General features: G+C 38.0%; 4 protein-coding genes across 8 annotated transcripts; 2 read left to right on the top strand and 2 right to left on the bottom strand.

Moving 5' to 3' along the window:
* Positions 1–1,853: 1,853 nt before the first annotated feature.
* LOC114356431 (putative uncharacterized protein DDB_G0282133) lies at positions 1,854–7,115 on the bottom strand. Of its 2 annotated transcripts, XM_028309596.1 has the most exons (3): positions 7,006–7,115; positions 4,805–6,852; positions 1,854–4,529 (listed from the first exon to the last, which is right to left on the bottom strand). In XM_028309596.1, the coding sequence occupies exons 2-3, from the start codon at positions 6,834–6,836 to the stop codon at positions 2,146–2,148; spliced, it is 4,416 nt and encodes a 1,471-aa protein (XP_028165397.1). In that variant the 5' UTR covers positions 6,837–6,852; positions 7,006–7,115; the 3' UTR covers positions 1,854–2,145. The 2 variants fall into 2 exon arrangements, with proteins under 2 accessions (XP_028165397.1, XP_028165399.1); XM_028309598.1 differs by lacking the exon at positions 1,854–4,529 and having other exon boundaries at positions 4,593–6,852; positions 7,006–7,114.
* A 10,874-nt stretch (positions 7,116–17,989) lies between these two features.
* On the top strand, positions 17,990–30,450 carry LOC114356427 (uncharacterized). Of its 2 annotated transcripts, XM_028309592.1 has the most exons (11): positions 17,990–18,030; positions 18,930–19,044; positions 19,622–19,785; positions 20,174–20,344; positions 20,669–20,828; positions 21,273–21,343; positions 22,578–22,638; positions 27,024–27,154; positions 27,880–27,999; positions 29,467–29,621; positions 30,234–30,450. In XM_028309592.1, exons 2-11 carry the CDS (start codon positions 18,957–18,959, stop codon positions 30,319–30,321), a joined length of 1,209 nt encoding a protein of 402 aa, XP_028165393.1. In that variant the 5' UTR covers positions 17,990–18,030; positions 18,930–18,956; the 3' UTR covers positions 30,322–30,450. The 2 variants fall into 2 exon arrangements, with proteins under 2 accessions (XP_028165393.1, XP_028165394.1); XM_028309593.1 differs by lacking the exon at positions 17,990–18,030 and having other exon boundaries at positions 18,791–19,044.
* Positions 30,451–30,825: 375 nt separating this feature from the next.
* Positions 30,826–89,368, bottom strand: LOC114356418 (putative fatty acyl-CoA reductase CG5065). Of its 3 annotated transcripts, none has more exons than XM_028309582.1 (12): positions 89,030–89,368; positions 48,114–48,339; positions 46,077–46,193; positions 45,306–45,428; positions 44,755–44,880; positions 42,533–42,686; positions 41,938–42,039; positions 40,529–40,721; positions 39,358–39,464; positions 38,633–38,765; positions 37,949–38,206; positions 30,826–36,817 (listed from the first exon to the last, which is right to left on the bottom strand). In XM_028309582.1, exons 2-12 carry the CDS (start codon positions 48,225–48,227, stop codon positions 36,670–36,672), a joined length of 1,575 nt encoding a protein of 524 aa, XP_028165383.1. In that variant the 5' UTR covers positions 48,228–48,339; positions 89,030–89,368; the 3' UTR covers positions 30,826–36,669. The 3 variants fall into 3 exon arrangements, with proteins under 3 accessions (XP_028165383.1, XP_028165382.1, XP_028165384.1); XM_028309581.1 differs by lacking the exon at positions 89,030–89,368 and adding an exon at positions 77,956–78,171; XM_028309583.1 differs by lacking the exon at positions 89,030–89,368 and adding an exon at positions 57,925–57,979.
* Positions 89,369–93,059: 3,691 nt separating this feature from the next.
* On the top strand, positions 93,060–99,918 carry LOC114356416 (uncharacterized; the record flags this gene model as incomplete). Its single annotated transcript, XM_028309579.1, has 4 exons — positions 93,060–93,161; positions 96,581–96,731; positions 97,037–97,145; positions 99,838–99,918. Coding segments are annotated over exons 1-4 (414 nt in total), but the record flags the coding sequence as incomplete, so codon positions are not given.
* Between the last annotated feature and the right edge of the window lie 2,586 nt (positions 99,919–102,504).

The following is a 102,504-nucleotide window of genomic DNA, read 5'->3' as shown; positions in this document are numbered from 1 at the left end:
TACTTTTTGCGAAAAAAGTACCATACAATGTTATATTTTTATAATCCTGATAAATGTAGCTTTCAGGTCATATTTTTTTTATTAGATTATCTCCAGTGGTTTAAAAGTAAACGACGTTTATTTAAAAAAATACTTTTTGGTTTTTGTGAATTTTACTTAATATTTCTAATTTTTTGTATGAAAAGGCAAAAAGTTTGTTCTAAGAATGAATTTGCCATCCTTTAATTATCCGAAAATGATACCACACTTGCCCTAATACTCATAGTTTTGAAGATATGGGCCTTAAAGTGAAGCGCGGCGGAAGGAAACTTGCCCCCCCTCCCCCTGCTACCACAGGGGGGGCTCCCGATGTCTACCGACGGAAATCCACTCAGGAGCACCCAAAGAACCACTGTTGCAAAAATGAGCCTTCTATACCAAAGTGGAGGGGTCTCCATACAAATCATTGCACTAAATTCCCTACTATAAGATGAGACTTTGTAGATTTTGTTTTGACAGATGTAAATTTAAATACCTACACCCTACAAGCGGCTTCCTAATCTTCTGTCTTACTTGCAGACCTTTGCAGATAGAAAACAAAACCTACTAGTTTATTCGGTACGGTATAATAATTAAAATTGAGTGTGTAAGTTGTTGTCTCAACTTTCGTTGAACTTTGCTTTCTTGAAATGTTCACTTATTTACAATGAAAGTAAAAATTTGAAAGAAAAAAAAGAAAAACCAAGAAAACTTGAATCTAATGTTTTATTTAAACTTAGTTTAGAAACAATATTGGGATTGTCGGTCCCAAATCGGGACCGACAATTACAAAGTCATTGTCGCAAAAAAAAATATATTGGCGCCAAATTTTTTGACATTGACATTGACTTAAATGTTGTTGACAGACATTGGCTGGTTGGTGATTAATTCGGTTTCGGTTTTTTGTTTTGTATTTTTCTGTAATTTGCAGTTTTAATTAAGGTTTATTATTTGGAAAAAAAACTGTGCTTCGTAAACTTTACATATTCGAAAAATGTCAACTTTACAGCCTATTCATGCCCTAAGTTTAGGTAAGTAGTTAACAACTTTACACTGGGACTCCCATGGGACTAAAAAGTGATTCTTTCTTTCAAATATTTATTTGTTTTATTGGATACCAAGTCGGATAGACAACATTATCGAACCATAAGTTGAAAATACCTTTTCAATGAATAGTCCGGACATGTCAGAACCTGTAGACTAGTCCTGACTTTGACCGGCTCTATAAAAATAGTCTGGATTTATTAAAATTTGATTAATAGACTGTACTGTAACCCACAGTTGTAACCACTACTGTAACATATAGATTCTTTTTTGTAACTAGGTAAGGTCCAAACTTTTATCAAAATGTCAGACTTTTTGTCAGGACTTTGCAAATTCCTAATTGGTTAAGTCATGGTTAAGTCCTTTCTTTTTTTTGTCAGAGGGTCTTTTATGTGTAATGTAACAGTATTTTAAGGAATAATTAATAATGAAAATGAAATTCAATCAGTGGAAAAACTCATTTATTTCAACCAATACTACAAAACCTTTTCATTCCACTCAAAACTATGAAAACAATATTAGTCATGTGTAATCATTACCTATTAATGTTTAAGTTTGTTTCTCACATTTCAGATTCCATTCAACAGCAGGCATTTATAAAATACTTCCATTCATTACCTGAAGTAAGTACACATTTCCGTTGCAATAAATGTAAAAAAAATAATATAATTGTTAAGAACATTAAACAGACACATTTTGTTGTTAAATGCTCCTGTTGTAACTGTATAAGATGCTAAAGATGAGCCATTGATAGTCCTTGCAACATTAAGAATTTAACTTTTAATACATAAAAGTTATTAAAGTATACGCCAACGAACTATGGCAGAATTATGTGGAACTTTTTCATTATAAGAACTATTGTAACCATATTTTTTGAAATAAACTATTCTATTCTACATTTTATATTTACACACATAAAAATACATATTAATATGTTTCATAAAACAGCTAAATCTATTAGCAATCATTGCACCTGATAGTTCTTTACATTTCAGCAATTTATTAAAGCATTATTAATATCCCTTTATCTGGTCTATCCCTAATTTTATTATAATCTAAAAAAAATTTATACTGACAATATTTTTAATTAAACCAAGAGGCTACTTTATCTTTGGCACTAGCAAACTTATTACCTACAGATTTCCAAAAACCTGGTTTTTCTGTTATAGTTTGAGGAGTTGTAGTTGAACTTTTTTCTTGAATATTATTTGTAATTGGTTGTTGAGCTAAAACTTCAATATTATCTTTTTTAACAATTTTCTCTTGTTCCTCATTTACAGGTAAAATTTCAAATTCCGATTTTACAGTTTCTTGACCAAAGTCTGACAAAGGCGATTCTTCTACATTATGCTGCTCAAAATCAGTATGACTATTCTGTAATTGAGCATCTTGATTTTGTTGGTAAAAGTCATCAGGAAACTGTTGCTGAACATTTTGTTGATCAAAATGCCACTGTTGATTTGTTTGACTAAAGTCTACAAATTGTTGATCTGCATAGTCTTTATGCCCATATTTATGACTCGAAAATTGTTCCCAATGTTCAGGTTTAAATTCTGCATTTTGTTGTTCTTGGTCACTATTTTGCTGCTGAAATGCATTTTGATTAGAGAAATCAAATTTATGCTCATTTAATTGATATCCTTGTTTTACATTTTGTGTTTCGAATTGTTGCTCAAAGTCTTCTGGAACTTCTTCAACACTAACGTCTTTTTTACTTGGCTTATCACTGGGCCTATAGCTTTCCAAATTATTTTCATGTGTTGCTTTTTCTGCAGTATTGTCGTAATTTTCAGTCGTATACTTATGGTCGAAGTTTTCTACTCTTGTTTCTTCAGTAGTAGAATATGATGCATGTATTAAATCTTTTTTGTATGGCTTGTCACTTGTCCTGTTGTTGTTTTCTAAGTTATTTTCATTTGTTGTCCTTTCTACACTATCTTCATAATTTTCAGTCGTATGTTTATGGTTTAAGTTATCTACACTTGTTTTTTCAGCAGTAGAATGTGTTACGTATATTAAACTATCATCACCATCAGATCCTATATCTCCTCGTCCAAAGTCCACAGGTCTAAAATTATCTTCATCAATTGATTTTTCAGTTGTTATATCATGTTTGTGGGATAAAGTGGGAATCACTAGAAAATCATTTTCCACTTCGTCAGAAGCTAAATCTTTATATGGATTAAGCTTATCGTAAAATGTATTATGATGATGATTAACATTTTGTTCATTTACGTCTACTCTGCTGGAAGTGTCATGACTGATTGAACTTTCTTGGTTCCAGTTGTGTGTATGTTCTGAAGTTGAAGTTTCTGAAAGCCCACTATCTTGAGGTGTGTTAAAATTTACGCTTGACGGGGAAATATCTCCGTCCAGATCGTCTAGCTTCCCCCATAAGCCATTTAATGAACCCGTATTTTTATGCTCTTGTGTATTAGTTTGACCTGTGGTTTGACTATCAGTAAAGTGGTTCCAAAAACTTTGAGTTTGCTGATTCAAATCAGTTTTGTCAAAACCATTTTGATTGTCAAAGTGATGTGCTTGTTCTATTTCAAAACCTTGAGATTGCTGACCTAAATCTAAAGTTTGGGATTCTTCTTGTGGTTTCTGTTGGTTAAGCGTTTGTTCGTAAGTCCTTTGATTATCAGATGCTTGTGTTTGTTGAAAAATAGACACGTTATCCCAAAAATTACCATGTTTCTGTTCAGTCTGTTGTGTACCTACAAACGAAACTTGTTGTTCCTGATCTTGTTTTCCTAATGAATGCCCTGATGCGTGATCAAACTGACCAAAGTTGTTGTTGTCTTGCTTTTGTGTATCCCAGTTATTTTGCGTTTGTTGACTTAAATCTAAAGTTTCAAATGGCTGTTCTCGTGATTTTTCTTGGTCAAGTGTATGTTCATCAGTCTTTTGACTATCAAATGTTTGTGTTTGATCAAAATCAGAAATTTTGTCCCAAAAACTAATATTCTTACGTTCAATTTGTTGAGAATCATCAAACGAAACTCGTTGCTCTAGTTTTTTATCTTCTGTTTGTTGACTTAGATCAAAAGTTTGAAATGTTTGTTCTTGTGTTTTATCATAATTATTAGATTGATAGAAACTATTATGATTTTCAAACATTTGTAGGTGTTCTATTTCAAAGCCTTGAGTTTGCTGACTTAAATCTAGAGTTTGGGATTCTTCTTGTGGTTTATGTTGGTTATACGTTTGTTCAAGAGTCATTTGATTATCAGATGCTTGTGATTGATGAAAAACAGAAACTTTATCCCAAAAATGATCATGTTTGTGTTCAGTTTGTTGTGTACCTTCAAACGAAACTTGTTGCTCCTGATCTATTTTTCCCGATGCATGCCCGGGTGTATCAGCATGCTGACCTACGTCGTCAATTCCTACAGGTTTGGAATGTCCTTCCTGCGTCTGTGTCTGTGTATTCCAGTTATCTTGTGTTTGTTGATCTTCGACCTCTGAATTAAATAAAAAAACTAAGTTATCTACTGAACTGTTAATATCAATATTTTTAGTATTGATTTAGCATAATGTGTTATTGTAATCCTTATGAACCCGTTGTTGTTAAATATTGTGAGTATGTTATGCATGTTGATTAGGCTTTAAAAAACTAAGACTACAAATAATATTTATAACCTTTCTTTATTGGCATTTAATTTAAATATAATATTATTAAAAATACGTGTTAATGGCAGCTTCAAGTTAGAAAAAAAATCTCACAGTGTTCACTTACTTTGAGATTCTAAATTATTCCATCCATTTACAACTTCTTGGCCAGTAGTTTGTGTTTGCTGACCAAAGTCCCATTTATTCTGTGTTTGCTGTCCTAGGTCTTCTAAGTTATCCCATTTATTTTGAGCTTGCTGTCCTGCATCTTGAGATAATTGGTCCCACTTATTCTGTGTTTGCTGTCCTAGGTCTTCTAAGTTATCCCATTTATTTTGAACTTGCTGTCCTGCATCTTGAGAGAATTGGTCCCACTTATTCTGTGTTTGCTGTCCTAGGTCTTCTAAGTTATCCCATTTATTTTGAACTTGCTGTCCTGCATCTTGAGATAGCTGGTCCCACTTATTCTGTGTTTGCTGTCCTAAGTCTTCTAAGTTATCCCATTTTTTTTGAACTTGTTGTCCAGCATCTTGATATTGTTGATCCCATTGACTTTGTGATTGTTGTCCCCATGATTCTTGATCACTGTTTATATTCTGGTTTTGCTCTTCGAATTGAGCAGGGTCACTGTTGTAAGACCTTGCGACACGGATGTGACTGTTGGGATCACATTCTATGACACAATCTTTAATGGAATACGTCTGATGCGATTTTCTAGATCCATAATTATGAGATGAATACTCGCCTTGTGTGCCAGATAAGTCTGTTAATCTTTGATTTGTTTCTCCAGCATATGCTCCGTTCGATGGAGGTATTATTACATAAGGATCGCCTTGTCTTTCCCATGATTTGTGGTAAGAATAAGAGGACTGATAGCTTTTAGGTTTTGAACTGACGGCTCCAATAAGATTGGCAGACTGCGAATTAACATCGGAATTGTAGCCGCTTTGAGTGTAAGCGTTAGAATGTAAGTTAGATGAAGCAACACGTTGCTGATTTAAGTTAGACGAAGCAGCATGTTGCTGGGCAATATAATCTGCTTGGTGTCGACTTTCGCTCGATGCACTGTGTTGTGAGTTGTATCCAGCCTGTTGACGAACTTGACTAGTTGCTAAGTTGTTGTAGTCAGCATTTTGTGTGTATTCTGATCCATGATGTAATCGAGATTCGTCATATAGCTCACTATTCTTTGCAATAGGAAACACAGGTGAAGGCACAGGGACAGCTACAGGCTTAGTGTCATGTTTTTCCCATTCCTTATGATAGCTGTACGAGGATTCGTAGTGTTTAGCATCACCATTTGGTCTTAAAGTAGACTGATGGTCGCCCAAACTTAAAACTTCTGCTTCATTATTTGCGTTAATTTGGTCATACGAAGCCACATGTGAACCACTTTGAGTCTGTTGTGTCTGTGTAGCAACAGGTATTGCAACCCGAGTTCCTGGTCTCACGACAATGCGTACTGGCACGGTACTTATCAACCTATTTTGCGTGTTTGATGATCCAAAATTGCTAGAAGCCTGTTGATTTAGATTTGATCTTTCGTAGTCATTGCTACCGCTATAACCAGATTGCAAGTAATATTTGGAACTGCGCTGTGACTCGGATCCGTGTTCGTATCCCCTGGAGCCAAATGAATTTTGAGCTTGTAAATTGTCAGATTGTTGGAAGCCGTTAAACCCAGCCGTCCCAGCACCATGTGATAGGCTATCGCTGTTGTATCTGGCATTATTTAAAGCGGAATATTGGGAAGAGTGTGCCCGGCTCCCTGATGACAAGTACGATTGAGAATCATGAAAAGTGGTACCTTCTTGGAAGTTGCGGCCTGCTAGACTGCTCAGGTCATACCGACCCTGTCCGTACACGCCTTGAGAGTTGGCAGCGGTGAATACACTTCCCGTTCTTGTTTTGTACCCGTCACCAAGTTCTCCTTGCACTTGATTCACTAGACCACCCATCTGATGCTGAGCTAAGGTGTCCATGTTGTGGGCTCGTTCAAAATTGCCCCCCATGTTTCCTCTCTGAGCATCGTAGTATCCTGATTTAGTTCCTTCATCTGACGAGCTTCTAGAATATTGGAAGTCTTCTTTTTCTCTGTATAATTCAGGCTTAGCCGTTACTATCACGGCTATGGAAAGCCCGTAGAGTAGTAGTTTCATCTTAGCTGTATGTACCCTGTCATTAAATGGAAAAATGTGTTAATAATAATAAAATTAAAAAGGTGTCTTTGTGGAATAAACTATGAAAAAAATAGAGATAAGTAGCAACTAAAATTCACCAATTCATGGTGATATCTTTTCTACATCGATGTTTATAAATAAACCTTACCTTATAATGGGACAACAGGATAGCACTGCGCAAATTAAAATTCACTCTTCGATCGCAACTCGTACTGACATTGGTTAAACGGGAGACGCCAATATATTTAATATCTGAATGTGGCAGGACAGTTGAGAATAAGTATTTTAGCGTATTGTCCAAAAGTACAAGTATTTTTGTATATTAGGTTTCGAGGTCATTGTTTTGAGTTATGTAACAATGAAAGTAAATAATTGTATCGAAAAATCAAAGAAATTGTACCATTTGTAAGCTCTGTGTAACATCAAAAATAACAGTTGTATACCTACTGTGATTGTACCCATGTATGAATATAAAATTTCCGTCAATTTTATTCGTTTACTGCCACTCAAAAGCTCAGCAAGTATTCGTGACAATCTAAAATCTAGTGAATTTAAAACATCATCATCGCACTTTATTGACTGCTGAATAGGTTGCTGCCTCCCATTGTACAAACGATAGCACGTCAATTAAAACACTGCATCAAGCAACGTCAAAATCAAGCTAAGTCTGGGAGTCCGCTGTCTCCACCTCCAGACTCACATTTAGAACTTACCCTGTAATGATACCTACTTACTTTTTTCCGAGATAAGTGAGTTCGTAGTTTGATTCGCTTGTTGTTTTGTTCACAACTTTATCAACACACTACACTGAAGGAACTTTATTAAATTCCCGATTTCATTGTTTCACTGCAACCAATAATAACTGCTTGATAACCTCTGGCCCTGGTCATCACAACGGATTCTGAGAAGTAGATGCGTACCTACTTCATTCGAAAATAATGTATCACAAACCTCAAGAATCAGTGACAGACGTTTTATATTTCGTGTAAATCCTACCTGGTCAACAAAACATAAATGACTCAGTTATGTGACCTCACAGTGAGGAAATCAATATTAATCATTGGCCACTATGTCACAGCCAAAATTAAGACTTGCATTCATTAAGTCATTGTAAGCGTAACCCGGATCAGATGATCGCGTGTGGGTTTGATCAAAAAAGTTAAAAAATACATGGACTGGACAGATAACTTAATATTTAGCATTGGTTGCAAAAGTTCTATTTAGTTTTAAATTGAAAATAGATGTGCTAGTTGGATAATTTGAAACTTGATAATCTAGGTTTCAACTTTGTTCAATCAGCCGTTGAAGTAGGTAGGTACAACTTTTTTAATTTCTGGAGAGTTTAAAATTATTAACTAACAAATTTTATGATTTATTTCGTTGTTAATCTTGTTTTTAGCATTGATTGATATGAAGAACAGATGAGTTATATGCAGAATCCTTGGCCGACTTTTCTCTTTAATCATAACCGTGTTTTTGATGTCAATTTATATTTTATAAAGCAATAAAGTTATGAGTATTTTATTGTTTATCCTGTTGAAGTTTGAACCTTGCATGATAAACTTTCTGGGACCAACTTTCACATAAGTGGATAAAATATTGATTCGGTATTTTATTATAATTGTTTACGACCTGTTAAAATTAGTGCAATAATTTTAAAGGTATTCTATTAATAGAGCACAATAATAATGTCGTAGTTTCAATTCAAAATTCTGTCAGCTTATCTTTAGTTATTTTTTAAGATATTCCCTTTACCTCTCTTAAATAGCAGAATATAAGTAGTTACACTTGTGTTGGGAGAGAGTTCACCACATTAGTCCTCAGTGGCGGATTTACCAATAGGCCAAGTAGGCCAGTGCCTAGGGCGGCAGATTTAGAGGGGCGGCAAATATAGCAAATTTTTTTTACAGGAAAAAAAATATACGTATACCTACACAATCCATATACCTATAAATAGACGATTAATAAACGCACTGTAATATATACTTATCGTTCGTTCGTTCGTTCGTTTCAGCCAAATGACGTCCACTGCTGGACAAAGGCCTCCCCCAAGGTTTTCCACAATGAACGGTCCTGCGCTGCCCGCATCCAGGCTCTTCCCGCGACCTTTACCAGATCGTCGGTCCACCTAGTAGGAGGCCTGCCCACGCTACGTTTTCCAGCCCGTGGTCGCCACTCGAGAACTTTTCTGCCCCAACGGCCATCATCTCTACGAGCTATGTCTATGGTATCTTACGTAGTGGTAATAGACGTTAATTTGCACCAAAAATGTATCAAATAGTGCGTGACACCTAGAGTAGCAGCTCGCAGAATTGCTAAAATCAAGTGGCAGTGGGCGGGGCACATAGCACGTAGAGACGATGGCCGTTGGTCGACCTAAAGTGTCCAAAAAAATTGATGAACTACTTTAGGTGTCAAATCAAAGCAAATCAAATCAAATAATCATTTATTGTGTTAGTTATAGGTAATATCCCGAACTATTTGACGCTACTGTACCTTTATGATAATTATGTTAAACCGGTTTACCTACACGGTGCTATCTAGCCCCAAAGTAAGGCAACGACATCAATGGTAATACTTATGCTACTTAATTTAACTAATAGCAGGCCTGGCTCACTCCGCGCGGTACATCCGATAATTACCTACAGCGAAGCGCCCCGCCGGCGGGTATTATATCAGTCGAGTGTCACGCGCGCGCTCGTCAGGACGCTGGCGTGCGTTGTAGTATGATTATAATTCTATGATCGAAGTATTATTTAAAAATGGACATAAAGAGAAAGAAATATTGTGCGGCGTTCGGGTGTTTAAATTCGAAAAGAAATCTACCGGATTTATCTTTTTTTTCGCTTCCCAAAGATGCTGAAAGGTATGTTGGCCAAGTGGGTAATCAATAATTCTTAGGATAGTATAGGAACCTAACCTACTATGACTACTGCTCAGAATGCGTCACTGCTGGACAAAGGCCTCTCCCAAGGTTTTCCATAATGAATGCATACTTACCTACATACGTACCTCATTACAAATAAGTAGATTAATATTTTTTCACTAGACAGCAACCCTAACAGCGTAAGAAGAGTTCAGAGGCACGCGATAGAAAGAGACAAAACTTGTAGGTGAATAAAATTGTAGGTACGTAGTGCTGTGCGAGCTGAATTCCACTGTATCGCGTCGTAGCAAGACTCGCATTTATTTAAATCGTCTTGCGGAGTAATCCTTCTGTACCTGTACTATTACTTATTCTGTGGCGACATTTCACGCGTACTTATTAAAATTATGCATTAACATAGATTGAATGGGAATTATAAGTGATTTCTCGTGAATGCAATGCCTAATGCAAATCTTTTTATCTGTGTAATAAGAAATACATGGAATGGCAATTAAACGGGATTTTATATTATTTTTAAATTAGAGACCACTTCTCAAATACTATAAATGTTTAACGTAAAACAGTTAAATAAAACAAAAAATGTATAATCTAAATAAGTATAAATTTTTGGTGTTTGATTAGTTACTATTTTGCACCGCCTACTTAAATTCTCTGTTTGGCCTAAAGGTTAACTGGTAGAGAATGCCACACGGCATAAGTTCGCCTTCTGTACCGTGTTTTTGTGTGCAATTTAAATTAACAGTTTAACTTTCCCCTGGGATAAACTGAACCTTTACTGGTTGGGTCAAGCTGTAGATCCTGGATACACAGGAGTTGCAGCGGTGGGAACGAGAGGTGGGAATAGTCCCGTAGCTAAGTAAATAAATTTAACTTGTGTGTTGTAGTACGTGTACATGCACATAACGATAGTGTATTGTCTATCAAAACTTTTGAAAAACGAACGTTAGCGAGCCACCACACATGTAAAGCTCACTCGCCTTCGTGAATTGCACCAACGAATACTATTCTAATTCAAAAATTATCACAAAAAACGAACCCGATCGCGTCGTGTAAACCGGCCTTCGGCAAGTAGATAATAGCCGTGCATTATCCCGGAATAAAATCGGACACATGTCCATTGTGAACCCATGTAGGGTCCGACGTACCTTCGTTCCTTGACACGGTTCACAGGATCAATCGCTGTCGTTGGGAGACAATTGAAGATGACAAACGAATAGTAAAACACTCGCAGTGTACAGACTTTTGGCTGAATTTTCGTCTTTAAACGCTGCAGAGCAAAATTTTACGAATTTCAAGTCAAAATCCAATCAAAAATAAGTCCGTGACCCTCACTCGGCATGGGGCACACTGAAAACCAGCTCCGTGGCCTTCATCACCGTGGGCCACGGCATATGCTTAGTGGGGTCCCGTTGCAGTGGGCATCTTGTTGGTGAATGGGTGGCACTGCTCAATTTACTCTTGTTTTTATTTTTTTCTTCTTCCAATATGTGCCACTGTCATGTCTATGTAATTGCCTGTATTTGTGTGATGTCCATTGTAATAAATGTATCTTTCTTTCAAAATCTACTTTTCTCCCGTGGATGTCGTATAAGGCGATGAAGGGACAATAAATATGCGAGCATCAGGCCTCCCCAACCCGTCTGGCCAGCGTGGGGAGTGTAGGACAAATCCTCCATTTGCCTCTGGTCAATTAGAGGGTCGTGGTCCTGCAGTGGAGACTAAATGACCTGATGATGATAGTAAGATAGGTACTTACTTATTAAAGATTAGATTGTGTTGAACAGGACAAAAAAGAGGATAATAACATTACCATTGTATTTGAAGATCATCGTGACTAAAGTGTTTGTTCTTCGATCTTGAATATGACGTTGATTTTGTTGACATAGTAATTGAATCTTCCATTACAGCAATGCACATAACTCCGTTCAATGCTGTCATCATCATCAGGTCATTTAGTCTCCAGTGCAGGAGCACGTCTCTAATTGACCAGAGGCAAATGGAGGATTTGTCCTACACTCCCCACGCTGGCCAGACGGGTTGGGGAGGCCTGATGCTCGCATATTTGTCCCTTAGTCGCTTTTTTTACGACATCCACGGGAATGTGTCAACATCTATCTTAATTCTAGAATCATTTCAAACTGTTTAAAGATACGTAAGTTAAATCTTAAATGAAATACGTAGTCATCAAACTCATATTTAAAATTCTAATGAAGTGACGCAACGGACTGTAGTTTTTGCTCATAATTTTGTTGATTTCTTATTTTTGGGGTCCGTACCCCAATGATGCTAATGGGACCCTATAAGGCCCGTTTTCCACCTAAGCGGAGAGATTATTTTTGTTTTATATCCTCTCCTCTCCGCTTTGGAAACGTGGAAACCGGGTCGTACTATGCCTTTGCTGTGTGCTCTCTTCTTAAATCATAATTTAAAAGCTTTTGACCTGCATTTCACCTGATGGAAAATGATGATCAGGCCAAAAGTGGAAGCGAGCTTCACCTGGAATCCTCAACCACAGAGGAGCTGGCTATCTTACTTCCAACTGCCGAGACTTCTTCTGATTAATTTCGTTGCGGGTGCAATGTCAGTTTAACTTTCCCTCGGGACAAACTTGGCCTTCACTGGTTGGGTTTAGCGGTCAAGCTGTAGATCCTGGCTACACAGGAGTTGCAGCGGTGGGAACGAGAGGTGGGAATGGTCCTGTACCAGTTTAGCGTGTATCGCCGCCATTACGCATGCAAGCGTCATCGGCTGTTTTTATTATCTTTTTAAAGACTTCCAGTTCTTAGAACTCAGACGCGTTCAACGTCTTTTATTAGTTAGTTATCCTTAGTGATTCGATCCGAAGATTTTGTTTGATTATTGTTTATTTTTTATGTTATTTTTGTGACTGATTTGGTAAAGGATTGAAGTTTACCTCTTATGGGCAATTGGGCATCTTCAATCGTATTAGTAGTAGGTACTAATCTTTATGTAAACAAGAATAACGCCCGATTCACAAACGACGCTTGCTTAAGTGGAGCAGCAAATCGAAAGCACAGCGTTGAATAGAGCTCTGTGATTGGTTCGTGTGTCACCCTGTGCGTCCATGCGCACTGTGAGACCTCAAAGTAATGTTTGTGAATACGGATGGGGTTATTGTCAATTTAACACAATGTTGATTCGTCACACTTTCGTTACGATCCAAACCTAAATTGAAAGAAAATTTGTCATAAAACACACATAAAAAGTGACGAACTTATGTTTTTTCCCAAACCCAGTTAAAATGAATCTAAAAAACATCAATAAGTTTCTTTAACATCATAGTAACAGAGCGTTGGTTTAAGTCATAATTTCAGCAACCATCTGACGTGCCTTTTAACACGCTTGTCAATTTAACACAACAGTTATAAGTCTGGAAAAGTAAAGGCAAACGAAGCTATTGTATGCGCGTGAGCACGGTTACAAAAAAATAAGATTACAATTTAATTACTGATTTTAGACACTATGGCCTTTCAGGAACTTTGTCTCTTTTTCTATTAGATAAAATACAACTTTTGACTTTCACAGGTCTCGAAAAATAAACAGAATTCGGTCTAAGTAAACTCACAGGTAAACTTTTTGTTTATCTACAAATATGCATAAACTACTGACCAGATTTTGATGGAACTTTACAGTAAGTTATTTTTTAAATTAGAATAAAGGCTACAATTTATTCGGTTTTCAAATTCAAATTATTTTATTGCATGTCACATGGGTAAGGTAAGGGTTGACTGTCAACCCTTAAAACCGTCCGTCAACCGTTAACCGTTGACAGGTCTACGCGGACGAATGCTTGAGGCAAAACGCCGATAGTGATGTCCCGCGTTCCCGATTCATATGGCTACCGAGGGCAAGTCAGGTTTTTAGAAGGTAGGCCCTGCCCTTCTGGCAGGGAGAACCCCACATAACCCACTAGCTGCCCCCGTGCCTGGTGGGTATTCAAATCAATGCATTTTCCTGACGAAATAAAAGGGTTGTTGACAGGTCTTTCCGTGATAAACTGATTTTCCCGCGCGAAAAAGTTACTCTTAAGCATTAGTGGATCCAACTAGATATTAACATCATTGCATCAGTTAATCAGCATTTTAGGTTGTTCACACCAAACTTGTCCTGTTTAATACAAGGACATAATTTATCACTCAATACGTATATTGGCGCAAACTCGTTTAGGAAATATGACACATAGATAAGGATCCTATATTGCACATTTAAAGTCATAAGTCATTTATATTCTGCAATATAGGCTTTTATAAAGCTTAGGTATATTATCATCATCATTTCAGCCACAGGACGTCCACTGCTGAACATAGGCCTCCCCCAATGACTTCCACATCGCACGGTTGGTAGCGGCCTGCGTCCAGCGCCTTCCTGCTACCTTTATCAGGTCGTCGGTCCACAGATTAGATACAGCCAGCGTTAAATAGTTTGTGACACCCAAAGTGGCCAAAAAGTTGACAACACAACCTTATTCCAATAGGCTAGTTTCCATAAAAATCTTTTACGAAGTTATGATTTTTTTGAAGTTTCGCATGACGTCACAAAGTGCTACATTTTTAACCACTCCTTAACGTCACCTCTTCTTTTGAACTTCAATTTTCATTAGTTTGAAAAAGTGAAAAATACATATCAAGTATTTTTTGATAAGTTAACTGACGGACTTCTTCAAACTCTTGTTTTTTACACAGGAAACATCCCTATTATAACAAAGACGTGTTGCGAACTTTTTGGCTACTTTGGGTGTCGCGAACTATTCGACGCTGATTCTACAGGCTGGACCCATTGCTTTAACCCTACCACTGCTTCGGGACAATAAATGGGCCAGTGCTGAGAAGTAGCGCCAGAAACTCAGTCACCTTTGTCAGCCTATTTTTTAGGGGTGCATCATCATCATCATCATTTCTGCCACAGGACGTCCACTGCTGAACATAGGACTCCCCCAATGATTTCCTTATTGGCCGGTTGGTGGCAGCCTGCATCAAACGCCTTCCTGCTACCTTTGTGAGGTCGTCAGTCCACCCTGGTAAGGGGTTACACCACACTTATCTATCATAATTATAAAGAGGAAAGATTTGTTTGTTTGTATTAAATAAGCTCTGTAACTACTGGACCGATTTGAAAAATTCTTTCACCTTTAGAATTCTACATTAATTATTTTTGATGAACATAGGCGGTACGAAGTTCGCCGGGTTAGCTAGTACTTTCATAAGATAACTATTATTTGGTATGTCGTCATTCTGACGGGCTTAATGTTAGGAAGCGATCTCTTCCAGACCATTAAGGGAAAGGAGGACATAATCTATACTAATATTCTAAAGCTGAAAAGTTTGTTTGTTTGGTTGAATACGCTAATCTCAGGAACTACTGGTCCGATTTGAAAAAATATTTTTGTGTTGGATAGCCCTTTTATTTAAGAAGGCCTTAGGCTGTATTACATCACCCTACCGCCAATAGGGGCGGAGCAGTAGAGAAAAATGTTGCGGAAACGGGAAATATTATGCAATTTTTCTCACGCGTAGGTACAAAGTCGCGGGCACAACTAGTGTTAGAAATATTGGGGGAAAGAAATAATAATAATGAAGAATAAATAGAAATAAGAAAATCTAACAAATAAAAATAAACCAATGTTCTCTATATTAGGTAGGTAGGTAGGTAAGTACTTGTTTTTAAAAACAAGTTTCGATGATTTTATTTAAAATATCAGGTTTCTAACATGTTTGGGTTTTTCTATGTACCTACAAAATTTAAGCAGGTAAAACCAAATGCAGATTTTAAAGCCAATCTGAACTTTTTGTTTTTTTTTACCTGGTCGATGCTAAATATTGTCTAAGTAAGGTAAATGAAAGTGTAATAGACCTGGTAACACCTAGATTCTTAGGTAAAAGTCGACCTACCCCGAGCTTTTTCAAGCAAATGTTGAGTTAGTTTTTGACCTAGATCTAAAGTTATTTGCTGTCTAGAACTAGACTTTAAAGCTCATACTCACTCAGAGGCAAAGTCAGGTCACCCATCACGTCCATCTTCGCGAGTCCACTAAAACTTTGAAGTAAAAAGTTATTGTTTTATTCCGGTATGGCTTTTTCAGTCTGTCATCCATGTCTCTACGCTATTTCGCCTTAACATTCGAAACCTGATGCATTAACACAATCAGACATTCATTTTTTCCGTGTTAATAAACATAATATTATGACAGATAACACTACACCACTGCTATCACTCACTGAGCACCACAAAAATCACTGTAACACACCACACACAATCAATTTACTGCTCAATGGTAAATCCACATCCAAAATACAATGATTTTAACGGATAAACACGATAAAAAATTGTTAAAAAGAATCGTCGCACGCGCAGCATAAAAACAGTGCAAACGTCACTGTAGCCAAACAGGTTTGATTTTTTCTCTAGATCTTGCGCTACCACATGACTATCGAGCGATTGTGAAGAAGTACGACCGGTGGATAACAGATGGCGGTAGTGTGTACAATAAATGGTTGGCTGATTGTTTTTCACGTCTAACTAACCGTGGAAAAGTTTATTGGCATATTGAATTCTTAGTTTTATGTTGATTAAAAGGATATTGATAAAGTTTGAATACTTTCACAAGATCGAGGGCATTTTTGTTGCATTTAAAATAAATGTAGAATCACCAATTGTGACACACACAAAGAGAAATAGCTTTTCAAAACTCAATTAACGATAAGGTATTTCCTGAGACCCGTTCCGGCAGAGTAAAATCCACCAGTCCCATTCTTCCCATAGATTATGTCGTAAAAGGGGACAAATAAGCGAACATCAGGCCTCCCCAACCCGTCTGGCCAGCGTGGGGAGTGTAGGACAAATCCTCCATTCCATTTGCCTCTGGTAAATTAGAGAGTCGTCCTCCTGCAGTGGAGACTAAATGACCTCATGATGATAATGATGATAAGTACATGAATGAGGTAGAAGAACTGAAGAAAAACAGGGGCAGTTCATTCAGTATTTGGGGTAGTTAACTGCATCAACAATTTATTTACTTATTCGTACTTAACAGGTTAAAAAGGCGAACTTAATACCATATGGCATTCTCTTCCAGGCAACCTTTTGAGTATTTAGTTAAATTATTTTCCTCATGATAACGATCACTTAACGTTCTAATTTTGATCTTGAACCCTGAAAGACTTTTCTTTCGTCAATAAATATGTTTACTAAAGGACAGTGCCAATCCATGTATGGAAGTTGGACCAAGTGCTGCCCAGAATAAAACCATAGTGCATTTTGTTCCTTAGGCCAATACTAATTTGTAAACCGAAGCGCACTGAAATCTATCCCTGGAGTTAAGAGAAAAAAAGAGTTTTGTTTTGAATTATTTACATACAAAATATCATCGATGTATACGTACTACGCATAAGATTTCGCGATTGTAGCATTAAATAACACTTGCTAAGTTGAACTCAACCATACTGCATCCATACACCTTACTTTAGTACGACTTCGACATTCTTTATAAGCGATCAAGCGCTGTTGCAGTAGTTTGGTTACTTGACAGAAATTAATTATTTCCAAAATGGAGAAAGAAGTTTTAGCCTACAATAACTTCAATAATCGATTGTAATACACCAATAAATTGTTTTTTGCAAGGATAGAGAACTAAAACTTCTGGCTTCATTTTGGAAATAATGAATTTCTATCAACTTACCAAACAATTAAAACAGCGCTAGATCGTTTATAAAGAAAGCGCTAGATCGTTTATAAAGAATGTCTAAATCGCACTAAAGTGACGTGTACGGATGCAGTATGGTTAAGTTCAACATAGCGAGTGTTATTTTATGCCATAATCGCGAAATCTTATGTGTAGTACGTATACATCGATGATATTTTGTATGTAAATAATTCAAAACAAAACTCTTTTTTTCTCTTAACTCCAGGGACGGATTTCAGTGCGCTTCGGTTTACACATTAGTATAGGCCTGAGGAACAAAATGCACTATGGTTTGATTCTGGGCAACACTTGGTCCAGACCCTGGCATTATCCTTTATTTTTTGAATTTGAGTTAGTTTTTTTAATTTAATTAATTTAGATAAACACAGAAGCTTATGTTTTTAGTTGAAAATTAAATAAAAGCCCATAAAATCTGCCATGAATACTGTTTTTATGTTTAAACCTCAGATTATAACCTTGAAGGTCAAATGTGATTGTCCGAAGTACAAAAATAATCTGTGTTGTTGACCTGTCACCATGACAACACAAAACTGTAAACAAATCTGTTGTCAGAGAGTATTTCAGTGGTAAGTCGTTTTTGATACAAAATTATTAACTAGTTTTTAATTAATTTAATGTGATTTAATTGTAAGTTTTTTTGTAAAGTTTTAGTTAAAGTTTGTGATATACATATTTGTCGTAAGTGCTCTATTCATAAAATGAGTTTTTTAACACATTGTAACAGCTAATTGTACCCAAAAACGCAGCGTGTGACGGCCACCCACAAGGTGGACCGACGACATCATAAAGGTAGCAGGATGGCGCTGGATGCAGGCCACTACCAACCGGGCGAGATGGAATTCATTGGGAGAGGCCTATGTTCAGTGGACGTCCTATCTCTGAAAAGATGATGGTGAACAGCTGATCAAACTGGGCAATCCTCCCATTCGGTGGACCGACGATCTGGTGAAGGTCGCGGGAAGTACCTGGATGCGGGCAGCTCAGGAAATCCAGGAGGCCTTTATCCAGCGGTGGACGTCCTATGGCGGAAATGATGATGATGATGTGATGATGACGAAGAAGCTGATCTTATTTGCACTCACTCGATTATTTTAGATACCCCCCAGATTACAGACTTTTAGTCTGCTGATAGTTTTGTCGTCCAATTTGTATGAAGAATCTGCCGATACCAAATCGGTGTAATGTGCGCACTTCTATACACGTTCATACTGATTAAAAGCCCGACTAAACTATCGACCGACAAAAATTCTGTAAGGGACTTATCCCACCACGCTTTCCCACCGCTGCAACTCCTGTGTAGCCAGGATCTACAGCTTGACCGCCAATAACCCAACCAGTGAAGGTTGATTCCCGGGAGATAGCTGTCTTGGAACTCGCTACGAATTCAATCAGAAATATTATTTAACAAAAAAGTCTGCATGGTATCTTAAACGATTTAAAAAGCAATGAAAGATCTTTGTTTCAGTTGGAATATTAAAGAAAAGCCTCAACCATGCCAGAGTTAGTAGAGCAGATGTACTGCTCCCAGCAGATAGTCATACCGCCGAAATTCCCTTACATCTTGAAGAGGTATTGCAAAGGTAAGGTAGTTTTTCAAAGCCTTTCAGTAAGTACCCTGCTGAGTACGAAAAAAACTATTGGAATCACAAGCACGTAGAGTTTCTTAACATCGTTGATACACTACTGCGTAATTAAGTTATCACTCGGAATGAAATATAACACGAATAAAAGGCAATTAAAGGAGAAGTGTTATAAGTTCGACATGTCTGTCTGTTTATCTAGACCTTCTAAAACACGCTACCTAAGCCATTGACGTTGATAATGTAGTTTCTAAAAGATAATAATTGAGTGGACCGACGACATCGTAAAGGTAGCAGGGATGCGCTGGACGCAGGCCGCTGCCAATCAATCAACATGGAAAGCATTGGGGGAGGCCTATGTTCAGCAGTGGACGTCCTATGGCTGAAATGATGATGATGAATAATTGAGTAATTAATGCCTGCCCTTCTAGCGGGGAGAGCCCCACACAACCCAATCCCCAATCTGAAGCACATCTGAAGTCTTGCTAACGTTTGACGTCACAAAAACACCCTCCCGTGCCGCTCTCACACCTCAGACGCTGACTCAGATTCGCTAGACCTGTAAATTCTATTCCAGCTGCCATCAAGACTCAGCCCTACGACCTCTTGCGGTGGTCATTCGAATACTTCAAGGCCCTCGCTCAACGTCGTCCACCGCCGGTGAAGCTGCGGCTCGAATACCCCGTGTTCAGCACTGAGGGAGGACTGACTAGGGGGTGCCTTAAGGTCTTGGCTAACCAGGTAAGCAGTACCATTCAGCTACAGATGCATGGTATTTCTGAGTTGGTTCCTAAAGCGACTCGTCTCGCGACATAAGCTATTGAGATAGATTACATTATCAGCCCCCCGTATCTTCACATATCATTCCCCTACCGCAGGAATCTAAGTACTCATTATATCCACCTACAAGGTGGAGAGATAACCTTATAAATCCTTTTTAAAGATTGCGAAAAGGCTCTAGGTATATTCAAGCCGTTAACAGGCCAATCTGGATCATTGAAAATGTTAGTGCCTATGTTAACAATGGACGACCTTTGGTTAAAATTATGATAATGATAATGCCTTTTGCCTAAAATAGTAGTGGTAGTCATATTGGTATTCAAGTAAATTATTGTCCTCTTTATTTCAGCTAGCAGGCATGGCAGAGATCCCCTTGCCAGTCCTCAAGCAAGCTTGGGAGGGCTTCTGCCTCGACCCTCAAGAGTTGAGGAGGATTCTGTGCCTCTGTGAGGTTTACTTGAGGAAGGATACAGTACCGTTCTTGCACTTCCTTGCAGTTGCTGGAGGATTGCTGACCAAGGTATTAAAAAGGCTTTTTCGCATTCTTTTCAATCTAAAGACTAGCCTTGACTAGTCAAAGATTGTCCCTAAAGATTTCTAGAACTCTCTCTCTCCCACTCTTCCTTTAAATATCATATTATTTATGAGGCTACTAAGAAACACTATGCAAACATCAGACCTCCTTTACCCGTCCGGCAGCGTGGGGAGCGTAGGGCAAATCCTCCATTTGCGTCTGGTAAATTAAGGATCTGGTAATATGATCTGGTAAAAAGAGGAGGCTTTTATATCATTATAACATTTTGAGCCTCCACTCGACTTCTATTAAACTCCTTGTTCGTTCCAGTGCCTCACACACACCATGATTCTCCTCTGCGAATCCCTGACGAAGGAACCTGATGGTGGTTCCGCCGCCATTCCCGTGAGCGAGTTCCTTGTCATGTACAAGTTCATAGCTAAGATGGACGCTGCGAAAGACGTGCGGTACTTCAATGGGTTTAGAGAGGGTAGGTTGAGTTACTGCATTCAATCCCATACTGATAATATTGTATTGTTATTCTTTGTGACTCGATGCTGAATCCGCTAAACCAATTTTGGTAAAAAACTAACTATAAAAGTCGTGGAAAGTTCCTAGCAGACCTATCAACTTGGTAACTGATCAACACCGTATCGCCTTTCGCGAGCTGTCATCGCCTCGCGCGCTGTCAACCGCGAGGCGAGGCGTTTACGTTACGGTCCGGGTAAGTGGGCGATGCAATATGGAGTTTCATACAGAATACTGACCACCTCGAGTTGATACGGTTACCCTTTCTGGGTTGATAACTGTGCCACGTCATAACAATTTTATTGATGATACCACTATCCACTCCTGTGAGATTGCTAGTGTTTGAAAATAACCCTGTATGTCCATTGTACTATTAATAGTTCCATTTTTTATTTGTTAAATTCAGGAGAAGCTCCAGACCCAGAATCCGTGCCTGAAGAAGAAGAAATACAAGAGCAAGAGGAACTGCACGGAGATGTAAGTTCATATTAACTCCTTTGTGTATACCTCTAGAATTCTCTCTACTTGCAAAATGCCGCGAGCGAACAATAGAAATTAATGACTGATACAGAAAGGTTTTAAATGCTGGTCGGCCGGCCGGCAGGTCGCCAATTTGGTACTACACCCACCAACAAGGTAGACAGACGACCTTCATGCAAGAAGACGCTGGCTGGACGTAGGCCGCTACCAACTTGCCAATCTATAAATTATTAAGAGAGACCTATGTTTAGCAGTGGATAAAATGTGGCTGAAATGATAACGATGATGATTACTGGTAGTGCCTAGAAAAAAATATCAGAAAAATGCCTCAAAGGTAGTAGAAATTAAGTCCTAAGTCCGTTGCCCCCTTCAGACATCCTCCGATGATTACTGGACGGACTCTGGTGACCTTCAGAAGCTCTCCCTCATAAACGACCACGTGGCCAGGACCACGCGGCTCAGTGTGAAGCTCATGATGCCTGCCATGGGAAGAATCGAGAGGTCCCCCTCTATGGAGAGACTAGGGCAGATTGAAAGGGACAACTATCTGATGGAGAGAAAAGGTTACGGGTTTTGAAGAATGTTCGTGTAGTTAGAACTTGAAACGACTTATTACTAAAGCCCGGTCTGTGAGCACGTAGAATTTTGTCCAATGACCCCAAGCTACCCATCCTTATCGCTACGTGCTCACAGACCAGACTATATCATCAATGATTAAATTATTTTCTTCAATGTCAGGTTTTCAGATGCCCTTTGAATATTTATACTGGTAGTAAAGAATTAGAAGTATAACGTAGTTAGTATTTAACTCAGAAAATTAGGATGGAAATCCGTATTACAGAAGTTATTTCAAGATTTTTCAGTATAAAATTGTTTTATGCGTAGTTAGAGTTATAGCAACATGTTGGGTGCCATTTTCAAAATAATTATTATGGAACTTTTTTATTTACTTTGGTAGTCTCTTCTATCATTTCAAAATGAATTTTTTCATTTTCATTGCAGGAAGAGCACGTCCCAGTGAAGAAGTCGATGTTAGTTTTAAAATTAACTCTTTACAATAACGAATTATTAGTTGTAAGAACAATCCCATAAACCATTCTCTAAAATAAAAATTGATGTACAAAAATTGCTTTTTTCGGAAAATATCTTACAGTATACCTAAAAAACAAGGTTTTTTAACAAAAATCTAAGTGATTTTAACAAAAATCTAAGTGAACTTAATTAATTTCAGAGAAAATTACGAGAAATCAGCGCCACACTGATGAGCTCTACAGAAGCGGTGCCAAAACAAGGTTTGTAAACAATACTAACTAATTATACTCATAGTTATTTGTAGTCATCCATCAATCAGTCTTTCAGTCCATACACCACGTTTGTGACACAAAAATACAAATTAGCGCAAGCGTAAGACACTTGGTCGGGAAAAAAGCCAAATCCCAAATTTTTACGCTTCATTGATGTTATCCATAAGGGAAGGAGTCACTTTCTATTCAAGTTCTAGAAATCACTCTGTACGTACTGCTAGCACAAGTTTTGAATGCTTTGAGAGTATGTTATATAAATTTATCACATTATCTCAAATGATTTTACGTGTTCAAAAGATACAAAACAACAGTCCCATAAAATAAAATACTAATATAAAAACCACAACGTTAAAAACGTTCTAAAGCGTTCTAGAACGTTTTTATGACAACTTCACTACTGTTCTATTGTAGTACTATGTAATTAGCTGTAACAGTTAATTTAATTATCAACTTTTTTTCTAAACTACAGACCAGTCTAAAAAAATCGAAGAGAAAGTCGTTGAGAAGAAGAAAGAAGGAATCGAGATTATTGTTCTAGATGAAGACGAAAATGAAATACCGTTCGAGTTTTATGGTTAAACATTTTATATTATTTTGTAAATAGAAACAGTTACCTATTAAGCCAATCAAGTTGTAGTGTTCCTTTGTTCTTTTGGTGCTTCTTTACATCTGGTCACGTCTTAAATGTTAGTTATAAAAGCCCAAACAACAATTATTATTGTGTGTAGTTTGATTGAGAAACTGCTAGAAGATTCTGGTATTTTTTCTGCCAAACACTAGGATTTGAGCCTTTTATAAGCAAGACTTTACCACCCTAGACTGCATCTAGACAAAATGACTGATGAATGATTATGATCAACTAACTATTCAAATATAATTAAGATAACAAAAGAAGTTTATAAAACTGCCCTATCAGATAACGACATTCCCCATGATGTAGAATTTATCAATAACGCTCTAGCATTACTACTAAAAACTACACACAAATTATTCGTAGGTGAACCAAAAGAAGTGGTAATAGATGAAGAGCTGGGAGAAGAAGAACTTCCTCCAGCAGATGATCAGGTCGAGGAGCAGCAGAAAGAGGAACAAGTGGAAGTGGCTGTGAACATAGCTGAATATGTCGCAGAAGTAACTTTCGTTTTCAAACCACTATTAGAATTAGAACAAAAGGGGATTATGATAGTGTTAAGAAATTTACAAAAAAAAACAGTCTGTATTAGGTCATAATAGGCTTTAACATGTCCCAGACACTTTCCGTTACAGTGTACTGATTTATAGCAGTCATAACAAAAACTATTTTATTGTGTCTGGGTTACTATCCAGGAAAGTGTTAAATTCATGACATGACATTCATGACATTAAATGGGCCAGTGCTGATATAGTCTAAGATCCCGCTATACAACGACCTTCACCGAGATGCTTATTTGATGAAACATATTTTATATTCAAGTTAACATGTCAATAATTATATTGCTTAAGGGTTGCCTAATAAATTTCAGTCCAGGATTATGATTAATTAAACATTAAAAAAAGTTTTATTTTTAAANCGCGCGTCACTAGCGGTCGCTTTTTAACGCTGGAACACTTTGAACTTCTTGACAACAGTACTGAGGAACTCCTGCTCTGCTGCCCTTGTGTATACAGACTCTCTCTTACCTTCAAACCAGCCCGGGTCCTGCGCGCGCTCACTGAGCATGGTGCGCGCGTCACTAGCAGCCGCGANTAGTTCGAAGATACCAAAACTTCTGCATGCTTAAATAATAGTTTCATAAATTGTGTGCATTAAATTATGAAGCTACGAAAAATCATATTATTTCATTTAAATTACCATAATTGATTAAAAATATGTGAAGAAATGGTATATCACATATCAAATACCATAAAACATTAAATATTTAAGCTGAATTATCAATTTACCCTTGCTTAATACCTTACCTGGGTGTTCCGTTACGACCTATGAAAACCTATAAAACTATGTAAATTGTCATTTATTACCTTGGTTTTGTAGTTTTGTAAAATAAAAATAGACTTACGTCCTGAGTAACTTGCCTAGGACGAATATTTGAGGGGTGTAAAGGTCTTTTTATTGTAATTTTGAGGGCGTAAAGGAAATCTATCTCAGTAAATACAGCCCTAGTCCAGTTTTTCAATACTTCCTCGGAAAATGCTGTGAATTCTAAGCACTTTCTTCCTAGGTCATATTTTAATAGCTCAATAAACAAAAAAGTTACTGTCGAATAAAAAAATAAAAAATCGTTTTTTGCTTCTCCTGAAAAGTCGTACTTTGTCCTTTACGACCTTTGAGCCCAGAGGTATCGATTTGGGAAACTCGAGTTGTATAGACCGATTAAGTAGTTTGCTAAGGAGTATCGTTTGGAAAAACAACATTTTCCAGTGTTGCCATACTTTGAAAGATTTGGTCAAAACATGTAAAAAATGGAAATAACGACTTTTGGTCCAAAATTTGGATGACGCCTCCAGCAATAAGTATGGCAACACTGGAAAATGTTGTTTTTCCAAACGATACTCCTTAGCAAACTACGTAATCGCTCTATACAACTCGAGTTTCCCAAATGTTGCCAACTGCCCAAAAAATGCATTTGAAAAATCAGAAATTTGAAACTTTTCACAAAATGGCCGCTCACTCGGTCGCCATCTTGATTTTCTGAATTTTCGGATTTTTCCCATAATTTGGGTCGTATAACCGACCAAACCCCATTTTTGGATTTTTTCTGCCATATCTCCTTCTGTCCGTCCTTAACTTTAAAGACACCCATGTCGAAAAAAAATACTTTTCCCCATAGCTGCAAGTGTTGCCAGGTGATCGAGATGAAAATGGTCAAATGTCATTTGTACGACCCTTTTGCAGGAGGCGTCATCCAAATTTTTGACCGGAAGTCGTTATTTCCACTTTCGACATTTTTGGACCAAATCTCCGAAAGCATGGCAACACTGGAGAAATTTCTTCACCCAAGCGACACCTCTTGACAAGACACACAAACGCCTCATACAACTCGTCTTTCCCAAATGTTGCCAACTACTCGAAAAATGTCACCTTTCAGTTTTAATTTCACTTTACAAAATTCGACAACCGTCATTCAGGACTGATTTTTCGCAGGCAACCCTATACCACCGTGTTCATAATGAAATAATCTTTATTTTCATTTATATTTGATTAAATTATCAGACCGATGCAAAATGCTCTATCAATTTACCTGTTTATACCTGGCAACCCGAGAGTTATGACTGGAAAAGAATAGGCAACCTAACGTTTGCATATTCTATGGGCTTCATACTTTCGATTGGTATGGAGTTTGTTTAATAATCAAACCGATGAAATATTTAAAAATAAAACTTTTTTTAATGATTAATTAATCATATCCTGGACTGAAATTTATTAGGCAACCCTTAAGCAATATAATTATTGACATGTTAAATTGAATATAAAATATGTTTCATCAAATAAGCATCTCGGTGAAGGTCGTTGTATAGCGGGATCTTATACTAATAAGAAGCAGCGCAAGAAACTCGGCCATTATTATCAACCTATTTTTGTTTTTCAAAGGTAGAAAAAAGTTTTTAAACTGTCAGTTGAAAGTTAAGTAATCTACTAAGCAACTGGGTTCAACACATCACGATTTATTGAAGTTTTCTTTAGTTTCTGGTGCCTCTATTACCCTTGGTCTCACTAAATGTCCTGGGTCCATGGGTATTTTTTAACCCGTAGGCCCCTTTTTACCGTGGTCCCATTGTTATGGCCCACAGTGGGTCCTGACTCCTGAACCTTTTAGATCCTTTCCATCATCATCCTTATCCTTAATCCAATCCTTCTCCCTAGGCATATGCTGCAAGAATGGATCGTCTTGAAGACCTGGAACAAACAATAGATGAAATAGCAGCCATTGTCAATAGATTCAAATCTGCTAATTATGACCTTGGTAAGACGATAAGGGCAAATTTTCTAAAGATGAGGTATGGGTGAAGATTGAGGTATGAATCTGTTGAAGTATAAAGCTCTGAAAAAAGGTTTTAGTGAAGTGCTCAAGTAAATTAATTTATAGTGTTTAGTTTTGTTTTAAGGTAGAAAAATTCCAAATTAATAATCTAATAGACAAATTGATGTAGTTGTCTACCTCCATCGTGAACTACTTATGAATTAAATAAAACAATGAGTCATTTTTGAGTGGGATCCACTGTAATGGAGACTGTGGTGTGAGAGAAATTCGATGCTGACGTGGACCGATATCGATACTTTTCGAGTAACCATCAGCGATATCGAATAGTTTATTGGTCAGAAAAGAGGCAGTGTAATTTAATCCACTGCAGCACTTTTAAGATAGTCTTACAAACCACAAACTCCATGTTTACAGGAATGGTAGCCGGTCGGCAGATGTCCACCACTAGCGGAGAGTTCATCGTCCAGCACATCGAGAAGGAGATCATGGCGTACATCGACGAACAGATCGCTATCCTGCCGGACCCTGACTTGAAGAAGAAGAAGGTAAGATTACAGAAGTACTTAACGACGAATTAGCATAAAGTAAAAACTGGTTAATTAAAGGATGTAGCACATTTATCAACCTGGAAAGGGATCGTGACCGTATCAACTCGAGGCGGTTAGTACCTATACTTTGTATGAAACTAGATACTGCAACGCACACTTATAGGGCAGTAGAATTAAACACAAAAATGAATTAAATCGGAAATAATTCCTACTAAAGATTTAAGTGCTTTAATGGCTTCATTGGTCGCCCATAAAGACTCTCCTAGGTTTTCGACTTCGACGGAGTTGTGCTTAAGTGGTGGGGGCCCCCGAAAGGGGCGCTTTTTCGGTTTTCCGGTTATACCTATCGAAAAGTGGTCTTCCTGACGGTTGAAGGGCATTTAATCCTGCATTAAATAAGACCAAATTCATATGTTTTGAACAAACCGTTCTCGTGCAAATGTTCGGCAAAGTAGAAAATATGTGTATAATTAATGACCCTTGCAACGCCGCTTGCTCAGACGATGCAGTGCTTGTGAATGGTAGGTCAGTCTTTGAACTGACAATCACCTTCGATATTTTAAAAAGTCTGCTTCGCTGCGTTGTTTCTCTGTTATCGCAACGCTTCACAACTCCTGGCCTGGACTCCAGGGAGTCCTAATGTAAAGTAACAGGTTACTTTACATTAGTTTACATATACCTACACATAGTTGGAGAAACCTGAACAAGTTTTATTGTTTCAGGCCAAGCCAGAAGAAGTGGAAATGATCAAGCAGATGTTGGAGACGTTCCTCGACGAGAACATGGACATCATCGTGCCAGAGGTCGAGGAAGTGGAAGAGGAGGAACAACCTATCCCAGAGGTATAGTGCCTGCGCATCAAACAGGACTATTGCTATGACTTTAGCATCTTATAAAAGTAATAAGTGTTTTTGCCATTGTCCACCGAGCCGAGGTAGTACATGTCACCTATTTAGTGCCAACCACCACCTCGGCGGGGAGCTCGAAAGGGGCAGATGGGAATATAAACGCCACCTATTTAGTGCCAACCACCTGGTGAAAAGCTCAAAGGGGGCAGATGGAAATGAAGGACTATGGACAAAATCATTTGCAGTACCTAATCCTAAAAATAGTTCTTTGAGTAGTTTTACCACCGAAAAATAAAATTATTCGTTCTGCCAGTAGAACTTAGCAGTAGGACCACTATTTGATTTGATTTTACACTATCATAGTGATTTTCAACCGACTTCAAAAAAGGAGGAGGTTCTCAATTCGACCCGTATGTTTTTTTTTTTCTATGTTTGTTACGCGATAACTCCGCCAATTATGAACCGATTTGAACAAATTTTTTTTCGGCGTATAAGGTAAGTGCCCCCTACTTCGGTATATTAAGGCTCTTACGACTTTAACAATTTATTTAAAAATAACCAAGCATGATATCAGTATGAAAGCTTTTGTATGCTAAACTTTGGTCTTTTGACAGTAACTTAATACATAAATTATAGTTATATTGTTTGAACTTTTTTTAATATTAATTGTTCTGCGGACCTCTTGTTTGGATCCTGTTTCGTGATAAAATTTTGCTCTGTTTCTAAGCTCGTGAACTCATGTCCCCTATTTCGGGATAAAGTTTAGCGCATCGAGTTAGGATATTTTAATAATGATTAAGGGTTTAATAAATTCAAAAACGATAGTATAAATTTAGAATAAAAGAATTCTGTGAAATTGACGATATTATTTACCTACCTGAAATATTCATAAGAAATTATGTGAGTCTGTCTAGCTAGGTAGGTACGTACCTTCGTATAAAATTTTGATTTATTATTCTAATAATACGTGAAAATATTTATACAGGGTGTTAGGTAAATGGGTATATGAGCCGACACTAGCCCATGTTAACATGGGCATATAAATGGTATGGTGAAGTCAGAAATTTGATATTGTTTGTTACGCGATAACTCCGCCAATTATGAACCGATTTGAACAAATCTTTTTTCGGCGTTTAGGTAATACCTCAAGGGTGGTCCCATTTAAATTTAATAATAGAAAAAACAACCCCCAAGGGTGGAAAATTGGGGATGAACTTTTTTATACGCAATATCTCCGCTGATTATTAATCAATTTGAACGATTATTTTTTTGTTGAATAGGTATTATCAAAAGGGTGGTTTCATGCGAATTTGAAGAAAATATTTCACCCCCAAGGGTGGAAAATTGGGGATGAACTATTTTATACGCAATATTTTTAATTTTTAGTTTTTTTTTTGTGTTCACGCATTTGAAGTAGGTTTTATTTTTTAAAAAAGTTAATTATAACACTTTATCTTTCAGATAACAATAGTATATGCTGTGCCTGGAATTGGTCCTCCTGTGGATCTGGACATCATCTCGGAGTTCCAGGACTATGCCCTGGACGTGTGCAAGGTGCAAGCCGACTTGTTCATGCCGAGGAACATCAGGCACTTCTTATGCCCACCGCTGGAGAAGTAAGTCATAGAGATTACGCAGTTTTCTTCTTCTTTTTGTTGATGGCGATAAACTTGTGTTGTTTCGCCATTGTGGGCAGACTATTCGTCTATATAAGCCAATGTCACGTAATGGGGCCGCCAGTAGTGTAGTTCACACCCTAACAGGAGAAAATAATGGGCTATCATCTCAGATCAGACGCTTGAACATTTTCGTTTCATCTTACAAACCAAGTCTTGTTCTTGTCGTGTAGACTACAAACTTATGCAGTGTCAGCCCAAAGCTCCGCTACAAGAGTGGCGTTGTCAGTAGCATTCATTAAATCTTCCTGCGTGCAGTTGTTTGGGCACGCAGGGCATAACATCACGGCATCACGGCATTACAAACCACTTTTGACCCTTTATTTCTTTTTAATTTATTCACACAAGTGTTTACTAAAAAGACCCAATAACCCCTCTTGTAGGTTGAATTTCATTGGCTGTAATGTAAAGCTGTAGATCATGGCTACACATTGTGAACGAGAGATGGGAAAAAGTCATACAGAACTATTACAATATTAACGGAGTTGCGTTCGAAGGAGTCTTGCAGAATTTTCGCATTTGATATACTACAATTTAATATTTTGTTTTCAGATACGATGAACACAAATACGAATTGACTCCGCCTCACACTCCAAAGAAGGAACAGAAAGTGCCCACTGGAGGAACTATCACAGATTGATCATCACTACTAGATGGCAGCACTTCCAACCTCATCTGTCAAAATGACGATGTTTTATACTACCCTCAATTTGTTCAGTCACGCTTTGTTCGTCTTTAATGCACTGTTAATTAGTTAATTTATTGAAAATAAAATATTGTTGTTGTAATTTGAATTATTTTCTTTACTCTGATGTTGGCAAAAGCTAACCACGTTTATTCAAGATAGTTCTTAGCTATAATTTATAAAGATCCATTCAGTCATTTGAAGATCAGCTCTTTTCTAGCTAATGAGAGGATGTGAGTTTACTACTAGGTTTTCTTGGCTTGAAGATTTTTGTATGTTTTATTTCACTGTTAATAGTGTGCGTAGACCAAATTCTCCTTTTACTGGTAGATTGATAGAGGGATCCTGTAGTGAAGACTAAATGACCTGATGATGATGATAAGCGAGTTATTTCAAGAGGGATAAAGGATGAGGACAAGAAAGGTTCTCTTCTGGACATTCCCTCAATAAAACATCTAAAACTTTACATCCTTTTTATTTTAATATATGGAATAGTAAATCAAATCGTCCCACGTTTGTCGCCGACCTATCACCAAGACTCGTTGGCTGCCTGACTATCCCCGTCTCTATCTGGCTAGTTCACTTCTGTATCTTTCTCTCTCTGATGTTTTTTCGGGTACTTTTTGTCTGACCTAAGCAGTACCTATGATTATGATTTGCTAAATTGTTGCTATTTTTGAAACATCCAATGCAATGCATGCATTGCTATATTCAATTCCTTTTTATGGACATGCATGATCAAATTGTTATTGAAACTGACACTGCAGATAAATGATCTGGCAACTGAAATATAGTCCCAAAGTCAAAAATTATGAGATTATCAGCATGATGCTGAAGGCTACGTTAAGTTTGTAACAACAAGCAAATAACAGGCAATTAGAGACGATGACACATGGTACTAAATTGTCATAGGTGCTATTATTTTGCAACGACTATCTGATGTGAATTTATGGCATTTCCCCAATTTCGAATTGCAAACTCCATAAATTACTCTAATTGCTATCAAATGCCTTTCAACAACTTCAAATTCATTGTGAACATTTTGAAATATTGCTAGACATATTTGAATCTCACCAAATCTGACTAAAATGAAAAGAAATAAAGCATAGACAAAGATTTTGGAACCAGCAGATGAGACGAGGACGATCGCACTTTGAGCATATTTATACCACTCGTAACGTTTCCCAAGTTCTAGATTACCATACCATAGACAAAATGTTGGCATCTAAGCAAAACAAATTTAAAGCATTTTCACGCGGTCCCCAAACGAGAGTCAGCCGCCATTTTATGTTACTATCCTGTTTTAGCGCCATCTACTGTTATTAACGTAAAAACTTCATCAAAATTTAAGTCATTTGGTTCTAATTCACTTTGATTGTACCTATTGCAAATAATTACGTGTATGGAAATAATATTAACAACGTTTGATGCAAAAATGACGACAACGCTGGCTTAGGAACCGCACACGCCTTATCCTCCCCAAAAACTTCCCTACAAACTTTTTTATGACAGCGAAAAAAAATGAAACACACTTTTCGCTTCTCATATTTTGGATTTAACTTCGGGTAGCTAAATTCTATATACACAATAATAAATAATCGCACAGACATTTTTTTATCAATTTCCGAGAAACAATATCTTAAATAGAAAAGCAGTCAACGCAAAATCTTTACAAGCTCACTAAAATAACAATAATAATAAAGACCAAGTGTTTTCCTTTGTTCAAAATGTACATATAATAATATACTTACAGGCGTAAATAATCATAATTCACAAATCGACCTCCTCCGAGGAAACGACAGGTTTTTACACTAAGGGTTGGGAACTGTCTTATTCTGATTCACCTTTCTGTCCGTTGGAAATTCCCAAAAAATAGGAAAATTTTAGCTGTGATAAATCTGCTTGTGTGAAATCTAATTCATTACAATAAAAATATGGAAGTCCAAAGATAACTCAGAATAAGTGACTGACATCTATCTTATGAGTGCACTGGACTCTACATTCAATATTGTTGTATTCAGGTATATTACTTGACTTAAATCTGTCATAATAACCGTGGAACTTTCCAAAAAACAAATCTCTGAAAGTCTCAATTCTCACAAAGAGACCTATGACGAATAAATTACTGAAACAAAACCTGTTGATAGCCTTTTTTATACTACCAATGAAGAAAGTAGCAAATTGGCTAATATACAAGCAACTACGAGTGTCTTAGAAACTGGAAGATCAGATGATATTCTGGTAGACATAGTAGTCCAGCACACTAATAGTATAGATGTCAATGAAGGTATTTTGGTAATAACAGAACGTCATCTATCAAAAATTCTTAATAACATTGGAAGAAGTAGGAACGGATTCACAAAAGCTGGACATTGTGCCATTTAAATGCCAAGTTTCTGGAATATCAGAAAAAAGTCTGCTGTATTAATAAATCTATTTATTATCTTCTATGTAACCCTTAGTTCAAATCATATAACAAAATCTGTCGAATCCATATTAACACTAATATACAAATAAACATAATAGGCAAATGCGCTCTATACAACAATAAACTAGAACGAAACCGTGATAACGATCTCATATTTTCCATGAGTTCACTTATACATTAAATGCAAAGCAAAAAACTGTATCTATGTGTGTTTTTATCTTACAAATTGTCGTCAGAATCGGTGTCGTCGATTTCTTACTTCCTTATTGTACCCATAACCTTCCCGCGCCCAATAACGTCTACTTTACTGTAAAATTAACGTAATGATAATCTTTGCCTTGGTTCTTGACGTAGTCTTAATGAATCAAAATTAAAAAAAATGAAAAATCTCTTCGCTAAAAATTTTCATGTCCAACTTTTTTAAATCCCTTCCAAAATTGTAGTATTTCCGAAGTAACAAGGACGAAGCGTTCCGCATTAGACTTAACATTAAGAGGAAATGCTAACACTTAAAATAACACGTCGTATAAACTTAGGCATTACTTAACAAGTAAATCTTATTACCAGGTATTACGGTACATATTAGAAGACTTAAATTTCAGTGTTGGGAGACAAGATCCAAACAAATGGGCAATTGTAATCCAGACGTAAAAATGGTGGATTGCAATATACCAAAGTTTAGGCTTTCTATGAAAATTTATTAGGTGAATAGGCTAAGAATGCCTCTTAAAAAGCATGAATCAATAGTTAAAAGATTAGTAAACGAGCTTCCTGAATAAAAAAAACAATTACTCGATTGGAGTAAATACTATCCACCATTTCAATATCTCAATACAATAAATATTAACAAATTTAGACACAATATAACACAAACTAGGAAGCATGGGATAGAAAACCATTGGATTCATCACATTATAGCCTACAATCAAATCACTACAGTCAAATCGAACATAATTTACTATTACCATACCAAAAGACCTTTACCAAGACAATATGGGAAGCATAAATAACAATGGAATAAGAATATTCGTGACATCGTCATAAAAATTATAATCAAAGTTTTTGACACGATATGCCACGAACAAAATATCAAATTTTTTGTTTATTAAAGTTGTTATGCCATTCCAACTACCGTCGTCGTGTAAATCTAAACTCCCTATCTGGACTCACGTTTTCGTTGAACTTTATCAAAATCTTTTACATTTTATCTGAAGCCTTCGTTCAGGCGAGAATATGGTTGCGAAGCATTCCAACCAGCAAATGTTAAACTAATTCTATCTAAAATTCATCAACTAGCATTTTATACAAATTCGGCACATTTGCAGCTGTCAAGCCAAAACTAACGCAACTTATTTGTGGTGATGTCTAATTTAAATTATTGATTCTCAAAAGCCAAATCAACAAAACAGAGAGAAAGAGAGAATCCCTGACATAAGTACCAATTACCAATTTTATTCAATATCCTTGCAATGATTTACTTACATTTGATTATCTTGATACCAAGAAAATAAACTTTATTAGTTAATCTATTCAATTTGTATTTCAATGTTTCTAGTTTAGTAATATGACATCGTCCAGATAAATCAAATAAATAATTGATGTCGATAACTTGAACCTCAGTTATAGGTTTCATCGATTTCTATATCAATTCAAACTCCTAAAAGATAATAATTGTCGTAAAAAATTCCATAAATACAATGAACATCAGAATGCTATTCAATTTTTTGTTGAAACATAAATCTGATAGTAACCACAACAAAGATCTAACTTAAAACCTTATTATTGGTAATATTGGTACAATCAAAATTATGTTGATAGACGTAATTTCTAAAATCTAAATCTTATTTAGTATTTTAGGAAGAAAATTTGCCATTGAGCTTATGTTTCAAAAGTGTAATTCTAATTTTTAATTTAAACATTAATAAAGAAATTAATCAGTCAACATAGTCTTTTGGTGGAAGTTAAATCAATATTATTTGCAATATTATGAAATTCAATAACTTCATAGTTCAAAGCTTTATGTTAACGTTTTGAAAAATAATGATGTAATGTTTGCAACTTAGTAAGACTTTGAAAAGAATTTCAAATAAAATGTTGAGCAAGCATAGGATTTCCTTATCAGACATTCCTAGTGCACCAAGCGCGTTAAAAAGACTGCAAAGGTATAAATTTACGTAATATGTTTCATAACAACCTTTACAAAATTTTCATCACCACCTCTTACTATAACTAGAGGTACATTTTCGTCGTATTGTAAAAGTTTCATTTTACCATCGACTCTTTTAATGTTGCGTTAGGATACTTGTACGCCTACATTTCAAATTTCAGAATGATCGGGACAAAAAATTGTTAAAACTACAATCCTAGCCGCTATCAAACCGCTCACTCCACTTTTCTATACTTTAATTATTATTTTCATTAAATAATTTTACTAATAACCGTTTGTTTAACAATTTTAAATGGAATTTTGTTTATATTTTACATGGGTGCCTATATTATGTCGAATAGTTTAATAGTTTACTCTTGACTAGTATTAGCTAACTGTTTGAGCCTTCACACCTAATCAATGCGTCAATAAGATGTTCAGGAATAAATATTATAAATAAATTGAACTTTGGTTTAGAACCTGTAGTTGTAGGGTGATTTATTTTTGGTGTTTTTGTTACAGACATTTTTGTGTATGAATTCCTGCGCGTTATTTTAGATCTAATGGTTTTTTTTATTTTAATATGTCATATACCTTAATTTTATACTTTCATATGCCATTGAATTTAAGCGTTGCAAGCAATCGTGAAGTATACGCATTATTATGATCATATTAACCTATTTCTATATTAATAGGAAGTCATTTGCGCGACTGACTGAACATCTTCAAGTAATCATCGTATCGCTTGCACCGTTTAATTTCAATCTTACAATCGAACAGCGTAATGGTTGATGCTTTACAAAATACTCGACAATCTGCCTATGATCAATATTTGATACAAAACAACGTCTAAAATCGACGATGTTGAAAACAAACTCGTCAGAAGTGGCAACAGAAACATCTATTTATTTAACTAGTCGAATATATTAACTGGTGTTTCTCGAATAGCATTTATAACTATTGTACAATTATTACTAGGCGATAACAGAGTTTTGAACATTATTTTTTTAGATAATCATTGAGCTGTAATATAGGTACAAAATTATCTGGAATTACTATTACTTATTTAACAATTAGTAACAGAACTATCTTAACGGCCTAGCGCTCGGGAAGAGTAAATGATTTTATGCGATGTAAAATCACTAAGGCAACTGTTATATTCACATCATTCAATTACAGTTTGAGAATCATTACACGATATCTACCTTTATTTGCAAATGATTTCATTGAAAGTGTCGTGAGAGGTTCAATAAAGATTGGACATTTGCTAGATGTTTCTATTTATTAGTCCCATAAACCAATCTAATTTGAGCCTTTGATTTGGTGCTTCAAATTTAAAGACAGATGTCAATAGATAAACGTTCACTGCAATGAAATCTTTTCCAAAGATTACTGTAACTGAATGATGATAAAAAATTCAAACGCGCCATTTTACTAATCTAAAACATCGTCAATTTCTACACCGCACAGAACCACTATTATAGAGGAAGCAAAAAACAACAGCCCCGTAAGCTTATTATTGAAGAGAAAGTATTCCTATACATTATTTGCCGTTGTGATCCTTAACAATAACTTCTATTGGTGTCAAAGTTCCTTGCCGCCATTTCGAAAGGTGATGAAAAAAAGTTTCAACGTCAAAAGAGGTTTTAATGTTAGCGAGTTTGGAAGCAATGCTAACTTTTTAGTTTGATGGGGGCGCTGTAGTCATGGTTTATCATAAAAGCGCGCATCAGGCTATGGCGAGAAGGCGTGCTGCCCGCGTTAAGAACTCGAGGATGTAACGCCAGATGTTGCGGAGTGCGTTCGAGCGTGAGAATAGAAATCTCCATAGGAAGAATACGGTGGCCATTTGAGTTAGAACGTGGACTATGTGTAATCTGAAACAAAAATACAACTTGATAAGTAAGTTGCCTCATCATAAAAAATTCAGGACCAACTTCTTGCTAAGGCACTTATCCTCACACTGCTAAAGATGAGGATCTCTTGGTGACCACTATAGTCTTTTTCACCTAAGATGATCCGTATGACGTTTCGAGTTTGAAAGATTTAGAGATGTCACATAACTAAACCATAGCGATTTATCTATAGATTTTTTTCGAAGAGGTAGTGAAACCTACTTTTAGAGAAATATTTTGTATAGGACACAGGTGTTATTTAACAAAAAACATGTTTTTTTTTAATTACAAATATTATTGTAACATTTTTTTATTGATAATATTCAAATTTCATGGTTCGTGTTAAAAAAAAAGTACTGGTTCTGTTTCTTTAAATTAAAAACTATTAATTTATTTTCAATGCGTTTATTAAAGTCAATAATCGAAAAATATAGTTGATTTTTGTGATGTTTTTAATAACTAAGTATTCACTGCAATCGATTAATGAACCGCGGAAATAATCGATTTTATTAAACAAGAATTACCCCAGCACTAAATCTATTCCGTTTCACACATTGCGTACATTAAATAAAAAATATTTTTACATCGTATTTAATTTAAATATAATCAATAGACTCAGATTTTACTATATATTTCAAGACAAGTAGTTAATTTTTTTTTATTATATTCCTAATAAAATACAAATTTTTTTTCAAAAATATTCTGCATAATATGTAGTATGCGTAATATGGATAACCTTGAAGTGTCATACGGATCATCTTACGTGAAAAAGACTATAAACTACTAAGCAGTCTCAATACTCAGCTTGAACTAGTGAAGAGAGTCATTCAACCAAAAATCATCTATTAGGAAACGTATCTACGTCTTCTAGACGTTTCTTGAGTAACAAAATAGTTGATAGTTAGTTGCTTTCTCCCCTATCCGACAATGGGACAGGTGTCTACATCATAATATAGGAATTTATCCATAATGAATTTGCATAACCTTGGCCACAACAATAACATCATCGATATACACTCCAAAAAGGCCAAATCCTCTATTTGTTACAAAATTAGAAGGCCATGCTCTTGCAATAGCGTTTAAATATCCAAATGATGATGATATCAAACTCACCTTCTTAGAATCGCGCGCGATTTAGGCAGCGTGTCCGGGCTCTCTTTGAACAAGAACCTGCGAATACCCAGAACGTAGGACTCAATGTACGCGTCCCAGTCGATATTGCGAACGTTGAAGTCGAATGTTCTTCTGTCGGACGGCGAGAGCGCTGCGCAGAGCGCTTGCACATTGTCGTCGGCGAACGACCATTGGCGAGTTGTAAAATACTCGAGGCAAGCTGCGGCCTTTTCAAGCTTGTTTTGGACTCGGATCATCCTGGAAAGCAAAAGATTTCATAAAAAAATTGCTAATGACTGCTTCATCACTTTTTGTTAAATGTCGGTGTAGTTTGGACGAAAGAAGTTATAGAAATAAAACGGCGCTTTAGTTAAAATGGTCTTAAACTTCAGAGAATCAAGCTAGCGACTATGGTATGTTGTTGTATTACGACAGTTAGAGGTAAAATAGCCAGTTTCCTCTGTGAGAGGTAACATAACAGCTTCCTTCCTTACTTTCCATCAGATGATAGAAAAAGATCGAAAAGTTTGGAAGCCCGTAAGGTCCGGTTTCCACCAAGGCGGAGCGGAGCGAAGATTTTTGGAAAATGAAATCTGATTGGTTGTTCAAAACATTTCTCCGCTCCTTTCCACCTTGGTGAAAAACCGGGCCTTAGTGGATAAAAAAAAAAACAAGTATATTTACATAGGTTTGCTTCCCGAAGCCTTCGCCACCAGATCCATGACGACAGCGGGCGCGCGGTGCTGCAGCAGCGATAGAGTGCTGTGTTTGAGGCGGTTGTTGGTGATATCGCCGCCTGGATACCATACCACTTCACCTGGAAAACAAAACACGTACCGTTATTATACGGTGATAGACGATACTTGACCTTCACTGGTTGGGTTTTTTTATGGCGGTCAAGCTGTAGATCCTTGCTATACAGGAGTTGCAGCGGTGGGAACGAGAGGTGGGAATAGTCCCGTTTTCTAGTGCCGCTATCAACCTTCTTACAATTCTATCTGCTTTTAAACGAACTCATTCTCTTTTTGAGTATTTTTGAGGCCACAATAGTGACCGATTCGAAATCCGAGAAACACCAGGTCAAACCCGTCGACTGGAGTATTGTGAACCCACTACTACTAACACCATAGGAGTTGGAGAGGTTACGGGAATGTTAATAATTCACTTTCTATTTAAAAAAATACCCTTTTTAAAAATTAAAAAACAAGGACAGGAGTCCCACCAGTCTTTGCGTTCCCGAACTCATTCATGTAATGTAATTCAAGGTAGGAATGAACAGTAATTTTCGGGACAGACTCGCTCCACCGTAGATCTCATTTTATTTATTATTACTATAATTATCTTGCTGTTTTACAACCAAAATTTATAGTCTGTTGTACTGTCAACTGTAAATATAAATAACAACTCACTAAACGGATGTTTCCGCATATATTTGAAGCTGGTCTTCACGAACCGCTGCCACGTGATGGGGTTCTGCTGGCCGGTACAGCAGTTGTACACTACCACGCCTTCGCCTCTGTAACAAGAATAACAGTTAGATGAAATTCAAACACAGTTCTATGTATAGATGTGGATAAAGGTCGTATACGAAACGACGCGTGACGTCGAACAACTTAATAGGCGGTTCGTAAAATCTAAATCTAGGTTATAATTGGCTATTAGTGATACTGTATCTATATTAAGAAAAAGATAAGAGAAAATTTCTGTAGTAAACTACAGAAATTTGGCTTAAGAGCCAAATGAAATCAGATTATCGTCGACGATGCTAAAGCCTGCATGTCATAAAGTTTAAGGAATCCCACAAGGTAGTATTTTCAGACACATCTTTGATCCACTCCTATCTATTGCTGCTCAATAAATTCTCGCTCCTATTGGCTCTGGATTTACAATCTCAAATGCGTTCCCCCAGTCTTTGATCCATTCGTGTCTGATCTGACTTCTTTGCTACTCTAAACTAGCTCTTATTACTGTAGACTTACCGCCTCAAATGCGTCCGCCACGCGCACACGATCATCAGGTTGATGATGACGGTGTACTAGTATTACCGTCTCTAATGATTCACATTTCTGCAGCTATAGATACTCTTGGTCTACTCGTATCCATTGCTACTCAATTCTCGCCCTTATGGCTCTGGACTTACCCTTCCCTCAGTCTTTGTTCCATTCGTGTCTGATCTGACTTCTTTGCTACTCTAAACTAGCTCTTATTACTGTAGACTTACCGCCTCAAATGCGTCCGCCACGCGCACACGATCATCAGGTTGATGACGGTGTCCAACAGCACCAGGTCTACTGTCTTGTTGTTTCATCTGTAGCTAGTAGCTACTGCACCACCAGTAGAAGTCTTTCATCCATCTATCTATTTTCCCCTTCAAATTCTATCTGTAGATATAAGTAACTTTGGTCTCCTCGTATCTATCTCTACTGTCTCACTTTGCAAATGCGTCTTCTGCATCTATAGGAATCTTTGATCCACTGTCTTACCGACTCAATTTGTTGTTATACTCTTTACTCCACTCGTTGCTTCCACGCAGGCTAGACACTTGCTACTCAATTCTCGCTCCTATGGCTCTAGACTTACCGCCTCAAATGCGTCCGCCACGCGCACACGATCATCAGGTTGATGACGGTGTCCACGGGCACGAGGTCGGCGACGCGTGCGCCTGTCCCGAGCATCGTGCGGAATATGCCCTTGCCGACCGCCGCGATGATCCCGTTGGGACCGTTCCAGTTGTCCACCCATCCTTTCACCGGCTCTCGCAGAGATGAGAGTACTGTGGAGGGAAGATAATAATATGGATGAAGAAGGAAATCTAAAGGTCTGACTGTCATAGTGATCTATCAACGCACAGCCCAAACCACTGGACGGTTCGGGCTGAAATTTTACATGCAGGTAGATGTTATGACGTAGGCATCCGCTAAAAAAGGATTTTACGAAACTCCACCCCTAAGGGGGTAAAACGGGATCCACGCGTACGAAGTCGCGGGTGGCCGTTAGTAAAACCATAAGGCCGCTTGTACACGCTAGGAAAAGTCGCCCGGCCTATGCAAGAATTCGTGTAGTTTCTACACACGAACCGTACACTGCTACGGTTCTGACCAAGAAATAATTCTTGTCGATTGGATAAAGACTTCTTCCAAGGATTCCACAACGCCGATTCTACGCTGCCCGGATCCAGGTGCTTCCCGCGACCTTCGCCAGATCATCGGTTCAAATAGTGGTAGAGAAGACTCAAGGTCAACACGGTAGTAAAAATATTATGGCCTTGAAAGTATTGCATATCTAATTACCTATCTATCTATATAACATGGAAAAAGATAGAGATTATCCAAGATAAGACTTACCTATCTATCAGATTTGTAATAAAATCGACAAAGTATTTTACAACTTGAACGACAAATCACGCCCGGTTTGCGATTTTCTCCTATCAGTGATGAATGACAGTGGTTATCTTACTGAAAGTTCTTAATCTGACGCAAGTAGATACAGAAACATTCTTGACAGGTTTTTTATCTATACAATACATGAAATCAGATCCTCAGGAAAACTAAGGTAACTGGCATAGCCCGTGTCTCTATTGTTATGTGGTTTGTTTGGTAAAAATTGCCAAATGTGGCAGTGGGCGGGGCACATAGTTCATAAAGCTGATGGCCGCTGGGGCCGAAAAGTTCTCGAGTGATGACCACGAGCCGGAAGACGCAGTTTGGGTAGATCTAGGTGGACCGACGATCTAGTGATGGTCCCGGGAAGTATATGGATGCGGGCAGCGTTGAACCGGTCGTTGAGGAAATCCTTGGGGGAGTCCTATGCAGATTGCAGAGCAGTGGACATCCTGTAGCTGCTGAACATAGGCCTCCCCCAATGACTTCCACATCGCACGGTTGGTAGCAGCCTGCATCCAGCGCCTTCCTTCTACCTTTATCAGGTCGTCGGTCTACCTTGTAGTCCATCCAGTAGACCTATAGTTATAGATATTAAGAGGGACTCACCGATTGATGGTCTCACGATGGCGACGGGAAGGTTCCCGCACTCCTTTATGAGCATGTCCTCGGCGAGGGCCTTTGTGAATGTGTACGTGTTTGGCCTGTCACCTGGAAATGGAAAAACACAATAAAACATCCATGCAACAATAGACAAATGGTATAACATTAGCCAGATGCGTAGTGTGGATAAAATAGGCCAAATCTGCCTCCTGCAGTGGAGACTAGTGACCTCCCGATGATGTTGCTTCTTGCCTATAAGATACAGCGTGACCCTATCATCTCCTACATTTTACTAAGACCCTGTATTTGGCTGTTCCTGATTCTGTGCACCAGCTCATTCTTAACCAGACCAAATTAATGTCATGTACTGCTGTCCTGTCTTCCAGCTTTTGTCAGGGACTTACTGTCAGATTGCGCTCAAATGTTTGAGCAAAAGGTATTCTGCCTCTGGTAAATTACTTATGGGTGTCCTCCTGCTATGTAGCTCTTCACCTACACAATCCAGCGTCCACCAGCTCATCCTGCAGGGTCTTAGTAAGATTGCGTCCAAACCCCTGCTTATTATAGCCTTTTGCGTTCTACGTCATCTCCAGCTCCTCACCTACGAGGTCCGGCGTGATCCTGTCCACCAGCTCATCAGGCAAGGTCTGAACCAGCGTCACCACATGTTCAGGATGCGCAGGCGGCGCATACACCGTCTCTTCAACGCGCTCCCGCTCACAGTTACAGTACGCGGTCGACACGTGGACTAACGCCTGGAAATGGTAAATCAACACTGAGTACTCAAATAGACGAAAACGGCCCAACGATGGCGGCATCTGGCTAAGGCTGCGTTTCCACCAAAGATGTGCGAGGATGCGTAGCGAGGGATGTGTTTGTAAAGAACCAATAGAATCGCTTCATTTACTGTAGCGAGGTAAATCTCTGGTGGAAACGCAGCCTAAGTGTTGCCATTGTCCCGATTTCGGCAGAATGTCTCATTTATTTATTTAGGAAAACCAGGGTTTTACAGTGTGTAATAATAACATAAGATAGGCAACGAGTAAACCACTTATAGGTTCCCACAGGTAAAAACAATTTAAAAAAGGACAATGTTCGTTCTCCATACATTGTTCGCCGTTAGATCAACAGTGCCGAAATAATACTTTCTAGGTTCTAAATGACACAAATCTTTATGTAAGAACAATTATTCCTGGCGGACCAATTCTATAAACTTATTGATAGCAATATTGTTATCATAACCTCTTACTTACTAGTATTGTATTATATTATTTTATGCACATCGATTTGGGAGATGTTCTGTATTGTAGTTGTCGCAGCCAAATTGTATTATAATATTGGACGGGTTTTGGAAATAGCTCGGCGTTCCACTTTTATGATTTACTTACTTACATTTTGCACGTAAATAAATAACATGAATCCTATGTTTACTTTCCACTCTTGACATTTAACACGTGACTTACCAAACTAACTATCTCCATGGTTACCGTCTTAGTCTATGCATGACTAGGGATTGAACAACTTTTAATTGAATATTATTAACAATTCTCGATAATTATTATCGATTGAAAAATATTCGGTATTTGAATCGAAAGATATATTCAATTTTATCAATATCAAAATATTCAATTTTAATAATAAAATAAATATTATTTACTACCACCTATGAAATGTTCTAAAAATTGCCTGGAGCGCTCCCCCAATCCTGGGTTTTCCCTTTCCAAGCTGAGAGGATATCATTTTGGTTCTATCGATACATTATAAAGGTACTTAATATTTGAAATGTATTACCAATTATTGTTATAAGCATTTTGAGCGAATAAAACTTTCAATTCTATTAGAACTTTAGACATTTCTCTCACTTTAAGCGGCATTGGATTTTTCATCGAATTTTGAAACTGTAACAGATATATTAAAGATGATCCCATATTGTTGTCATTGTCTATATCAGTGTTATGATCACAATTCTTTTTATTTTATTCATGACCTTCGACCAGTTGGACACATTAGATAGCTTCTTGTAGTATCGTGCAATATATTTTTAACTTTTAATTAAAATCTAGTCATACTGTAGCAATTTGGACGATTTATTTTATTTACAAGATCGGTATCTTATTATCTATGATGACAGCATTCAACATCACTATTACATGGATTCCTAACAATGAAGTACGGCATTGCCTTGTGCCGATTTTACATAGATTTTATCGACACAAATTATGGAACTTCATAGGATATGGAGCAGGCCACGCCCTAAAATGTCCGGATGTCGTCATAGTATTATGGAATACATATAAAATACTTTTATTATTTCATTTTTTAATCCTCAAGTGTCCGTTACAATCTAATTAATATTTAAGTATTCAAAAAGTAAGAGATTAATTTTGATACTTTACTGCTGTGCCCAGGAATCTAAGGCGGTTTCTGACAATGTCCTTTAGTGAGCCTTTGCACCAGGGTATAGTATTGCTTTTATTAGCCCTCTCGAGACGCGTCCCGACAACATCATGAGTGGGACGCCTGTAATTGTACTTATTCGTTTATTTAATTACTGTTTAATTGCACAAAAAGCGAACTTTATGACGTGTGCACTCCTCTTCCAGACAATCAGAGTTTCAGTGGCAGGAAAGAGGGTTCAGATTAGCCCCGTATCTTCGTCTTCAACTTGAGATGAGTTAATGGCAATGAGATCCAACCGGTGTACTAGATGAACTGACGATCTAGTTAAGGTCAGCAACCGCCTGGATGACAACAGCGCAAGACCGGTCGTTGTGGAAATTCGTGGAGGGTTTTTGTCCAGCAGTGGACGTCTTCTGGACCCACCTCCAATCCCAGCATGCGATGGCACAACTGCACCAGCTGCTGCGTGCCCAGCATGTTGATGGTCACCGACAGCTTCAGTTTCTCGTCGAACTTCACCGTGGCTGCCGAGTGGAACACCACAGACACCTGGAAAATAATGTTCTTTTTTTGTATTTCTAGAGGTATGGTAATTCTTATGGTTAGCTTTTAGAGTTGCATCTCAAACTAATTTGAAAATTATAAATAACTTGAAAAAATCGAACTGCCTAAGGCGGGAATGGAATCCACGACCTTTCGCTCGCCGGGCGACTGCTCTTCTATCTGAGCTACTTAGACACTGGATGAACCCGTCGAAATTTTATGTATAATGTTCTTTATGCAGTATGGAAACAAGGTTACAGAAAGATCTTAAATACAAAGTATCACTTGATCCTTACATTTGACAAACTTGACCTTCACTGGTTGGGTTGTTGGCGGTCAAGCTGTTGATCCTGGCTACACAGGAGTTGCAGCGGTGGGAACGAGAGGTGGGAACGAGAGGTGGGAACAAGATGTGGGAATAGTCTTCTTACCTTTTGACATAGCATAGCCTGGTCCGCCGGACTGATGCCCAGTTCTGGTTCGGTGATATCCCCCACTATAGGTACGATTTTGTACAACTCTTGCGGCCTCTCTTTCCGCAGGGTCTCAAACAACTGAAAAGAAAAACGGATTCTTTATTAGAACACTTACAATTTAGTAAATAAAGAACGTGTGAGGTCTAGTGCTTGACTAAGTCAGTGCCTAAGGTATGTGAGTGGCACTGAAGGGGTGACTAAAATAATAATGTAATGTAATAATAGTGGGTACTCTAAAATAATAATCTAAAAGTAATCTGAAGTCTCGCTGATGTTTGTCGTCTCTCTCGTAGAGAAAGACGACTCTAATCCAGAGAACCAAAGTGACCGAAATAATCCGCAAAATTACTAAAATCAAGTGGCAGTGGGCGGGGTACATAGCTCGTAGAGCTGTTGGCCGATGGGGCAGAAAAGTTCTCGAGTGGCGACCACGGGCCGGAAGACGTAGAGTAGGCAGGCCCCCACTAGGTGGACCGACGATCTAGTGAAAGTCGCGGGAAGCACCTGGATGCGGGCAGCGCAATACCTACCAGTTGTTGAGGAAATCCTTGGGGGAGGCCATTGTCCAGTAGCGGACGGCATTTTTGGTTGAAACGAAGTCACGTACTTAAAGTACCTGTAACTCCCAAACGGCTTAACCGATTTAAACCAAATTTCTCCCATAATTAGACCAATAATAGAGCTTTATTTTGTGATAAACAATTTGACCGTAGTTTCAATACTTACCGGTGATTGAGTGAGCTCCGTAAGCCGCGACGCCACATCTTGCCCGCGCTTGGGTCGCATCAACAAGTAGATTTTCTTGATTTTAGGACAACTTCTGAGCAGTTTTTCAACTAGCACCTGAAAAGAAATTATTTTTGTTATTTAAGTAGCCATTTCATTATAAAAGCTAAGAAAATTACGTCCATTATTGGCTAAGTTATTGGTTCCCAAAGGGGGGGGTGCGCTCCCCAGGGGAGGCGCAAAGACCTTTAAAGGGGGGCGCGGGCCTTCTGTGTGCTAAGGTATAAAAAACCTGCGACCGCTGAGAGAATGCATTCCAGACTGCTCGATACGACCAATAAATAATCTTGACTGGAAGAGAGGGGCGCGGAATTTTTTGTATGGTCGAAAGGGGCGCGTCAAATAAGTTTGGGAACCAATGCAAGTAGCTAGCGACACTAGAGATTTACACTAGTGAAAGAACCTGAATTTACAGTAGCGCCAACCTGGCAAGTGTAAATGCCATAATCATCTTACCTCTACTACTACTCTGGCGGGACTTTACTTGCAGTCAACTGGTCAGCGCAAATACAAATATATTTAAGTAACTCGACAACACAGATCCATTTGTTAGTACACAGTTTTGAACTACCACTAAGTGTTAGTAAACAGTAGTATGTTTTTTAATTTTAATAGGTAATTTCCCTAGGAGGCATCTCATACAAACGTCACCCGATCTCGTGGCCGCTACTTCGAGCATCGTTTTTATTAAATACAGGCTCTATTTTCTTTTGTTCAATATTTTCTTGTATTATTTTGTTAGTTTTGCAGGCAATACCAACGTTGGCATAGCAAACTTTGGTAAGTGCTTAAATAGGTCAGTGCCTGAGGTATTGACAGTGACATTGACTGACATCTTATGACATGACAAAGCTTACAAATCTGAAGTCTGGCTGACGTTAGACGTCTCAAAAACACCCTCCCGTGCCGCGCCCATGCCTCAGGCATTGACTCAGTTAAGAGCTAGACGCTGACTGTATGACATAAGCTTGATTATGTCGTAGTGTGTACACAAAGAAACACCATGTAAACAAACATACACATAAAGCAAAAGTTTAAGCAAATGTAGTCGGTGCAGTAAACACGCACGCAATAAAATTTAGGGTAAAAAGCAGTTGGAATTCCCCAGTTGGAAAAAGTAGTTAAAGTGTTTCAATCTGGACATTAAGTAGTAAAATGACATTGTTCAGGTGTTTGTATTATAAATGTAAATTGGTCAATACACCCAGGTTCTATTCAATCCTATCTTCTAGCTAGACTAAAATATGACACTCATCATTATAGGCCTCCCCCAATGCTTTCCATGTTGCCCGGTTGGTAGCGGCCTGCGTACAGCGCCTTCCTGCTACCTTTATGATGTCGTCATGACACTCAAGATGAATTAGAATTTCGGATTCGCTTCACTATGTCATACTTCGTTTCGTACAGCGATTGCGAAATTAAATCTGTCCGAAATGTTACTTTGTCAGAGAGAGAGAGACTTTGTCTTGAGTTTTTAAAAGGAATAGCATACGTCCCTTAAAAAGGGCCTACATACTAAAGTTTCGGCCAAACCAACGCGAGCAGACTGCGTGCGCGATAGGGCGATGATGTCGTGTAAGAATTTGTAGCGATGAGTTCACATCAACGCATTATGTCATTGGTCGCGGCGATCTATGCACGCGCAGTGATCGCCATCGCCATCGCGGACACGATTTGCACGCGTTGGTTTGGCGGAAGCTTACAGGTGTTTCCCTGGGTAAAAAATCTAATTAGTCCGTCGACTTATCAAAAAATACTGGACACGTATTTTTAACTTTTTCAAACTAATGAAAATTGAAAGAGATAAAGCGCGTCAAAGTTCAAAAGAAGAGACCCGTGACGTCAAGGCTTACTTAAAAGTGTAGCACTCTGTGACGTCACGCGGAATTAACGCATCATAACTTCGTAATTACTTGTTTGATTGACAAATAAAAATATACGTGTTCAATATTTTTAAACTAAGGCATTTGAACTTACCTTTCCCATAAACCCGGTACCGCCCGTCACAAAAACAGATTTGTCAGCATAAAACTCAGCCACTGGCACGTACTCTTGTCCGTCGACATACTGCCCGTTCATACACCACGCCATCTCTTATTCAAAATCTGGAACTAGCCTTCAAGGCATCAACCGTCTAACGTAGGAGCGCGCCACTAATCTTTCATCAGATACTGTCACTTCTCTTCATACTGCTGGATTTCATCTGCAACAAAAATAGGGACAGCTCAGTGTAAAAAGTCCACTATATTTATATTTTAACATAGTATAATAATGGGAAAGTCATTGTGATTTTATTGTATGGAATATGTAGAAATAAATTACCAGTGTTTTTAAACAAACGGTTGTTTAAAAGACCTTGTAGCCATTGTAACTGATAAACTGGTTTTCTCTAGCTAGAAAGATGTCATTTGTATCGTCTTAGTATCGCCCAAGATCTCTCAATGTATACTTCTACCGTGTCAAGAGTAATTTTGTCATTCAGCGCCTATTATGGAAGAATCATATTACACATTAGTAGGACCGCTGTTTATGATTTTTTCTGAGGCTCTACCAGGTAGGATTAAGCAGTAGGATCACGGGAAAAGCATGGTGATGGGAACTGGCTGACCAGGACTTACAGCAGGTATGTCTTTGAGAAATTATTTCCAAAGTACTACGTAACTATTCTCGGTTATTTCTCTAGCAATATACGCACATTATGTATTTTTCCACCATGTTGTATCCATGAACATAGGTTATGAATAGACGCATGACCCATGACAAATTTTGCTGTACTCTTCGGAGAAAAGTTTACAAAATACATTGTCGTACCTCCGCGACAGTAAAATAAAGCAATAAAACAAAATCTGTCCTTACCAAAATATACCATTACAAAAAAATCACAGATCTCTTTCGAAACAACAAACTGTCAAAGGTTCAAAATTCTTCAACGCACACACTATGGAAAACATTGAATAATACCACAAAATGCATGGCGGTTTATTTCAAATCATGGGATTCAGCTTATCTTAACAGAAATTAGTTTAAAACTACATCAATCTTTTAAAATTCACAGATAAAAATCTGATGGATAACGTATGGGTGACATACGTTTGACATATAGCCTTTTTCTGCGGGAGAGCCAGTTACTCCATGTTTGAATAGGTTCGTGAAACGAGGATTCATCTTGGACTGGAGACCTGACACCTAGCTAGACCTAAACGAAGAACGAAATCGATACTGCCTGTTAGAGGTGGGCGCCACGCCGGCGCGCCGCCGCCTCCGCGAATTTTTTCACGCCGCCGCCGCCGACGACCAGCTGTCGGCGCGCCGATTCTGATACTGTACCAACTATTTGCAATTTATTCCTCTCCTATACTGTACTAATTTGTGTTTCGAACGCAGAAGAACTATTTTTTTTATTGAGTTGAGCGGCTATTCTACTTCAATAAAGTCCTAGTATCACTACGACCGGTACCGATCTATTGTGATCGCCGCTATTTTCCTTAAAGTTCGTCTCCGAGTCCTACATCCATTAGGAATTGCAGTATCTTTTGGGGGGCGATATGTTTTACATCTTGTGGGCTTAGGATGTGTTTGCCCAGGTGTAAGCTCCGCTTGCGCATCAAAGGTCCGCAGCCGTGAGAATGTGTGGTGGCGTTTCATCTGCCTCTTCGACGTCCTGCGCGTTCTTGATTCGGACAAGTACTTGTTTAAGCTGCAGTGTCCAGTGAGGTCTCGAAATAAGATGCGCATTTTGATCCTACTCAGTCCTATGATCTGCTTAGAGCATTTTCGGTCATAAGCTTTTATGAGAGTTTTGGAATGAGTTAATCCTGGCGTGTCTGACCATGCCCTAAAGGAATTGTTTAAATAGATGTTCTCCAGGGTAAGTAAGTCAGGGTCATTCAAGCGAGACTTTTGGGAATGCCACAAAAGGGTTCTGGACCATATTGTGTTCCCTCCGCTCGTCGCTTAGTTCGTCGGCATTTTCATTGCCACGATTCCCGCGTGACTTGGAACCCATTTCAGCTTTACTCTGTTACGTTCTCCTAGGGTTTTCAGTCGACTCATGCAGTTTTCTACCAACTTTGAGGTGATTAAGTTGGAGTTTAAGGCCATCAGCGCGGTATGCCTGACTGTCTGAGTTAATGTAATTTAATTTTTTTCGCAACTTAATGCCGTTGTAATACTAATAAATTGATTGAATAACTCAATACTAACTATATTAACAGTTAATCAAGTACATTATTCAAGTTGCTGCTTGGTCTAGTAGATAATTGAACGCGAGAGGCGTCGGTCCCTCTTGCTGTCAAGAAAAAAATCCACCGCCTTCGTCTGGCAGACAACCCACACTATTGGACTATACTTTTAGCGAATCACACACACAGAGTTTGGCAAATATGTCTCCGAATGCAAATGGGAACCACAACCTCTGGAAGGCAACAAAGTACCTCCCTCAAAGTGTTCTCCGCTTATTAGGTCCGATAATACATGAGTGCGAACTGACAAGAAAAATCTCAGACCTTTGCTACATGACAAGCCGGTTTATTAAACCCATTGACACGGATAATCCAAAAAATCCACAATTCAATAAAAAAAAATTAAGATCAAGCATTGAACTTGATCCGAGACTTGCAGCTATAATGCCTGCCTTTGATTCATCCGACCGATTTCGGTCATGGTGACCACTTCGACATAGCTGTCTTAGCGGCGCTGGTGCGCCCGAAGATGACTTACCTAGCCAATATTCGCGGCAAACTCCTCGCACATGAGAGTTTTACATCGTCGCGTTTTGCGTCGAGTTCAGTTGTGCGCTGCTCCTTGAATTCGCCGACTCGCCTCTACACAACACAATCTCTCGCCATTCTAGGTGCTGTGCTGCCAAACCTTCTCATTGTGATTTGAGAGGGCCCATTTTGCATCTTTTCGTATGCTAAAGTTCTTGAGTGGCAACCACGAGCCGAAAGACGTAGCGTGGGCAGGCCTCCCACTAGGTGGACCGACGATTTGGGGAAGGTCGCAGGAAGTGCCTGGATGCGAGCGGCGCAGGACGTCTTTCGGCTGAAACGAAAGAACTAACGCTAAGAGAGATGGCTAAACTAAAGAAATAGCAAAAATGAACCCTCGTAAATCACTTGCATTTGATCTGATCACCATGAAGTCCATGGTATATGGTGACAATGACCACACTGAGTGAGAACCTCGCAAGTCTCTTAACTTTGGAAATGATCCCTAAGATTGGCAAGTCGCCTAACGAATTCTCTTATCGCTCAATTAATCTGACATTTGTATTGTTAAAATTATGGAAAAGGATCATTCTTGCTCGTTTATTCCCTTGCCTAAGTATGACCCATGTAATANATCGGCGCCCACCTCTACTGCCTGTTTCGCTGAAAATGGCACTCAGATGGTGACCTAGACATCCTAGAAGATAAACAAAGGATTTTCCCAAATCCACCCGGTAAAGGGCTTTTTAAACCGCGGGTAAAAGCTACTAATCAAAACAAATCATTTACTCAGTACATAGGCCCTTTTCAAGGCACTTCTACACCTCCCAAATATAGCTTGCCTTACCACCACTTCGGGACACCATATTGCTGAGAAGAAGTGGCGGCTGCGAAGAATATTATAAATGCAAAAGTAGCTCTATCTGTCTGTCTCGTTACCTTTTACACCACTGAAAAATGTAAGTAATTTAGTTAAGGTAAGAACTTGAACAGGAGTTGCCAATAGTGAGTAGAACGAGAGACAGGAACGACACATTATTATAATTAACTAGTTATTTGTTATTATCAGAAATTGAACCTGCAACTGGTCCAGTCTGCGAACTTGTAGTAAATGAATAATTTGTATTTTTATATATTTTTAGCAGCCCAAAATCACGCGTAGTAAAATACCCAGAATCATCTTTTGTTAACGATGCATAAATTAGAGTCATTTTGTGTTTTATTTCTTTGTCTTTTTATCAAATTGGTAGTGACCAATAATTAGGTCACCACCAATTTGATAAAAAAGAGTTCATTAACTAGATAACTAATCGATTTAGTTGATTGCATGTAATTCCCATACGTTATTCTAATAAAAAAAACTGGTTATCTTTAGATTCAGAATAGCCTGATTTCGATTAAAATGAACTTTAGTAAATGATTAAAAGTAAATTAGGCTTTTTCAAAATGACTGCGGTTTGGTGGAGGCGAGATTATAAGGCGAGTGGTCACTCTTAGCACAGAATAAGTAATAGTACAGGTACAGAAGGATTACTCCGCAAGACGATTTAAATAAATGCGAGTCTTGCTACGACGCGATACAGTGGAATTCAGCTCGCACAGCACTACGTACCTACAATTTTATTCACCTACAAGTTTTGTCTCTTTCTATCGCGTGCCTCTGAACTCTTCTTACGCTGTTAGGGTTGCTGTCTAGTGAAAAAATAATTAATCTACTTATTTGTAATGAGGTACGTATGTAGGTAAGTATGCATTCATTATGGAAAACCTTGGGAGAGGCCTTTGTCCAGCAGTGGACGTCATTTGGCTGAAACGAACGAACGCATTCTGAGCAGTAGTCATAGTAGGTTAGGTTCCTATACTATCCTAAGAAATATTGATTACCTACATGGCCAACATACCTTTTAGCATCTTTGGGAAGCGAAAAAAAAAGATAAATCCGGTAGATTACTTTTCGAATTTAAACACCCGAACGCCGCACAATATTTCTTTCTCTTTATGTCCATTTTTAAATAATACTTCGATCATAGAATTATAATCATACTACAACGCACGCCAGCGTCCTGACGAGCGCGCGCGTGACACTCGACTGATAAAATACCCGCCGGCGGGGCGCTTCGCTGTAGGTAATTATCGGATGTACCTCGCGGAGTGAGCCAGGCCTGCTCTTAGCTACCAAATACTTTATTAATACTTTATTAGTATGTAAGATCGCGGAAAGTGCTTGATTGCGGGCAGCGCAGCACAGGTCGTTGTGGAAATATTTGGGGGAGGCCTTTGTCCAGCAGTGGACATCATTCGGCTGAAACAAACGAACAAATCTCAACACAACAGGGACAACAAATATCAGCTGGTGTTGAGAAGAAGTAATGTGATAAAAACCAGGATATTATATGTATTTCGAACTCCTCCTTTAATCTTCTGATCAAATTCTTTGTGGGTTCCAAGACAGTTGACTATCCCTCGGGACTACTCAACCTTCCCTGGAGGAGAATTGCAGTGGTAGGAATGCGGGACTATTCCCACCTCTCGTTCCCACCACTGCAGCTCCTGTGTAGCCAGGAACTACAGCTTGACCGCCAATAACCCAACCAGTGAAGGCCAAGTTTGGTGGGAATGTGTAGTGGGATAAGTCCCGTTTAGCCAGGATCATCATTTAACGTGCCTTTTGAAGTACAGGATGCTTAGTGGATGGCCTGGACCATCTCCTTTGCCCTGTTGTGGGATGTAAGACTTACTTAGCTTGCCCTTCTAGATAAGTGGATTAACTGGTAAGAATAGGTAATTTATTTATCTGATATCTGATTTTCATATCTAAGACACTACAAATCTTTTCCACGAGTGTTCTACCTAATACTGTTGTCACAACCAAAGTAGTAACAGTAGTATCTATTACAACAATATAAGCCACGATTAACTTAATGTGATTTTCGTTTTGCTAACTCTTTTAAGTATAATGCGAACAGCTAGGGACTGGAATTCGCTGCCTGCTGCTGTGTTTCCTGTAAATCAGACCTTTTCAAGGCGAGAGTGAATAGGCACTTACAGGGCAGATATGTACCATCCTAGACTGCATCTCACTTAACACCAGGTGCGATTGTGGTTAAATAATTGTCTTGTTATGCATAAAAAAAATGTGCTGTCGTCTGATATTCCTTAGTATATTCACACTTGCTGTGGTAGGTCACATACTGCACTACACTGCTTGGTTTCGGATTCAAATCCCGCTGAAGGCAATGTTATAGCGATACAAAAGTACCTACATATTAATATCATGAATCAATACTCTACTAAATATTTCAAGATTTAGGTTGTTATCGAATTGCACTACTGAGATATGGGACTTGCAACCTGCAACTCCTGTGTAGCCAGGATTTGCAGCTTGACCGCCAATAACCCAACCAGTGAAGGCCAAGTTTGTCCCGGGGGAAAGTTAACTGTCATTGGACCCGCAACGAAATTAATCAGAAGAACATAGTAGTTTGAAGTAGATCGACTTCCCTCTATTGTAAAGCGGATGATGGGTTGTATATAGACTCAAAAGAGAGATGCTACTGTCTTTGTCTCTCTTATGGTGTTGCTATGCAGAAAATAGAGAAAGAAAGGTGTTGTTAATGCGATTTGCTTGTAGAGCCTTGGATTACGTCGGCTCGCACAATATCTGTCATCGTTCGACACGGACAGACATTCCGCTTAGTATTATTACATCTTTTGACACCTTCGTTTCGAACGTTTCAGCCAAATGACGTCCACTGCTGGACAAAGGCCTCCCTCAAGGATTTCCATAACGACCGGTCATGCGCTGCCCGCATCCAGGCTCTTCCTGCGACCTTCACCAGATCGTCGGTCCACCTAGTGGGAGGCCTGCCCACACTACGATAGATTGAGACAATAACTTACATCTTGATACATTAATGAAAATTTTAAAAATTGACACCTACAAATTATTTAATTTTAACAAATCGAACGCACGCCTGTAATATATTTAGAATCAGGTCACTTACCGAAACTTACCGTTATCTTATCATAATTCTTATCAGTGACTCACCTACAATAATTTAATCAAGTCATGGCACTAGGGCTTGCAATATCGGATGGTTTTTTAATTCCGGAACTGATTTCCGATATTGGGCACTCAACTCCGGAATTCCGGTTCTAGTTCCGGAGTTGGTTAAAAAAGAAAGCGCCTTCGACAATCACGTACACGTATGTAGCCTTCAGAACCTTGCCCCATCGGCCGTCTGTTCTACGTACTATGTGCCCTGCCCATTGCCACTTTAGCTTGCTAATCCTATCGCTATATGTCAGGCGACTTTAGTTCGTTTACGAATCTCCTCATTTATGGTTCGATCTCGAAAAGAAACACCGAGCATAGCACTCTCCATACTATGGTGTGCAACTTTGAGCTTATTATAAGGCCTATAGTAAGAGGCCACGTTTCCGAACCGTATTTCATCTCTACTGGTAACACACACTGATTGTAGACTTTCGTCTTTAGGCACTGAGGTGTTTTGGTCGAAAAGATGTTATGTAGTTTCTCGAACGCTGCCCAGCCGAGTTGAATTCGACGTATTATTACATCTCCCTGCCTCACAGCTCGCTGCAGAGGAATCGCCCTCGTGATCAGCCAGGCTCAAAGATCTTCTCATAGTCTAAGAACGTCAAGCATATAGGCAAGTTAGACTCTTCGGTCTTCTGTATAACCTGCCGTAGCGTATAGATGCGGTAGGTATATGGTAGTGTAAACTTTTCGATAACTGGCTTCCTCGAGAGACTATAAGTCATCGAACATACGCGCGAGACTATTAGTGATGGATCTCAAAAACAGCTTATAGACATGACTCAGAGTCAGAACCCAAATGGGTCTGTAATTCCTAAATAATAATGCTTTTCCCCTTTCTTAAATAAAAACACCACCAAGCCTTTGTTCCGTGCCTCTGGCATTATTCCCTGGAGTAAGACGGAGTTACAGTCTCTGAAGGACTTTCAGTATCGGCTTATTACCAGCCGCGTTCAGAAGCTCCGAGGTTATTCCGTCATCACCCGGTGCCTTGTTGTTCTTTAGCTGTTTGAGAGCCATCATAATCTCGTAAGGGCTGATGTCCGGGTCGGGATATCTTCGGTATAGTGTCGAGTTAGCTTAGCTCTTGGAACTATCCTGTGGCTGAGCTATTAACAGGTTTGGTGACCGAGGTATAAGAATAGCTGTCCATAAAAATTTTTCGATCCCACCCAGAACCCTCAGCTTTTGTTGAATTTACACTATCATCCGCTGTCTTCAGCTAGCTTCGCCCATTAGGCCTCAGCCTCGAATTTAGCGGGCAGCGGGGCGGCGGCGGTAGCGGCGCGGGAGCAGCAGGATCTTATGCGTAAAATCAAATAGACCGGTTCTCGAAAACAGCGGCGCGGGATCGGGCAACGAGCGGTCAGCGCACTCCTTCTTTTGCCCGCAATAAAACGAGCGTTAGGAATAATTTTGAATCGAAATAAAATTGTCGCCGTTGTTCAGACATTTCGTTTGCGAATAAAAACAAATATCTCGACAACACAACCCCGAACACAACACTTCGCCGCTAAAGCGCCGCGCGAGCTGCCCGCTTGTTTCGAGAACGGGTCTGCGTTGCCCGCCCCGCTCCCGCGCCGCTGCCCGCTAAATTCGAGGCTGAGGCCTTAGCATTGTCTCTAGTGAACATTTTGGAGCTTTGGTTCCGCTCTATTGCCTCTTTAATATTATTATTAGTACTAAAGTTGCGAATACATATCTCAAGGACTTCCTTATCTAAGGACCTATTTTGATACTTAAACGTTTTGAAAACTTAAAATAATTTATGAAAAATTTCAATATCGGAATACGATATTGGCTTCAGTTCCGGAATTGTAATATCGGAAAAAATCTATCCGAAATTCCGGAGTTACGAAATTCCGGAATTCCGGTATTCAAGCCCTACATGGCACACCTATGTTGCCATCGTATTATAAATATTGCAAGTTGTTTATTTTATTTAGTTTTTTGACCGCAACTCGCAAAAAGTCCCTGCTGAAATACAGCGCCGTGACATGACGTCATTGTCCCTTTTTACCCGACTGCGAAAGATGGAGGGTTATTTATGTAGATTTATTATTAGTAGGTAATTAGTATTTTACATTACTAGAAGCACGTGGATGCACAGGACCGGTCGTGAAATAAATAAATAATTTACGTAATATCTCTATAATATGTATTATGTGCCATCTTCATCTTCATTATTAAAAAAAGTATTTATGTACCTATGTTTATATCCATTACCTAGTAGTAGTACCCATAGTCAATATTATTAATTAGCTTTGCTTAGTTTGGGACTATGTACATGGCGCTGTGTAAAATGTCCGAGCATATTATTATTATTGATTATTAATAATATGATACACATACCATAAAAATTCAGGTCCCACCCACTATTATAAACACCATCGATCAACTGAATGACGAACACAAAAACAACTTGTAATCACCCCATAAATTATTGATAATTTCACAATAAAACTGAAATTACTTGAAAATCACGATGTCGTGCACTCGTGTAAAAGAAAGACGTCAGATGTTATAAGTTATACGTTTTAAGTTTTTTAATGTTCGTTTCTTCCAATAAATTGTAGAGTCGATATGACAAATACTCTAAACTCTCTAACAAAGTCTAAGAGTAGGCGCACACCGTTGATTTTTCGTCGGTCGATAGTTTAGTCGGGCAGTTGATCAGTATGGGCATGTATGGGAGTGCGCACACTACGCCGATTCTATTTGCCCGATTCTTCATACAATTTAAAATCGGGCACAACTATCGGCCAACTAAAAATCAACGGTGTGCGCCTACTCTAAATGTGAAAGGAAAGCGCTCTAAGGCTGGGTTGCACCATCTTACTTTAACTTTGACAAACGTCAAAAATCTGTCAAACTCCATACAAAAAACACCGGTTACTGTCAATGTTAAAATAAGGTGGTGTAAGTGCAACTCAGCCTCAGATTTTAATTTTGCGTTTAAACTAGAGAAACACGGGTATAAACGCGATTTGTACTAGATGAGTATACATTATGTACTCACGGCTTGAAGTTTCGGCTGCTATACTGCAGTCGTGGTCACAAGCACTCTCTATAAACGTATTAATGGGACTGTCTCAAGTCTCTCACAACACTAATTCAATCTTCAATCCTCGTCTACCGCTAGACTATTTAATTGTGCTGACCCCACTCCAAAGACAATGATATTTATATTTAGCTTCAAAGGAGGGGATTACCCATCAGTAATTTGTGCATCTAAAATACTAATTATGTATAGCAAACGGCAAAACCCAAAAAGTTTTCGGCAGAGTAAAATAGCACCGCTCTTCCCGAGGATGTCTTAAAAAAGCGACTAAGGGACAAATATGCGAACATCAGGCCTCCCCAACCCGTCTGGCCAGCGTGGAGAGTGTAGGACAAATCCTCCATTTAAGGAGAGAGGATGAAAAATTAGAGGTAAATTTTCATGTAGGTACGAATCTACACATAAGTACAGTAACATTTAATTAGAGGCTCTATTCTTGACTTTGAATCGATTCTTGATCGGTTTCAGAATAGAATCCAAGTGAGTACTGTGCTTAATACGCAAATCGATAAAACGTTTATTATTAAAAAGTTATTTATAGTTTCTTTGACTCATATACGTGAGCAATAAAATAATAAACAAGGCGATTGCCTGGAGCCTAGACAAAGTAACAATCGTGATCGCTTAACGAAGCGAAAAATCGACAATTAAAGGGACTATTCCCACCTCTCGCTCCCACCGCTGCAACTCCTGTGTAGGCAGAATCTGCAGCTTGACCGCCAATAACCCAACCAGTGACAGCCAAGTTTGTCCCGCCGGGGGAAAGGTAAACTGTCATTGGACCCGCAACGAAATTAATCAGAAGAACATAGGAGAAATTCGGCTAGACCCTCCTCTCTCACTCTTTAAATAAAACAAAAGTACGAGCCCAGACACGATATGGATGTAGGGCTTGGATGAAATCAAAGTCTTTATTTGCACAATATCGGTTATAAAGTTGTTTGAAAGTAGGTAAATCATCATATGAAATGAGAACTCGATGGAGAGACTGGTAGTTCAGGGCCAGGTGGAAGGCAAGAGAGCACGCGGTCGATCGCCAACCCGCTGGATAGACGCCATCACGAAGGCCACTGAGTCCACCATGGTCCAGTGTACTCGCGACGCCTCTAACCGACAGAAATGGAAGCAAAGCACATCGCCAGCTACCCTCGGAGATGACATCGACCACCCCATCGTGTACCTGGTCAGCGCAACCATGACCACTCTGACAAGAGTGCCCGACTAAGAAGAGAAGAAGAAATCATCCTATGGGTGCTCTAAGTCATTGAGGAGTTCTACAGGTGACCTTGGTAGATGCATCATGTCATGATCATGAACTCCATGTGTATTATACAAAATTTCGGCTCCGTTAAGTCACGAAGTGGGTCAAGATTGACCCAAACATACACTGCAAGTTAAATCAGTTTCGAAAATCGTTAGGCATATGATTGTAGAATTTAAAGCGGTCTAGGTTAAGCCTGTTTTAGAATTCAGGCGACCAATTTTGATGCAAAATGCCTGCCCGTCTGGCCAGCGTGGGGAGTGTAGTCCGAATCCTCCATTTGCCTCTGGTAAATTTGACAGTCGTGCTTTTGCAGTGGAGACTGAATGACCTGATGATGATATTGTTATTTAGACTCAACATAGCACCGATCTATACTAATATTAAAAAGCTGAAGAGTTTGTTTGTTTTTGAACGCGCTAATCTCAGGAACAACTGGTCGGATTTGAATTATTTTTGTGTTGGATAGCCCATTTACCGAGGAAGGTTTGGTGTGTGTGTAAATTGTGTTCCTGTGCAGAATATACTGCAGTTTGTTGTGTGAGTAAAAAATACAGCATGTTTCATGTGAATGTAACTTTGTGAAATCATTATAAAACACATACCTATTCAGGTGAACTTGTTCAATACGGAACGCAGCTAATTGAGAAGCACCCTATATAACACTATAACACCCACCCTACAGCCAATAGGAGCGAAGCAGTAAGCTATTTTCACGCAATTTGCTATTGGGGGTCATCCATAAAGTACGTCACACATAAAGTGGGGGGGAGGGGGTCGACAAAGTGTGACATGGTATGACAAGGGGTGGGAGGGATCTTAAGTTTCGTGACATCACATTTCAATTGTTTCAAATATTTGATATAATGTTGATTTCATAAAAAAATACTTAATTTAAATGGAAATAAAACTAATTTCAGAACTGCTGTTTTAATTTAATAATTTTTCGATGTAAAATTGCAAAACATGTGACGTCACACTANAATACTTAATTTAAATGGAAATAAAACTAATTTCAGAACTGCTGTTTTAATTTAATAATTTTTCGATGTAAAATTGCAAAACATGTGACGTCACACTAGGGAGGGGGGGGGTCTCAGAAATGTGACCACCTGTGACAAGGACGGGGGGGGGGGCTCAAAAAATCATGAAATTTGTGTGACGTAGGGTAATTGCGCCGGTTTTCCGTCCAGCTCCTGTTTTCGTCCATTTGACCGACTTGCCACAAACAAATACGGAAAATTAGAATACAAACCTAACTTTCCGTGCAAGTTTGGACTTGTTACAATCTATAATATCTAAGTAACAGTTTTGCCTGCATGAAAATGTAATTTGACAAGTAATAACTCCAAAAAAATCTACGGAAGTTGCTGCTGCACACAGGGGAATGGAAAACGTCGTCAAGTTAGAAAAAAAACGTGCCGGTAGGGAACTTTCATGGTATGTTTAATTACTGTTTTAGCTACTTTACGTAATGTTTTTGGCACGTATGTCTAATTATTAGCATAATAAACACTGTTTTAAGGGTTTATTAAAGTTTTTGTATAGAAATCTTAGATAATTAAGTGGACTAATACTAGCATAACAATTTTGTAAGATTTTGGTTTTCGTCCACGTGGACGGAAACCTTGACACCTAGTTAATATTTTTAATAATCATTTTATTTCAATGGACCTACAAAATACAATGTTTTTTCTTCCAATATGATCTTTATTGCTATTACATTAAACATTTTAGTTTACGTCCACTTTTTAACAGTGATAAACCCATAAAAACCGTTAAAAAGATGTGGACGAAAACACAAAACAGCTTTAAACGTTGTTGTGTTTTCGTCCATGACGTCATGAGCAAGCACTAGGGTGGACGAAAACCAAAATTAGCTATTCATGTAGATTAGTTTTCGTCCATTTGTCCTTCGACCTATTGAAACATTTTCCTAAATTTAGGTAAGAAACTTATTTAAATCTTTTTGATATCATTTGAAAGCTAACAAAATTACCTTTCAAATGATATACCACAATTTATAGTTACTGTATTGTAGACTTGGTTTTAAGTTCATAATTCAACTGCACCCTTTTTTCTACACAGTGGTCGAAAACTAGCGTACACTAGGACGAAAACTGATTTTTTTGGACGAAAACTAGTGAAATCGCCTCTTTTGCATAAAATATTTTTTATAAAAATACCCGTGGTATTTACTTATTGTCATATAATATTATCGTAAAGTAGACTATATAAGGACTAAAATGACGTATGATACATATGAGTAAGGGTATTTTAAGATATTCATTTCGCATCACAAAGTTGGCAACTCCGATAATTGGACGAAAACTAGCGCACTTACCCTACTTTATGGATGGCCCCTTGGCTGACAATAGTGAATGAGTTTCTTGCGCTGCTTCTTCTCAGCACTGGCCCATTTATTGTCCCGAAGCAGTGGTAGGGTTAATACTGGGACGTGTGAAAGTGCTTTTTAAAAGCCTACTTGCAAAAATAAAATGAGTTTTTTGAGTTTTTTTTTTCAAGCGTACAAAGTTACGGGCACAGCTAGTTAAGGATAAATTGACAAAAAATACTTATTTCAAAGACATTTCGTTCTAAAATCACTGGCGCTTAGTAATATTTCCAACTAAAGATAAAGTTTAAAGATAAGCAGGCTTATCCATAACGTCCAGACAATTTGATTGATAATATAAGATAGAGAATTCGGTCATAGGATATAACTTAATCGTGCTATAGATTCTTACATAACATCCGCTTATTTTAAACCAGACACGCTATTTTTTACGTTTGTAGGACGTCCACCCTCAAGGTGGACCGACGACCTCTTAAAGGTAGCAGGAAGCCGCTGGATGCAGGCCGCCACCAACCAGGCGATGTGGAAGTCAATGCGAGAGGCCTATAATCAGCAGTGGACGTCCTATGGCTGAAATGATGATGATGACGCTATTTTTATTAATTCTAACAACTTTTTCTAACGAGTGGGTTGTTACCACTAAAGTTACAATGTTTCACAGTTTGATCTCTATAATTATGTTATTTGGTTGCTAGTTATGTTCCTCAAGCAATATACAATTTAAGAAAGAATCGCATTTTATGCGTTGTTCTCCTTGACAAAAGTTGACTGGGAGAGAATGCCTTACTGCAATAAGTCTGCATTGTGTTCTGTTCTAACTTCTATGTTGCATTAAAAATTAAATAAATACAGAATAAAATTGATTTCTATCTCACAATATTTATCTTAAGAAAAAATCTAACCGAATCAAAAACCTCCTTTTTGAAGTCCGTAAAAACAAAAAAAAACTATAAATGAAAATAATATTCATTAGGTATCCCGTATGACCTTCCATACCCTCTCATTTTAACATTATTTATGGGACCCTAATCTGGGATGGCACAGGTTTAAGGGACCGGGGTCAACGGCCGAACTTGACCCCTATTGATTTGACAGCAGTGCCACAGAATAAGGGAAAGCAGATGTACCACTCCGAACGGAAATGATATGTGAACTATGCTTAATTGCTTAATTTTTTATACCTAAAAATTGTTATTCTCGCGCTATTATAATTTTGTTTTGTTTTACTTTTTAAAATAAATATTTTTGTTAACCTTTGAAAAAAGGGTTGACAATAAAATTGTGACCGAATTTTTTGCGCTGCGTCCTTTTAGAACTGGCTCACATATTGTCCTGATGCAATCGTAGTGTTAATGCCAAAATTATAAGTTTATAGTTATAAATAAAAAGGAAATTTGAAAATGGTGGTGGTGGAATCTGGAAAAGTTCTTTTAAAAATCCAAATTACTGAAAACAACTGAACTTGTATGATATAGCCTCTTACCTGTGCTGTGACCTAAGATTTTTTTTGTTGTTGTTAATTAGTAGGTATGAACACCACTTCTTTGGTGACGTTTGTAGTTGACAAATTAATACTCGTATTGTTTGATGTTGACATGTTGTCATTACTCGTATTTATGTGCGTATTTAAAGTGATTTGAAGTTTCTAGTAATGTCCGCTCGTGCTGTAACAACTTAACCAACGTAGGTAGATACTTATAACTACTTTTTTGGAAGTTATTAATTGTTTACAAACTTATACAGGATGTAACACTTGTTTTCATGTTCAAATTTCAATATTGCGGACTTTTGGGCATAGCAAAAACAAAGTGACATTGAAAAACACATTGCTTATCTAAAAGACAAATAGTAACATGTCATGACTTCCTTTTAATGTTAACAACAAGTCACGTGAAAGGACATTGTGCAAAAGGACATGAAATTAATATTCCAAAAAAACTGTTTCACCTTTAATTATTGACATGATGGCGTCACTATTGACGCTCTTTCGATCGTATGTCCTGGGTCCTAGAACATGACATGTGCATCTTGGTTGTAATTTTGTCAACAATCAATATACTTAATTATTTGACTGAACTACACACAATAATCATAATCAATAGAAAATTATTTTTTTTCTTTCTTGAATTGAGAAAGACAAAACAAAAACTGTATAAAAAACACTTAATGGACAGAAATGCATTAGAGCTACAACAACGAACTTACCACAAAATTCAGAGTTTCCTCCGTGGATTTTTATCTTTATTCGTGGTTCACGCATGACTAGGTAATATTATTATCATGATTGCTTTTTCATTGTTATACTTATAACTAAAATAATCGTTCGTTCGTTTTAGCCAATTGACGTCCACTGACGTCCACGAATTTTGTAAATAGCAACTAATATCCTCATTTTCTATCATTTAGTTATTCATAATACATTTTCCTTTCTTGATAATATTCATTTATTGATTCATTGCATATCACCTGCTAAAACTACGTGAGATACTTAGGCCCTTTTCAGGGCGCTTATCTACATCCCAAATGTAGTTTACCTATACAACGTGTCCCAAAATTCAAGGATAAGCCGACGCCACAGGATGGACATAGTCATGACTACTTTAGGAAAAATAAGGAAAAAAATCTATCTCAATTATTTTTTAACTTACACAATAAATTATGAAATTCGACGAAAATTGACACCCCTTATGATATTTTACATTACCACGACCGCCATTTTTCAAATATTTCTGTTTTTTTGTTTGTATCGGCAACTTAAGTAGTGCTGCTGTCCACCCCAACTCTTAAAACCCCCAGAATCCTTGCAGTTTTTACACAAAACTTAATCAAAATATGTTATTACCTTACAATTTTCAACGATTTTTACTTTCACTCCACTTTGACTCATCGTTTTGTAAAAAAAAAGTATGAACACTACTGCGGCAAGTTATTTATAAAGTTGACGCAACTATCCAAGATTCCAAAATGGTATAATACTCTAAGAAACCTAGTCGCAAAAAAGATATGCGTACCATTTTTACAAGCACTTCGCTTGTTAGTTAGTATGGGATAAATCTTGCAACTGAATTTAAAACCAGTTCTCCATAACCAATTGAGCTGAAATTTGGTATACTTATGTAAGTACGATGACAATGCAATATTATGGTACCATTGAGCTGGATGGAGTCTGGAAGTGGCCATAGGAACTCTTAACGAAACGGCGGAATTGCATCTAGTTTGGGTTCGTTGGACTTGTCTTTTCGAGCACTTTAGTGCTAGGTGATGTCCAGGGTCCTGATGATGAAGCCAAGAGGTGGCAGGAGCTGGCCATAGGAACTCCTAAACGAAACGGCGGAAGCTTATCGAGTTTGGGTTCGTTGGATTTGCCTTCCCGAGCACTTGGGCCATGAGATTGAGAAACAACTAAAAATTTTAAAATAAAGTTGTAATAAAAAAAAATTTTTTTAAAAACAAGCTTGACTTCGTTTGAAAATTATAATTGACTTCATCATCAGGACCCTGGACAAGGACATCATCTAGCACTAAAGTGCTCGAAAAGACAAATCCAACGAACCCAAACTAGATGCAATTCCGCCGTTTCGTTTAGAAGTTCCTATGGCCACCTCCAGTCTCCATTCAGCTCAATGGTACCATAATATTGCATTTTCATCGTACTTACATAAGTATACCAAATTTCAGCCCAATCGGTTGAGGAGAACTGGTTTTAAATTCAGTTGCAAGATTTATCCCATACTAACTAACAAGCGAAGTGCTTGTAAAAATGGTACGCATATCTTTTTTGCGACTAGGTTTCTTAGAGTATTATACCATTTTGGAATCTTGGATAGTTGTGTCAACTTTATAAAAAACTTGCCGCAGTAGTGTTCATACTTTTTTTTTACAAAACGATGAGTCAAAGTGGAGTGAAAGTAAAAATCGTTCAAAATTTTAAGGAAATAACATATTTTGATTAATTTTTGTGTAAAAACTGCAAGGATTCTGGGGGTTTCAAGAGTTAGGGTGGACAGCAACACTACTTAAGTTGCCGATACAAACAAAAAAACAGAAATATTTGAAAAATGGCGGTCGTGGTAATGTAAAATATCATAAGGGGTGTCAATTTTCGAAGAATTTAGTAATTTATTGTGTAACTTAAAAAATAATTGAGATAGATTTTTTTCCTTATTTTTCCTAAAGTAGTCGTGACTATGTCCATCCTGCGGCGCCGGCTTATCCTTGAATTTTGGGACACGTTGTATATGTTACGGCTAAAGATAGGTGCGAACATAAACTTAAGATTAGCCGGCTAAACTTAAGTTTATCTTCGAGAAGCAGCCAAAGTTCGATAACATGTTAGTTTGCGTCGTGATATTCCATCTTTAGCCGGCTAATGTGCACATTAGCCAAAACGAAACGGCTAAAAATGTATTCGAATTAATGCTAATGAAAAGTCAACATCAGGTGGACAAGATTTTCAAAGACGTCATTGCAAGACAAAATGTGGTACACGCAAATGCCGCTGCCGAATAAATAATGTTCTTTGTAATTCGAAATACCATTATAGTTCATCATGTTCCAACAAATAGCTCCATATTATTTAACAATTTTGTGACTAGATATTGTTTTAAGTAATTAACACTGAAGAAGTTTTATTCTGTAATTTTAAATACCTACAGAAGATTCTGTAATGACCAAATGGTTCCTTATTATATTATTTTAATGATTAGGTAGATATTGTTTTAAGTAATTAATATTTTGTTATTAATAATTGTAATTTTGAATACCTATAGGTACATAAAAGTATGTGAAATGAAAGTGATTATTTTTTAATAAAGTTTTCGTGTCAAAATAGTAAACATTATTACATTGTTTCCTTTTCCATTTCCTTCTACATTTTTAGCCAAGGGCCTGCGGTTACTCTTATGTTTAGCCGGCTAAAGATAAAAGAAACTAACATTAACACCTCGTCGAAGATAAACTTAAGTTTAGCCGGCTAATCTTAAGTTTATGTTCACACTTACCTTTAGCCGTAACATATACATCCCAAATATAGCTTGCCCTACCACCACTTCGGGACAACTCATGGGCTGGTGCTGAGAAGAAGTGGCGGAAGAAACTCAGTCACTTTTGTCAGATGAAGTTACAGACAACACATTAGACTATACATACATTGGGGGTGTTTGGCCGAAAATAAAATACAAATAGAAAAATTTTTATGGGAAAACGTCACATTTGAAGTTAACAAACGTGTCCTCTCCGAAAACATGCTAAAGTTTTGCTAGCAATTTCTAACAAGCGATATTTTTATAAATGGGGGCGCATTTTTGTTACAAAACCACCCGTGTTGCAACTACATCATCATCATCATCATCATCATCAACAGCCCTTTACAGTCCACTGCTGGACTATGAGCCTCCTCCACTATGGTGGAGGGATTTGCCATAATCTCCACGCTTGGCAGGCGGGTTGGAGATCGCAGTTTAAAAGATTGATGTTTTTCAGAGAGCGCTGCTGCCCATTCTCTGTTTGTTGTGTAGTCCCTAAGTCGCCTCTTACGACACCCGCGGGAAGAGTAGGGGTTGGTGACAAATGTATTCTACTCTGCCGTCACCACACGGCACTACACTGGCAACTACATCAAATCTTTCTATTTACCCTAATGTGCCGTTGTCTGTACAAATAAGACTACTTTCTTATCAATCGTATGTGTCACATTGGACACCGATTTTCGTAGTCTGTGGCAGAGAAAGCTTAACGCTACAGCTCGAGGATGCAAAGAAACGTGCTGACGCATTTTAGAAGTGTGCATCAGGTCATGCCATTTTGAACTTTAAATGTAATGACGTAAGATGCTTGTCGTATTTTTGATTGAAGATGAATGGGTATATTATTATGACACATTGATGTAGAAAAGTCGACGTGATGTTTATGAATTCTGCATAAGTCAAAAATAAATATTTGTCTGGTGACGTAGGATTCTTATCATATTTTTGATTGAAGTTGAATGGGTATCTGACCCATTGGGGTAGAAAAGTTCACGTGGCGTGACTTCTGCAGAACACAAAAATACATTTTTTCTCTTTCTCTTGCGTAGTCTGCGTACATCAACCGCCTCTGTGGTCTAGTAGTAAGAACACCTGCTTCAGACGCAGAGGTTCCGGGCAGTGGCGTAGCTTGGGGGCGGCAGGGGGGGCCATGGCCCCGGGCGGCATATTAAAGGGGGCGGCGGATAAGAAAAAAAACATTGCATGAACAAGAAAAAAAAAGGTCGACTATGTCTACGTTGAGACTAACAAATGTAGCTATACTGGCAATTGAAAATGAGATACAATTTGATATCGACGATTGTGTAAGAGATTTTGCTTTGAAAAAAGCAGGAAGAGTACATTTATAATCTACTAGCTGACCCGGCGAACTTTGTTCCGCCTTAATGTCAATAAATAAGCAGACTTTTTTTATTTCGAACGGGATAAAAAGTATCCTATGTCCTTCTCCTGGCTCTAAACTACCTCCCTGACAATTTTCAACTAAATCGGTTCAGCCGTTCTTGAGTTATAAGCGAAGTAACTAACACGACTTTCTTTTATATATATAGATTTTTTTAAGTAATAGTAACAAAAATATTTAAGGATCTTACTTACCCCTCTAAAACTTGCGCCACAGATAATCTTTCGTGTTTTCTCTTGTTACAAACCGAAATAAAAAAGTGGTTTGTAAATAGTTAAAGCCATATCTAAGCTACTTTTAAAACCGTGTATTTATTATATTCTGCAAGTTCGAAATTCAAAATTAGCTAAAATGTTAACTTTTAGCAGTAATTAAATCTGTAACTTGCTGCAAATATCTAATGAATTCAAACAAATTATTTTAAAAAATAGCTTTGATACATATTATACATTTTTCAAACCACTTTTTTAATTTCGGTCTATAACAAAAGTAATCAAGAGAAAATATGGTGGCGCTGGTTAGTTAGGGTACAACCCTTAATAATATTAAGCACATAATATGTATGTTAAGTATTCCTTCTAAGTTCAATGAGCACTATACAGTGTGAGTCACGTTAAAGTGTACATATGAAAATATGTGAAACTAGACCTATATTTATCGATAAAAAAGAGGTCAATTTTTTTTTATAGATTTTTTTTCTTCCAATTACTTATTGTAAAGAAAACGTAATAACTTTTAAACTAAGCGGTATATCCTGATAAAATAAAGACAGTAATAATGCCAAATAACAGGCAATACTAAAAAAATACATGAAATACCTAGAAAATGCCAACAAATAATAAAAAATGATACTTTTTGAAAAAAATCTGCTTAAAAATTTGTAATTTTTTTGGTTATTTGATAAATTTCTCCAAAAAATGCCCCTATAACAGGTAGTTTTTATTACTTTTTATTATTCTCTATCGTATTACTTTTGTAAAACCAAAAATTGCATGTCTCTATCCCTATCACAACATTTGCAATGATCGTTTGAACTAAGCCTCTCCGGGCGCGCCATTCAACGCTTCGTTAACAACGGAACTGAAAGTGACTCTAGATTTGTAATTTTGATAAAGACAAGTTAGATTTTAAATAAAAAAAAAGATTTCGAAGTAAAATAAGCATTTGAGTTAAAATTAAAATTGTCTCTACCTGTAGCGGAGAAAAATGTGGTGGCAGGCCTTTGTTCAAACGATCATAGCAAATGTTGTGATAGGGATAGAGACATGTGATTTTTTAGTTTTACAAAAGTAATACGATAGAGAATAATAAAAAGTAATAAAAACCATCTGTTATAGGGGCATTTTTTGGAGAAATTTATCAAATAACCAAAAAAATACGAATTTTTAAGCAGATTTTTTTCAAAAAGCATAATTTTTTATTATTTGTTGGCATTTTTGTGTATTTTTTGTATTGTTTTAGTATTGCCTGTTATTTAGTATTATTACTGTTTTTATTTTATCAGGATATACCGCTTAGTTTAAAAGTTATTACGTTTTCTTTACAATAAGTAATTGGAAGAAAAAAAATTCTATAAAAATTTAAAAAAAAATCTCAAAAATTTTTTGACCTCTTTTTGTCGATAAAAATAGGTCTAGTTTCATCTATTTTCATATGTACACTTTAACGTGACTCACACTGTATAATTTAAGATAATATTTACTCTCAATTGACAAATAAATACTTTAATAGGTAGGTACTTGTTAATATTGTTATACAACTAATGTTACATAATCAAGCTGAGCTATTTAAGAAAATCAAACTTCCTGTGGGTTTCAAGCAATTGCTTCTCTTTAATGTATTTTCCTTCTGAAGCAGTGCGTGGTAGTTTATTTTGACTTTCAACAAATAAGGTGAATATAGTGTACCTGAAGTCCATTTAATATAATATTTAAACTTTAAAATATTTACAATTAAAATAAAGGGCGGCGGATTTCCGGACGGCCCCGGGCGGCGAAAAGCCACGCTACGCCACTGGTTCCGGGTTCGATTCCCAGTGGGGGCAGATTTTTCCGTTCGGTTTGGTTGGTGGTAGGGCTTGTTCTAAGTCCGCCTGGCTAGCTAACAATGTTAACAGCATTGTTGTGTTCCGGCAGTTAGAGGTAAGATAGCCAGTTCCTCCGTGGTTGAGGATTCCAGGTGAAGCTCGCTTCCACCTTCGGCCTGATCGTCACTTACCATCAAGTGAGTACAGGCCAAGAGCTTCCTCGTTGTGGATATAAAAAAAAAAGTAATGATGCGCAAGGAAGGGTTAATAGGACTATATTCGTTGCATAGTTCAATGCAATTCTGGTATGACGGTGGCGCCCCACTGTCCATGTCATGGATAGGACAGTTAAGTATTTTGGAACTATATATTGATAAGCCGTCACTGTCAAAAGGGCTCTTAATTGGCGTAATAACCCCCATGTTGGTACCCGCTGAAAACCAGCTTCGTGACTTGACGACTTGTGTGTGTCATGTCACGATTTTCGCTGAGCGGGCGCCTTTTCAGCATGGCTCAGTAATATTTAACCTCTGTACATGTATGCACATAAATGTTAATGCTGAATAAAGGTATTCTATTCTATTCTATAGTTTATCTGAGGGCTGAGTGTGAGTATACATCAAACGCCCTCACTAGTGAGCGCGTAAAAAATACATTAAGAATGACGGATTGTACAGTGCCCCTAGCGGAAACTTTCAAGGACTAAAATTTTCATATATTTTTCTAACGCGCTCACTAGTGGACGTTTGATATAAACTCACACTCAGCCCACTGGCCGAATTACCAAAAAATTACGTCAAAAAGTCTATTCGAATGGTTGCAAAGATAAACATATCAACTTTACAAACAAAACGCTGTCCTGAGGCTACATTTTGGCGACCTGCCAGGCTGCCCTATAAAACTAAATAGGTATTATGACACTGTTGCTAGTCTAGGGAAACTAGACCACAAGCTAGGTACTTCGTTTCAGCCAAATGACGTCCACTGCTGGACAAAGGCCTGCAACGACTGGTCCTGCGCTGCCCGCATCCAGGTATAGGTCGTTTCATCCACCAAAACGCGCTCCACCACACTTCCGCTAATGTTAATATGCTAAATTATCCATGAGTGCACACGCACACTACAATAGGCTAGTTTCCTAAAAACATTTTTTAGGCCGTCAATTTTAATATAAAAAAGTATTGGACACATATTTTTAATTGTCAATCAAACAAATAATTACAAAGTTATAGTGCGTTGAAGTTCCGCGCGACGTCACAAAGTGCAGCACTTTTACGCACTCACTGACGTCACGAGCCTTTTCTTTAGAACTTTGGCACGCCTTATCTCTTTACATTTTCATTAGTTTCAAAAAGTGAAAAATACGTAGCGAGTAGTTTTTGATAAGCTAACTGACGGACTAATTAAAACTCTTGCTTTTTTACCCAGGAAACATCGCTAATAATGACGCTCGGATTGCTCGGATCAAACTCCCCGCACACCGCGCTTCCCTCGACCAAAAATTTGTGGGGCGCGTCTTCGTGGATGAAACGATTCTTCCTGCGACCTTCACCAGATCTTCGGTCTACCTAGTGACTTTCCCATACTACTTCTTCTAAGCTAGGTACAGTAAGTTTTCTTAATCGCTTCACGAAGTGAAATAGTTCAAAAAGCGACAATACAATGATGTCGGTGTCGGACTGGCCGACTCGAGATCCGAGGAACGCTAGTTCGAACCCCGCCGCTGGACTATACAGGGTGTTAGGTAAATGGGTATATGAGCCGACACTAGCCCATGTTATGATGGGCATATAAATGGTATGGTGAAGTCAGAAAATTGATATCTTCACTTTAATTAGTATTTAAATTTTCATAAAATCGGATTTTATAAAATTTATTTTGTATGAAAATTTAAAAAATTAAAATGATTATATCAAATTTCTGACTTCACCATACCATTTATATGCCCATGTTAACATGGGCTAGTGTCGGCTCATATACCGATTTACCTAACACCCTGTATAAATAATTGTGGTGAACCCAATCGTAACACAAGCATGTTTAGCTTACTACGAGGGGTTTACGGGACTTGATACAAATTACAGAATACTCTTACACCCGGAATATTCAACCACAGAGGAACTGGCTATCTTACCTGATACCTCTAACTACCGGAACACAACAATGCTGTTAACATTGTTGTTATGGCAATTGGGGACACACTTATCCACCAACCTGCACAAAAAAGCCCCTGCTGGGATTCGAGTTGTTAAGTTTAGACTTTCGTTATGCTAGATACACATACGGGACTATTCCCACCTCTCGTTCCCACCGCTGCAACTCCTGTGTAGCCAGGATCTACAGCTTGACCGCCAATAAAAACCCAATCAGTGAGGGTCAAGTTTGTCCCGGGGGAAAGTTAATCTGTCATTGGACCCGCAACAAAATTAATCAAAAGAACATATTGGAGTTCGAAGTTACAATTCGAAGTTAATGATCGTAGCTAGTCAAACAGAATTAGAACAAGCTCTACCACCAACCAAACCGAGCGGAAAATGCCCCCGCTGGGAATCAAACCCGAGCTCTGAGACAGGTGGTATTTCAGGAATGCACGATCCTAATCACTGATGCTTAACACCAAAGACATTGAAAGTACTACTACTGACTCACACACACTGAGTCACGTGTTTAACACTCGCGTGACACTTTCTCTGCGTGAATTGATGTCAGATATACCGACGCATGCGTAATCATTGGTGTACTGTTATTTTTTGTTGATGCATTAAAGAGTGCGTAAGGTGGACCGACGACATAGAGGTAGCAGGAAGGCGCTGGATGCACGCTACCGGGTGTGAAATAATGATTTGATTTGATTTGATTTTAAAATATTGGGGGAGGCCTGTGTTCAGCAGTGGACGTCCTTTGGCTGAAATCATGATGATGACAATGATAGGATGATCAAATGGAACAACTTTCCTACAGGAACAATATCTGAATTCCCAAAAAAAAGCTGAAGTTTTTTGTTCGTTTGATTTTATATCGCTAATTTCAGGAACTATTGGTCCGATTTGAAAAAATATTGTTGTATTGGATAGCCCATTTATCGAAGAAGGCTTTGCTAAAAACATCACCCTACAGCCAATAGGGGCGGAGCAGTAAAGAAAAATGTTTCAAAAATGGGAAATATTCAAGTCTTTTTCAAGTCACAGTATGCAAAAGTCATTTTAAACCAATGTTCAACGTGTGTTTAACTTTTTGTAATAAGGCCCGTTAGTTTGATTTGCTATTTCCTGTCCTGTGACACATTTAAATCGACATTGAACTGATTCAAGGTCACTATTCAACAACAGAATCGTCGCCTTATTGAAAAAAGGCACAACTAGATTTTTTCAAAAATCTAATTTCATCATTTTTGAGATCAGTAAAAGGCGTAGTTGGCCACTTTTGCGTAAATTTTACATCATCAGTCATTAATCGTAAAGATCATTGATTATGTTGTCAATCAAAAAAGACAATATCATAAATTATGTAAGCGCAATGGTATTGTGTAATGGTATAAATTATTTAAAAATGAAAAAATGGTTTTGAATATTGTTATTTTCAAATTTTAAGAACATTCTGGAATTAGTTAAATGAAAATACAACTTTAAGGCCAATGTAAATACAACTTTTAATATATTAAAATAACCCTCGTTCTGGTCCAGTCGGGTAAAAAAATTAAAAAGCTGTTTGTTTTCCAAGTAAAGAAAATAAAAATACCTATAATAACTTTTAGTAATTGTTGGAAAATATTGTTGTCAATATAGTTTAAACTTAATTGTGCTCAACTAAAATACATCAGACAAAAATTAAATAAATAAAAATAATAATTAAATCAATTAAGTCGTTTTTAATTTTTTGTTATCAAATTATTATTTTGAAATATTATGTTTTTGTAAAATTGAAGATGTGCCTGTACGCTTTATGGCGGCGGAATACCGCAGCTCTCTCCACAAATAAGGCAGAAGTAGTCCGACTTTCACTAGTTGGTTCAATGGCAGACGCTGTATTCTCTTGAACTTACTGACGTAGGGTTGCCACAAAAATACTGATATTTGTATAATGCAGGCCCCTCACTAGGTGGACCGACGATGCAGGCGATGCAGGACCGGTCGTTGTGGAAATCCTTGGGGGAGGCCTTTGTCCAGCAGTGGACGTCATTCGGCTGAAACGAACGAACTATGCCTAATGCATTCGAACACTCGATCTATTGAACTGTACTGCCATCCGTACACCTTAATTTTGTGCAATTTTGACATAGAAACTATACTGTGTAAGCGATCTAGCGCTGCATGTTTAATAGTTTGGTTAGACGACGGAAATGTTTTACGCTGCAGTGAACTTTAGTTTTATTTTTCGGCCGTTTGGTGTAGCGGTTCAGAACGGACTACTATGCCGAGAGGTCCCGGGTTCGATTCCCGGCCGGGCAGAAATTGAAATGATGAATTTTAATTTCTGTGACGGGTCTGGGTGTTACTATGCATAATATGTATGTATTTAAAAAAAAAAAGTATATAAGTAGTATATCCGTTAAGCTAGCACCCATAACACAAGCATTAAGTTGCTTACTTTGGGGCTAGCTGGCGTTGTGTGAAAAGTGTCCAAAGATTTATTTATTATTATTTATTTCTTTCCAAAATTGAGCCAGAATTTTGCTTACGATAGCTTCTTTAACATTATTTAACTCTATGCAAATACATCGATTTTAGACTTGCTAGTCTTGCTACACTGTTGAACATGTCGTGCGATTTCGGCAGAGTAGAAAATTAAGGCACTCTTTCTCTCTTTCTTTCTTTCTTCTTTATTACGCTAAGGGTGGATACGACCAAACAAGAGTAAATATTAATCTCAGAATAAATCGTCAGTTTTGACTCTTTTGACACATTTCCATTTCATACTGAAACTGTCAATGGGCCAGTTATACCCGGAGTTATTCTCGGATAATAGTTTGGTCGAAAAGAGGTGACTAAGGGACAAATATGCGGATATCAGGGCTCCCCAACCCGTCTGGCCAGCGTGGGGAGTTTAGACCAAATCCTCCATTTGCCTCTGGTAAGTTATAGGGTCATGCTCATGCAGTGGAGACTAAATGACCTGATGACAACTGGTAGGGCCTATGAAAGGTAAAGTAACTTGTAAGTAACATTTTTTTTTATGCTAGACAAGGCAGGTATTTGACCGCAATCGCAGCTGGTGTTAAGTGAGATGCAGTCTAGGATGGTACATATCTGCCCTGTAAGTGCCTATTCACTCTCGCCTTGAAAACGCCCGGAATATAGTGTTCAGGAAATACAGCAGCAATCAGCGAATTCCAGTCCCTAGCTGTTCGCATTATAAACGAGTCGTCGAAACGCTTAGTGCGAGCTGGTGGTATTGTTTATCGTCTAATACCGATAAAATGCCTCGATAAGATAAAAAATAAATTTCTTAGTATACATATAGGCACTTTCCGGGGCATTTATACACGTCCCAATATAGCTTGCCCTACCACCACTTCGAGACAACATATGGGCTGGTGCTGAGAAGAAACGAAAGTAAAATCTTAACTGAAACTTTAAATTGTTAATTTGTCTTCAATATTAATAAGTTTCTAAATTGTAATTCCAGTATCAATATTCCCACCTCTCGTTCCCACCGCTGCAACTCCTGTGTAGCCAGGATCTACAGCTTGACCGCCAATACAACCAGTGAAGGTCAAGTTTGACCCGGGGGAAAGTTAAACTTTCATTGGACCCGCAACGAAATTAATCAGAACATAGGAGGAGTTCCTTCAAGTAGAAGTAGTTCAATAGCTGTCACTATTTATTTTAAAAATTGGTTTTAAATATTTTATATCTACGAACTAAAATAATAATAAAAGAAGCTCGTCTTAAACGGAGTTTCCAATAATATTTAATTAAATTTTTAAAATTATGGTGTTTTGGGAAATTGTATTAAGTACCTTCCTTTTATCATAAAATAAATCATCCGTCTTACTAATATTATAAATGCGAAAATTTGGATGTCTGGATGTTTGTGACTCTTTCACGCAAAACCTACTTAACGGATTTTGATGAAACTTTATAGTATTATTATTTATGACCCAGAATAACATATAGGCTGTAACATTAGGCTGACCATCTGTGACAAATTAATTTCAGTAATGTAATCAGTCTGAAAGTGTTACATAATATTTACTCGAAAACCACGAAGCGAATTTTTCTTCCCTAGATGTTATTTGATAGCATATTACTTAAAATAAAATCTAACGAAAATGTTATTTAAAATAGTATTAAAGATCCTGAAATATAACTTGACCTCTCTACCAATAGCAGAGGGTCTTAAACTAGAGGTCTTGTTGACTGGACAATTATTTCGAAACGAATTATTACATTACATACCAATTATAAATAAAAATGATTTTATAAATAAATAACTTAACGAGGAAATGTATTTTAAAAATGTAGTATAATAAAAATAACTTTATAACATAAGTTTTTATACTTTCCATCCTGGCTAATGTAACTTTTATGTTATCTACACAAATATTATCTACACTAATATTATAAAGAGGAAAACTTTGTTTGTTTGGTTGTAATGAATAGGCTCAAAAACTACTGGACCGTTTTTAAAAATTCTTTCACCATTCGAAAGCTACATTATCCACGAGTAACATAGGCTAAATTTTATTTTGGAAAAAATAGCGTTCTGTGAAATATGTAGATAATGTAGTCCACGCGCACGAAGCCGCGGGCGGAAAGCTAGTATTAATATAATTGGCTATATTTGAAAACACAGACTTTGTAAACAATTAAAAAATGTATTTGTTAATTTGTTTAATTAAAACTAATTTAAAGTTCAAAATTTTTTAACATCCTCAGATGAGATTTCAAATGATTTTGGAATGATTGAATGTTTGGATTTCTCGAAGCAATTCAGGCCATTTTCGACCGCCTGTAACTTCGTTGTGGATAAAACTAGAAGGCTGAATTTTCATTAGCTATGCAGGCATTGTAAAGACACGGTATATTTAAAATTTCATTCAATTTGAACCAGTAGTTTAAGAATTATAACGGGTCAAAGTTACTTAATTTTGTCACTCACTGACTGACTCACTCACTCACTGACTCACTCACTGACTCACCGATCATCAAAACTCTAAGGCACTTCTAGCAGACCTAGAAGCTTCAAATTTGGAATATAAGTAGTGTTTGGTGTATGAATCAAGGAAAAACTAAAATATTTGGGGGCACGGTAGTGCAACCGCCAAGTCGAGTAAAATTTTTCAATTTCGGTCCAGTTTTCTAGATACATAACTGCTGTCTACAAAATACAAAAAGAAATGAAATCCCATCAAAAACAATACTTGTCAAAAAAACCAAGTCTCGCAACTCAGTTGTTCTACGGTAAAAAGTTGTGAGATCCATGTAATACCAAGTCCAGGCCAGGAAATCTTTAACGTTTTACATAAATATATTGACTTGGCCATCGCATGAAAACACGTGTAAATTAAATTATTTAGTGCGATGGCCAAGTCAATAATTTATGTAAAACGTTAAAGATTTCCTGGCCTGGACTTGGTATTACATGGATCTCACAACTTTTTACCGTAGAACAACTGAGTTGCGAGACTTGGTTTTTTTGACAAGTATTGTTTTTGATGGGATTATTTTTACGAAGAGACAATTGGAGCTTCACCTCAAATTATTAATTGATATAAAATATAAAACTTTATAACAAAATATCTATTGTATTAATATTCTTAAGTGAGACTCTACCAAGACTCTCTCAAGGATACCTAACAGGATAATTTTTATCCTGGGATAAACAGAAAAAAAACTTTTTAAGTTAATAAACCAAACTCTACCCTTACAGGTATAGATAAATAAATAAATAATACAATAAATATGTAAATAAAATTACCTTTTGATCAATAATCAGCAGTTTTAAACACAACACCACAATTTTCACTTTTATATCGTCACAAATATAAAATAAATTAAATCCGGACACGTTACTACAAAATTTGGATTTTTTAATTTAGATAAAAACAAATTTTTGAAACTTTTTCTTATCGCGATCTGGTACCGAGTCGTAGCAACGTGAGTACTGCTATGGAGACACGCACCTACTGGCCGCAGTAAGAAATGTGTGGTACAACTCACAAGACAAGGGATCTTATATAAATATTATGATTGACACATTTCTAGAATATTGTTAATTAATGTTTGCTATCAATTAATAGCGGAAGCAATTAATAAAGGTAATATTATGTCATTGTTAAACTACTTGATAAAAATAAATATTTAGGTTCAATACATTTAAATTACTAAGATGAAATATCTTGGGACGTCCACATTGCATAAGGTGGACTAACAACCTCATAAAGGTAGCAGGAAGGCGCTGGATGCAGGCCGCTACCAACCGGTCATTATGGAAATCGTTGGGGGAGGCCTATGTTCAGCAGTGGACGTCCTGTGGCTGAAATGATGATGATGATGAAAATATCTTAAGGAAAAAGATTACATACATTGTAAAGGGGAAAATAATTTCTGGTCATAACCAAAAATCTTTGGTGACTTTTTTTTGTAACTTCAAAAATATGATAATAAAAACTCAAATTATTTATAACCATTTAGAAATGATCAGTTCATTTTTAAGTCTTAGTTTTTCAATTAAAATCTTAAATTCAAGAAAGGATTATTTTTTAATTTGTGAAAATGCTCTCCATTCTTATTGGGAATGTTTCAATGTTGGCAACACTTCTGAAATGTCAAAATTCCGTCGAATTAAAAATCAGACTATAGTTTCTTGCGCCACTTAAAATTCCAACTGATATGTTGTTAAAAACATAACCCTCCTTCTGGCGCAGTCGGGTAAAAGTGTGGTAAAGAAAGCAATTTGAACAAGCCTACATTTTGGTATACGAGTACAAACCAATAGAATAGAATAGAAAATTAGATCTTCACTTATTTTAGTGGTTAAATATTTCCAATTAAAACGAATGGATATTTATGTATGAAGATTATCATCGGGTAAAGATAATTACTGTCTTTGTGACAATACATTATGAAAATGACATTGTAATTTCATTAAAACACAAAACAATAGGGAAATGGATTCTTTGTCGTCGATAAAATGAATGAAAAATAAAATAATTCAGTACATATACAGGGTGTTCGTTCGTTTCAGCCAAATGGACGTCCACTGCTGGACAAGGATTTCCACAGCAAAATGAGTACAATGTAGAGTCAGTTTCTTCGGGATAAAGTTACTAGAAAACTATTGAATTTCGTGTGGTTTTCACCAATAACCAAATAATTCATGACTTGGTAGGTTTTGGTAGGTAATTATACAGGGCTACTGGCAACTCTGGATACTGAATAATTTTAATTTGTTTGTTCCTTTATTTCTTTTTTTATTATCCTTCATTAGTTGGGTGTTATTGGCGGTCAAGCTGGAGATCCTGGTTACACAGGAGTTGCAGCGGTGGGAACGAGAGGTGAGAATAGTCCCGTTTACTTTCTTTAAAATTATCATTTATTAATAAGAGCAGAAAACGCTCTGCGCTTATTAATTACACACATATTACGGATTCTCACTTTTTTGTGTTTCTAAGAATGCTTTCTGCTCGACTGGTAACGGCATTAACTGTAGATTATATCGTTTAATCGAGTTAAATTCTATAAAAAACAATAGTTTACCGATTGAGATCGATAATAATAGAATTTACAAAAAAAAACCCAAAATTAAAAACACTAAGGTGGGACATTTTGGAACGATTTTCAAAATCATTTTTTATCTTAAACGGAGTGTTCATTAATTTTCAATTAAATATTCCGAATTAAATTGAAATGGGAAATCGGAACGATTTTTTAATTCATTTCCGCATTTAATAAATGATTGATTGGTGTCAAAAAACTTATTACGTAATTTTATCTTAACGTTGTCTCAATTGACGATCATTTTTTGTGTTGCTACCAAAAACGTACCTGACAGATTGTAGTTTCTTAAAAAAATACTTTTCGTTTATATTTTTTTACAATCTGTCAGTGGTGCGGTTTGCGTTTATTGCTCGTGCCCGCACAGTAAGATCGCATCAATACAAAATGTATGTATAAAGACCGACATACAATAATCATCAAGTGTATTGCCACCCAGGATGCGTTCTGAAGGCGCTGGATGCATGCCGCTTCCAACCGTGCGATGTGAAAGTCATTGGGGGAGGCCTATGTTCAGCAGTGGACGTCCTGTGGCTGAAATGATGGTGATGATGATGATGCGTTCTGCGGTCTGCTATCAGGTCAAAAGGAACGCAGCCCGCATCTACAGGGTGGAAACCAAACAATAAGTAATCTCATTCGATTATTTCTAAACTACACAAGATATCGAAAAACTGGTTACTGATCCTGAAAGTGGTTCATGAGCTCTATATCAAATGGTATCAATAATAGGTCACAGAATAAACTGGAACTATCCGAAAATTCAATGAACCAAAACACATTCAGGTCGTGTCGTTAAGATGAAGAATTGACTGATTCTCACGGTCCACCACTTGGAAATTCGGTCATCGTCGGCCATTGGCACATTTCGAGCCAATCTATCACCCAGTCATTCGTCATCATGATAGAGGAAATCCTGCTTAAAAGGGCTTTATTATAATAGAAGGGACAGGACTGGTGTAAAAATAAACTCGTGGTTAAGGGCTGCCACTACTGAATCTTTAACTATACTTAATTTTAAAGAGATAAATTAAGTTTCAAGTAGGTATTAGTGAGCTTTACTTATTATGTGGTGGCTCGCTACTGTTCGTTTTTTAAAAGTTTTGATAGGCATTAGGTACACTATCGTTATGTGCATGTACACGTACACACACAAGTAAAGCTCAGTCGCCTTCGTGAGTTGCAAGAATACGTCGAAATACATATATAATTAATTAAAGAAATAAATTCTTTCATCGTTAGAATGCCACACTATCCCTGAGTAAATTATGCTATAGTATACCTTTTACGCAGGATTCGAGAGAAACATCTAATATAACATTTGGACGTCAATTCAATAGTTGAAGACTACCTGGGCCCTATTTGCGCTAAAATTTTCAATTGCAATGCGTCTGGACGACGAACGAAAATTAGCTTTTTGACAAATCCGTATCGCGGTATCGTTTTGACAGCTAGTTTAAACGACGTGAAACGTAAACGGATCGCAACTGCGCCTTTACATAAAAGCTGCCAGATACTTTATCTCAAACGCTTCACGAATATTTGCTGTTTTAGGGCTGATTTTTCAATCGTCGGATAACTTTTGACTGACGAATAAGTTTGGCACATTGACAGTTATAGTATGGGAAATATGTCAAAATGACAAAGTTATTCTTTAGTTAAAAGACATGGACCTATAAAAAAAGGCGGACGGAACTCGCGCTACAACAAAACTGTGACGCAAAATTTTGGCGTTTGTCTATTGTGTGAGTGAATTTAGGGATGCCATGTTAGCCAAAACATTTTACCTATTTATTTTAAGAAAATCATAGATCGGCAGATGTTACTTGGAAATGTAGACAGAATTATTCCGTGCCATTTTAAAAGGATGAAAGGTGTATGCGTTGAGGTAGGCGCGAAATTTTCAATGTTCAAATTTTCTTACATTGTTTGCAAGTCAGTGTGTCAGGGTATGTACATAATGTTGATCAAAAATAATTCACGCAGTTACAAATTACGAATCTTGTGTACATTATAATCATAATCTTATGCATCATCAATATATTATTATTATCTCTGATAGATTTTTTTTAACATACAACCTGACACTGACTTGCAATCAATGTAAGAAAATTTGAATTTCGCAGTTCCACATTTTTGGGAAGGATCAAATTTGCCTATGAAAATATATCCCATTAAAACACAATTATTATGATAAATTATTTTATTTCCATAGTATGCGTAATACATAACTAAAAAGTCCTAAAATCATTATTAATTTCCCATATTTCGGGTAATTTTCCCACGTAAATAACTGAGAACACTGGTCTTAGACGTATTATTTTTTCGAGTGAATGACGTTTGATTTCAATTAATTTCAATATTTTAATGTCGGGAAATAAGTGATTGGATTATTATTTTGCCTGTGAAATGTGATTCCTTAATTTTTTTTTGTTCGAACAGAACGGTTTTTACACAATTTCATCACACAAGACATGTCGTATTCGTGTTGTTTTTTCGCTGCTTAAATGTGTCAACTGTGTGAAGTTTGCACTCGAAGTGGTGTAACAGGGTGTGAATGTGTGCGTGCCGGCCTGTACGTACAGGCAAGCTGGTGTATCCTAATGTCACAGTATTTTGTTGATGAGAATCCGTCCGACTTTTTTTATAGGTCCATGTTAAAAGATATCTGACTATTGAAAAATCAGCCCTAAGTAATATTATTTTAAAAAATAAGGTGCTCGGGCTTTTAATGGAAGTGCTTAAATCTGTTGTTTCGTGTTTGTTAGCGCGTGAACTTTACCGTGAAACCGAATTATACATCAGCTGGAATAATAATGAAGAGCGACTGGAGATGAAACGCCAATGAATTGGAGACGTTACAAATTAACGTAATCGTGGCCCTGTTCTGAAACCCCATCGCTGCTGGACTATTATGGTTTATTAGACTACTAGCTTTCCGCCCGCGGCTTCGCCCGCGTGGAATTTTGTCTGTCACAGAAAAACTTTATCGCGCGCGTCCCTGTTTCAAAAACCGGTATAAAAACTATCCTATGTCCTTTCCCGGGACTCAAACTCTATGCCAAATTTCATCAAAATCGGTTCAGTGGTTTAAGCGTGAAAGTGAGACAGATAGACAGACAGAGTTACTTTCGCATTTAAATATTAGTATAGATTAAGGCATATTCAGCTTATTAGTACTAATATTTATTCTAAAAATTTGACTGCTAGGTACCTTATGTTTATTCGTTCACCTACGGGACCCTAAAACGTGTCGACACCACACCTCAACTCCTGGGACTTGCGTGTATCACTATGATAATGCGATGAACGATAATAATGTGTCAAGCGTGAATCGTTGTTTATGTTTTACCCAACTGAAAAAAAGAAACTAATGGTTTTTGATATTTTCTTTTATTTTATTTTCTGTCAAGGATGTCCACCCACAAAGTGGACGGACGACCTCATAAAAGCAGCAGCGCTGGATGCAGGTCGCTACCAACCAGCCTTTGTGGAAATCATTGGGGGAGGCCTATGTTCAGCAGTGGACCTCCTATGGCTGAAATGATGATGATGATAAGATTTTTGGAAGAAACTTTTGGAAAAAAATTAATGGAAGAAACAGTTATTACCTAAATAGTTTGAAATGTACTATCGTCCGTATTCACAACCATTACTATGAGGTCTCACAGTGCGCGTGGACGCACAGGGTAACACACGAACCAATCACAGAGCTCAACCAATTCAACGCTGTGCGTTCGATTTGCTGCTTCACCTCAAGTAACGTTTGTGAATCCCAACTAATATTATAAATGCGAAAGTAACTCTGTCTGTCTGTCTGTCTGTCTGTCTGTTACGCTTTCCCGCTTAAACCTCGCAACCGATTTTGATGAAATTTGGCATAGAGATAGTTTGAGTCCCGGGAAAGAACATAGGATAGTTTTTATCCCGGTTTTTGAATCAGGGACGCGCGCGATAAAGTTTTTCTGTGACAGACAAAATTCCACGCGGGCGAAGCCGCGGGCGGAAAGCTAGTACACCCATATATCAGTAAAGTGTGACTATGGAATGTCACATGACCTCTGTGTTCAATTATAATTAATTATTGTGTAACTTTAACACTCATCACTACTTCCGCACACAAATACGCAAGGTACACACACCAGTGCAATGACGTGAGTATATTATGTTTATAAAGATATCATTTTCATCATCAGGTCATTTAATTTTAGTCTCCACTGCAGGAGCACGTCTCTAATTTGAAACCAGAGGCAAATGGAGGATTTGGCCTACACTCCCCACGCGGAGGCGAAAATCAATATAAAAATAATATAAACAACTTTCTTTTGTTCCTATTATTTTATAACGCTAGGAAATAAAAAATATTGTTTAGTATCTGTTGTACATTTTTACAAGGACATTTTTTAAAGATAAAAATAAGTGCTTCATTTTACTTTTTTCTTGCGGCTTCGTTCCACACGGGAAATTAAATGATGGGGTCACGACCCTCTAATTTACCAGAGGCAAATGGAGGATTTGTCCTACACTCCCCACGCTGACCAGACGGGTTGGGGAGGCCTGATGTCCGTATATTTATCCCTTAATCGCCTTTTACGACATCCACCAGAAAAGTGGTACTGTACTATAAAATACTCTAAACAAATAGCTTCGAACTCCTCCTATGTTCTTCTGATTAATTTCGTTGCGGGTCCAATGACAGTTTAACTTTCCCCCGGGACAAACTTGACCTTCACTGCTTGGGTTATTGGCGGTCAAGCTGTGGATCCTGGCTACACAGGAGTTGCAGCTGTGGGAACGAGAGGTGGGAATAGTAACGTAAACAAATAGACTGCAAATACACAAGCTTGGGTTAACTGTGAAACGCGCAATAATATCACCTTCAATAAACTACAATAAACGGAACATCAACATTTGTCCTCACTGGGATCGAACTGGTAACGATCTTGTTAAAGTCGGATCTGACGGATGCAATCGGTTACATGGTTAAGTACACGTGGTTCATCATTCCGTTCATCATCATCATTATTTCAGCCATAGGACGTCCACTGCTGAACATAGGCCTCCCCCAATGATTCCCACAAAGGCCGGTTGATAGCGGCCTGCATCCAGCGCCTTCCCGCTACCTTTATGAGGTCGTCAGTCCACCTTATGGGTGGACGTCCTACTTCGTTCGTCTCAACCAAATGACGTCGACTGCTGGACAATGGACGGCCCTGTCTATAGTTGTAGGACTGATGGCCTTTTGGGTAGAAAAGTTCTGGAGACCACGGGCTGAAAGACGTAGTATGGACAGGGCCGACGATCTGGTGAAGGTCGCAGGACTGGTCGATGACACTGCCCTGCCGAATTGGATTCGACGATTGACCTATAATTTATTATTATTTACAGAAATTGGACCTACGTATTTGTCCCAGGTATAGGTGTTTAGATTTACTTCCGGTTAATTTCATGGCTGAAAATGGGACTTTGTTTGGTTTTTGTTTATGCAGAACGAGGCAGGTATTTGACCACAATCACACCTGATGTTAAGTGAGATGCCGTCAAGGATGGTACATAATTATCTGCCCTGTAAGTGCCTATTCACTCTGACCTTGAAGAAACTCGGATTATTTGGCCTGCATCTCTTGTGATGGTAAGTGATGATCAGGCCGAAGGTGGAAGCGAGCTTACCCGGAATCCTCAACCACAGAGAGGAACTGGCTATCCTGCCTCCAACTGCCGGAACACAACATTTGCTGGCTGTCATATTGTTGTTATGGCGACAACTTTAGGTAAGAAGATGGTAACTAGTGTTTACTAACTTAATATTAAATAAAATATTGTCATTGCAAATTGACATCGTTAACATTTGACATCTTTAAAATATGACACCAAGTAGGTACCTACTTTCAGTTAAAATAAAGATTTTTCAATATTTCTGAAGTTCTTAACATTAATATGCATGCCGAATTAATAAATAAATATTTGTAAAACACAATGTTGCTGTGCCCACTGCCCATACCGGGTCTATGTTTGAGACTATAGATTGTTTATTATGTACAACTTAGAAGAAGCTCTAGCATCAACCAAACGGAGCAAAAAAATGTCCCTTACGGAGAAAAGTTATGCCTATTAATTTTCTAGTTATAAAAAAAATCTAAAATCAAATCAATCATATTTTATTCAATTTTGACCACTACTGCACTGGTGGCACTTATGAACGTCAAAATATCTATACTTATAATAAATCTGTAGAGAGGTCAATTCTGTACATTAAATATATATTCAAAATAACTATCAGGGGGTGATTAGTGTTCGATACTGATGCCAAAAATGCAATCAGTAAATTTTTTTTCTGTCTGTCTGTCTGTCTGTCTGTCTGTATGTTCCTTATAGAAACAAAAACTACTCGACGGATTTTAACGAAACTTGGTACAATTATTCTTCATACTCCTGGGCAGGTTATAGTATACTTAGGAATTCCCACGGGAACGGGAATTAGCGGGAAAATCCTTTTGTATGAAAAATCTAAACCGCTTAAGTTAGACGCTTGAAATTTGGCATGCAGGTACCTTACTAAACTTAAAGCTTAGTTACAACAGGATATTGCAAAATTCCCACGGAAACGGGAGTTAGCGGGAAAAAACATTTGTATGAAAAAATCTAAACCGCGTAAGATAGATGAAGGGGGTAAAACGGGATTCACGCGTACGAAGTCGCGGGCGGCCGCTAGTAGTAAATAAAATAAAGGTAGCCCTTATGGGGCACTTTACTTTGGGCCCTACCAGCGCTTCGACACAAACATAATATGGCAAGTGCTGAGAAGAAACGCCGGAACAAACTCAATCACCACTATTTAACAGTAATTATCTAACGGTAAGAACAACCAAATACAAGTACATCAAATATGTGCAGCTGAACTGACCACGCATTATTGTCATCAATGTAGTCTCGAACCTTTGAAAAGCTCTCGAATGGCGACCACGGACCGGAAGGTGTTGTGGGGGATGGGGGATGTCCCTACCCAGGTTAGGTGGACCGAGGTGGATGAACGATCTGGTGAGGGTCGCGGGAGGTCCCTGGATGCAGGCGGCGCAGGACCGGTCGGAATGGTAATCTTTGAGGAAGGCATTTGTCCAGCAGTGGACGGTACAGAAGGTGCATTGGTGGCAACGAGAGGTGGGAATAGAGTATAAAAAAACTACTTCTATGTTTTTGTCCTGTGTCACTGAGGTTAAAATATTGTCTATGATGTCATGCCCCCGTAGGCAGAGCTCTCAATTAAACGGTATGTCTATGACACCACAGTGTAGGTACAATTAGTAGTGTCAAAGAGAAAGGTCGCTGACTGACTCACTCATCATGAAATCTCAGAAACTACAAGTGCTAGGAGTTTCAAATTTTGCATGGGGGTTCCTTTTAGAACGTAGGTGTTCACTAAGACGGGATTTTGCAAAATTCAACCCCTAAGGGGGTAAAACGGGATCCACGCGTACGAAGCCGCGGGCGGCCGCTAGTAACCAATAATTTCATCAGTTTTCATTTGTCTGCATTTTTTTTTATTATATTGTTTTTTCATACAGGCTGTCCTAAAATTAGCACGTCACACTGATATCAGTTGTAGATGAGCTCAAGACGCATAGAACAAGTCCATTTTTTAAAATAACTAAAGATTTGATTATTCGTTTGCATTGAATAGGCTCCGAAACTACTGAACATAGCCGGTTCGAAGTTCGCCGGGTCAGCTAGTCGATCATAAAACTCTGCTACTAAAATCAACTATGTCTACATTAGTAACTACTCCATATTAAAATAGCTATGTGTTTTATTACTATACGCATTCTAAAACCCATTGCACCATTTTGTTGACTGAATAATAAGTATTTATTAATAATTTGCTTCTAAAATTCTACATGTGCGTGCAAAGAAAGGGATTTTAACGATATGTTAATAATTTGTTACGATTTTTATGGCTTCATAACGAATATACGAGATCACGATATGAACGTAAAAAAAAATATGCATTTTACAACTCATTTCATCATATTAAAGGTATTTGAATCATATCACGGCTAAATAGAGTCTAATTTTGTAGTTAAAAGGGTTAACTGACAGATATATCATAGATAAGCTATTAGTTTTGGTATAAAAAATAAATAAAAATTGCAATCGCTGAAAAAGTTTTTTTTTCTTTTAGTGTCAGCTGAATTGAATTTCATTTCTGCCAGTGTGTATTGTTAATAATCATATTTTAAGAATAGTAGGTACATATTTAAAACTCTTTCAAACGATTAGAAATTGCAAAAGCGAAGTACAAGTAGGTTATTTTATAAAAAAAACAGTTTTTTTTTTCATTAAACATTTGTCATCTGTATGTATCGTTTTAAAGTGATTTTTTAATAAAAATATGCAGACGAAACTGTGGTCAAGCATTAAAATATGACAAGCATCATGCAACTATTGATTTCTAATTATTGGTTTTACTAATAACATAAATCGTTACAAAACATGACAAAATCATTTTGTTAGAGCTATTTTCACGTAAATTATGTACACTTCTTTAGACGTTTCTCTAATATGTGCAGTGTGCACTATTTTATTAGATTAAATAATGTTTGCTACACCTTCTTCCATACAATAAAGGAAGTCTAAAATATTGACTAGTTCATAGAAAGAACGATAAAATTATACTGAAGTCTCTATCCATGCTTTAGTTAATAAGATGGAAGTTACATAAATCAGTATGTTCTTCGCTAAAATTGACAATAATCATGAAAATATATCGACATTTTGTTATATTATCGCAACTGCAGTCTTAAAGATTTCGAACGTTAACCAATAAAGTGACATAACTCAAGAATTAAAAATCCAGAGAAATCATCTCGACTCCCAAATCTTCCCAAAAACGCGCATGTCTAACTTCCATTGAGGAATGGACGACAAGGACAGAGCTATCTGGCCAGAGCGAGAGAGCTGGTGGGATTCCAAAAAATCGGGAAACTCCGTCACCATCGCACACATAATGTTCGCATTATGTCATTATGTCACTGGCATGTTAAACCGTGAAAAAGAAAAAAATACCTATGCTCAATTTGAAAATTTCAAAAATCGAACACCGATTCCTATTTCAATTGTTTTCCCAATAAGGTACTTTTTATAGGCACACTTTTTCGATTTCCACACAGCGGGCGGTAGTGATAAGCCGACATACTTACTAACTGCATTAAGTCTAAATTTTTAGGTCACAGAGCCGTCTTATGAAGTCTGGCTAAATTGAATGAGTACGGAATACTTACGTGTTATATTCCAGACGACGACTTTCAGTTCGAACAAGCACCACACCTAATCATTTGTCAAATTAAGAAGATAATTAGCAAATTGAAAAAACTTATAGACGCTTTACTATTGCAATTACACTGCACAGGTTATAAATTAGAATTGGTATTTTTGAACGGAGTACGCGCGCGGCGTTGTTCTATTTTCGTTTTGATGCTGTTGTGGAGTTTTGTACGTTGAATACGGGTTGTGAAACGAATGTGTTGGAAAAAAAATCAATTTGAAACGCGCTACACGGTCGCCATTTTGTATCTGACCGGGATAAGCAGGGGCTGGGCTAGCGCGCATGCGCGGCTCCGGTCACCGCCCAAACTGTCTAGCATGGAGTAGTCAATTACAGATTTTTTATACCCCTCATATTGCGTTTTGTTCGCGAGGAATTTGGCAAATGAAATCCCAAATGAATTCCCATCGAAATTTTGAAAAAATGATTTTTTAAATTGACCCTGTAAAGTACCTTGCATTAAAAAATTACTCTACCCGTATTTTTTTAATGTCTTTTTATAATGGACATAGATCACAGCAGGTTCAGACTTAGATAGATCTACTTTGTCAAAAAAGTAGGCTACATTTACTTGAAAATCTAGGTCAAAACTTATTTTAAAAATGGCGAGAACTCTTGTTCTATTCTTCGAGCCTAATCTATTAGTTTCGATAAATGATGAAAGATTTGTTTATAATTTTTAGCTATTGTATCGCTAAAACGTAGTTTCTACCATAGTTTCTAGTCCGGCCGTTTGGTGTAGTGGTTCGAAACGGACTACTATTCCGGAGGTTGCGGGTTCGATTCCCGCACAGTACAAACATTTGTGTGCATGAACATATTTGTTTGTATTGGACTGGGTGTTTTCTATGTATAAATATATGTATTTAAAAAAAGTATTTAAGTATGTTTATATCTGTTGTCTAGTACCCATAGTACAAGCTTTGCTTAGTTTGGGACTAGAAGCGCAGTGTAAAATGTCCAAGGATATTTATTTATTATTATTTATTTATTATTGTGTCCGGTGCTAGCTGATATTTACTTAGGCCCGATTCGACCAAACTTTTATCCGAGAATAACTCCTGGTATAACCACAGGTATAACTGGCACATTGACAGTGTCAGTATGGGAAATATGTCAAAACTGACGATTTATTCTGAGATTAATATTCACTCTTGTTTGGTCGAATCCACCCATAAGCATATATTTTTAAATACATACATTATTATAAGGTAAAAGGAAATATTTTATTTTATTTCATAATTCAGACATTAAAATAAATTGTTTTACAAGCTAGTCTATCATAAATGACAATATTTTATCCTTTACTAAAGTCAATAATATAATACAGGATAATTAAAGTGTTATCCTTCTATTATTAATTATATGACTATGCGGTAGGGTGACCAAGTAGTTCTATAATGTCGGGATAAAGTGGGACTAAGCTAAAGTTAACAACGAATACGGAAGCACGTCGAAGCTAACTGCGCACCTCGCTGGAATGCACTTACCCGCGTACGTCCCGTCCGTACCAGAACGTCGATGTGACGTCACGGCTGCTAGGTGCTCAGTTAACTCAATCGACTTGTAACGATGATCTGGCGAGGTACTAGATGCAGGCAGCGCGGGAAATCTTTGGGGGAGACCTTTGTCCAACAGTGGACGTCATTTGGCTGAAAAGAACGAATAATAGGTAAAAATAGTAGCAATAAAATTTCTTCAACGACCGGCCCTGTGCTGCACGGTGCCTGCATCCAGGCGCTACCCACGACCTTCACCAGGTCTTCGGTCCACCTAGTGGGAGGCCTGCCCCTTACGTCCTCCAGCCTGTGGTCGCCAATGAGCCTATTGTAGTCTTGACTTTCTTTGACTTAAGGTATAGTAATCCCCTAGATGGGGCAGAGGGCGTCCACAACATTCCTCCATCGCGTTCGGTCTTGAGCTTCGCGTTTGATCTCGCTCCAAATCTTGCCGATCTTCTTCGCCTCGTCTGCCACAGTGCGCCGCCAAGTTTGCTTGGGGCGACCACATTTGCGTTTTCCTTAGGGGTTCCAATCCAGGCCTGCTTGGTGATGTGATCAGGATCTCTTCGGAGAGTCAGCCCGATCGAGTTCCACTTGTGGCGCTTGATCTGCTGGTCGATCGGAATTTTGTGGCAGAGTTCCAATAGCTCGTCGTTGGAGATTTTCTCTGGCCAGTATATGCTAAGAATTCGGCGAAGGCAGCGGTTGACGAAGACTTGCAGCTGGTGTGTGCTAACCTTGGTGACCTTCCACGTTTCACACCTATTGTAGTCTGAAATCATATAATTACATATTTTAAACATAGGCGGGGCACATAGCTCGTAGAGACGATGGCCGTTGGGGCAGGAAAGTTCTCGAGTGGCGTCCACGGGCTGGAAGACGTAGCGTGGGCAGACCTCCTACTAGGTGGACCGACGATCTAGTAAAGGTCGCGGGAAGAGCCTGGATGCGGGCAGCGCAGGACCTTTCACTATGGAAAACCTTGGGGGAGGCCTTAATTCTGTACCCCCAGTGAAAAGGGATCTAACTCGACTTAGATCAAAATTGACTTTATAACATAATGTGAATCTCTGAAAAATTAGCTATTTTTGTATCTAATCGGTATGTTTCTACGACGTATAGAAAAGAAAATAATTTTGTGCCAAATGATACAAGTAAGGCTTTGTGAACCAATTTTGAGTTTTCTTTCGTGTATATTGATACATGTCTACTTTTAACAAAGTGTACCGGAGGCTTCTTTCAATTTTTTATTGTGTCAAGAGGTACGACTCGTGTTACTACTTTTTACACGATTGTAGTTGTTCAGATTGAATTTGTGATTAACAATATAAGATGACTCATATTAATATACACAAAAAAACTATGTATTGTTGGTTGGTGAAAAAGAATGTTACTTAATTTATGGCACAAAAAGTAAAAGACAAATGATTATTTATTTTGTGTATAATGATTCAATTCGACTAATACCATTAACCACAAAAGTTTCGTACATGTGTAAAATGTTATAAGTTACTTAGATCAAAAACATTTGAAAATCGCAACTAATGATTTGGTTAATTATTTGGTGTAAAATGATATAACTTAGCCCAATTGTCAGATTAAAGGAAAAAATAATGTCGTAGTTCATAAATCAAAGAACTTTAGTTAATAGTTTTAATAAATAATGGTTAACATCTACTAGTAAAACGTATAATTGAGTTCATAGTGCCTAACGTTGTCAATAAAAGTACTTAATAAGTGCATTATAGAATTTACAAGAGCTCCAACTACCAGAACTCTTTATAAACAAAACTCATCACCTTAGACAACAAATTGAACTGGGCGAGTCATGTCGAGAACAAAATAAAAATGGCCTGTATAACATTCCATCAGTGCAAGAGACTCATTGGTAGTAGATGAGGTCTCAACCCAAAGATAACACTGACTCTACACGTCGGTTATATGGCCCTCTTACACAAAATATTATAGATCACTTGTGTGGTGGCACAAAACACAACTATCCACAGCAAGATCAAAACTCCAAAGCCTGCAACGCCTAGTAAGCATAGCGGCCACTAGTTGTATGAGAACCACTCCATCGATAAAATGATTTATGTCCCATTACATCACTTTACACGAATGTAAAATTGCCGTGCATGGCGATATAACTGGGTTTTTATTTAATTACGAAAAAACTACATGCTATATTTCCCAAACTGGCACACTGCCTAATTATATCTAACATTACCTTTCACCTAAAAAATATTTCACCAAGTTATCTCTAATAGCGACGAAGCAGGATTTTTTTTAACTTCAAATGCGATTTCCCAAAAATCACCATTTTCGACTTAACTCCGTTTTCACTGGGGGTACAGCTTTGTCCAGCTGTGGACATCATTTGGCTGAAACGACGACGACGACGTACCTATGTTGTAGCTGTCCCACCTCGATACGCCCATATGGTCGCCCTACTCCTCTTGTACTGTTTCTCATAGTAACATCCAACTCAGTACTCAGTGGTCGGTGCGGTGAAAATGTTACTGAAAGTGCCATTTATTTGGATAGGATACCTACTAATAGATAGATTTGTCTCATTCGCCTTCGCAGGTAAGTCTATTTATTTACTAGTTACTAGCTTTCCGCCCGCGGCTTCGCCCGCGTGGATTTTTTTCTGTCACAGAAAACCTTTATCGCGCGCGTCCCTGTTTCCAAAACCGGGATAAAAAACTATCCTATGTCCTTTCCCGGGACTCAAACTATGTCTATGCCAAACATTCAAATCGGTTCAGTAGTTTTGACGTGAAAGAGAGACAGACAGACAGAGTTACTTTCCCATTTATAATATTAGTATAGATCTAGCGGCCGCCCGCGTTTTCGTACTCTTGGATCCCGTTCTACCCCCTTAGGGGTTGAATTTTGCAAAATCCCGTCTTAGTGAGCACCTACGTTCTAAAAGGAACCCCCATGCAAAATTTGAGACTATTAGCACTTGTAGTTTCTGAGCTTTCGGGAGTGAGTCAGTCAGTGCCTTTCGCTTTTATTTAGACCTACTAAAACACCCGCAAGGCGGACAGATGACCTCATAAAGGCTGCAAAGCGCTGGATGCAGGTCGCTGCAAACAAGCCAACCTGGAAATCATTGGGGGAGGCCTATGTTCAGCTGTGGACGTCCTTTGACTAAATGATGACAATGATGATGATGATGAAGAACTTAATAAGTTCTACTCTTTCCTTTGTAACAAAGCATTAAATATCTTGTAGGAGTGTAATCTTCGGAAACATGAATGTGACATAATGTTTAATTCAATACAATCTTGTCGCGACAAGGAAAAAATTTCGTGCTTTTAAGCAATTTTGTGAAAAATATCATTGATCGCCCCATAATCTTCTTCTTGTCGTGTCGACAACAAACCTACACAGCGTCAGCCCAAAACTCCGCCACAAGAGTGGCATAATTTATTGATACTTACTGTCCGTGGTGCATCATTTCTTAAAGGTTAGGTACTTAAACCTTTGTTTTGTGTCCTGTCATCCGCTTAGTTCTGGAGAGAAGTCGAACCTTAACTTCGAACTCCTCTTATATTCAACTGAACTTCTGATTAATTTCGTTTTGGGTCCAATGACAGTTTAACTTTCCCCCGGGACAAACTTGACCTTCACTGGTTATGTTGTTGGCGGTCAAGCTGTAGGTCCTGGCTACACAGGAAGTGCAGCGGTGGGAATGAGAGGTGGGAATAACCCCTTACATTGTACTCCGCCCCACAGAACATCCCGGGTTCGATTCCCAGTGGGGGCAACATTTTCTGCTCGATTTGGTTTTTGGTTAGTGGTATGACTTGTTCAAGCCCACCTTGCTAGCCGCCATCTTACCCAAGTCTGTCGCCATAACAATAAATAACGATGTCGTGCATTGCATGCCCAAAGAACTGCACGCAGGAAGATTTAATTAATGCTACTGACAACGCCAATCTTAGCGGAGTTTTGGGCTGACTCTGTAAAGATTTGTTGTCAACACGACAAGAAGAAGAAAATAGCCAGTTCCTCGTGTTTGAGGATATCGAATCATCAATACATCATCAATCTGGTAGGGCACAAAAGATATAAGGAGAGTCCATGTAAAGTGCTTTATTTAAAAAAAGTGTTTTTTTTTTGTTTTTTTCTTGTTTTGACTTTCATAAGTGCCATAATATTGGTCTGAAATGAATAAAATGATTTAGATTTTTTTGATTTTGAATAAAGATTAACTAGGTACCTATTTAAAAAAACATATTCTAATACCAACTATGGAAACTAAAATTATCATTAATCATTTATGACAACTTTAATAAATGTAATTAAATGTATTGTGGTTAATATTTCCCGATGACTAATGTATTTGAAAGATAATTAGTTACAAAGTTTACATAAATACTGTATTAAAAACCGCTCTAGTGAGAGGCCGTGTCTTTTAACGGGACTATTCCCACCTCTCGTTCCCACTTCCCACCGCTGCAACTCCTGTGTAGCCAGGATCTACAGCTTGACCGCCAATAACCCAACCAGTGAAGGCCTAGTTTGTCCCGGGGGAAAGTTAAACTGTCATTGGACCCGCAAAAAAAATTATCACTTTACTGTTTTTGGTAAATGATTATTTTTACTATACTATCTGAACCTGTAAAAATATTTTTGTGTTGGTTAACCCATTTCTCACGAAAGGCTTTGACATCACCCTACAGCCAATAGGGATGGAGCAGTAAAGAAAATTGTTGCAAAAACGCGAAATAATATTAAAAATTTAATCATCGGCCTTATTAATAAAATTTACACCCTAGTTGAACTCTGGCTTAAGTTGTCATTTAGTATGGCAATGTCATTTTAATCCAAGGTTCATCCTAGGTGCAACTTTTTATTAATAAGGGGGTACAAGTCTAGGCGCAGACCACCAACTTTTAGTTGGCTGATCCTCGATTCGGGCTGTTGATCAGTATGGAGATGTGGAAGTGTGCACAATGCACATTACACCGATTTGGTATCGGGCGATTCTTCATACAAATTAGAATCGGGCCCAACTATGGGCCAACTAATCGGTAGTCTGCTTCTAGGCAGTGGCGGACTAACAAGAGGGCCCCCGGTCTTTGGGGGGCCCCAAACGCCTCAGTACCTCACGAGTGGCTACCTACTACTAACCATGAATCAGCGTGACATGGCATGTCAGAAAAAGGAGCTTAGATCAGAATTAATACGCCATTTTTTTAAAGCTAGGGGCCTCAGTTGATTAGTTTTCGCCACGGCCCTCTAACGGGCTTAGTCCGCCAAATCCGGATAATGGACAAGTTTCGTGATGTTGAAAACATTAGATTTCACTGAATGGGGTTAAAATATAGACCAAAACTAATAAGCCGGTGAAAATATTTTTTAAATCCATCAAGAAATGGCTGAGAAATTAATTACCTATTTAAATTACCTCCACATTTTCGCGTGGAACTTAAAAATAGGCGGTGCCGTTTTTAAATATGGTAAGGCTTGGATATGTCAAAAAAGGTTACACAACTTTACTAAGAAAGAATCTTGAAGGACCCTGGCTGAAAAAAAAAACTAGTAGAAAAATTAGAACCTAATAGATTAAAAAAAAATTGATCTGTCAACAGCACTGGCTGGACCAGAGCCCCGATTACGGTAATTTTTAACGTCAACAATCCAGACACGCTTCTCGATTCTGCGATACGATTGGTCGTTCAACAGCGTACGTCAGCTGTTTTGACCAATCGTATCGCAGAATCAGAAACGCGTCTGGATTGTAGACGTTATAAAAGTTACCGTAATCGGGGCTCTGGGCTGATTACTGTTTGTACTTCGAATGACTGTCGTGACTACTTCGAATCAAAATGGAGCGAATTTTGTTATGCGCAACCCTAAAGCTGTAACTTTTGTATTTGTAGAGATATTTTCATGATTCTTTCACAATTATTATTCGTTTTATTAAAATAAAAAATTTGGAAACTTGTCCATTATGATTGCAGTTAACAGCTTGTTTTATTATTTTTCAGGAACATCCACCATACAACTTAACACGAGTCATGAGCCATGTAATGTGACTGCATCTAGAGAACGAACCATCAGTAATAATACCGTTGTCATAGACTTGGGAGACGATATGCGTCTTGAATTTATTAGTCAACATTACATGAATCGTATAATGTAAGATTTACCTACTAAACATAATACATAAATAATAATATACTGACATTTATGACGTTGCTCTGAAGTCTTGCTCACGTTTGACGTTAGAACCCCCCCCCCCCCGTGCCGGGTCTATAGCTCAGGCACGCTCAGGCTCGGACTGAGTTAAATGCTAATCCTATAGGTAACTTATTTATTTATTTAATAACAATCTTAGCTGTAACATTACAGGTTACCCCAATGCGATAGAGCAGAATAATTAGTACATATTTTAATATAGTAATTAAAATTGCTTGCTATAACATAAAACTAATACATTTCAGATGCAACGTGAGTCACCCTTCGAACACCCCTTTTGACTTCAAAGTTAAAGAAATCGATCCAAAGCTGAATCCCGATAACCATGAGACGAAACTTGATCGTATGGTTATTGTAAGTATTAAAGACCGAAGCACACTTACCAACCCGGTAACGGATCGTAACCGTATCAACTCGAGGCGGTCAGTATTCTTTGTATTAAACTCCGTACTGCAACGCACTCTTATCCGCACCGTAACGTAAACGCCATGAAGCTATAGATAAAAATGGAGGCCACACTCCGAATACCTACTTGAAGCACAAACTATGTATTACTATCTCGCTCTCGGTGGGCAGACTCTCTCTTTCTAAATAAACAAAAAATATAAATTTGCTCAAATTCAATGAAACTCAATGTAAAATCTTTATTTCTTGACATAGGTATCATTAAATGATAAGTGTAAATACTGGTAAAACGTTTTAGGAAGAAATTACTGTAAAAAATGTGAAAAATGTTTACAATGATCCAATGTCGGAAATCACGAAATAAACACTTACGCGTGGAATCTTATATCACTTCCAGGACACCACGTACTACCGCAACCACGCACTACAAAATTTTGCACCATTTCTTGTGATAAATCAATGATTATTTCCTGTAAACAATCTCAAACGAAATTAACTGCATAATAAACAAAATAGTAAACAACCGCCATGATGGGCCGGATTGGGCCGATGTTGCCACATGGTACCGATTCCCCAGGAATTGGGATTGTAATTCCCTGATTCGCCAACACATGAAACCTAAACGGCCGACAATTTTGTGATTTTTAATTCAACTAGGTAATCGTAGTTCAAATATTTAATTATTTATTTGTTTTGCAACGGGGCGTCTTAGCTAGCTCAGTCTGACACCCCGCTGTTTAGTACTAAGTCCCAGTTCGCCTTCTGCGATGAGGGATGTGTACCTATCCAGGATGCCTACAGGGATATTCGACCAAGGAAACGCACAATCAATAACACAATGGCACTTATAATTCAGGTTCCACAATGGTTTCCTTATTCTAACTTCACTGACTCTAAGTTTATTATTATTACGAGCAATTACTTTACAGGTTATATCACAATTACTAATTAATGGCAATGAAAAGAATAGCGACGCGCCCGATCCGCGTCCCGAGACTAGTTTACGTATCCGCGAGAGGGGCGGCGCCCTGTGCGAGGTTTAGCGAGTGTTAGTCTGGATACTTATAACTAGGGGGGTAGGATGTGGCCCAATTAGCTCGAGCCAGAGGCCGAAGCCCTCAGGTGAGCGCGACCACAGAGGAAAGGCGTTGGACCTACGTGGCGAGGGGGTGTGAAGTTCAGGAAGGGTGGCAGCAGGATTGCTACCGCGGGTCGGGGATGAGTATCTCATGCACTACTCGGTAGGGATTAGAACCGGTAGGCTATCAACGGTAAAACGTCTCGAATCGACAATTAGATCACCGACCGAGTTATCGAGGTACCGAATCAAGCCAGAGTCGAACAGTCAGGGTTAGTGGGAACAATGAGGATAGCTATTCGCTAGGGACTCTGTGCAATGCAGCCGAGGGAACGATAGACGCGCGCGCGAACGTCTGGCTGTTGCAATGGCTCCCGAGCGAATGCTAGGCGCCCGCGGTCGCCGCCGTCTCATATATTAGCTCGGTCCGTGCGGCGTGCGGCCGCGCAGCCGTAGGGTTGTCAAAATCTCCGTGCTCGGTGCTAGGGCTGTCGATGCGTCGCGGGGCGCGTCACAGTTTAACTTCTGATTTGGTTAGTGAATTGGCTATTTCGAAGAATTTACTAGGAGATTTAAATCAGGAGATAGCAATACTACAGTCCACATTAAAAAGAGAGGTCGGCCCACAGAGAGCGAGAAAGAGATAAGTAGGTATTTGACTCAAGTTTTTGTTCCAAGTCTGCCCTCCATTTTTATCTTTAGCTTCATGGTAAACGCCTCGCCTCACGGTTGACAGCGTGACGAAAGGCGACACGGTGTTGATCCCTTTCCGGGTTGATAAATGTGCTATGAACTTTAATTCATACTAATTATTTATTATTGTATAATTATAATTTTAGGAAGACCAGGGTCTACATACTTAGAATATTATGGCAAAACTCGTACAGAGAGGCTTTAGGCGAATTATTGTAGAAAATATTTTTTTTTAAAACTAGCTCATTACGTACCTATACGTCAATACCAGAGTAAATACAAATGAGTAGGTCATCTTCATAGAAACGCACGGGCGCGGTTTGTATGTGAGCGCGCCAATACGTGTGCGGCGCGCACGCACACACTGACAAAATGTAGCGGGGATTAGCGGGGAGCCAGTCGTGGTTGCGCCGAATGAGTCAGTGTGCGCGTGCGCGCCGCATACGTATTGGCGCGCTCACATACAAACCGCGCTCGGGCGTTTCTATGAAGATGACCTACTCATTTGTATTTACTCTGATTACGGTTAGCACTCCGCTAAACTGATAATCATATTAATCATTGTGGGAGGACTGTTCATCAGTGAACGTCCTGTGCTTGGTCAATATTTTCCTACGGAACCACTTGTATCTTTGGCTCTGTTTCTTCGACAGTGGGAAGTATACTGGACATGGTTGGAGAGCGTCACTCTCACTTGGCAATGTCCAGTATAATGGACATTGTCCAGTATAATGGACATTGTCAGGCTGAAATAGGTAGATTTTTTTGGGTATTTTTTCTAGAGTCCTACACAATCTAAAAACTGAAATCTGTAACCGTTTTACAAAAATTAATAAAAATTTCGTCGAATGAAGGGTTTATTAATTTTAGACAATTAAAAATGAGCGTGCGGCGGAAATGGAAAGCAAACAAGAAAACAACGGTACCTTGAAATATTTATATGCAATGAAGGTCAGTAGAATAAATAATAAATATACTATTTTTAATAGTCCATGCAAATAAAGGAATTTTGACTTTGACTTTGAATAGTATGAGCTTATTATAAAAATAAAACTAAAATATGCTGTGATACCAATTTCTTCAACACCCTGTACATATCGTGCGCCTCAACGCATCGTGTGCTTTGGCTCTAAATCGTGACAGGCACGGATTTAGGGGGAGGGGGTGAACCGGGGCACCCCAGGGGCCAAAAAAAGGGGGCGCTTAGAAACAATCGTAGATCCGTGGCTGTCTGGGTATCTTTGGACAGAATCTCTGTAAAAGCAAAAGGTCCCTGACTGACTCCCTCGCTCATTACGAAATCTCAGAAACTACAAGTGCTAGGTGCCTGGATGCGAGCGGCGCAGGACCGGTCTTTGTGTAAATCCTTGGGGGAGGCCTTTGTCCAGCAGTGGACGTCTTTCGGCTGAAACGAACGAACGAACAAGAACAAAATTTGAGAATCTATCTCAAATTTTGCATGAGGGTTCTATTTAGAACGTTGGTGCTCACTAAGACGAGATTTTGCAAAATTCAACCCCTAAGGAGGTAAAACGGGGTCGCGGGCGGCCGCTAGTACAGTCGCAGAATGAAAAGGTTCGTCACCTTAGTGTCGGTTTTCGCTTGCACTAGGTACTGTAAGAGTCAAACCTGCCAACATAACAGTGCAAGAAACAGTGCTGCTAACATTTAAATAAATATGACGTTTGCTAACAAATAGGTTTTGCTTGTTTATTTTTCTATCCCATCAGTGCAATGCAATGATGACATTGACCAATTGACAATAGTTTTTTTTATTTAATAGAAATAATAATGGCAGGTTGAACCAACAAGAAGGTTTTAGTTTATCAATCATAATCTTCTTGACAAGATAAATCGTCAAACAATTTTGATCTGAATAATTTTGAACTTTACTGACGAACAGTTAAAGATTATTTTCTCTAACTCGAGATTATTCTGTAACATAGTTTCAAAAGGTAATATGTGCTCGCGATTCGTTGAAGGAATCAATTTGAAAACTGACGAACCTTTTCATTCCGTGACTGTACATAATAGTAGCAGTAAGCTTTTAATTTATGTTTTGGAATATTACATTTTGTAGAGTTACATAGCCAATAATATGATGTATAGGTCTACCGCTTCACCGCCATCGCCTGAGGTATGGGACGGCACGGGAGGGTGACATTGACATTTATGACGTGACAGAGCATATTCTGAAGATCTGAAGTCTCGCTGGCGTTTGACGTTACAAAAATACCCTCCAGCCGCTCACCTCAGGCACTGACTGAGTTAGCTAGACCTGTAGCTAGTCAAGTCTAAAGCAGGGTACTCATCTAGCCGTGTAGCATGTAATGTATCAGATACTGTATCAAGTGAGTACATAGGCACGAGTCCGCTGCGAGCTGCTCCCGCGTGGTTCGCAGGGAGATCGCAGCGACCCGCCGACTGGCGGTATCACTGCGAGCACAAAGGAGGATTCAGGAGCTCGCAGCCAGATATGCGATGACCGTGGACGAGCCGTACTCACTTGAAGGTTGGTTACGTTACATGCTACGTTACGTGCTACGTGGCAGGTGAGTACCCTGCCTAATTTTCGCGTACCTGAGTCTACAATAAATAAAGTTATTTCATTTGATTTGTTTTATTATTCAATGAAAATATTGTCCGAACCCTTAGTATTTCTCTTCGACAAATACTTTAACACATTGTGAACCACTTTTCTTTCACGACTATAAAAAGATTTTAGCAATTTAATTCACAAAATCAATTGCGCACATTTAAAATAAAGTTTGTTTACACTTTGACAGCAATAGACTGACATGCAAGGTGACATGTCAATGAAGTTTTCAGTTACTGTTGCCATTATAAGAAATTAGTACCATTAGTTTTCCGCAACATGGCGAGGGTTTTTATGTTCCTGGTCAGGCTATACTTTTTACATTACTATAAAAAGTACCAACAAAAATTGTTTTGAACGAGATCTAGTAAGTAGTTTTTTTTATAGCCTGACCACGAACATAAAAACCCTGGCATAGAGGCGCGTCAATTGCATTTGATAGTGAGTGCAACACTGAGTACAGTCGTACCTGTGTTAAATTAATAGGCTAACTTTATGTATCAGGATTCAGAATTACGGGCTAATTTGATATTTTCATAAATTAACGAAAAAATATTATTATAGGTAACCTGGTTTATATAAATTAAATGAAACCATCAATCGAGCTAGTAGGATTTATTTTATTCATCAATAATCAAATCCAGAACTTGAATATTCAACTACAATGTCTGCTCATGAACGCTTCAAACCCGGTACTTATTTCCCAATTCCATAAAATTCAACACTTAGAAAGTGACAAAAATCTTTAAAATAGGTAGTTGAAACAAACCACAGCTAATTTTCATAGTGGACTGTACTATACGATAAACATGTCAGTCAATTTGACAACCTTTGTTGGAAACATTATTCAATGAAAATATTGTCCGAACCCTTGGTATTTCTCTTCGACAAATACTTTAACACATTGTGAACCACTTTTCTTTCACGACTATAAAAAGATT

The sequence above is a fragment of the Ostrinia furnacalis genome, unplaced genomic scaffold (assembly GCF_004193835.3).
Source record: "Ostrinia furnacalis isolate ACB-3 unplaced genomic scaffold, ASM419383v2 OfSCF2804, whole genome shotgun sequence".
NCBI classification, from domain to species: Eukaryota; Metazoa; Arthropoda; class Insecta; order Lepidoptera; family Crambidae; genus Ostrinia; species Ostrinia furnacalis.
Note: the sequence above shows the minus strand (reverse complement) of the source record. Positions and strands in the feature narration are given on the sequence as shown.

Bases quoted from the DNA above. Each gene is read 5' to 3' on its own strand.
- LOC114356427 (XM_028309592.1), top strand. From the start codon at position 18,957: ATGCCAGAGTTAGTAGAGCAGATGTACTGCTCCCAGCAGATAGTCATA. The intron at 19,045-19,621 runs GTAAGGTAGTTT...ATTCTATTCCAG, and splicing joins CTTGAAGAGGTATTGCAAAG to CTGCCATCAAGACTCAGCCC. The intron at 27,155-27,879 runs GTAAGATTACAG...TTATTGTTTCAG, and splicing joins CTGACTTGAAGAAGAAGAAG to GCCAAGCCAGAAGAAGTGGA.
- LOC114356418 (XM_028309582.1), bottom strand. From the start codon at position 48,227: ATGGCGTGGTGTATGAACGGGCAGTATGTCGACGGACAAGAGTACGTG. The intron at 38,766-39,357 runs GTGAGTTGTTAT...TTTGTTTTCCAG, and splicing joins TATGCGGAAACATCCGTTTA to GTGAAGTGGTATGGTATCCA. The intron at 38,207-38,632 runs GTAAATATACTT...TTTGCTTTCCAG, and splicing joins GCTTCGGGAAGCAAACCTAT to GATGATCCGAGTCCAAAACA.
- LOC114356431 (XM_028309596.1), bottom strand. From the start codon at position 6,836: ATGAAACTACTACTCTACGGGCTTTCCATAGCCGTGATAGTAACGGCT. The intron at 4,530-4,804 runs GTAAGTGAACAC...TATTTAATTCAG, and splicing joins GAATAATTTAGAATCTCAAA to AGGTCGAAGATCAACAAACA.